We start from the raw sequence: 144,179 nt of genomic DNA, 5'->3' as shown, positions 1-144,179 counted from the left end.
CATTAGCCCTACCTCAGATACAGCATTCATTAGTTAATATGTTATCTCGCATTTGTACAGCGCCCTGCGCCATAGTTTATGGCAGTGAAGCGCTTTTGCCTGTCAGAGAGGCAAAGGAGGAGTATGTTAGAACATTCAGTAGTGGTAGTGAGGAAAGTCGGGTAGGTATTTGGGGTGAGGGATCGATAAGTGGCTCAGGGCACGAGATGGAAGAGTTGAGGAGCTATGTGTACAAGTGGACCCAATTTATGGTGGGACTAAACTGTATTCTATGGGGTGCAGCGCCAAGAAGAGAGCTGGCTGGAGAAGAGGTGTTTGCTGCACCAGGGGGTATGTCTGGAATATACTCACTGCATGGGGAGCTGGGCATGTTGAAGCCATGCCCAAGACAACACAGGTGGCAAAGTACTTGTACTTAGTTCCTTACTTCTCTTTGCCCGAGCAACATTTGGGAGGGGATTTTTGTCAGAAATACAAATTTGCCAAGTTTGCAAAAGGTCCCTGAAAAGCAAGCAAAACAAATGCAGATGTATTTATGGCATGGTTACCAAAACCTTAGGCTTGTGTGCAAAATGTTCAAGGACGCAAAGCCTGTCTTTGGCGTAGCCGCGATCACACTTCTGAGACTTCCACAGTGTCATGGTAAGCCAAGGCATGTAGAAACCATGCCCAGAAAAGCACTGCGTGCAAAGCCCCTCTACTTACTCCTCTAAGCTCCCATCTGCCAGACTCCTTCTTCTTCTTCTTAATTACTGAATGCGTGGGCGGACCCAGGCAGGCGCGTCCCCATCCAATAGGATGATGTGCACCAGACTCTTCTTCTTCTTCTTGCACCAGACTCTATAGAAAGGAAAGCTGGATGGAAGTGTGGGCACATTTAACTGAGGGTGGCATTCCAACTACAGCTTCCGGTGGAGCAGAAGCTCACTCCGGATTTCCTGGAGGTTCCTGGGTCCTGCTAGGGTCTCAAAGGTAATGGCTATATTGGTGCGTGACACAGGAATCCTTTAAGGTTGAGCTGGGTGCTTATGGGAGTTAATTTACATAATTTAGCTTTGGACTAGCCTTCTCACCCTGGTCTGCAGTTCCTGTTAAACGAGGGCATCATGCGAATGTTGGGCCAAAATAGGGGCTGTTATATAGATAACAGCTTAGACTTGCTAGTCTACCCTCCTGGTTTGTATTTTATTTCATCGTGTTTAGGGGTTTGCTACCCGCCACTAGCCTCAAAGGCACTTGAAACAAAGTATTTTAATGAAAACCAACATAATATAACATGACCTACCCAGCTGGCATACACGGAAACTGACATCACATTCCCCTCCCCCGCTCCTGAAGGCGTGAATGAGTACCTGCAGTAGCACTCAGGTACGTTCTAGTTATCATGCATGTAGCTTTGGGAAAATTACACATTGATCCCAACAGAGCAAGACATTTCACAACATGTTTCTACAGCTTAAAACATGACATGGCGTAGCATAACATAACACAGTGTAGCATACCAAGCCTGAGTGTAGCACTTCAGAACACGACAGGCCATTGGCGATGGAGCTCAGTGCATGCACAGAGCAAACATTCCTTCGCTAGGCAGCCCAAACATATAATGATGCAGCCCAGCGCGCACACACACACGCGCACACACACATACACACACACAGACCTCACACTCACTGCTCCAGATTTGTAATTTATGGATACATTGGTTTAGGTCTGCTCGCTCAATGGGTCAAGCCACAGTAGGTGACGCGTTTGGAGCTGACTGGCCTATCTCAGGTAGGATCCGCTTGGCGAGTCAGCCCATACTGTGTGCTCAGTTGGTGCTCAGAGGTCTCATACATCAGCATTACTTGATCTGCCGATTACAGTAGCAGCCTACACTTCAGCCTGTTAGGTGGCTAAATAAGTGCTACCAACCCTGGAGAAGTTGGTGCCACCAGGTGCCTTCCCACAAGGCAGCTTATGACAACAGAACTCATTGCTGAGAAGGAGCTCCTCTTAAGGGTGGGTGGGAAAACAACAGCTCTCATCATCAGCAGAAGAATTGAGGCAGAGCTTCACCTCAATGATGAGGCCCGACTAGCCTGAAACTCGTGTCTGGGGTTGCTGCTGGTACTATTGTTCAGAGGTGAATTGCCTAGCATTTCAGTGCTGGACTGCCCAAGTGGGTGGGACAAAGACTGATATGCAAATGGATATTTCTCCTCTATGAAAGGTACAGTGAGCTAAAACGTAGTTGTAGACCCTCCCGAGTGGGCACCTTCCCATAGAATTGGTTATTTGTCCCTGTTCGTTCTCCGCAGAGGGGATCCCAGACCTCGTTTTGTACCTTTTATGCTTTGCCATCATATTTATTGGAACATTTCCTTACTCTGGTTATTTTTCTAGAATTCATTACTTTTTTAAAAAAAAGACCAATGCTATTTTGTCTTCCACACATTCTTGTAAGGATAAGGTCAATTGAACTACATTTGTGTATTTCACTTCAAAATATATGATATGATATGATATGGTATTTGTAACGCGCCTATACACAAGTGTTTCAAGGCGCGATGAGGCAGGGAGGGGGAACAAAGGGAAGACAGACAACGATCCTACTAGGCCAGGTGTCATTCAGATCGCGCAAGTGCATGGGTAGAGGGGAAGGGAAAAGTGCAAGGGGAAAGGGAGAGGGGAAAGTGCAGTACAGGGGTAGTAGAATAACAAGATAAATAATAAGGGCAAGCTGGTGGCAAGTGCAAGGTAAGTGCAGACAAGTGCTGGGAAGGGGGGCTGTAGGGATACAGAGACAGTCCTGCAGTGTAGGGGTTGCCAGGGAGGCAGTGCAAGGGGAGAGTGGCTGGGCCAAGGACCGAGATCGGTGAGAGTGGCCCAGTTGCAGATTCAGTGCAATTTCAGTCAGGAATTTAGCAGGGGAGAGGGAGAGAGAAAGCAGAAGAAAAGAGGAAGGTTTTCAGGTGCTTCCGGAACCGAAGATGGTTCTCCTCAAGTTTGAGGGAGGCAGGAAGGCTGTTCCAGAGGGAGGCCCCTGCCACAGAGAGAGATCTACCCCCAACTCGTTGCTTGGAGAAGCGGCTGACCCTGAGGGAGTTGGAGGCAGATGAGCGAAGAGCTTGAGAAGGAAGATATTTAGGAAGAGAGAGTTGAAGGTATTTTGGCTCCAGACCCCAGAAGACCTTGTGTACAATGCAGAGGGTTTTGAACTTAATCCTCACAGCCACTGGGAGCCAGTGTAGAGATTTCAGCCCTGGAGAGATACAGTCCCTGGGCTTAAGGCCAAGGACAAGTCTTGCAGTCCTGTTCTGGATGAGTTGCAGAGGGCGGAGAGTAGAGGCAGGCAGATTTAGTACAGTAGTCCAGCTTAGAGAGAACCAGTGCTCTGGAGACAGTGAGCTTCTGGAGGAAGGAGAGGAAAGGAAGAATACCTCTGAGGAGGTGCAGCTGGTAGTGTGACTTCTTAGAGACGTCCGATATGTGAGGAGAGAAGGAGAGTGTGGAGTCGAAGATGACCCTGAGGTTTTTTGCCTCGCAGGTGGGAGCAGGAAGAGGGCACAGAGAGGCTGGCCAGAGAGCTGCAGGGAAGGAGGGAGTGGGGGTGCCGATGAGTAGAATCTCAGTCTTACTGGCATTAAGGCAGAGGTCGTTGGCAGCACACCATTCCTGGATAGCAGAAAGACAGTCAGAGATGAGGGAAGGAGAGGAGGAGGCTGAGGGTAGCCTGAAAATGAGCTGGGTATCATCCGCATAGCACTGAAAGTTGGGGCAGAGAGCGGCGATGCGGTGGGCAAGGAGTGCCAGATACTGGTTGAACAGCCAGGGAGAGAGGTTAGATCCCTGGGGGACACCACAGGTGGAGAAAAAGATGTCAGAGAGGAAGGACCCCAGTTGGACCTGGGAGGGTAGATTGGAGAGGAAAGAGGTCAGCCACGCCAGGGCCTGACCAGTGATACCCAGGTAATCACGGAGACGGTTGAGCAGGATGGCATGGTTGACAGTATCAAAGGCAGAAGAGAAATCGAGCAAAATGAGAACACACAGAGTTCTAATTTTCTTCCATGTCTTACTTTCTTTTCATTCTCCATTTTCCGCTTTGGCTCCTTTTTTAAGGATGCGTTCAGGTCTCCTTTTTCCCCTTCTTGCTTCCCTTTACCCCTGGATTCCCTCTTCCCCTTTCCCATGGTTGGCTTATTAATCCTTGTTTCTCTCTCCCAAAAGGGCTTTCCTTAGCCCGTCCTGCCAAGGACCCCCCCCTTCCGCCGAGACCCGGGCCGCCCTAGCTCTCCCCGCCTTAGCTTAGTTGTCCCATCCCCTCCGGCCCCTCTTTCCCCATCGCACCCTCCTGTTCCCAAGAGCCCCATCCAGCGCTACCTTCACCCCAGAGCCCAGCAGCCTTCCTATCCCCATCCTCTTCCCCTGCCTTTCGCTAAAGAGGGGTCCTCCCCAACTATCCCCCCTGCTCCTCTTGGCCTCTACCCCCCGCATTCTAAGGAGCCCCCTCCCAAGTGTTTCTACACATCTCCTAGAGCTGACAATTGCAAATGCCCCACTTCTCTTAACACCCCCCCTCACCAACCCCTAATCCCACATGGACCCCCCCCAGTTTCCAAACTACTTGCCCGAGACGCGTTTCCTGTACAATCATTCATTACCCCCCTTTATGACTTCATTGTTGCTCTCCATTTTTGTTTCCAACGATGCACTTCCCATTTCCCCCACCCACTTTTGGAGTTGGAAGGTCTTCCAAGCCCCTAACCCTCCCCTTTAACATCGGCCTCCCCTGAGTCTAATACTCCTGGGCGCCGTTCATAATACACTGATGGCTGTGCAGTTCCCCTTGTGGTATCCGCCAGTACTTTCTAACGGGAACACCAGGTAACATCCGCTGGGCTTGTCTGCAAGAAAATGCATGACAATAAACACAATATAAGGGCGGGTGGGAGGGCATAAATAATGGGAGCAGGAAGCAAGAGACCCAAACCACGTGCGAGGGCCTCTTTTATAGAGCTGTCGGCTGCACCCCGCGATGGGGTCACTCACCCCCTCCTCTGGGCGGAGCCATGCTTGGCCGTGGCCCTGCTCCCCCCTTGCACCCGCCGTGCCCCAATGAGGGGTGTCGGCACTAAAGGGAGGCCCCGGCCGAAACCCATTCTCTGAATGGCGCGGGAACCTGCCGTAGCGCCGACAGTCTCAGTGGGGGCACGGCTACATACGTATGCTGCATACACCCCCCCCTTATCCTTATTCCTTACCCGCTACCCTCCTCCCTTGGAGCCGCCCCTCCCCCCCTGCAACAAATGAGAGGCATGACCAGTTGACTCAGTGGGAGAAAAATTGCCTCAGCAAACTTTATTCCATACATAAAGTCAGGAGTTAGCTTGCAGGTGTTCCGTTTTAAACTCAGGATTCTGCGCTGAGAGCAATGCAACTTCCCCCCCCCACCCCTTTGGGTCCTTTGGGGATCCGTCACAGGTGCCCCCCCGTCCCTCCCTAACAGTCCCTCTCTACCCTTTGGCCATTTCTTTCTTTTGCAATTTTCTTTTCATTTTCTTTCCCCATCTCTATTTAAGTGCATTTTCCGCTTTGGCTCCTTTTTTAAGGATGCGTTCAGGTCTCTTTTTCCCCCTTCTTGCTCCCCTTTACCCCTGGATTTCCTCTTCCCCTTTCCCATGGTTGGCTTATTAATCCTTGTTTCTCTCCCCCAAAAGGGCTTCCCTTAGCCCGTCCTGCCAAGGACCACCCCCTTCCGCCGAGACCCGGGCTGCCCTAGCTCTCCCCGCCTTAGCTTAGTTGTCCCATCCCCTCCGGCCTCTCTTTCCCCATCGCACCCTCCTGTTCCCAAGAGCCCCATCCAGCGCTACCTTCACCCCAGAGCCCAGCAGCCTTCTTATCCCCATCCTCTTCCCCTGCCTTTCGCTAAAGAGGGGTCCTCCCCAACTATCCCCTCTGCTCGTCTTGGCCCCTACCCCCCGTGCGTATATTGTGCGTATATTCATGGGTGCCAGCTTTTGATTTTCGCTATGGGGACAAAAGTACCTGGGCATATGTTATTCTTGCAGCTGGTTATTTTTTCCCTTTTACGTGCTTCTTAAATGCGGTTAGTTGGGGTTGTGTGATGTATCATAACAGTCACCAAGAGACCGGCCATAAAACAAGTGGTTTGCAGCCTGCTGTTAACCAAAGTGTGTGATCCTCAGCAAGTAAAAACATTGGGATTTCTCAAAGCCTGCAATCTTTTATACATAATAAAAAAATAGATGTTTTTATAGCTACATGGACATCAGGGGTGAAAAAACTGGTGGCCCGGGTCTCCCATCCATTCAGTAACCAGGACCAACTTTGGTTAGTTCCATGTAAGGAAAAGGCCAGTCCCCCCAGGTCATGGTGCCTAATAAGGAAACCAATGTTACAAGACCACTTGGAGCACCATGGCCTGAGGGGGCCGGCCCCTTCCTCACTTTGAAGCTAAGCAGTACTGTGCGTATATTCATGGGTGCCAGCTTTTGATTTTCACTGTGGGTGCAGAAAGTACCTGGGCATATGTCATTCTTGCAGCCGAGCCAAGTTAAATGTCTTGCAAACACTTAAATCAAATTAAAATTCACTGGCAGCCACTGATCAAAAGTGGAATGATCTTCCATTTGCCCTACAGGTTGTAGAACAGGACCCTCGGGGTCGATATGTAATAATCATGGGAACACTCTGGGGCGAGAAATTAGCTCTGGTGTCGGTGTACTCCCCGCCCGGTCTGGGGCAAGAACTGTTAGAAGAACTGACCACGCTCATGGGAACGCACCATCCTGACAGGTGGCTCCTGGGGGGAGACTTTAACGACGTCATGTGCAACACTATGGGCCGCACCCATCTGGACAACGCAACCCGGACACCTCCACGAAGTTGGCTGATTTCGTATCTGCCTTGGGTCTTTGTGATGTGTGGAGGGAATTGCATCCCGACACCAGGGGCTTCTCGTTTCACTCAGGAGCCCACGTCTCCCTGTCCAGATTGGACTACCTCTTTCTTCCAAATACAGACCTATACAGGGTGATATCAGCGGACCTGCTTCCCCGCGGGGTCTCGGACAACTCACCTCTGGCGGTGGAACTACGGATGCAGGGAGCAACCCCCCCCTTAGAACATGGAGACTGAATAACTACCATCTTGGGTTCCCCGAACTGGTGGACCGCCTAACCGATGTCTCCAACAAATACTTTCAGATTAAGGAAGCCGCAGTGGACAACCCAGTAATAATATGGGAGGCCTATAAAACAGTGATGCAAGGAGAGGTGATCTCCTGGACAGCGAACAAAAAGAAAGAAAGGCTCCAAAAGATGATTGAGGCCGTGAAAGAGATGATCCAATGGGAAAATAAACACGCCCTTGACCCGACCCCTGAGACCCAAGGCTCTCTTAAACGAGCCACAGAGCGTCTATGTAGCGTGGCGCTAGATAACGCTAAACAAGCCCATTGGGACTCCAGAGCGAGGGTATATGAATTTGGGGACAAGGCGGGCAAAATGCTAGCCTGGCGGGAGAGGAGGGATGAGGGACAACGCCACATCCGGGATATTGTCACTCCACAAAACGAGAGGTGCCAGTCGGATGCCGAAATAGCAGAAGCCTTTGCCCAATTCTATGCCAGATTATATCAGGCCCCAAACTCTTTACTAGACCCGACCCTACTAAACGACATAATGCTCCCATCTCTATCAACACAACAAAGAGAGCAGTAGGACTCTGACCTCTCAGAAATAGAAATAACCGAAGCCCTAACACAACTCCAGGGTGGGAAAACACCAGGCCCTAACCGGTTCCCGGCCGAAACATGGCAAAAACTAGGTGGGAACATAATTGCGCCCCCCCCCCATAAAATGCTGCTTCACGCCTGTGAACAGGGCACCCTCCCGCCAAACCTGTGCAAGGCCACCATCGTAGTCATTCCCAAAACGGGCAAACCCCCAGAGAGATGCGCCTCCTACAGGCCCATCTTGCTAATTAACAGTGAAGCCAAAATTCTTGCCAAACTCCTAGCGAACCGATTACAATCGGTTGTACATACCCTAATCCACCCAGACCAATGTGGCTTTATGCCACACAAATCCACCCGAATGAACCTGTGGCGGGTCCACCTGGCATTAGAACGCGCGCCCATCATAGATACGCCACTTGCCTTACTGGCAATTGACTTCAAAAAAGCCTTCGACTCGGTCCGATGGGACAGTCTCTGGGAAGTTATGATACGCATGGGGTTTGGGGACAACTTTCTGGGATGGGTACAGTTACTCTACACGAATACCCAGGCAGAAATAAGGGCAAATGGGTGGACCTCCCAGTCCTTTCCCCTGGGCAGGGGCTCGCGACAGGGATGCCCCCTGACCCCCCTCCTTTTCGTCCTCGCGATTAAGCCACTCGCCCTGCGGCTCCGCCAGAGCGCAGCCTGGACGGGATTTGGATGGCCTGAGGGGCATGAGGATAGGATCTCTCTATATGAGAGATGACCTCCTGATATACCTGGGTGATCCAGCCCAGAGCTGCCCTATTGTAACACAGATGCTCATCCGTTTTGGTGAGTTCAGCGGACTGAGAATTAATTGGGGGAAATCCCTGCTCTTCCCAGTGAAGGGTGGAGAGCTGGCTAACCCTCGGGATTGCCCATATCGAATGGAGCAGAGCGGATTCCGATACCTAGGAGTGTGGATATCTGGGGATCTCACTAAATACGTGGTACATAACTTCCAGCCGATCATCGACCACTTTATTAGCAACGTCCGTCATTGGAAACTTCTCCCCCTGACACTCCTGGGTAGAGCGGCACTTTTCAAAATGATGACCCTCCCAAGATTCTTATATGTCCTACAGAACGCCCCACTCAAGATCCCAGACTCCGAATTCGACCGGGTGGAGTCCCTCCTCAGGGAACTATTATGGGGAGGAGGACAGCCACGCATAGCATTGACCACGCTCCAAAGGTCGATCTGGGAGGGTTGGGTAGGGGTCCCTCATCTCCAAACCTACTATTGGGCTTCACAACTTGCAGTGGTCAACGACCTGCTTCACGGGGACCGGGAACTACCTCACATTAAGGCAGAAATTACAGCCGTACACAACTCAGACCCACTTCACCTCTTATACCGACCCCCCACAAGACCATCCCCGCTCACAACCGCGGCACACATTGTTAGTGTTTGGAGACAAGCACATGCATTCGTAGGATGGGAAAACAAAATAACAGCTGTGCAACCCCTATGGAAAAACAGCAACTTAACGGAAATCGGGAAACTCGAGCCATGGCCTCGATGGGTGGGGGCTGGGATCTCGAGAGTCCAAGACATCCTAGAAGAGGGGAAGCTAACCTTGTTTGAATTTTTACAACTAAAATTCCATCTCCCGGGTATGGAACAGTACCATTACATGCAATTGAACCATGCCCTGAAAACCCATATACCCGCAGAGGATAGTATCCCAGACTACGCACCGATAGAACGCAATATGCTACCAGCATACATCCCCACCAGAAGCACCTCCATCCTATATAATGCCATCTCATCCTTCGCCACTCCCGAATTGACGAACTTGAAGGCTAAGTGGGAGGAGGATGTGGGAGAAATAGATCCAGAAGACTGGATTCAGGCACTGATGCACCCACGAGAGGTCGCCATCTCCTCTAGACTCCGGCTGGTACAGCTTAAAATCTTTCATAGAGTGTACTACCCTAGAACAACCCTGTATGGTTGGGGGCGGGCCTCGAATCCGAACTGCCTCCGGTGTGGGGGGGAGGAAGGGACTTTCTTTCACATTTTATGGACTTGCCTCTGGATTCATCCATCTGGAACACATGCTGCAACAAACTCAGTAGGATCCTCGACCGCACCATACCACTGGACCCAAAGATCCTACTCCTGGGCATACCGGAGGAGAGTGAACTTAATAAATGGGAAAAGCTGCTCCTGACCACTGGAGCAGGGCTCATGAAATGCAACATTGCGCAAAAATGGGGAGCCTCTGAATCTACGACGCCGGAACAATGGGTAATGGACATGGACATATGTGCTATGATAGAGCGTAGAATATATAACGCACGAGGCTGCCCTACCAAGGCCTCCAAAATATGGTGGGGGTGGGAGGAGGAGGAGCCCTAGAAACCACAGCCATGGGTGATAAGACCTTTGAATAAACACATGCACTGTTAAGGGAAATGCTCTTGACGATTCGTTATAGGAGTACTAATATCAGCTTCTGATTGGACATGCTGGTCCCCTTCTTCTTTTGTTGGTTTTTAATGTTGTGATTGTTGTAAAAAACAATAAAACATGTTTTATCCAACAAAAAAAAGTGGAATGATCTGCTCCTTTTAAAGACTCAGATAATGTTTTGCCCATTGTTATGCCGTCTTCTTTCAATTCTTTTGTAACCAATACTTTCTTTTTTATTTGTGTTTGTTTTTATGTCTTTGTACATCTATTTAAAGTTCACTGTGTACACCATGAAATAAATGATTGCTGGGCGCTGAGAAGAGGAAGAGGGAACACTGATGGGGCGGGGGTGGAAAGGTGGGGCAGCCCAGTCTGGAATAGCCAGAGTCTCCTGAACTGTAGCAAGAATGTTGCTTGCCAGATGTGGGGGGTAGCAACACTCACCATATAGTTAAGAGATCATTATATTCTGAAATAGTATTTTCTCCCACGCATCCACTTTTCTGAGATGGTTTCCTTACACTAAATGTAAAGGAATCTCGCCAACAGAGTCTACACGTTTTCATTGGATCATTGGCACGATGCATTGAACCTCGGTGTGTAGCCCACATGGGGTACCTTTAGTTGTGTCCCACTTCCCCCTTAATCAGTTAGGCTGCCATGTGGCTTGCAGTAATCCTGTGTTCTAGCCAATCAGAAATTATGATTTGTAGAATGAACTTCAATGTATTGTTGTTTTTTAGCAAGTACGGCCATGTGGGTCTCCAAGTTACATTTCCGTCCGCTGTTCTTCCAATCTCATAGGGCCTCATTACAAGTATGGCCGTCTGGAAATAACGGTGCTGGTTGCAACGTACGGGCATCCTTTCTGGACTGCAATACTACAACAGTGCCTGTAGGGGCATGGAAACGTCTGGCAGGCCTGAACTGCCGGGAATGGAGGCCCCTACCGGCATTGTTTTCACTAAAGCAGCACTAGCACCGCTAGCAACAGTGCTGGTGCTTCAGTGACCCCATTGGACTCCATGGAAATGGGGAGTAACCATTACCACCGCCACTTGTGGTATCCCTGTGGCACCAGAATATCAGGAGGCGGTACGGCTGTTAGGGGTGCCTGGAAACCCGCTACCTACCAGTAGGTTTTCTGGCAACCTTGTATTGAGGCTCACCCTTTTTTATCCAGTCGCCCCCCTTTCCTGTGATCACAGCCACACAGTGCATTTCTATTTCATTAAAGCCCTCATTAAAAGATACTTGGTGGCTTCTGATGAGAATTCTTCTGGTGAGCTCTTGTTCACTTCTTCAAATCTGCTTGGGCTCTGGCCCTTGACTCTGGGATCATCTCACACATTTGAGTGTGAGATAGTGCAAAGCCACCCACAGGAGCACTGACACTGGCGGTGTCAATTAAGGACAATACACCGTCTGGTTGTTCTTACGTGTGCCCACTGCCCTTGATTTCTCGAAATAGCCCCCAACTACTTAAGCCATGCAAATAAGTAATGTTTTCCTTTAAAATAACAAAATAAAGTAGACAGCGTTGACCTAAAATGAATTTTAAATACAGAAATATTAATGTTTGAAATAAACTCGAGACCTAAAGACGAGTGATACTGTGAGAAGGCTGTGGTATTCTGCATGATAGTGAGATACGGTTGTGGTATTCTTCATGATAGTGTGAGAAGGCTACAGTATTCTTCATGATACCGTGAGAAGGGCCCTCATTACGACCCTGGCGGAAATCGAAAAACGATGGCGGAAATGCAATACCGCCATCGAATAGCGCTCGGTGCGACTATGACCCGTCACCGCAAAGTACGATGCCATTAGCGACACCGTAGTGAACGCCAACGCTAACTGCACCAAGCACGCGCGCGCGCGCCATGCCAAACCGCAAACACCACCATGGTGCAACGGTACGCCAATTCCGACCCTAGCGGACATGTACCTAACGCCATCAGGCATGGCGGAATGGACCATACCGCCATGGCGAGAAGTACGGCATCGCGAATCAACCGTAAACGGCCCCACTGAGTGCCTGTACACCGCAATGAAGCCACAATGCAACCATTGAAATGTACAAGTCACCCATGCATGCCAACGAACAAAAGAAACACAACAGGGGCCAATGGGAGCTGCAGGGCACAGATGGCACGAATACACAAGCCATCCCAATGGACATGACCACAGTCCCCCACCAAGAAACGCACGCAAACACAGGCACCTGTGACCAGCAATATACCGAAAACCACATCATTCAACCAGTCCACCTGGCTGACCGGCATCTGTTACACAAAACCCAATCCCCCGCCCCTGAGCATGACAACATTCAAACTGGCATATTGGCAGCCCCCATCCCTGACCTCACTGGGCTTCGTAGGCAAACGCGCACAGCACAGTACCACGCAACTAAACCCCGAAGCTGGAACCCAATGCAGATCTCCTCACAATACATCGCCCCCCAAATAGGCATATGCCACATCACTTGCAAAGAAAAACGCTACACGGGCCAAATCAGAATAGACATTTATGCACATCAAAATCACCAAGCACATACAGCCATCAGGCCATGAAATCCAAAACACCAACCACCATTGTGGGCTGCTTCCGCAAGAAACGACCAGCCACTACCTGTGTGTCGCCCTGTTCCCCCATGGTACACAGAGCCACATTCACGTACGAAAAGGCAACATGGAAGCGCACACAACCGCAGGGCCGTCCCAATGGGGAGGCACTAGTCCAGCTGAAAGGCCGAAATGTTGCTCCGAGCCACCAGTACTGCGTAAGGGCATGTGGGCCATTGGCGATCGTCCCATAAGATCGTAATGCTGCTCCACTGATTAACACGAAGCAGCAGGTGTCGGGAGTAAAATCCATCTGCAGGAGTGGCATACAGATGGCAGTGGCAAAAGGGGAGGAGATACCTGTCAACAAAAAGAAAAGAAAAAGAACAGAATGGCCATCAGAACTACATACCAACAACTCACTTCAATGATCACACGAAATCCACAGCCATATGCATGCTAGCCCACTCCAAAGGAACATCACCACCCCAAAACCACTTGCGACTCACAACCATCTATATCGAGGTGCAAACACCATCACAAACGAGTGTCTGAGGGCGCCTCGAGACAGGGAGGGCTCAACAAGGCCAGATGGACGATGGTCCCACTATGGCAGCCCTGCATCACATAGCGTAGCAGAGGCGGATAGATCCCAAGAAGCCCTGTACATGGCAAACTCTGTACCAAATCACCTGCCCATGCATCCATCCATCATTCCCTCATCCCGGGATCAAAATGCCTGAATAATTACTCACATGACATTAGAAACATCCATTGAGTCTGTGCGTTATGCAGCCTGCTAAATCCACAGTGCCCCAGCCCGTAATTCCAGTGTTGTGAAGTAACATGTATTTGGGAACGGACGGCCTCATCGCCCACGTAGCTATTGCGCATCCCAAACTATTCATATCAATCATTGCTCCCTCGCCATGGGCCCTGTCTCAAGGACATAGAACAATAGAACGTTACATTTGCAGTCAGACCTGTGGGCATCTCCTCGCCGCTAGCTGGAAACCGAAAGCGCCGCCCTTCGAATTCCTCATTTGCAACATCACGTCGAAAAGGCATCTGTGGCCGTTTGAAATCACTAATTATCCCATCGAGTGCGGCTGTGTGTGAAAATGGCAACTGCCTTCACCCACGAATGGGACGCCCCGCCCGTCGTTGCAACTCGGTACAGTGATGCATGAGGGCCCACCGTTAACCGAGTACTACGTCCCACTGACCCCTCACAAGTCTGTTCGCGACTGCACAGATAGTACGTGAAACAATGGGACCACAGCAGAATGAACATATCAACCAATCTTACACGGCCATCGGGTACAAAAACATGATTGCAATAGCAAGATGCCATTCCCCGAATTGCAGCGTTGTGCGCGGGACGTGCTCGGCCAAAGGGGAGAGCAGTTTGCACAGGTGGAATTAATCACCACAGGTGGAGGCCATACAGCCTGAAAACACATAAATTGCACAGCCAGTCCCCTCCCACAACCACACCGAAATGCTACCGGCAGGACTCGCGATGTTGGCCCTGGGGGACCTGATAGCACTGCAAGTGCTCCGACTCCAAGAAGTAGACGAACACCAACTACAACCAGCCGCACGGAGGAGGAGGAGGCCAAGGCAGGGCCAGCAAGGCCCACCAGCACAGCCACTACCACCACGCAGGCAGCCCGCAATTCAACGCCTCCGAGCACATCCGTTCAACCTCACTGATGAGCAGATCCACACCCTCTACCGTCTGGACCGGGACACCATAGCCGCCATTGTGGACATGACACAGGCTGACCTTGTCAGCATGATAGACAGCCCAACCGCCATCCCACCCCTACTGAAGGTGGTGTCTGTACTCCACTTCCTGGCCACAGGCACCTACCAGCACACAGTCGGACAGTTGCATGGCATTTCTCAGCCACTGTTCTCACGGACACTATTGCTAGTGCTCGATGCCCTCCTGAAGCACGCAGACGACTACATCTCTCTACCACGCTCGGAGCTGGAAATAACCAACACAAAAGTGGGATTCCATGCACTTGCCGGCATACCGGGTTGCATTGGTGCCATCGACTGCACCCATGTTGAATTGGTCGTCCCACATGCCATGGAGGCCCAGTACCGCAACCGAAAACAATTTCATTCCCTGAATGTACAGATGGTGTGTGACTCCAACAGGATCATTACACATTGTTGTGCCCGATTCCCTGGATCAACCCATGATTCTATGGTCTTGAGGAACTCGACAATACCACGCTACATGGAACGACACGCAGGGAACAGATCCTGGCTACTCGGTGAGTCTCATTACATGCATGATGATGTGGGGTATGTGAATTGTCAATGACCTGCCAGGAAGGGGGGGGGGGTGTGCGTACGTATCAATGGCATTCCACATCATACGTTTCTCGTCCACATACAGGTGATGCTGGATATCCACTGAAGAGATGGCTCCTCACACCAGTCCGGAACCCACGGGACCAGCATGAGGAGGACTACAACCATGCCCACTCACGTACCCGTGTAGTCATTGAACAGGCATTCGGCCTACTGAAGGGTCGTTTCCGCTGCCTCAGCAGGTCTGGCGGGGCACTCCTGTACCGCCATGAGAAGGTTGCAAAGATGGTCATGGCATGTGTCATGCTCCACAACATGTGCGTACGTAGAAATGTGCCCATGCCCCCTGACGCAGAACTGCAAGCACCTGAAGATGGTCATGATGAGGGTGGGGATGTGGCAGCACCTCATGGAGTCTGCGAGGCACCGGAGGGCCGTGACATTCGTCAGCATCTCATTGATGTATGCTTCTAGCACTCACGCCTGGTGGCTGATGCATGGACACGGGACTCGTGGCACTGCGTGTGTCTGGGACATGCACAATATGGACTGTACGCCTATGATGGCCTAGTACACAAAGATCAATGTCCACACTTCTCATTGGTTGATCGTGCACTTTTTATGGCATATGTGATATCATGTTGAACACCCTATCGACCCGCCACCCAAGTGAGCCCAACACACCCCCTCCACCCTCCTACCTCCCCCCCGAACACCAGTGTCCAAAGATGCTCATTGTCAGTGGGCTGTCGCTATTGCATGCCCCCTCTGCGGGTATCAGGGGCACCCCTGCCTGTGGAGCGCAGGTTCCTTCCAGATCTACGTTGGGGGCTGCCCTGGACGGAACTTGCAACGGATGATGTGTCTGCCTGCTCACGTCCATGCATGTCCCTAAGGGTTTGCGAGAGCTCAGTGAGCACACGGCGCACTGCGGCAAGTTCGGCACATACGTCTTTGGACGTCGCATGCAGTTCCCCCCTCAGGCTCTCGGTGCTACTCTCCATTTGGACTCTCAGGCTATCGGTGCTACTCTCCATTTGGACTCTCAGGCTCTCGGTGCTACTCTCAATTTGTGCCCTTAGCGTCTCTGTACCTCTCTCCATTTCTGCCCTAAGTGTCTCTGTTGATGTTTCTATGTCTGCCTTGGTGCCCCCACATTCATCGGCATGGCCCTTGAGGAGTGTGGCCATTTGCTGCTGTTGGACGATTAACTTGTCGAGGGACTGTTGCCTCTGCTGGGCCATGGCCATTTGCGGTGGTGTCACAGAGGGGCTGTTGTCCTCATGTTGCCTTGCCACAGGGCTTGTGGGGGATGGCCAGTCGTCGTCTTGTGGGTGCCCCTGCGTGGTATCCTCATGTTGTACGGGAGGGGACAGACAGGGGGATTGGGACAGGTCATGGATGGATCTGACCTCGACATCCCCGTCTTCTGTGTCGGAGCATGCTGCCATCAATGGGGTGTCACCTATGGTGCTGCTGCCACCAGAGGCAGTGCCTTCTGTGGCATCCGTTGGGGGGACCTGTGGTGGTGGTGTTGTGGGCATGCTGGCTGCTGGGGTGCCTGTTGATGTTCCCTCCTCTGTGCTGCCACCTGATTTGTGCTGCTGCCGTGTCTTGATGCGTGCAGCTGAGGTGGAGGGTCTCTGGCCGTTGGTCTTGGCCCTCTTTGCAGGTGTGCTGGTAGGGGTGTCCTGTAGCTCGTCGTTTGGATCGGACCCTGTGGTGGAGTAAAGGAGGGCGAGGGTTATTGATGGGTCAGTGGGAATTGGAATGGCATTGTATCACATGCATTGGGGTGGTGCCTGAGGGTGATTTGGGTCGGGGTCTTGGGGGTGGTTTCATTTGTGTGTGGAGTGAGGGTGCTGTTGTTTGGCAGCCTGCAGTTAGGGTGTGCCTGCTGCACGTGTAGTGCGTGTTTTAGGGGTTTTTAATTAATTATGTATTTATTGTGGGTTTTAACGTGCGCTATCAGGCCGATGTGTGTGGACGTTCTCCTGGACATGTGTTTCTGTTGCACTATGGGGACACATGGTACTTCACATGAATGGACTTTGTGGATTTGGCATTGTTTTATCTGGGCCACCTACCTGAATCTTCGGATGTCTGCACTCCTTTCTCCATCCCTCCGACTCCCTCTATGCTCTCCATTCCGATGGTGGAGGCACAGATTTCTTCCCAGGGGGTCAACTTGATGGGTGATTCAGGACCTCCCCCGGTGGCTGTGGCAATGTTGCGGTTGGCAGAGAGTATGCTGCGGACGCGTATCCGCAGGTCGTCCCATCGCTTGCGGCATTGCTGTGGGGTGCGGGGTGCGGTCCCCACCGCACTTACCCGCTGTGCCACCAGAGCCCATATGGCCTTCTTGTTTGCAAGTGCCGTCCTGGTCATTTGCGTGGAGAAGACGACGGCAGCATTCTCCTGGAGGGTCTCTGTTAGCACGGTGAGTTCCTCACGGGAGAAGTGGACCTGCCGCTTGCGGTCGCACGCTTTCTTCGCTGCTTTTCCCATTATTCTTGGTTTCGCTAGGGTGGTTGGCGGGTTGGGGTGTGTTTCGGGGTAGTGATTTTAGTGGTTGTGTGGTTTTAGTGTATTTATAGGTGTACGCCGGGATGTTTCCCGTTCCGGGCCCATGTTTTAGCTTCCGTTTCCGTATATTTCCGGCCACCGTACTTTCCGGTAGGCGCACACTGCGGTGACCGCTAAGAGGGGTGGCGGTATTGCACCTAGGGCGCCGTACGGCGGCGGTGTGGGCCGTTTTGGGGTCATTTCCGCCATCGCGGACTTTGCACTTCCGCCATGCCGTGGTGCTCGTGCCCGATGGGTCGGAATGGGCCGCACTTTGCTCCTTCGTGCAATGGCGGAAACGCTATTTACGCTGTGGCGCTCCGGTCAGTCGCTTTCCGCCAGGGTCGTAATGAGGGCCAAGGATGTGGTATTCTGCATGGTAGTGTGAGAAGGCAATGGTATTCTGCATGACAGTCTGAGAAGGCTGCGGTATTCTACATGGTAGTGTGAGAAAGCCAGGGTATTCTGCATGATAATTTGAGAAGGCCATGGTATTCTACATGGTTTTTTGTGAGAAGGAGAGGGTATTCTACATGGTAGTCTGAGAAGGCAGCGGTATTCTTCATGACAGTGTGAGAAGGCCATTGTATTCTACATGGTAGTGTGAGAAGGCAGCAGTATTCTTCATGATACTGTGAGAAGGCTGCAGTATTCTGCATGATAGTGTGAGAAGGCAACGATATCCTTCATGATGCTGTGAGAAGGCTGTGGTATTCTGCATGATAGTGTGAGAATGCCAGGGTATTCTTCATGGTAGTGTGAAAAGGCAGCGGTATTCTTCATCATACCATGAGAAGGGTATGGTATTCTACATGGTAGTTTGAGAAGGCCATGGTATTCTTCACGATACTGTGAGAAGGCTGCGGTATTCTACATGGTAGTGTGAGAAGGCAGTGGTATTCTTCAGGTCACTGTGTGAAGGCTGTGGTATTCTACATGAGACTGTGATAAGGCTGTGGTATTCTGCATGATAGTGTGATAAGGCCGTGGTATTCTGCATGATAGTGTGAGAAGGCTACAGTATTCTTCATGATACCGTGAGAAGGATGTGGTATTCTGCATGGTAGTGTGAGAAGGCAATGGTATTCTGCATGACAGTCTGAGAAGGCTGCGGTATTCTACATGGTAGTGTGAGAAAGCCAGGGTATTCTGCATGATAATTTGAGAAGGCCATGGTATTCTACATGGTTTTTTGTGAGAAGGAGAGGGTATTCTACATGGTAGTCTGAGAAGGCAGCGGTATTCTTCATGATAGTGTGAGAAGGCCATGGTATTCTACATGGTAGTGTGAGAAGGCAGCAGTATTCTTCATGATACTGTGAGAAGGCTGCAGTATTCTGCATGATAGTGTGAGAAGGCAACGATATCCTTCATGATGCTGTGAGAAGGCTGTGGTATTCTGCATGATAGTGTGAGAATGCCAGGGTATTCTTCATGGTAGTGTGAAAAGGCAGCGGTATTCTTCATCATACCATGAGAAGGGTATGGTATTCTACATGGTAGTTTGAGAAGGCCATGGTATTCTTCACTATACTGTGAGAAGGCTGCGGTATTCTACATGGTAGTGTGAGAAGGCAGTGGTATTCTTCAGGTCACTGTGTGAAGGCTGTGGTATTCTACATGAGACTGTGATAAGGCTGTGGTATTCTGCATGATAGTGTGATAAGGCCGTGGTATTCTGCATGATAGTGTGAGAAGGCCACAGTATTATTCAAGATACTGTGAGATGGGCGTGGTATTCACAATACTTCAAGATGGCTGTGGTATTCTTCACAGTACTGTGAGAAGGCCATGGTATTCTACATCATACTGTAAGATGTCAGCAGTATTCTTCATGATACCATGAAAAGGATGTGGTATTCAACATGGTAGTGTGAGAAGGCAATGGTATTCTTCATGATAGTGTGAGAAGGCCAGAGTATTCTTCATGATAGTGTGAGAAGGCGGCAGTGTTCTGCGTGATAGTATGAGAAGGACATGGTATTCTTCACTATACTGTGAGAAGGCTGTGGCATTCTGCATGATAGTGTGAGAAGCCTGTGGTATTCTACATGGTAGTGTGAGAAGGCAATGGTATTCTTCATGATAGTGGGAGAAGGCTGCGGTAGTCTACATGATAGTGTGAGAAGGCAATGGTATTCTACATGATAGTGTGAGAAGGCTGCGGTATTCTACATGATAGTGTGAGAAGGCCAGGGTATTCTTCACTATACTGTGAGAAGGCTGTGGTATTCTACATGGTAGTGTGAGAAGGCAATGGTATTCTGCATGACAGTGTGAGAAGGCAATGGTATTCTTCATGATAGTGGGAGAAGGCTGTGGTAGTCTACATGATAGTGTGAGAAGGCAATGGTATTCTACATGGTAGTGTGAGAAGGCAATGGTATTCTGCATGACAGTGTGAGAAGGCAATGGTATTCTTCATGATAGTGTGAGAAGGCCGTGGTATTCAACATGATAGTGTGAAAAGGCAGCGGTATTCTTCATCATACCATGAGAAGGGTATGGTATTCTACATGGTAGTTTGAGAAGGCCATGGTATTCTTCACTATACTGTGAGAAGGCTGCGGTATTCTACATGGTAGTGTGAGAAGGCAGTGGTATTCTTCAGGTCACTGTGTGAAGGCTGTGGTATTCTACATGAGACTGTGATAAGGCCGTGGTATTCTGCATGATAGTGTGATAAGGCCGTGGTATTCTGCATGATAGTGTGAGAAGGCCACAGTATTATTCAAGATACTGTGAGATGGGCGTGGTATTCACAATACTTCAAGATGGCTGTGGTATTCTTCACAGTACTGTGAGAAGGCCATGGTATTCTACATCATACTGTAGGATGTCAGCAGTATTCCTCATGATACCATGAAAAGGATGTGGTATTCAACATGGTAGTGTGAGAAGGCAATGGTATTCTTCATGAGAGTGTGAGAAGGCGGCAGTGTTCTGCATGATAGTATGAGAAGGACATGGTATTCTTCACTATACTGTGAGAAGGCTGTGGCATTCTGCATGATAGTGTGAGAAGCCCGTGGTATTCTACATGGTAGTGTGAGAAGGCAATGGTATTCTTCATGATAGTGGGAGAAGGCTGCGGTAGTCTACATGATAGTGTGAGAAGGCAATGGTATTCTACATGATAGTGTGAGAAGGCTGCGGTATTCTACATGATAGTGTGAGAAGGCCAGGGTATTCTTCACTATACTGTGAGAAGGCTGTGGTATTCTACATGGTAGTGTGAGAAGGCAATGGTATTCTGCATGACAGTGTGAGAAGGCTGTGGTATTCTTCATGATAGTGGGAGAAGGCAATGGTATTCTACATGGTAGTGTGAGAAGGCAATGGTATTCTGCATGACAGTGTGAGAAGGCTGTGGTATTCTTCATGATAGTGGGAGAAGGCAATGGTATTCTACATGATAGTGGGAGAAGGCTGTGGTAGTCTACATGATAGTGTGAGAAGGCAATGGTATTCTACATGGTAGTGTGAGAAGGCAATGGTATTCTGCATGACAGTGTGAGAAGGCAATGGTATTCTTCATGATAGTGGGAGACGGGTGCGGTATTCAACATGATAGCGTGAGAAGGCAATGGTATTCTACATGATAGTGTGAGAAGGCTGTGGTATTCTACATGGTAGTGTGAGAAAGCCAGGGTATTCTGCATGATAATGTGAGAAGGCCATGGTATTCTACATGGTTTTTGTGAGAAGGCCAGGGTATTCTACATGGTAGTCTGAGAATTCAGCGGTATTCTTCATGATAGTGTGAGAAGGCCATGGTATTCTACATGGTAGCGTGAGAAGGCAGCAGTATTCTTCATGATACTGTGAGAAGGCTGCAGTATTCTTTATGATAGTGTGAGAAGGCAATGATATCCTTCATGATGCTGTGAGAAGGCTGTGGTATTCTGCATGATAGTGTGAGAAGGCCAGGGTATTTTTCACTATACTGTGAGAAGGCTGTGGTATTCTACATGGTAGTGTGAGAAGACAATGGTATTCTTCACTATACTGTGAGAAGGCTGTGGTATTCTACATGATAGTGTGAGAAGGCCATGGTATTCTTCATGATACCGTGGGAAGGCTATGGTATTCTACATGGTAGTTTGAGAAGGCCAGGGTATTCTTCACTATACTGTGAGAAGGCCATGGTATTCTACATGATAGTGTGAGAAGGCCGTGGTATTCTACATGATAGTGTGAGAAGGCAGCGGTATTCTTCATCATACCATGAGAAGGGTATGGTATTCTACATGGTAGTTTGAGAAGGTCATGGTATTCTTCACTATACTGTGAGAAGGCTGCGGTATTCTACATGGTAGTGTGAGAAGGCAATTGTATTCTTCATGATAGTGTGAGAAGGCTGCGGTATTCTGCATGATAGTGTGAGAAGGCCAGGGTATTTTTCACTATACTGTGAGAAGGCTGTGGTATTCTACATGGTAGTGTGAGAAGGCAATGGTATTCTTCACTATACTGTGAGAAGGCTGTGGTATTCTACATGATAGCGTGAGAAGGCCGTGGTATTCTTCATGATACCGTGAGAAGGCTATGGTATTCTACATGGTAGTTTGAGAAGGCCAGGGTATTCTTCATTATACTGTGAGAAGGCCATGGTATTCTACATGATAGTGTGAGAAGGCCGTGGTATTCTACATGATAGTGTGAGAAGGCTGCGGTATTCTGCATGATAGTGTGAGAAGGCAGCGGTATTCTTCATGATACAGTGAGAAGGATGTGGTATTCTACATGGTAGTGTGAGAAGGCCGTGGTATTCTACATGATAGTATGGGAAGGCCAGGGTATTCTTCATGATAGTGTGAGAAGGACATGGTATTCTTCATGATAGTGCGAGAAGGCTGCGGTATTCTGCATGATAGTGTGAGAAGGACATGGTATTCTTCACTATACTGTGAGAATGCTGTGGTATTCTGCATGATAGTGTGAGAAGCCCGTGGTATTCTACATGGTAGTGTGAGAAGGCAATGGTATTCTTCATGATAGTGTGAGAAGGCTGTGGTATTCTACATGATAGTGTGAGAAGGCAATGGTGTTCTACATGATAGTGTGAGAAGGCTGCGGTATTCTACATGGTAGTGTGAGAAGGCCAGGGTATTCTGCATGATAATGTGAGAAGGACATGGTATTCTACATGATAGTGTGAGAAGGACATGGTATTCTACATGGTAGTGTGAGGCGGCCAGGGCTTTCTTCATGATAGTGTGAGAAGGCCAGGGTATTCTACATGGTAGTCTGAGAAGGCAGCAGTATTCTTCATGATACTGTGAGAAGGCTGCGGTATTCTGCATGATAGCGTGAGAAAGACATGGTATTCTTCACTATACTGTGAGAAGGCTGTGGTATTCTTCATGATAGTGTGAGAAGGCTGCGGTATTCTGCATGATAGTGTGAGAAGGACATGGTATTCTACATGGTAGTGTGGGAAGGCAATGGTATTTTTCATGATACTGTGAGAAGGCTGTGGTATTCTGCATGATAGTGTGAGAATGCCAGGGTAGTCTTCATGATAGTGTGAGAAGGCCGTGGTATTCTACATGATAGTGTGAAAAGGCAGCGGCATTCTTCATGATACCGTGAGAAGGCTATGGTATTCTACATGGTAGTTTGAGAAGGCCATGGTATTCTTCAATATACTGTGAGAAGGCTGTGGTATTCTACATGGTAGTGTGAGAAGGCAATGGTATTCTTCATGATAGTGTAAGAAGGCTGCAGTATTCTGCATGATAGTGTGAGAAGGCCAGGGTATTCTTCACTATACTGTGAGAAGGCCATGGCATTCTACATGATAGTGTGAGAAGGCAATTGTATTCTCCATGATAGTGTGAGAAGGCTGCGGTATACTGTATGATAGTGTGAGAAGGCCAGGGTTTTCTTCACTATACTGTGAGAAGGCTGTGGTATTCTACATGATACTGTGAAAAGGCAGTGGTATTCTTCCTGATACCGTTAGAAGGCTATGGTATTCTACATGGTATTTTGAGAAGGCCAGGGTATTCTTCACTATACTGTGAGAAGGCCATGGTATTCTACATGATAGTGTGAGAAGGCAATGGTAATATTCATGATAGTGTGAGAAGGCTGTGGTATTCTACATGGTAGTGTGAAAAGGCAATGGTATTCTTCATGATAGTGTGAGAAGGCCATGGTATTCTACATGATAGTGTGAGAAGGCAGCGGTATTCTTCATGATACCGTGAGAAGGATGTGGTATTCTACATGGTAGTGTGAGAAGGCCGTTGTATTCCACATGATAGTATGAGAAGGCCAGGGTATTCTTCATGATAGTGTGAGAAGAAAATGGTATTCTTCATGATAGTGTGAGAAGGCTGTGGGATTCTACATGATAGTGTGAGAAGGACGTGGTATTCTTCACTATACTGCGAGAAGGATGTCGTATTCTGCATGATAGTGTGAGAAGGCCGTGGTATTCTACATGGTAGTGTGAGAAGGCAATGGTATTCTTCATGATAGTGTGAGAAGCCTGTGGTATTCTACATGATAGTGTGAGAAGGCCGTGGTATTCTACATGATAGTGTGAGAAGGCAATGGTATTCTACATGATAGTGTGAGAAGGCAATGGTATTCTTCATGATAGTGTGAGAAGGCCATGGTATACTTCATGATAGTGTGAGAAGGCCGTGGTATTCTACATGATAGGGTGAGAAGGCTGCAGTATTCTACATGATAGTGTGAGAAGGCCAGGGTATTCTTCACTATACTGTGAGAAGGCCGTGCTATTCTACATGGTAGTGTGAGAAGTCAATGGTATTCTTCATGATAGTGTGAGAAGGCTGTGGTATTCTACATGATAGCGTGAGAAGGACATGGTATTCTTCATAATACTGTGAGATGGCAATCGTATTCTTCAAAACACTGTGAGAACACTACAGTATTGTTCACGATTCTGTGAGAAGGTTGTGGTGTTCTGTATGATACTGTGAGAAGGTAGTGCTATGCTTCACGGTACAGTGAGAGGGCCTCTTTATTATTCAAGATACTTTGAGATGGCCATGGTATTCTTCATCATACTGTAAGATGGTATCTGTATTCTGCATGATACTGTGAGAAGGCAGTGCAATGCTTCACGTTACAGTGAGAGGGCCAAAGTATTATTCATGATACTCTGAGATGGCTGTGGTGTTCTTCATGATACAATCAGAAGGGCAGAAGACAGGGCTGCCTAAAGAGCAGGCTTTGCTGGGGACACTGCAAGGACTTCTGTCAGAGGTCTTGCTGCTAAAAAGCCAGACCCGATTTAAGGGACTGCCAGGAAATGCATAGGGTCACTATGCTGTGATTTACTATTTTAATCATAATACAACAAATGTGAGGCTCCTGGTTTGGGGAAGGGGATACCTTGGGAAAAGATGTGTAAAAAACACAGCAAAAAAACCTTCCGCTTGCAAACCACCGATACATTCTAGAAGGAGAAATAATTCTCTAGATTTACATTCATTGACCTCATTCCATGGCCCTCGTACATTTAATGTGAAATCTATTCCTCCTAAGTATATCCTAGCCATGGTAATCAGACTACCAAACTATCCAACAAGAATTGCACACGATAAATCTGTCAAGTACAATAATGGGGGAGGATGTATTTTGCTTGATGGAACTGGGGTTTACCCCAAAAGTGTGGCAACTCCCCGGGCATCACTTCAGGTGGCCATCTTCTTGGCAGCAGATGCTCTCTTCTAGTAGTAAGGGGCTTTTCCCTCTATCAATCTGACCCGCTTTTCTAACATGACAGAGCTCCTCTCTTTATGTGATGTTGTGCCCACATCGCCTGCCCTTGTTTCACTTCTACAGGAGTCTTCAAGGTACCTGATTGGATGTCAAAAAGATCATCTCGCTTGTGCCGTGTACCTGATTCGCTACAGCTGTCCACGATGATCTCTCAACAGCAGTTCCTTCAGGTGTACTGTGTAATGCAGAGAACTGCCCACTCAATGATCTGGGACAAAAGAACCTCCCTATGGAGAGGGAGCAGCCTCCATACACCACGATGTGCAGCACCCCTCTATTTGTATGGTGCAAGGACAATGCAAACACTGAATGATGATTCTGTTCCAGAGGTTGGTAATGCTGGTGCTGGATATTAATGCTGAAGATAATGCAAAAATATACTGCATGGTCTGGAAGAGCAGGTATTGCAGACTAAAGGCTGGTCCAAGATGGGAAGGACAAACAACAGACAAGGAGGACGACCAGAAGGTTATACAAGGGGGTGGACCCCATGTAGGAACAACAAGACAAAGTAAGCAGAGCCCCACCAAGAAGTAGAGAGGTCAGGAAATAAGCAGGGACAAGTATGGGTAAAGGACAAGGGAAAAAGACAATTGGAGATGGGAGCAGAGGTGAACTGGGGGTTCTGCTTCCCTTCTTTCATCAAGCACCAGGAATCTATGGACACTTCTTAGAGAGATAAATAGCAGTATTCAGACCCCTGGGAGGATTTTCATCACAGTCTTTTATTGCTGGAATAACAGGACACACTCAAAGATATTTTTGCCTTTAACCCGCTTTATTGCCTTTTAAGATTATGCAACATGTTTATGCAAAAGACCACATTATACATGGTATGCTTAAGATAGGTCCCTCTAGTCAGAGAAAAAGCATTCCTTCAGTATCATTGGATAGCTTAACTTATATGTACAGCAAGCCCACATTAGCATAGCTGGCATCCACAATTTCCTCTGATGCATGACACTGATATGCTTATTTTAGACTTGGCTGGACACAACCATGACAGTGCTCAACTCCTGCCAAGAACATCTTCCACGTATCAATGTCTAATCAATATCTGATTGCTGAGGTCCTGCCAAGTTAGTTTAGTGCTTAACTCCCTTAGAGCAGATATATGTTGTTGGGGATATATATATATATATATATATATATATATATATATATATATATATATATATATATATATATATATATATACTCTATTTTATGGTTGACAAAATAATACAGCTGGTCTCTCAAAATAGTTTGCATGACACACGTACCTCCTTCAATAAGAACATGGATACGTGTATCTAAGCTTCCCTTACTTATCTGGCCTTGTCACAGTCGTGTCTGCTTTTTCTGCCAATTTCCATCTTTAACCTAACAAACCTAATTATTTCACTGCGAGATGCTGCCAAAGACTGTCTCCAACTGCATCAACCTCTGTTGCTTGTGTGAAAACTCTTGGCATGGTTCATAGTCCTCCACACCTGGCTTAGGACTGGAACCCATTTTGTACTTGAGTGTCAATTTTTAAATACATTTTTGTCTAACACTGTATTTTTCTCAGGGAACTATTATTTATTTAATTAAGCATCTCACACTTGTATACTTTATTCATAATATATCCTTATACACTTATGGTATTTGTGTGATATTGAAAGCACTCTTCATTTCCAGTTCCTCCTTAATCCAAATATGCCCAGTGCCATGTGCACGGTTTATTTTTTATAAAGGCAATCTAATCCTGATTTCTACAATGATGGAACTATTTGATATGCCTATAATGTTATCTAAATTCAGTTGAGGGGAGGGGTTGGCACACCCTATACATTTACCCCCCTTTGGTTGATATTCAACCAGTGTTCAATATTCGACCACTACACCCAGTGTCCACCCTCCACCATAAGCAGTGTAACTATGTATCCCAATCTCAGTCACCGCCCTCAATGCAATGCTCTATCTCAACATGTGAGGTATCATAAAAGACACTTCTAAAGAATAAATAGTGTCTTCAACCATATTGTATTCTCCTAATCTAAGATATATGTATTTCTTTTCTGTCAAAAGATTATGGCTTTCATGCTCATATCCCCAAACAGTAACTTTCTTTGCTCCCATCTGGTTCCCACCCCTGTCGCCCAATTAAACATTAAAATAGCATGCACAGCAAGTGATTGCGGCCACCATGAGAATTGGGAGTGATCATTAGAACATTTGCTCATTTTTTGAGGTAACCCACCAGCCCATGTTCTACTGTTCCTTCCACTTGCAACACTTTTATTCATATATAGATATTTTCTTCTTCCCCCAACCTCACAACACTTCCTTAGTCCCTGCCCTTTCCCCATGCACATTCCATTTTGTCTTTGTCTTATTCATCTTCCATCTGCACATCTTCCACTCAATTCTGTATCTACCTTATTCCAAGTCCAAGGAGTTTCTCAATTTAGTCCATTTCTGTTTGTTTTATTTGTCCTTTGGGCTGCTTTGCAGCAAGTTCAAGGGCCCCTTTATTCATAGGCCCGTCTTTTAGAATCAACTGTTTTGTGAACACAGAGGACCTGAACCCTCAATCTTCTAATTCAAATAAAATAGTCTGTTGAGGGGCATTTGATTGTTTCGGGGGGACACTAGGTTGGGAGAGTTTCATAAAGAGAGTCGTCAGCTTTAGTTGCAACTGGGCATCTGGCTGGGTCCCTCAAAAACCCTTTTCATGACAACAAGGGCTTTCCTTCCTGCTTGCAGGGTCAGTTGCCTTTAATCACATGGATTGCAGGTTCTGTCCGTCCATCCGTAATATAAAAACTGAGTGAGTTTATTGAAGAATAAGTGCATATTTATCATCAGATCTTCCTGCTCAAACCTAAGGCTTATGGGGACCACATCCCTTTCTTTAAAGCACTCCTACCACCTTAGTGTCACCTATGCTACATATATATATATATATATATATATATATATATATATGTAAGGAAAACACACAGGCCCCTGAACGGTTGTAGCACTTCAAAAAACCGCTCTGGTAGGCATATGTAAAAAATAATATTCCAGCACACAAGACTTTAGCTATTCTAAAATGACAATTTATTTAGGCATAAAACAGCACAAATACAAAAACAGGGAGTAAGTAGTACATCCCTGTGACAGACACAAGGTGCTGCAAAGCACTCACCCCATGGGTGGATGTAAAGTCACGCGTTCCGCCTGAATGCTCAGGCTTCCTCAGACCTTCTAAAATCCAAATTCGGCTAACACATCTTAAAATAAAAAACCACTAGGCCATTCCAGAGCAACTCCGTGCGTCAAGCATCACGTGCCATTTGAGTCATATGACTACTAATCGAATAGAAGGGGTAGTCTCTTTGACACAATGACCTCCATGTTGGAATGGTCAAGCGTCTATACGGTCAATGTATAAAGGCATAATTACCATAGCATATCTAAATAGACATACTAGGACCAATGATAGGCTACTGCAGTGCAAGTCGCATAGAGGAGGTGCCCGGAACCGCTACTGGTCAAAACATTGTCAATGTAATCAGATGTGTAAAATCTACGCACAAGTGTGCTATGTATCATTCAGATGACTAACAGTGGCTCAAAAATGGCCACTCCCAGACATCCGCCCCCCCAATGGGGTGAGTGTTCCTCAGCCTAGAGACTGCGAACCAAGCATCAAAAATATCCTAAATATTAGAGTAAATACCCTATTGCGTTATGTATATACATCAAATTGTAGTTATCATCGTGTATCAGGCAAGTGCCTGTAGTCTAAATAAAGACCAGCTACAACTAAATAAGACATATATTCATATCTAACAAAGTGCAAGTGAACAATCAACCTTTCCTATGTCAGTGCCTCAATATAAACAGCAACAATTCTATTTGGACTGCTATGAAGCCGATATTTTGGATGTTCCTGTTTCGAAAAAACTTCTAGCAAAGAATAAAGCATGTAAACATTTGTTATAAAGCGCAAATTAGCAAACAACATTAATTGTTTCGGAACCCCTATATAAAACTCTAACTGCGCAATTTAGACACTTCTTACATAGTGCAAAAAAGCCAACAGTATTTCCTATATCAGTACCTCAGTGCAAATCGATAGCAGCTCAAAATAGATGAGAAACTATAAAGTGGCGAATATAAATGTACCCATTCATATCCCTATCAACAAGTGAATAACAATTATTCCATATAATCACAGTAGAATAAAGTGCAGTGCAATGAGTGAAACCACTACTGTTCCTGATATAGACACAAAAAGTCTTCTGTAGAAATTTCATAACTCATACAAGGAGTATAATGATGTTGTAAAACAGATGAGAGTATGAGACAATATAAAGTATCTACTTCTTGTTAACCCATTCAAGATTGCAAAAACACATAAAGTTCAGCATCCACATTCAATCCTTTAGGTTTCAAGGTGTCAAATTTGCATATGAGTGTGGCTTCCAACCGTCTCAATTTCAATTCACGGTTACCAAATCTTTTATTTGGAGGTACATGTGCCAACCCCGTGAAAGATAAAAATTGAACATCTCCATTGTGCTTTTCTTGAAAATGGCTTGTCAAGGGGTATGTTAGATCACCATTTTTTATGGCTCTGTAATGTTGTAAGATCCTCATCTTCAGGGGACCAATTGTAGAGCCTATATAGTGAAGACCACAGGCACAAGTGATGGCATATACAACATATTTGGTGATACAGGAAATTCTATGTTTGTATTTCCAACATTCACCGTTGGCACTCCTAAAAGGGACCATCGATACATGTTTACACAATTTACAATGGGCACATTTGAAAAAGCCAAAACTATTTCCATGACTTGTATGTATGATAGGTGCTGGCTTGGTTTTAACCATACTAGGAGATAACATAGTTTTGAGAGTAGGAGCCTTTCGATAAGTAACCTGCGGGAAATCGTCCAACACCAACCTAAGGTGAGGATCCATGAGCAGCACCTTCCAGTGTTTCTTCATAATCATTTTTATTTCTTTAGCATGATTATTAAACCCTGTAATAAGTCTAATCTTACTATCTTTAGCTGCGGCCAGCATCATGTTTAACCAAGAAACAATAACAACAGAAGCAGAGGTGGACAGCAGCCTTCCAGCCAGTCTTACAGTACAGCAGAAATTAGACAAGCTTGAAAGAATAAAGAAAAAAGAAATATCGAAATGGTGGGAGGCAATGACTTTACAAACATATCTCGATGTGCAAAGAATTCCAAGAGGACTGAGAATCCTTACGATCCCCACGTTCGAAGACATGAATCCTGAATTGATTAAGGAATGGACTGACCATACTAACACTTGCTCTTTTAAAATGATAGAGAGCTTGGTGAAATATGCAAAAATAGACAGAATCTCTCTTCTTAAAGATATCGAAATAATGGAACAACAACTATTTTCTTCAGAAGATGGTGACGAATGTAAGCGGCGAATGTCGCGCTTGGAAGAAAATCTGGAAAGATATGAGGGAGAGATCAGAACAAGGAAACAACACAAATTCAAACGAGACCGTATTGATTATGAACAAGGGAGGATCTATACTTTTGCCAAGAAATTTGATAACCCCATCAAAATCAGGCTGCAACAAATGGAAACCAACAATGTGCCAGTATTAGCTGCATTAAGTGAAGAACCTAGCAGTTCTGAATTGAGTTCATCGGAAACAGAAGGGATATATTCAAAAAAATTAAACTTTTTAGAGGAGTTCAAACTAATGCATTTGGACAGCAAGTCGGAGAAAAGAGGACGTGGCCAATACAAAGGACCAGGAAGAGGGGCAGCAATAAGAGGCGGCAGAGGAAGACGAGGCGGGGGATTCAACACAGACAATCAATCGCCGATGGCAACGAGATCTGGAGTGAAACAGAAGGGGAAAAGCAGAGGCAACAAGACCTCCAACTAAAAATCTTCAATATCTCTAAAAGAAGCCTAACATATCATGAAACCTCAGTTCTCTCCCTTGGTCTCTCTTTCAGTCCCTCGCATGCATTTGACTATACCACCACTAGGGTAGACTTATATAAATTTACCCGCAAGTTGAAGTTAACTAAATTTCATGCAACCAAAATTGAGGCCAATCCAGGTTCTAAAAAGAAAGAGGCAACCAAAGAGGTTTCTATACTATCGGAAAGAGACTTGGCTAGCCTCTTATGTTTAACTGACATGGAAGAATTGGGCGAAACAAATATGGAGGACGATATTAGGTTAGAGAATTCAGTGTTTGAAACCACATTTGGGATCCCTACTGATCTAAACTGTCCGACTAAATTTCGACCTCAGTCCATTTTCTGCCCTAACATCACTTGTGGACCCATAGATATCTTTGAAGAGTTGGTGATTAAAGATCTAAAGAAGTTATCTAGCAATCTCTCCCCTAAAAATAGGAACTTGAACTATATGCAATTTCAGGCTCTTCAGACACTAAAAGAAGATTCTTCCATAGTCATACGACCCTCAGATAAAGGAGGAGGGATAGTCGTGATGGACAGTGCCAACTATGAGCTAGAAGCGAAGAGACAATTGAGTAATAACATGAACTACACACCTATAAGTATGGATACACTATTGGATACCAAATTAGAATATCTTGGCAAACTAAAGGAATGGAGTGATTTAGAGCTCATCAATCGAGATGAATACTTTTTTCTAAAAAATGCTAATCCGGTGACCCCCTTGATATATTTCAATCCTAAGATCCATAAAACATTAATAAACCCTCCAAGTCGTCCCATTGTTTCTTCCATTGGTAGTTTGTTAGAGAATACATCCAAATATTTGGACTTTTTTCTTCAGCCATTTGTTTTGAGCTTGAGCTCCTATATACGAGATACAGCAGATCTGCTTGGCAAGGTAGAAAATATCTATTGGGAGCCCAACTATTTTTTAGTATCCATTGATGTAGTTTCTTTATATACATCGATTCAACATGCAGCAGGCATGAAGGCTTGCCAATCATTTTTGGAAAGGAGATCTATCAGCTATCGACAACATAATCAGATGTTATTAGATATGCTACTTTTTTGTCTGGAACATAACTATTTCCTCTATGAAGACCAGTTGTATCAACAAATAAGGGGAACGGCAATGGGGTCTTGTATGGCTCCAACGTACGCCAACCTTTATATGGGTTGGTGGGAGATGCGCAAGGCGTGGGCAGAGGAATTGGAACATTGGACTAAACATGTCATTGTCTGGTACCGTTTTATAGATGATTTGTTTATCATATGGGATGGGACAGAATCGGAACTTTCTGAATATGTCGAGATACTCAATACTAATATGTTAAACTTAGAATTAACGGTAGTTAGCAGCCAACAGAAATTGGTATTTCTGGACGTAGAATTCCAGGTAGTTAACGACAAGTTGACATCTAAATTATACAGAAAACCCACTAGTTCTAATTCCACTCTCCACGCCAAGAGTCATCACCCGAAAGCTCTAATTGACTCCATCCCTTATGGAGAATTTTTGCGAGCTAAAAGAGCCTGTAGTAATCACCATGATTATATGAGTGAGGCTAGAAATATTGGTCACAGATTTGTTAAACGAGGCTATGACAAGAATGCCGTCTCTAGAAGTTTTACTCAAGCAGCCTCAGTTACGAGAGAATCCCTGTTAAATAGAAAAATCAAAGCTAAAGATAGTAAGATTAGACTTATTACAGGGTTTAATAATCATGCTAAAGAAATAAAAATGATTATGAAGAAACACTGGAAGGTGCTGCTCATGGATCCTCACCTTAGGTTGGTGTTGGACGATTTCCCGCAGGTTACTTATCGAAAGGCTCCTACTCTCAAAACTATGTTATCTCCTAGTATGGTTAAAACCAAGCCAGCACCTATCATACATACAAGTCATGGAAATAGTTTTGGCTTTTTCAAATGTGCCCATTGTAAATTGTGTAAACATGTATCGATGGTCCCTTTTAGGAGTGCCAACGGTGAATGTTGGAAATACAAACATAGAATTTCCTGTATCACCAAATATGTTGTATATGCCATCACTTGTGCCTGTGGTCTTCACTATATAGGCTCTACAATTGGTCCCCTGAAGATGAGGATCTTACAACATTACAGAGCCATAAAAAATGGTGATCTAACATACCCCTTGACAAGCCATTTTCAAGAAAAGCACAATGGAGATGTTCAATTTTTATCTTTCACGGGGTTGGCACATGTACCTCCAAATAAAAGATTTGGTAACCGTGAATTGAAATTGAGACGGTTGGAAGCCACACTCATATGCAAATTTGACACCTTGAAACCTAAAGGATTGAATGTGGATGCTGAACTTTATGTGTTTTTGCAATCTTGAATGGGTTAACAAGAAGTAGATACTTTATATTGTCTCATACTCTCATCTGTTTTACAACATCATTATACTCCTTGTATGAGTTATGAAATTTCTACAGAAGACTTTTTGTGTCTATATCAGGAACAGTAGTGGTTTCACTCATTGCACTGCACTTTATTCTACTGTGATTATATGGAATAATTGTTATTCACTTGTTGATAGGGATATGAATGGGTACATTTATATTCGCCACTTTATAGTTTCTCATCTATTTTGAGCTGCTATCGATTTGCACTGAGGTACTGATATAGGAAATACTGTTGGCTTTTTTGCACTATGTAAGAAGTGTCTAAATTGCGCAGTTAGAGTTTTATATAGGGGTTCCGAAACAATTAATGTTGTTTGCTAATTTGCGCTTTATAACAAATGTTTACATGCTTTATTCTTTGCTAGAAGTTTTTTCGAAACAGGAACATCCAAAATATCGGCTTCATAGCAGTCCAAATAGAATTGTTGCTGTTTATATTGAGGCACTGACATAGGAAAGGTTGATTGTTCACTTGCACTTTGTTAGATATGAATATATGTCTTATTTAGTTGTAGCTGGTCTTTATTTAGACTACAGGCACTTGCCTGATACACGATGATAACTACAATTTGATGTATATACATAACGCAATAGGGTATTTACTCTAATATTTAGGATATTTTTGATGCTTGGTTCGCAGTCTCTAGGCTGAGGAACACTCACCCCATTGGGGGGGCGGATGTCTGGGAGTGGCCATTTTTGAGCCACTGTTAGTCATCTGAATGATACATAGCACACTTGTGCGTAGATTTTACACATCTGATTACATTGACAATGTTTTGACCAGTAGCGGTTCCGGGCACCTCCTCTATGCGACTTGCACTGCAGTAGCCTATCATTGGTCCTAGTATGTCTATTTAGATATGCTATGGTAATTATGCCTTTATACATTGACCGTATAGACGCTTGACCATTCCAACATGGAGGTCATTGTGTCAAAGAGACTACCCCTTCTATTCGATTAGTAGTCATATGACTCAAATGGCACGTGATGCTTGACGCACGGAGTTGCTCTGGAATGGCCTAGTGGTTTTTTATTTTAAGATGTGTTAGCCGAATTTGGATTTTAGAAGGTCTGAGGAAGCCTGAGCATTCAGGCGGAACGCGTGACTTTACATCCACCCATGGGGTGAGTGCTTTGCAGCACCTTGTGTCTGTCACAGGGATGTACTACTTACTCCCTGTTTTTGTATTTGTGCTGTTTTATGCCTAAATAAATTGTCATTTTAGAATAGCTAAAGTCTTGTGTGCTGGAATATTATTTTTTACATATGCCTACCAGAGCGGTTTTTTGAAGTGCTACAACCGTTCAGGGGCCTGTGTGTTTTCCTTACATATACGGATTTGGCTAAATTCGTTTTTCTAGCACCAGCCACCGAATGAGGGAGAGCGCCATCTTTTAGCCAAATTGGTTTCTCAATATATATATATATATATATATATATATATACTGTCTGATACCTGGTGTGTCTATGACATGAGACCATAAAGCACATACATAATTCTTTTTCTTTCACTTGCCCCATCTATTCATGGGCTCACACTCCAAATTGTTTTCTTATAGTGTGTTTATTTTCTAAGTGACAAAGGAAATATTTTCTCTGTGCTTGTGTCATTCTTCATAACACCAGAGTTACACTGTGTCCTTCTTTATGATAAAAATAATAAAAGACAAAACAGACAACATAACAAATTCAAAACATTTTTTTTTAAAAGGCATGTCGTCTTCTTCAGCTGTTCCCCTTCTTTCTTCTTGGTGTATCCATAGCTAATATTGTTTCTTGCTCGCTGTAGAAACCAAAATAGAGGCAGAGTCATGATAAGCTAGCAGAGCAATCAGTTATTTCCTTAAAATAGGCCTTGGTTATTAATTTTTCCTTCAATATGATGTTGTTGGGGTCCTCAGCCCAATAAAATGCAAAACTTGTTTTCTTGAAAAATGGAAATGACGTTGCACTTTAACTAGTATTTTCTTTTTAATTATCATAAATATAGCGGCAGGCCTGTTTTTGATTGTTTCTGCTATGCTGAACATTTTCTCTGTACGTTTGTAGTTCTCCTGAAGGTGTGGGACCACGGTCTCTTCTTTCGTTACTGTATTTATTCTGTTAAGACATAATTAACATTTTTGTAGCCCTCCCTTCACTAATCTTACCTACCCATGGTATTGGAAATAAGCACTGATTCTATTAAGTGCATGCAAATGTGGCATATAGGTAAACAATGTTTTACCTATCCCTAAAGTTTCATGCATTTGCCAAATGTATATATTTGACATTCATTTTCGTCAGGAATACAAAAAGTTTACTCTAACTTTTATACAAAATTCTTCTTCATTCTCTTCATAAGATACAGCCGCACTCACATATATGCACTATTCTGTGCTCACACCTTTTTACACATTTATTGGGAAAAATGCTATCCATTAAAACAACTGTATCCCTTACTACCTTTTTCTGTACTCACCTGGGTCCTCTTTCTCCTGGTAATGATCAATGAGGTTATTGACACACTTACTGTGTCCACTGGCACTTACCTTTTCTTTTTCTACTTGTCCACTACTACTTACCTTTGTCATAATATTTCTTCCCATTATATCGCTATACTTGCTAAGCCCATATAGACATTCCTCCCACGCTCCAAAAATGACAATTCTTTCAACTGTATTACATAAGTCAACATTTTCATATAAACACAAACTATGTTCTCGTTACTTACTCTCATATGTTCTTTTGTGCAATTCTGCTAGAGGTTCTCTCATACCGGTAGATCAATATTGGCCATCCATACCTTCTTGGCTTTTCATTAATCGCATTTATTTTATCGAATATACTACACTGAACAATTTAAACAGGCACCATCCATTGCTGCTCACTGTTTGAAAATCAGAATATTTTATCCACACCTTCCTCCATCAACCTTGTGTCACAATGTTATTATTGTTTCTTTATTTAGACTTTCTATCAAATAGTATGTTGCTTTAATATGCATTCATTCATTACGTTTTTTCTTTCTTTCTTCCTTTCTTACCTTCTTTCTTTCATTCTTCCTTTCTTTCTTTCCTTCTTTCACTCCCTGGATTGACATCAATCTTTTGGTTAGGAACTTCTTATTTCAGTGCTTTAGTTTTAACTGTTTATTAATATCTTATATTAATCAGTCTAAACACAACACAAACTCTTATACTTGGCATATTATAATCCCGTACATGTGTGTACTTGTATATTGTCCCCCTATGTGCTGGATGTATTGTCTTCTCTTTTTGTTACACCTGGGAATTTGATGCTCACACTTCTACCTGGCCCTGCCAGTAGGAATCCTAACCACTCTTATATTAAGTTTTATAGTGTGTACCCTTCCTGTCTCTTCTTGAGCCTGCAAATTCAAGGTATCCTTATCTCTCTTCCATTTATAATACCCAACAATCCAGCTACTCTTATATTGTGCTTCAGCAGGACATAATGTTTCTAACTGGTGTTCCTAATGTAAAGCAAAAGATGCCTATGTGTGTGTGTGTGTTCTTATTGCAGTATTGAATTCCTTCTCTGACTACCTAAATGTGATTTATGTGAATAGAGCCTGTGTTCCACTGATTGCCTGTGCTCCCATGACATTGTGTGTGTGTGTGTGTGTGTCTATGTGTGTGTCTGTATATATGTGTGTGTGTGTGTGTGCATATGTGTGCGTGCATTTGTGGGTGTGTGCATGTGTCGGCATGTGCATGTGTGAGCATGTGTGTGCATGTGTGTGTGTGTGTGTGTGTGTGTGTGTGTATGTGTGTGTGTATGTGTGTGTGTGTATATCACCCCCTCTCCTTATAAGCATATCATGACAGGGACTCTAACCTAATTATCTCTATTTTTCCCAATCTCATAAAAAAAAGTCTTCTCTTTCCATGTCTCAAAATTCCTCTTCTCTCTACTCCTCTTCTTATAAATCAATTCATCATGCATAATAGTAATCCCTATTGTGCTAAATAATTGTGCCAAAGCCTTCCTTGTTTTTCCTTGTCAGCTCCCAGCCTGCTTGCACTTATTCATGAATATGTTTCATCTAAATAAACCCTGCAACAAATTTAAATAATATTCTCTTTATTCTTGAAAATCATTCTAATCAGGTTGTGTGCTCTATAAAAATACTCCTTTGACCTAATGGCACACTCATTTACATGTTTACGCCTTAGAAATACTAGTGTGATTTCTTGTGTGTCTGCATAATGAATTCCTAAAACTAGCCCATGTTATCTCCTGGTTACTTACTGAGATCTTTCCTCAATACAATTGTTTATTTGTTATAAAATATATTATGCATATTATCTATAGTGTGTGTAACCATAACCCTGGTGCATTTGAGAGTTCTTCCTCTCATTACTTGTTGCTTCCCCATTCTAGATACAAATGTTTGCATCAATGCATGTACTATAAAATTGTTGCTGAAAAAAGGTGTTTTATATTATTAATTCTTGCTGTTCCCCATAAATATTTACTGTGCTTAATCTAGTATAATTTGCTATTGTATTAACCTACTTTTTAATGTAATTTGCGTTCATAATTACATTTTTATTCTCTGCGCACGTCTCACAAATTTTATGATCTTGGGCACATGTTTTTTTTAATGCCACTATGCGGTGCAATGGGGGAGATGCTGTCACCCCTCTTGAAGCTTGCCTAATTTGCTGTGGCTTTGGTGCATAAGTTTGAGTCTGCATGTGTAATATCCTTATGACTCTGTATTGTATTGTGGTGCATATCCCATTCCTCTTCTCTCTGTTCTTAATTACTAATATTCTCATTGTTCTGGTTACTTATAGCACTCTCCTGTGCTTTCATTTGCTATCTCTGTCTTACTTTTGCTCTCCCAACACTGTGCCCCTTCTCACCCCCTCCTCTCCTTTCGCAATCATGTTTCCATTTCCTTCTGCTGATATACTTCCTTGCCTTTTGTTTCAAATTCTATGAAAATAAACTGTGTGCATCTGCTCTTCCTTTTGGTAGTACACTGAAACTTTTTAGGGAAACACCTTTCCTTTTTCACAATTACTTTTCATCAATGTGGCTAGACCTTTTCAAATGGGTTCTTTAAGTTGCTTTTTTCCCTTCTATGTAATTGCCCTATGCATGCTTCAGATATATGCTCTTTCTAAATGCCCCATTTATTACTAATAAAAAATGCTTATATTGCTTAAACTGAGATTATCAAATCTGGGGTGATCTAGTGTGTGCCTAACAGAGAATGTTTCTGGCATTCATTCCAAAATAACTAACAAACATTTAAAATGGGAAGTTGCGTGTGTAATTTTAAAATGCGACCTAATGGGACCAATCTAGTTCACATATGTCTAATGACTGGGGACAATTTCTAGTGTAAAACAGTAAGCTCACAATATGGTTTAGTCAAACATAGCTATATTGGCAAAACAACAATGTTTCAAAATATATACCTTTACTTCAACATAACATGCACAAATATAACACAAAAAAATGCTCTCCTCAAAACCTATTCAATTTTCAATTTCTTCAACTGCTGTTTGTTATATGGACCTAAAGCAGAGCTTCCCTATTCAAGAAACACAAGCATTGCATGTGTGTGTCACAAAACCCCCCTAAAAATGAAAGTCACTTCAATGAGTTCTGGTTCAAGGCTACATTTTCATAAGGGTGTGAGTCAGCCCTGGCTCACTTACAACCTGTACACAAAATATGAATATTTTCAATGAAGATAGTTTGAACATGGCATGCCCTAGGAGTGAAAATAAAATAGAAATGTATTTATTTTAAAGCACAATGGGCCTAATTACGACCCAGGAGCTAAGTGGTTAACGGCGCCGTAAAAGGCTGCGGCGCCGTTAACCACTTAGTGCCTAATTACGAGGTCCCTTTGCGGGACCCGACCTTAACGGCTGGTCTAGACCAGTCGTTAAAGTAGGGACCCGCAAAGGGACCTTCGCGGTAAGTATGGTACCGCAATTTGCGGTACCGTACTTAGCGCCTTCGCCATTCGCATTATGCCCTATGGGGCAAAAATGGTAATGGGGAAGGGCCATGGGAAAATGGGGAAATACCACCCCGCCAACCTTGGAATGGGGCGGAATTTCCCCATTTCACCATGGCGGACACGTTACGATACCGGCACCAACCATGGTGGCAATAGCGCCATGGTTTAGCGGCGGTATTGTAATGAGGGCCTTTATCTTTAATCACTGTTACTCTTTATAGTTCTATCAATCATCGATATTTTATTCAATAAACAACATTTAGACTAGTCACATATTACACATTATAAAAAACAGTGATCACCCTCCCTCTACTTATTTCTCATTTATAATGAGGGGTGTTCTTCTCTCGCCTTTATTTTACCCTATACAGGGGTTTAGACATCACCTTACATGTTCCTGACCTGTGCGTTTTCTTCATTATCCCTTAGTCCAGTTGGAGTTCGAAATGTCTGCTTCTAATTCCCCTGAATTAGGACTCCTAGACAGTGTTGCGTATCTTCACAATATTTCTCGTTACTCAAAATATCACAATCCACTTCATTTGCACATAAACATGTTATTCATTTCTCATGCCTCTGTTTTTCATGATACATGCCATAATTCATAGATGCCAGGTGTGCCATGCTGGCGGTCATGAGGACATGCTCATGACAGAAATGAGATCATACTGCAGTTTGTCACTCACCTATCATCTTTTCCGGCATGTCCCGCTGCCCACCAGCACATCACCATCACGAAAAAGGGTCTTGGGTCGTTGTCCCTGTAATTTTATAGGCCCCCGTGTTTGGGCACCATATGAACTGGGGGTTCTGCTTCCCATCTTCCATCAAGCACCACACATCTATGGACAGTCCTTAGAGAGACAGCAGAAATCAGACAGCTGGGAGGATTTTCATCACAGTATTTTATTGCTGGAATAACAGGACACACTAAAAGACATGTTTGCCTTTAACCTGATGTATAGCCTTTTAAGATTATGCAACATTTTTATGCAAATGCCCACCCTGTACATGGTATGCTTCTGATAGGTCCCTCTAGTCAGAGAAAAAACATTCCTTCAGTATTATTGGGTAGCTTAACTTATGTGTACAGCAAGCCCACATTAGCATAGCTGGCATCCACAATTTTCTCTGATGCACAAAACTGATATGCCTATTTTAGACTCTGCTGCCAAGAACATTTTCATGTACTGATATCTAATCCTTATCTGATTGCTGAGGTCCTGCCAAGTAAGTTTAGTGCTTAACTCCTTTAGAGCAGATATATGTTGTTGGGGAAATATATATATGCTCTATTTTATGGCTGCCAAAATAATACATCTGGTCTCTCAGAATAGTTTTCCCGACACACGCTGTACCCTCTTAAATAAGAACATGGATAAATGTATCTAAGCTTCCCTTACTTATTTGGCATTGTCACAGTCTTGTCTGCTTTTTCTGCTAATTTCTATTTTTAACCTAACAAGCCTAATCATCTCACTGCGAGATGCTGCCAAAGACTGCCTCCAACTGCATCCGCCTCTGTTGCTTGTCTGAAAACTCTTGGCATGGTTCATAGTCCTCCACACCTGGCTTAGGACTGGAAACCATTTTGCACTTGAGTATCCATTTAGAAATATATTTTTGTCTAACACTGTATTTTTCTTCAGGGAGCTATTTTTTATTTAATTAAGCATCTCACACTTTGTATACTTTATTCATAATATATCCTTATACACTTATGGTATTTGTGTGATATTTAAAGCACCCTTCATTTCCTGTTCCACCCTAATCCAAATATGCGCAGTGCCATGTGCATGTTTTATTTTTAATAAAGGCAGTCTAATTCTGATTTCTACAATGATGGAACACCACGGGAGTACATGGTGCTGGCTTCAGGCATCCCCATTTTCATGAGTGACCCACTGCACATGCACGGAAACCTGGAGTGGGCCCATCCATAGCAATAAGGTTAGAATAGCATTTCCCTGCTGTTGCGGTTGCCTGGCAGGGCAGCCCCCCCATGCAAGACACTCTGGTTCCAATAAGGAGGTCGGGCCATTGCCTCCAGTGTGAATATATCTGTCAGATATACAGATGCTGGCGAGTATGCCATATGGGTGTTGGAACACAACTTGGACCCCCTCCAGGAGAGACTGCGCTTCACGGCTTCCAGGGAAAGCAACAGTAGAACTGGCACATTAATTCAGAGGCGTGAACTTGTGAGATGGGTTCCCAGGAATGATCACACTGTGCATACCCCTTCCATTCCACAGATTGAAAAGGAGTTCCACTCTTATACTGGGCATCGCATATTTCCTGCACCTCGTACTCAGGTTGTCCGTCCACTATCACAAGTCCAGGCAGCCTGGAACACCTGAATGAGGATCCAGGATAACTGGTTTCAGCAAAGAGACATGAAAAACTGGATTAATTTTCCAGGCAGGAGGCAACTGTAACCGAAAAGCCACTGAAGACAACTTCCTTAGAATGCGAAACAGACCCATGTATCGAGATGGCAACTTGTTGGGTAGATTTCAGATAGGAAGATGAGAAGTACGCAGCCACATTCTGTCTCCTATATCCAGGGCTGGTTCCATGTGCCTCTTCTTGTCGGCTTGTTTCTTTTGCCTGCTTCAGTTATCCTGTAAGAGGCCATACGCTGGACAATGGACGTCTTGGTACTACCAACTCATCTGTGTTGGGGGTGCAGCAAGTCATCAAAAGTCCTCCAGGGAACATTTTGGAGTGGTGACCATAGGTACAGAAAAAAGGGCTACATCCCAATTGACGTATGAAGAGAGTTGTTATAAGCCACATCTGCTAAGGTGACTTTCTCAGTCCAGTTGGTTTGTAGGGCATTGGAGTAGCAACACAGGTACTGTTCCAGGGTCTGGTTGATATACTTAGGCTGGCCATTCATTTGAGGATGATAGCCTGAACTGAGTGCTCTATGAATACCAAGATGGGAACAAAGCTGTTTCCAGAAGCGTGACATTAACTGTGTCTCTCTTTCCGATATGATCTTCTTTGGTAAGCCATGGAGTCTTTATATATGTAGAAAAAACTGTGTGACCATTTGAGTTGCTATAAGCAGCTTGGGATAGGGGGATAAAATGACACATCTTGCTGAAGCAAACAATCATGTCTTGGATGCATCTGAATCCTTTTAAGGGAGGCAATTAAACAATTAAATCTGTGGCATTGGTATGCCATGGATATGGCGGTGGTTCCGTGGAACACAAAAGACCTGATAGTTGTTGATGGCTGCTTTTGGCTTGAGCACAAACATGACATGACATGATGTAGACCTGAATTTGTCTTGACAGTCCAGGCCACCAAAATGGTTGTGTTAGCAGTCTGTCACAAATAAGCTTGGGTGATGCACTGACCTGATGCTTGATGGACTGCCGATGATAATAGGGATATCCCTGACTCCTTTTCCCACGCTGTGCAGTGTGCTCCTTCAGTCACTCGAAGATGCCCCGCTCTCTGCACACAGCCTTTTGACAGCCTATCTGGCCCACCACCAAAGCTGTACCTTTGATGGCTGACCGCCTTACAACACATTGGACCTTTTCACCTGTAGTTATTCGGTGAAAGGAGTACCTAGAGACCATCCCAGTGTGGCGTATGGATCTCTAATACAGTGCCTATCAATTGCTACATAGCTTAGACGTCCCGTGTACAGAACCTTGTCCTGATGATGGCCGTCCCAAAGATGAGGCTCATTTAGCCCAATTCTAAACGGCCGAAACACCTGGTGTAGACATACTACTCCCCGAATTCACAGCACAGTGATTGCTGTTCACACATGAAAAATCTTATCTGTTGCTTCTTAGTTGTTTTACGTTGTCTTTAGAATTCCGCTTTTAATTGTTTCACAATTGAACTGTGTCTGTTTTGACAAACCTCCACACCACTTTCAACTTTGTCCCGAGCATTGGTGGTAAATGGTGTTTTAAAGCATTTACGTTTATGTTCTGTTATGGTCCAACAAACCATTGATGATGTCTATTCTCTCTCTGTAAATTGTGTTGTTGTGTTTTTGACTCATGCAATTACCACATAAAAAGTCCTCTAGAGATCTTTCTCTATGATAACAATTTCGAAGAGTCATTTTTTCAAACCAATTGTGGGAGCCCTTCGTGTATAAGTACCCTTGAACCTATTCATTGGTGTATTTTGTTTCTGATTGAACCCTCCTGGGTAGAATAGGTTCCATACCAGGAGCCCGAATTCTTTGACCCCTGAATGGTGACAGGAGGTAATGCAGAAACATGGAACAGTACTTAAGAAGGGGAAATAAACCTGAAGATCCTCTGACCTTCTGTCCACAAGATATTAGTGGAGTCCTTGTAGTCCAAGCAGAATGGATCCTTCTGGGAATAACAGGAGTGGAATATCTGTTTTGGAGAAGTTAGAGGTGAGAAAATCTGTGTGTAGCCCAGCACAAGTTGGAGGACAAAGGCGAGGAGTGAGGCGCAAACAGGACAGGAGGAAATTGGATCCAGAGGGGAGAGGATTAAGGTAACGAGGAGCGCAAGGCAAAGTAAAAGGCAGATTTAAGTGGAAGTAAAAAGTAAAGAGGAAATGTGATGTCACTGAGAGTTTCACTCTAGGAGGCAGAAGGTAATGCAAAGAGCGTGAGGAGAAGCAATAGAGTCCAAGGTACAGGCTTGATAGTTGGCAAGTAGCGAGTAGAATGTAGGTGCAAGAGTAAGCAGTGAACGTGAGGGGCGCGTGATGAAGCAATGCAATGCCAAAGGTAATGGTTGTGAGGAAGCTGTGAGGAGGCGAGGAGCGCGATAGAAGGCAGGAGAAGGATCTGGCAATGAACGCGAGGAATGTGTGGAAAAACCAGGAAAGTCAAGGAGGCCAGAAGGGATAGCAAGTGAACAAGAGCAAGGCAATGACAATGGAAGGGGGTAGTAGAGCAGAAAGTGAAAAGCGTGTGGACTCAAGAGAGCCACTCAGAGAGCCAGCAGCCAGGGAGATAGTGCAGGGGGGCAGAGAGGTTACCAGGACCGGAACGATGAATGCCATGGCAATCCGGGAATGCCATGGCAATCCAGGAATATGATATGCACCGAACTAGGATGCGCCAATGCTGTCTAGTGACGCAGCGCCCTGCTTGATTCTGACACCTAGGTAGACGGCAACGACACCATACGCAGCACTGAAGCGCAACTTGCTCTTATAAATTTGTCCATTCATGGTGGCCATTTTGGGGGAACTCATGGCAGGCGTGGAGGGCTTTGTTCTTCCATTTAACCCACAATTTCCAGGGCATGATACAATTCTTGACAAGTTCTGGGGTAGCCTTAGCTCCCCTCTGACCAGCTGTAAGGGAGTCATGGAAAGCGCGCATCAGTTGCTACCGTGTGGCTGTAGAAGGTAAGTACAAATGCCCTGAATGTTTTGTCCTGCCGAAGGGAATCATAAGTAGGATCTGTTAGAGTCTCAGCTTGAAGACGTAGCAAGTATGGAATAATGGAACACAAAAAGTGCTTGGAACGAAGCACTGGAGACGGGTCAGGCTGATTAACTGGGGGAGGATCCAAAGACTGAAAGAGGGTGTCCGCCTGCACATTTCCAGTTCCAGGTATGTATGTGACGGAAAACACTTACTGGGTGAAAAAAAGCACCCATCTAGCTTGTCTACTGTTTTCGCAAGTCATGGAGAGTAAATGTTGTGGGTTTCTATGATCCATACGTATTTGCACAAGGAAAGAGTGTAAGTGGTGTCTCCATTCTTCAAGGGCTTCTTTGATGGACAAGAGCTCCTTCTCAATCACAGCATCAATGTGCTCACACATGGTAAGTTTCCATGAGTAGTAGGCGATGGGCTGCTCAATGTTGTTTCTCTCCCCTTTGGGGAAGGCCGAAGCATCAGCTTTCAGGATGAATGGCAATAGATCATTAGGATGTTGTAAAATCCCTGCTTGGGGGATGCCAAAGCGGTTTCCGCCCATTAGTCCCATTTGAACTCCTGCTTGGTGCTCAGTAAATGGGTTATATTGGCCGACAAGTCATTGAAGCCAGGAATGAAGCATTATTAGTAAAAAAAAAAAAAACTGGCACTGCTGTACCCCTTTGATATCACTAGGGCTTTTCCATTGGTGTATCGCCTAGACCTTTCAGGGTTCCATCTGGAGGCCGGTCTTACTAATGACATAGCTGAGGAATTCAATTTGCTTCTGATGAAACTGACAGTTCTCTTCTTTAGCAGAAAAATGGTTGCCCATCAGGAATCAGTGGACCTCTGATACATCTCTCACATGATCCTGTTTATTTTGTGAGAACACTAGGATGTCATCCAGGTACATCCATACACTGTGCCCACAAGAGATCTGAAAATACAGAATCCACAAATCGCTGAAAAACAGCGGGTGTGTTGCTCAGTCCAAAAGGCATGACACAGGACTCAACATTTTCCAACAGTGTCTTAAAGGCTGTTTTACACTCGTCGCCAGCCTTGATCCGCACAAGATGGTAAGTTCTCTGAAAGTTCAACATGGTATAGGCAAAGGCAGCATGCAACGACTCTATAATGTCCTTGATGAGAAGAAGAGGGTGCCTGTCTTTCTCTGTGATTCTCGTTAAGGGCGCGGTAATCGGTACACAGTCTCAAGGCACCCTCCTTCTTGGGAATTTACCCAGTTTGATCATAAAAAATTGATCGAATGATACATTTGACCGATTTCAGCCAGTACCATTCGATCGATTTTTTTAAAATACTGAATATGTGGAGCAGGGATTGCGGGGGTGTCCCCCGCTCCCCATGTTCGGTAGTTTTGGGCTTCGGGGGTTGCAGGGCTGTCCCTCGCTTCCTCAACATTGGAGGCAGGGGACCAGAAAAAAAAGAAAAAGGCACCCTGCGTTGTCGGATCCAGCCCGGGTTAGAGGGATGGATCTGATGCCACAGGAGTGCAGGGGAAGCGGCGGCAAACAAGCAGGTAAGTAGGGGAGAGGTTGTAGGGGTGGGGTAAGGCACATTTTGGTTTGTTTGGCAGAGGTGAAAAGCAATTTGCAGTAAAATTGACCACAGTCAAACAACCCAAATCCCTTCCTGGCACAAAGAGCATAAGGGCCACGCAGGAGACATACAAGGAACAATATATCATTTTCCATACACTCACAGGTGTTTCTGTAGCTCTTGTTGATGAGTAAACTCGACCACGGGGTATGGGTTTATCAGGCAGTAAGGAGATTTCACAGTTGTATGGATGATGGGTTGGAAGAGGTATATCCTTGGGATTGCCAAACACATGCTGGTACTGTGGATACTCCACAGGAAGGGAAGAGCAGTTATTGATCTGCTAAATGGAAGATCACTGATCAACGGCGCTCAAGTCGGCATAAACGTCAGATTCTTGACAACAGTGCGAAGTGCACAGATCGGAACTGAAAACCATGATGCGGGTGGCCCAATTGATGTGTGGATTATGTTGAGTCAACCACGGGAGACCCAAAACCACAGGAAAGGTAGGGGTTTGTATCACATCAAAAGCCATGGTCTCTCGGTGTTGATTGATGGAGACATCCAGAAACATAGTGCATTGGGTGATGGGTGCTGATGCAAGCGGGGCACCATCGATTGCGACTGCTTGAATCTGCTTCTCTTGTGGATGCAACGGGAGCCCATGTTTTTAAGCAAACTTCACATCAACATAATTTTCTGAGGCCCTGCAGTCGACCATGGCCACAGTGGAGAGAGGTTTCTCCCTCTGTTGCCACCGGAGGGAGACGCGTAGCACAAACAACACTGCAGAAGGCATGGGTTTCATTAATGTGTCCCTTCCAGTTTGAAGGGGTAAACAAGTATCAGCTTGCAGCTTGCTTCTGCTGCAGCAAGTCTATCAGTTTCTAGTAGTTTCGGTGGGTGTTGGGGGCAGAAAGCCAAATAGTGTCCAGCCATGCCACAATACAGGCAATGGACCAAGTATGGCCCCCAATTGCATGGGTTCATGCAGGCTCTCCCCAGTACACGCAGGCACTATTGCAAGTGCTGCTTGAGGAAAGGACCCGTGGGTCCCTGGACGACGCCATTCTCCATGGTCGATTCTGATCACCTGATCAATAAGATTCTGCACATTGTGGGGCTCGGGAATAGGAAAAAGCTCATCCTTGAGCTCCTCTCAAAGTCCCCTGCGCAACAGGGCATGTTGGGTTACTTCCGGCCACAATGAGTCTGCAGCAAATCGCCGGAATTTGCTGATATATGTAATCAGGTCCATGTTTCCTTTTTTGAGGTCTAAGAGTTGGCTTTGTGCAAAGCGATCTGATTGGGGGATTGGAATACCTCCAGAAACGTCTTCTCAAAGGTTGCAACTTCCTTGAGTAATGGGCTTTGTATTGCATTGTATTGTATTATAGTAATCAGTTATATAGCACCTTTCCCCATTTTTATGGCCTCAAAGAGCTTTGTGATAGGAATGCCCTCTGGGACCGAAGTCCAGATATGAGAAAGTTCTCAGAGGAGGCTTAAGATAATTGTGTGCATATGGCCTGGATTAGGACCTTGGAAGGCTGGCTAGGCTCCAGTAAGCTACCCAAGAGGACAGGCGTGTGGACGGGTGCTGAGGGATGGCATGACAGATCGCTAGTGCAGGAGGGTTGATGTGTACCCAGCTCGACCAGAAATGTGTCGCAGGTTGTCACTGTATTCTAAACACAGATGTGTTTAGGCAAGTGTGGTGTTTCAGTGCAAAGCGGTTATGTGACCATTGTGAAAAACCTGAAGGTGTCTCACCTGCTACTCCCGAGGATCTGTCATCCAGTTGGCCAGGACACAGCCATCGCTTTTGGATCCAGTTCCTGGGGGTGGACCAGTGCGGGAGGACCACCTGGATGAGGGGTCTTCGAGAAGTGGAAGTGAGACACCAGAGGCTGAGATGCGGTATCACCTTCCTTGTAACATCTTTTCCCCATCCGACCAGGTAGGATACCTAGGAACTCAATCCCTGCCCCTTTCCTGACACAAACACTTTCTCACGGACAGTTCACTGTGATTGACAACGGACTAACACCAGAGCTATATACCTGACATGTCCCAACACCATGGTTAGGCAAGGTCAGGCAATTATGGATCATTACACACACCTGACTTCCATCACACTTCCCTACACGGATAAAAGATAGAGCACGAAAGCACACTCTGAGCAAGACAAAACACACGAGGAAACAGCAGTTCCAAGATGGCAGTTTAATACAAGGAGAAAGACGGCAAGACCGGAGAAGGTTGCAAGGAGGGAAGCACCCTTGACCTATAAAGACCGGTACTTAAGTGAAGCTTGGAAAGTAAGAAATCGAAGACCAGGAACTAAGGCTGATCAAACCTGCACAGTGTGCTGGAGGTACCCGGTGCTCTCCCGCATCGATAACCAAGGCGGAGAGGAGTGATTGCTGCCATAGTACTGTCCATGGCTTCTACAACAAAGCGGCTTCCGAAATAAAAAAGCACACCCGGTGAGTCGGCGAGACTGATAACAAACCAGCTTGTGTCTGGAACGAAGGTTGCAAGTGGCAACATTGTATAAAGAGAACAGTGTGTGAAAGCGTTTGGGATGAGCGATGCGAAAACAATTGGAAGCCAAAAGAAATAGCCGAACTTTGTAACTGAACTTTGAGAAACCAAGAAAAGATACCATACACAGAGTGGTCCGGTACACGTGGGTGCTCACCAAAAGTCTCTGTCAGGTATCCAACTGATGCTGAGTGTGAGAGAAATATTGAGATTGAAGTGGTCATGCAACGGGTCACATTAAACCCTGTACACTTTCGGCTGATCAAGACAGCGCAGGAGGGTACGCTTTATGTGGATATTAGAATCCACATGGAAAATAACAGATCAAAAATGCTGACAAATTTAGGGCCCTTGTTTGAGGAGGTATTAACCAAAGCAGACACAGATATTCAGACCCTAATTGAGAACCCATTAAAGGCAAGAAAATCATTAGAAAAAATGGATTGGATCCTCACAATTCGGAAGCACGTCAAAACCCTCCTCTTTACTTCTGCCTTCTCTCCCCCTCTCCCCTGTTAACTTCCTGGCTGAAACTGCACTGGCTACCTGGCCACCCTTTCTGATCTCGGGGCCAGGCCCCACCAATTGTACACCTGCACTGCCTCCCTGGCAACCCCCGCACCTGGGGGCTGTTATTCTGTATCCCTACAGTCCCCTTACCAGCACTTATTTGTTTGTTTGTTTGTTTATTTATTTATTTGATAATGTGCACCAAGCCCATGGGCAGCCGGGCGCAGTGGTACAAGAATACTCAAAGCTTAGTTGCAGAGTTACATAGTTGGTACGTGCATAAATTACATTACAGTATGAGAAAACAAATACAGTGCAAGGTTCAGTATAGGCAATTATTGTAAAGAGAGTATAATACAGTAAATGCGGTGAGACATCAGATGGGTGGCCTGTGGTTGCACTTGTGAGAGCGAAGAGGGTGAGTCATAGGCATTTGGATAGTGCAGGTCAGGAAAAGAAAGGCAGGCAGAGGCAGACGTTATAGGTCATTCGAGCGAAGCCATTTGAGGGCGTAGATTCTGAATCTAGAGTATGGGAGAGGGCATCTAAGGTCAGTAGGGAGTGTGTTCCATACTTGTGCAGCTTTGACTGGGAAGCTAGTTCCTTCAGCCGTGGCAAGTTTGAATCTGGGAATGTCAAGCAGGAAGGTGTTGGCAGATCTCAGTGGTCTGGCGGCAGTTTTCCCAGTGATTTTTTCCGAAAGGTAGGGTGGTGCTAGGGAGTTGAGACATTTGGAGGTGAGGGATATTGTTTAAAGGAGGATTCTGTCTTTTATTTTTTGCCAGTGGGCCTCTTTCCTAAATTTAGATATATGCTCTCTGTGATGTATGTTCAACGCTGCTCTAAGAGCGTTGTTTTGTAGTCTTTGAAGTTTGTCAGTGACATACTTGTTGCTCCTGAGTACAGGGCGTTGCAGTAATCAAGTCGGGACATGATGAGCGCATTGGCCAAGGTAATGCAGCTGGCGCTAGACAGGAATGGTCTGGCAGCTCGGATTAATTTGCAAGTGTAGGCAGTGGTAGAGGAGAAAGAGTTAACTTGCTTTTTTTAAGTTGAGAGAGGAGTCCAGGTAAAATCCTAACGTTTTTACCTCCGGCAGGACCTTGATGATGTTATTGTCAATGTTAAAGGATGTGTAGTTTGGAGTTCGTTTTTTTAAATTCGAATTGGATCCGAGTAGTAGAATCTCAGTCTTTTCGTCATTCAGGAAAAGGCCATGGGTTGCCATCCATGCCTGAATGAGGGTGTATATTTTGTTCACCAAAGCCAGGTCCTCTTCATAGTTGCCCGAAAGGGGTATGAGGATCTGAGTGTCATCTGCATTCATCTGCATAATTAGTGTAGGTGACACCCAGTCTGTCCAACTTGTCGAATAGTGGTTTAGTGAAGATGTTATACATCGTTGGTGAGACGCAGGATCCCTGTGGGACTCCGCAGGAGATTTGGATGGGATCGGCACAGGAGGAGGTAGAGACAACTCTCATCGTGCGATTGGCTAAAAAGGATTGCACCCAGGCAATGGCTTCTCCTGTGAAGTTGGCAGCGAGTCTTAAGTGGCTGCATAAGACTGCATGGTCCACTAAGCCGAAGGCTGCTGACAAGTCCAACAGTAGTAGCAGGGTGGTTTTGCCATTGTCCTTTAGTTCCTCGATTTTAGTCTTGAGGTCAAGCAAGGCTGTTTCAGTGCCGTGGAGGGGGCGGAATCCTGATTGTCGTGATCCTAGCAGGTGATTAGTTTCAAGGTAGTCTTGAATTTGTAGATAAGCTACTCAATAATTTTAAGTAAGAACGGTACAGTTGTAATGGGTCTGTAATTGGTAGGTATTGAAGGGTCAAGGGTTTGTTTTTTCAGTAGGGGGAGGACCCAGGATTCTTTCAAGTTAGTCAGCACCATATTTGATTTGAAGGAGGAATTAATGAGCTTTGAGACAAATGGGGCTAGGTCTCTAGCTGCATCCTTGATTATTTGTGCTGGGCAACTGTCACCCTTGCAATTGGAAGGTTTCAGGGAGAGAATGACCTTTTCAGTGTCAATGATTGAGATAGTCTTGAAGCTAAATGGTGGGATAGTGTTGTGCTCCGTAGGCAGTGGTGGTGGTTGGTTATCAGTAGGCAGGGAGTCTTTTTATTTTATTATTTTGAGTTGGAGGGAGGAGATTTTGTTAGTTAGGGCACTCTGTATATTGGTACACCAAGTCTTGTCCTTAGGGACAGTGTCAATTGGTTGTATTGGGTTTTCCATTTCACGGAGGATGGAGAAGAGTTCTTTTGTACTAGATTGGGCCTTCGTGATTCTGTCATAGGTTTTTCTTTGTGGTTGTGATTTCTTTCTTATAGTGTTTAGATAGTTGGGCTAGTTTAGATTTATTGCTGTCAGTGGGCGATTTACGCTAGGTGGCTTGCAGTTTCCTTTTCTGTTTTCTAAGTTCATTTAGTTGGGGGGTGAACCAGGCGTTCAGGTGCCCTTCTTGCTTACTTTTTCGGAATTTTAAGGGGGCAATGGTGTCTAGTGCCTTAGTCATGGCTTGGTTGAAGGTATCCACTAATGTGGCTGGATCGGTGTTATTCTCCAGGCCATTAATGGCGGGAGGAGAAGTGGGATGAGTTTTTCGGAAGAGATGTCTTTTTTACTTCTAGTGGGTAGGGAGGGTATCATGTTGATAATTTTGGGAGTAAGTAGATCGAGTGAGGCAGTGAAGTTGATTAAGTAGTGTTCTGTCCAGGGTTGAGGGACAACGTCGGTGATGGTGATGTTGCAATTAAGTTCAGATACCCAATCGAGGGTTCTACCCTTGATATGGGTAGGTGAGAGGATTTTTTGGGTGAGCCTATGGTCGTTGAGTAAAGCAGCTATAGAGTGGGCATGCTTGTTGTCTGGGTCGTTGAAACCAATGTTAAAGTCGCCCATCAGTAGGGTTTGGGAGTGATTTTGTGTTTTATTCGCTATAAGGCTAGTGAGGTCCTCCTCAAATGTTCCTAATAGTCCTGGAGGCCTATAAATCAGATGGATGGTCAGTGTACGTTGTTAGAGAGTTGCAGTTTGGCTGTGAGTATTTCACACGATGAGCAAGGTGGTGAGTCAGTCAGTCTGATAGGTAGGGTATTTTTGGAGATGATGGCTAGGCCACCACCTTTAGTTTTAGGTATGTCAGCTCTAAGTATCTGGTATTTGTTAGGTACAGCTAACATCAGAGTAGGACCTGCCACTTCATGGAGCCATGTCTCAGTGATGGCGAGCAGGTCCAGATTGCCGTTGCTTTGAATGTCCGAGATTTCAGAGGCGTGGGCAACCATGGATCTCGCGTTAATGAGAGACCCTGTTAGTGTCAAGGAGCTTTTTAGGTTACAGTTCTGTGTGGGTTTAATTGAGCGTTGGCTTTGGCTAAGGTGCTTCTTAGTTTGGACTTGGGTTGGCATCGGGTTTGGAGTTTCTTTTTTGGTTGCTTGAGCGCACTTGGCTAAATGGTGTGAGGTGGAGTGGGGTCCAATAGTAATGTTATTTCTTTTAGGTTCGTAAATACGGGGTAATCTTGCCCAGAGTATGTTGTTTCTGTCCACAGGAGGGTTAGCGTTAGAGGAGGCGGCTGTCAAAATGGTGAGGAGCGCCATCGTGAGTATGATGGACTGAATGTTAGGGTTTTTTCTCATGATGTGAGGTGCGCCTAAATTCAGGATCATCTATAGTGGCAGGAGTGAGCAAATATATGCGGAGTGACTAAGGTTATCCAAGTTAGATTCCCTAATTACGCTGGGAGGCTACTAAGGCATGTGCAGATTGATGCAGTTAGGCAGTAAAGGTTTACCTAGAGTCACTAGGTCACGTTGGCCTAGCAACTAGCATGTGGGCAGTATGGTTCACCTAAGTGCGATTTTGCTATGAAGTCTAGGCGGATCTGGCATGTAACAGTAGCGCAGTAGGGTTCACCTAAGTACGATTTTTGCTATGAGGCTGAGATGGCATGTGCAAAAACAGGAGCAGTAAACAGTAACAATAGCGCAGTAGGGTTCACCTAAATACAATTTTTGCTATGAGGCTGAGATGGCATGTGCAAAAACAGGAGCAGTAAACAGTAACAATAGCGCAGTAGGGTTCACCTAAGTACGATTTATACGATTTACTAAGCAGGCTAGGCAGAACTGGCATGTAGCAATAGTCAGGTAAGGTTCACCTAAGTTCGATTTTAGCTAGGAGAGGAAGTGCAGACAGGTACAATTAGACAGTGCAAGTTTGCCTAGAATACAGGTGCTATCATCATTTCTACGTGCAACCAGAGCAATTGTGCAGTGTAGAATCATCTCGCTTCGCAGCGTTAGTGAGGGCTGGGTTGCAATGTACGGGCAGTAGCTGCCCTTTAGCACAGGTTTGGAGCACTTTATGCCCTAGTTTCATTAGTTCCCTTAAGTTCATGGTCGAGGTAGGTGTAGTTTTGGCTGGGCAGTATGAATAGTAATGGGCAATGGCAGAGTAAACCACATTATCAACATAGGCAAATAGGTAAACAGTTATGCAGCATGTAGTAATGACAGTGGCAACAGGTAGATTGTGGTGGTAAATAAGGTAGGCAGTGTTAAGGAGTCAATATGATCAGGGGAGACGAGGAGGGCGCAACATAAGAAAACCAAGGGGTGGATAGTTATGCTTGCTCTTACCTGCACTTGCCACCATCTGGCCGTTTATCTTATTATTCTACTATCCCATGTACTGCACTTTCTCCCTTCCCTTCCCAATCGCACTTTTCCCTTTCCCCCTGCCCATGCACTTGCGCGATCCGAATGACACCTAGCCTAGTAAGATCATTGTCTGTCTTCCCACTGTTTCCCCCTTCCTTGCCTCATCGCGCCTCGAAACAGTTGTGTATAGGCGCGTTATAAATGTCATATCATATCATATATCATATCATATTATATGCGTTTAGAAACGGATGTAAATTACTTTTTGAAAGCAGACAAAAAATGGAATCAAGTTACCAAATATTAAGTGAGATTCCCCGATTGTAATATAAGAAAAACATTCCTCAGACTAAGGCTGAATATAGCACAAACTGGGGAAGTGCTTCAAAGAAGAGGAAGGAGGGATGTTTCCAAATTATGTTGTTCAAGATGTAAAAACCCAGAGACCCAAACCTTGAAACATCTCCTTATGGACTGCGAAGGAACCTGGGATCTGAGATCTCGTTTGTTCGACAGATTTGGTGTGAACTCAGGTAGATTAGTACCACACATGCTCTGGGATTGGATAACAGCTGGCCACAACCAGGCTCTCCCAATTGCAGTGGTACAGGTGCTGGAAGGTTTAATCTGATGTTTTAGAGAGACTTTACCATCAGTAAATACCAGATGCTTAATCAGAGGTTCATTCTTCTAGATAGGAACGATGACAATAAAGAATGTACCATCATTTGTTTTAAATTCTTTTATCTTTAACTCCAATCTTCTAAAAATGTATGATGGATGATAGGACTGTTATTTGCAATGAACTGTGCATGGTTCTGTTGATGTTTTTTTGTTTGTTGATGGTTATGTTAGTTTATTGGTCTTCTTCTTTATTTTCTTTAATCTTGCTCGATGTAGGAAGACTTTGTTTGTAAATGAACTGCTCTTATTTTTATATACATGCATATGTAAAAGGTTAAACTAACCAAATACAATAACATTTTAAAAAAGAAAAAAGAAAAACAATTCCTTTGCCTATTCGAAAGTCTTCGATAGTTTAAAGTAAATCCAAATTGGTCTGAGCCCGGCTGAGGGAGACTAATTGAACCTTGTTTGAAAGGGATCTGAGCCCGGCAGAGGGGAATCTAGGGTGAACCGAGAGTCACCCAAAAAATGATTCTCTGAACCTTGTTTTGAAAGGGATCTGACCCAGAAGAGGGGGATCCAACGTTTAACTTTTTTGTTTATGAAAAGGATCTGAGCCCGGCTGAGGGGGATCCAGGGTGAACACCCAAGTTGAATATTGAAGAAGACGTCACGTGTTGTTTCTGGTACAGCAGGCCCTCTCCATCAAGAGACTTGCAAGAAGTAAAGAGACTTGGACACAGAAGGTCCTGGACCTGGAAAATGGAACTGTATCCTTGTGCAGCAGAAGCCAGAGTGTGTTTATGCTCGAGTGACCCGCCTTGCCCCGTGCTGAAAACGTGGGGAAGGGAGGCCAATGGCCCGAGCCCCCTGATATATTATTTTGTGAACGCTTCTTTCTTTTTCATGAACATTACCCCACATTATTTGTAAATGAGTGGTAAGGATTGGCAATAGTTTATTTTTTGTAAATATAGGCCCTTTTTAATTTGACAAGTCTCCACTAGGACTGCATTATTATTATTTGATGGTCATAGCTTGCTCCCCTCTGTAGATTTAGGTTTAGATAGGCTTTTATCACACCCTTGCAAACGTTCAATAAACACCCTTGAACTGTGGTCAGTTGTGTCTGTCTTACTATTGCCACCATGCGTTCCTTACACCAGCTAGACCGAATTTGTCATAGTCATGGCTGCATTCTAAAACACATGGGAGGATAGCCATGCCTGCGGCATGTTCCACCAAAGTGGTGCATTTATACATACCTTATGCACAGATGGAGCTTATCTTTGATGTCGCTGTGTCATCCGGCCTTCTGTGGGGAAGACAAGCCATCTACCTTCGTAGACTTTTCAAGGCACAATGGACAAGCTACCCTCAAGTCTACCAAGAACAATAAAGTGGCTGTTCTAGAATATATTCTAGACGGGACCGACAGGCTAAGACAGAAACCATGATAATGGGATTCTCTAAGAGCAATATACAGGTTGCCTGTATAGTCTCACTACATATCTTCCAATATCTACAAATCTACGAGTCTACTAAGGGCAATATCACGGATACCTGCATATAACCACTGTGCGTTACAGTGGCTTAGCTAGGCAGTTATAGGTGCAATGGAGGGTTACAAACATATATATTTGAGTATCATGGATGGGCCAAACATTATACAGTGTAAATGCTCTACGTGTAACACACGTGTTAACCGGTGTGTGCTTTCTTCTAGTTACAATGTCAGGCTACCTGCATATCTGGGTACAACCCCATGGCTGTCCTTACATGTTTTGTAAGCGTATAAGCGGGGTAATATCAAGAAACTGTTGGGTCCGGTGCCAAGGCCCCAGAGCAGTGGCAGGTATCCTGACAGATTTTTAAGCACAGAAGGAGCAGTCCTAATAGATGTTCTTGGTGCAATTAACAGACCGTTGTGATGAATCCTATGGATCACTCACTAAACCCCTGTCTAAAGTCTCCTCCCAGGTGGCCAGGGCAAGGCAGACACTTCCTGATCCGGACCTTGGGGGTGGTGTACTGCAGGAGCATCACCTGGGAGGAGACAGGCCCAGCGAGGTGTTGGGATCCTGTGGGGTGAGACGCAGTACTTACCTTTTAAAAGGGAGAACCTGAAAGTTGCCAAAACAGTTCATTGTCATTATGATGTATCTGAGCTACATATAGGATCTGTGGCTATGGGCACAAATGACATAGAACCTGAACAAACCTTAAGAATAGCAAGACCATTCAAGGCACGAGAGGATAAAAATCCTCCTTACTCCCAAAGGTACGATGGAAGAGAATATAAAAATGTTGCCCTAAATAAACTGTCTAACAACAAATTCTAATAGTTCATCCCTAAATAACTTAAAGGGAAATAAATCTACCTGCAAAAACGAGAAGTTACCACAAATAACTGATTTTGTTGTTGGGGACTGCAAGTCCCATAATCCAATAAGTACTGGGACGAGGAAGAGGGCTGAAGAGTCATGTAGCAGTATCTGTCAGGCCATTAAGCTTGATAGCCCACACCTGAGGGAAACTGTGATGCTTAAAAAGCCCCCTCAGGTGCAGACAATTAGAGGGAGCTGGGACTGTGGCTGGAGTTCGTGCAGTTAATGTTAATGTTAATGTTAAAGGATATTTTTACTGCACTCTAACACCACAGGAGTGGTCCCCTGGCGCACTGGCGGATCTGAAACAGAGGGGGGTAGCTTAGGCGTGTTAGTAGGACAAAGTTTGGAGAAGAGCAAGGGAGCTGTGAAGTACTGTTGAAGCTTCAGTTTGGCTAGCACCATTCGCCGAGCATATTGGTGTGTTATTCGGTTCTGAGTCCATTGTGTGCTGTTGTTTGGGGGTCTGTGTGGTGTGGTTGTTGTTACGTGTGGTGAAGTGCATCCGGGTTGCTGCGGCAAGAAGTGTGGTTGTGTTTGGTTAGAGTGTGAGAGGTGTGTGGAGTGGAGAGGTTTGTAGTAGTTTTTGGGGTTGGTTAGTATCCTTGTTAGGAGAGATGCATATTCCTATTGCGTCTCCTTCGTGATTTCGAGAAGTATGTTTCCTTTCGGTGGTTAAATTTCAGTGTGATGAGGCTGTCTCATCTCTTTGTCATTATGCTAGGTTGGCTACTTTCGTGTTTCCATCTTTTTATTCGGCTAGCCCTTTTATCCCAGTTTGTATTGCTGTAACCTAGGTATGGATTGATTTACTTGAGAGCTACGCGTGTGGTCTATGTCCTTTAGAATTGGGGCAGGTTGTTTGTGGTGTTGGGTATGTATGTTACATTTCTGCCTTCATGGGATTGTCGTTTGTGTTCTATTCCACCTAGCGTCGTCTCTCTTGTTCTTGTAGGAGTTTCTCATAATTGGTCCTGGGTGTTGTCTGGGCCATCATATATTCTGTCAATCTGTTCTTTGTGTTTCCTGTTTGATTGTTTTAGCAGTTTCAATTTGGTTCTGTGGTGTTGAAGAGCCAGGTTTTTAGAACTTTCCTAAATATTAGGTGGTCTTTGGTGTTTCTTATTTCTTTCGGGAGGTTGTTCGAGGTTTTTGCAGCTAAGTGGGACAAAGAGGAGCCCCTTCGTTTTTTCTTGATGTATGGTTTTGGTTCCAGGCGAATTTCATTGCTTGATCTGAGGAGTCTCATTGGCTTGTAGATTGTTATTTTCTTTTGTAGTAATTCTGCTCCCTGTCCACTGATTGCCCTGTGCGTTATGCACATTGTTTAGAACGTGATACGATGTTTGATTGGGAGCCAATGTAGTGTTTTTAGTGCCAGCGTGATGTGGTCTCTTCTGGATAGTTTGAGGAGTCTGGCTGCTGCATTTTGGAGGCGTTGTCATTTCTTCAGGAGGTATTTCGGCATCCCGAGGTAGAAGCTTTTTGGATAGTTGATTCTTGACATGATGAGGGCGACGATTGTCAGTGATTTGTGGGTGAAGGAGAGGAAAGGTAGGATTCTTGTGTAAAGGAAGAAGAAGCATTTCTTAATTATTGAGTTTACTTGTGGTTCTAAGGTTAGGGCGTTGTCATTAGGACTCCCAGGTTTTTTTACTACCTTAGATGGTGTGGGCGTGGTTCCCATTTCCGTTGGCCAAGGGATGTAGGTGTTGTGTTCTTGGTTTTTGGATATAATCATGATTTCTGTCTTTCCTGTGTTGATTTTCCAGTTGTTGGGCATTCATCCAGTCAATGATTTATTTTAGACATTCTACTAGGGTTGGGTGATCGGCTTCAGTATCTTCAATTTGTAGATTATTTCAGTGTCGTCTGCTTAGTTGTAGCAGGTAATGTTGTATTTTGTGAAGATCCTGATTACTTGAGTTTGGTAGATGTTGAAGTATAGTGGTAATAGTGACGATCCTTGTAGTACTCCACAGTCGTTAACTTGTGGAGTAGATTTGAAGGGTTTTATCCATATGGTTTCTGTTGTGTCTGCTAGGAATGAATTGATCCAGAGTGGTGCCGTGTCTGTTATACATATCTTCCAATCTTTCGATTAGGATGTCATGGCTTACTGTGTCGAAGGCTGCACAGAGGTCGAGCAGAATCAGAGCGGAAGTTATGTTGGAGTCTGCGTTTGTTTTTAGGCGTCCCAGATGGATAGTAGTGCTGATTCTTTTCCTCTTGCGGTGTCTGAAGCTGACTTGTGCTTGGTCTAGCAAGTGGTGTTTTTCTACATGTTCGTGGGTTAGTTTGTGTACGTATGTTTCTAGGAGTTTTGCCGGATAGGGAATGTTTGAATTCGGTCTGTACTTGGAGAGGTCTTCCACGTCGCCACTTGTGTTTTTTAAAAGTGCCTTAATATATGCTGATTTGAAGGATTGTGGCAGTAGCAGCAGAAGCAGAAAGAAGAACGCACAGTATTAGCAGTTCAGGCAGAAGTGGGATAACTAAATGGATGCTTGGATTCTGATGCAGCAGATTTCACCTGCTTGTCCTGTTTCCCCAAACTCTGATGTGTAGACGGCGCGCAGCAGAAGGCGTTCAGGAAGGCTGCCTTTCCCCATGTGAGCCTAATTGCAGAGATTGAAAAGCAGGAAGAAAGACGGAGACCGGTGGTCGGTCAAAAGACCGAAAAAAAATCTCGAAATACAATAATCTCGAATCCAAAATCCCGAAAAAAAAAAGTCGAATTTTTTATTTATTTAATTATATGCTTTTTTGGGGTCAGGTAAGTAAAAAAAATGGGTTAAAATAAAAAAAAATAGAAAAAAGGGGGGTTGGGGGGGGAACCCCCCCATTTCGAACAAAAAACGTCATTAAAAAAAAATTCGACTTTTTTTTTTTCGAGATTTTGGATTCGAGATTATTGTATTCGGGATTTTTGTTTTCGGTTTTATGACTATAAACCACGGAGACCATGGCGAGAAGTTGCTGTGAAGCCGTGGGTCTCATGAGTGAGAGGGGCTCCTTAATTGAGTGGCCAGACCGGCGACGCCTTCAACGAGGAAGGGTGTGGGTCCCAAGTGAAGCCAGACGTTGTAGAAGTGGTGCAGCACGCAGAGAAATGAACTCTGATTCCTTGCGCAAAGACTGCTGGCAACAGTATCCAACTAAACAATCACTTGCATATGAGTAGAAGTAATGCGAAGTTGATTGTTGAGACTTTAACAAAGGAACACTTGAAGTGTAGTACTCACATGTAGTCGGGTGTTCTCTCTTTCACTCACCGGAAAGGCAAACGCTATGAGAATCAATTGTTGAACTTAAAACCTTGTAAAGTACATGAAGAAGTTGTTATTTTAAGTTGGAGAGAGAAGGCATTGCCCAATCCAAGAGTGAACAAGTTGTTTCCCCAATTGAGACTGAAACCAGCCATTCCCAAAGTCAAGGAACAGTGTAAACAGCACTGTGAGCCAAATAGAATCTCAGTGCTGCCTAAGATACAAGTGTGCAAGCATCACCTGAAGCCAAGAGAGTGGCGACAAACGGTCTGTTTAATTATTCTGGCTAACAGTTGGCAAAGGGATAAAGGAAAGGTTGGGGAAGGGAAACTTGCTACTTATAAACTTTCTTTGACGCTGATACAGCCTACATTGCCAAAGATAATAGGAAGAAGAGAGAAGTGTATCCTAGAGGCAATTCCAGGTTGTTGTTGGTTACAGCCAGACAAGAAAGGTAAAGAGGCTGCCCCTCTGAAAAGGATATTCAGAGGAAGAGTGTTTATAGTAGTGCCACGTAACCATAATGTAAAGCAACTTCTGACTTATTTAAACACCTTGCGGAGAATACCACTTGACAATATGCTGGTGTACAGCACGGTAACGTATCCCAGAATCGGTAAACACTTAACAGTAAGATGTTTGTCTCTTGGACAATGTGGAAACAGATTTTATATTGATGTAGGAACGTTCACCTGCAACATGTGCTTTGCACAGCGGCAACACATATTGGTAGTCAGCCATTAACAATGTAGCACACATTACATACTTTTAACAAAAGTTTTAGTTATTTGAAAATGACATCAGCTAAGGCATCCCTCCTTCCCAAGAAACAGCAGCACTACTGTACTGAAGGAGCATGACAAACACTGCCCCAACCTTAGAAATAACAAACGCACAATATTTTTGCACCGGCCACCCACTCCCCCATATCACTGTTTGATGTGTCTTTCCTCATTTCCGTTCGCAAAAGGCCTTATTAGCTGTCCTACCAAAAAGGAAAGCCATCCGTTAACAAACTAAGTGTTGCGTTAAGAACCACCTTTCACAGTGTAAATATATTAAAATTAAAAAATATTTAAAAAACGTATCCTATCTTGACCTTGTCTTGCAAAAAATATGTGAACTGAATCTGACAATGGTTGTAGAGGTCTATTAGTCTTCTGCAGTCCCCATCAAACTTTGTGGGGTCTGTTGGGCTGTGTGCCCCCTCTGTCAGCGTGGCTACAGAACTGTGCTGAATGGCTTCTTGAAGGATAGCATGTTTCTTTTGGAAGGAATTTACTTCCAACCGTAGGGCATGTAATTCCTCCTGCAACTCCTGCATGTCGCCCTGGGTTAGTAGGCATCTTAATCTGTAAAGAAGCACATCTCGCTTGCGCCGTGTACCTGATTCACTATGGCAGTCCATGATGATCTCACAACAGCAGTTCCTTCAGATGTACTGTGTAATGCAGGGAACCACCTGTGATGAATCGGATGATGTCATCACTGCTTTCCCAGGGGTGGCCTCTCCTCATTTGGCCAGGGGACAGCAGCCACTACCTGGTCCTGACCCTTGGGGTGGCTATTTGAGGGAGGATCACATGCTTGGAGATGACCCTCGGGGAATGGCATGACATCATCAGGTGAGGCACAATATACCCTTTCTCCTTTTAGGGATATTCCCTCCAACGCTCATGACCAAATGACTTACTAATATCATCCCCTCCAAAAACTTGACAATCTTACTGACAGTAGTCCTCAACATCAGAAAACCAATAAAGGAACAAGAACTGAGACGAGGAAGAAGCAAGGAGCAATGATGATTCTTCCTAATGTGAACCAACAGAGCAGTCTAGTGGCTGGAAGAAGGCGATTGACACAACATGGAAAAGGAGCATGGAGTTCATCTTCTTACTGATCTGTGGTAGGAATAGCTGAGGAGAGAGACCGGGAGTATGCTGGCTGGCGACGCAGGAGGTTCTCTACTTTCGACGTGGGTCGGAGCAACCTGAAGACGCAGGTGGTCTTGCCAAGTCATGGGAGGCCAGACAACACTGCAAGGAGAAGCTCATGGGTCGAAGCACTGCCACCGAAACTTCGAGAAGAGGAGAAGCTGCCAAGGAGAGCCGGAGGTGTGGTGGAAGCCGGCGAGCGAATGAAGTGCTCTGCAGACCAGACGAGTAGCTGCAGACTGACACAAGAGAAGCAAAGGGCCCTAAAGCCGCTGCTGAGAATTGGTGAGCCTGCTGAGACAGACAGGACTACTGGGGCACCTTGGAAGGGGTACAGCATCCAGAAATAAACAAAGTACAAGAGCCGGGGGAGGCCTCAGCAGGATAACAGGTCCCTGGGACATTTGACTTTAACCTAAAAAGATAAATGAAAAAGGGTTTGGAACCCATAGTCACTTTATAAAATACACATGAGGAAAACAGTGTGGAAGTTCATGGAAAAGGGTCTGGGACCCGTAGCCACATTATGAAATAAAACTAGTGTGACAGAAAGGATGGTAATTAAATAAATAATGAAGGAAAGTCCTGGCATACCGGGCAAAGCCAAGTGGGTGAAGGGAACTACAGTGAATGTCAATAGGAACCTGGCAGGAGAGTATACCAGGTGTTTTGTGAGTCTGGGGCCTGCACCCAAATTGTGTCAAGGAACTATATGAAAGAACCTGGCAGGATAGCATACCAGGTGTTGCTGTTGTGTGAGGCAGAAAATCCCAAAGACGATACATGCCCTTAGGATTTTGGGATTACGCTGAATGTGAGAAGTACTTGGGGCAGGGAGACATTTCCCTTGCAATAAGTTGCAACATCAAGCGGAGGGGAGTTCTCTTGAGCTACCGAGAACTTGGTTATTCTTTTGAACCTTTTTATTTTGATGAAAAGAAACCCGGGAAGAGTGTGATTCCCCGTAACTGACAAAGAACTTGCTTATTCTTTCGAACCTTTTTGTGTTGCGTAAAAGAAACCCAGGGAAGGAAGTGATTCCATGGAACTGTGAACATTATTCATTTGGAACTTTTGTTGGATTTGTGCCTTTTTGTTGAACTTGAACATTTTTGCACTCTGCAAGTCGGAGACATTAGCCCCTTAGAGTTACTTTTAGAGTGTGAGGGCTAGGCTAGGATTTCGGACGCAGGAGCTTTTGCTTTGGACATCTAGACACACGAGAGGCCCTTAGTTTTTGGCTGGGGTAGGGAAATACCTCCTAGTTTAGGGACAGTGAGGCATTTTAGAACCCCTTTTCATTTAATAAAGGTTCATGGCATACATCATGAATCCTCTGTGTCTGTGTCTCATTCCTGGTTCATCGTATATGGTGTGTGAGAAACCAGAAGGTGTCTCACCCACTAGTCCCCGGGAATCTGTCATCCAGGTAGCCAGGACATGGCCATCGCTTTTAGATCCAGTTCCTGGGGCTGGACCAGTGCGGCAAGTTCACCTGGGTGAGGGGCCTTCGGGGAGTGGGAGTGGAATTCTGGATGGGTAGACGCAGTATCCCCTTCCCTATAACACCTTTACCCCATCCTACCAGGTAGGATATTTAGGAACTCTACCCCCCCCCCTTTTTACAACACAAACACTTTCTCACGGACAGCCCGCTATGAGAGAAAACAGACTAACACCCGAGCAGTATACCTGCTGTGTCCCAATTCAATGGTCAGGAGAGGTCAGGCTATTACTGACCATCACACACACCTGACTTCCAATAAGCTTCCCCACACGGATAAAAGGCGCTGCACGAGATCACACCCTGAGCGAGGCAAAGCTCACAAGGAAACAGCTGTTTCAAGACGGCAGCTGAACGAGAGAGGAAAGACAGCAAAACAGAAGGGGATTGCGTGGAGGGAAGTTCCCTTGACCTTTTCGACAAGGAACCATTACTTTCCAGAAACCTCAAATATAGAAAGCGTAAGACCAGGACAATGGGCTGAACAATCCTGAATTGTGTGCCCTCCTGTGTCAATAATCAAGGAGGGGAGAATCGCCATCTCCGTGGTACCGTCCTTGGCTTCAAGAAGAAAGCAGCATCAGTGAAATCAACACAGCTGGTGAGTTGGGGAGACCAATACAAAACTGATCTGTGTTGAAGGCAAGGTTGCAAGCAGCACCATTATATGGCGAGCGCTGGAACAAACATTGTTAAATCGTGGGTGATAAAAGACGCAAGTAAAGTTGAACTGCTGATAAGTGATTGAACTTTAAAAGCAAGATACAATACCTTTGACAGAGTGGTCCGGCTTCGTGTGGGTGCTCAATCGAAGGTCTCTGTAAGGTATCCAGCTGAGAAGTGGTGAAAGTCAGAAAAAGGTAATATCAAGAAGAGAATGAGTAATTGTGAATCAAAGTGGTCCTCCGACGGGACAAGCAAAATCCTGCACACAGTCGAAAGTCTGCAATTTTGATGAAGTAGAAAAATTTGGTCCGAGCCTGGCAGAGGGGGACCAAATGAAGGTTTAGTTTCAAAGTGGGTCTGAGCACAGCAAAAGGGGGCCTGGGGTGAACAGTAAATTACCCAAGAAGTTGTATATGTGAAATATTTGGTCCGAGCCTGGCGGAGGGAGACCAATTGAAGATTTTGTGTCAAAGTGGGTCTGGGTCTGGCGAAGGGGGATGGGGGGGAACAGTAAATCACCTGAGAAGTTGAATATGTGAAATCCTAAGAAGAAACAAACTTTAATGTTTGTCATGTTGCACCAGGCCCTCTGAAATAAGAGACTTCGAATGGCAAAGAGACTTTGGCACAGAAGGCCCTGCTGTCGAGGTTTTGAACTGCATGCTTGTGCTAGAGAAGCCAAAGAGTGTTCTAAACTTGTGTTTGCCACCTTGTCCCATGCTGAAAACATGGGGAAGGGAAGCCAACGACTTTAATATCCTGACATATCATTTCTTGAACACTTTTCTTTTGCATAATCTTGTTTCTCACACTATTTGTATTTAGAAGTAAGGATTGGCAATAGGTTTATTAGTATAGGCCCTTTTATTTTGACAGACTCGACTAGGACTGCGTTATTATTATTTGATGGTCGTAGCTTCCTCCCATCTTTAGATTTAGGTTTAGATAGGCATTTTTCAAGCCCAATTGAAGTTAAATAAACACCCTTCAACTGAGATCACTTGTGTCTGTCTTACTGTTTGATACCATGCCTTCCTTTCGGGTGTCAGGGGTGGGATTCTGACTCAGTTGTCAGAATCTTATATTAATTTCCCCGAGTGGTACCTTACATGATTCTGAGTGATTCTGATAATAAACAAATTGCAGGCAGAGAAGTTCATAGTCGAAGTAGCAGCAGATGAGACAATGTTCAACATCAAGCAGTTGATAGTAAATACATTTCGTTTCCACATTGACTGTCAGCGGCTACTGTTTCAGGGGCATCCTTTATCCAATGATTTGAGGTTAACAGACTATGCAATAAAACCCAACAGTAAAATAAATATTTCTGTTTGAACCAGTGGGGACCTCCAACCTGTAGTCTTTTTGGAAATTAAACCAAGCCTCATGAAACTGACTAAAGGCCCTATTGAAAAGGAAAATCTTGATGAACCTTGGCAACCAAGTACTTCACCTAAACAGGTGACCCAGGAAGGAAGAAATACCCCTCAGGAACCAGAAGAAAAGGTTTCTATTTTCCTTTTCACTGTTTTCACTGAGTGAGGCAGAAGACCCTTTTGAAAAAGCTTTCCTTTGTGCCTTTGAGGTATAAATTGATTTCTCCAATGGAGAATAAGCCAAAATTCTAACTAAATCTGAGGATTATATGACCAAACCTCCCATGAGCTTCACAATGGCCACCCTAGAAACTGTGCTAGCACAATTAACAGCCCATCAAATACAGGTAGAGATGGGACTTCAGGCTGGATTGGACCACAGCCCCACAGAGGCTTCTCCATTGAGTCCACCAGCTCTAAGAGAATACTAGCTCACATACATGTGATCTACAGACTCACCAGCCATCCTATCAGGCTTCTGCACTGGGAGTACCAGCTCTAAGAGAATGTTAGCTCCAATACAGGTGATCTGCAGACTCACCAGCCACCATATCAGGCTTCTGCACTGAGAACACCACATCTCAGAGAATGCTAGCTCACATACAGGTGATCTACAGACTCACCAGCCATCCTATCAGGCTTCTGCACTGGGAGTACCAGCTCTCAGAGAATGCTAGCTCCCATACAGGTGATCTACAGACTCACCAGCCATCCTATCAGGCTTCTGCACTGGGAGTACCAGCTCTCAGAGAATGCTAGCTCCCATACAGTCGATCTACAGACTCACCAGCCATCATATCAGGCTTCTGTACTAAGAACACCAGCTCTCAGAGAATGCCAGCTCCCATACAGGTGATCTACAGACTTACCGGCCATCATATCAGGCTTCTGCACTGAGAATACCAGCTCTCAGAGAATGATAGCTCCCATACAGGTGATCTACAGATTCACCAGCCCTCATATCAGGCTTCTGCACTGAGAGTAACAGCTCTCAGAGAATGATAGCTCCGATACAGGTGATCTACAGACTCGCTGGCCATCATATCAGGCTTCTGCACTGGGAGTACCAGCTCTCTGAGAATACTAGCTCCCATACAGGTGATCTACAGACTCACCAGCCCCCATATCAGACTCCTGCAGTGGAGTACCAGCTCTGAAAGAATTCTAGCTGCATACAGGTATTCTACAAACTCACCAGCCATCATATCAGGCTTCTGCACTGAGAGTACCAGCTCTCAGAGAATGATAGCTCCCATACAGGTGATCTACAGACTCACCAGCCATCCTATCAGGCTTCTGCACTGAGAGTACCTACTATCAGAGAATGCTAGCTCCCATACAGTCGATCTACAGACTCACCAGCCATCATATCAGGCTTCTGTACTAAGAACACCAGCTCTCAGAGAATGCCAGCTCCCATACAGGTGATCTACAGACTCACCAGCCCCCATATCAGACTCCTGCAGTGGAGTACCAGCTCTGAAAGAATTCTAGCTCCATACAGGTATTCTACAAACTCACCAGCCATCATATCAGGCTTCTGCACTGAGAGTACCAGCTCTCAGAGAATGATAGCTCCCATACAGGTGATCTACAGACTCGCTGGCCATCATATCAGGCTTCTGCACTGGGAGTACCAGCTCTCTGAGAATACTAGCTCCCATACAGGTGATCTACAGACTCACCAGCCCCATATCAGACTCCTGCAGTGGAGTACCAGCTCTGAAAGAATTCTAGCACCATACAGGTATTCTACAAACTCACCAGCCATCATATCAGGCTTCTGCACTGAGAGTACCAGCTCTCAGAGAGTTCCAGCTCCCATACAGGCATTCTACAGGCTCACCAGCCATCATATCAGGCTTCTGCACTGGGATTACCAGCTCTCAGAGAATACTAGCTCCCATACTGGTGATCTACAGACTCACCGGCCATCATATCAGGCTTCTGCACTGAGAGTACCAGCTCTCAGAGAATTTTAGCTCCCATACATGTGATCTACAGACTTACCGGCCATCATATCAGGCTTTGGCACTGAGAGTACCAGCTCTCAGAGAATGCTAGCTCCCCTACAGGTCATCTACAGACTCACCAGCCATCATATCAGGCTTCTGCACTGAGAGGACCAGCTCTCAGACAATGCTAGCTCCCCTACAGGTGATCTACAGACTTACCGGCCATCATATCAGGCTTTGGCACTGAGAGTACCAGCTCTCAGAGAATGCTAGCTCCCATATAGGTATTCAACAGACTCACCAGCCATCATATCAGGCTTCTGCACTGAGAGTACCAGCTCTCAGAGAATGTCAGATGGACTCTTACCTTCTTCTGACTTCACTCCTGTCCCCCGTGATTCTTTACCTCCTTCCTGCTCACTTTGAGATGTCCCTTCCGATTCTGCTCCAAATCTCCTTTTCCAGACAGCTTGCTCTCTGGACTGATGACAAGGTCTACCCCGAGAGGAAGCCACCCTGCCCCTCGAACTCGGGGCAAAGGGGGCCCCCGAACCGGGGTAAACCGGTGTAGGGGAAAAAGCCCGGAAGGCACAAAAAAACCCTCTTTTGCAGGTCTCTGTAGAAGGATGTGGCAGGACTGCCGGGCAGGACAGAGGTAAACCGCTAGCGAAGCTTGGAAGGTCCGCTAAACAGAACAAGGCAGGAGAGCCTGCATCGGAAGGTCGGAGCGACCAAGCACATACGGAAGCCAGCAGGCACAATGGAAGAAGACACAAGTAGCTATACGCGAGGAAGAGGAAAACAAAACAAAGAGAAGGACTAGGAGGATAGAAAACAGGAGCGGAAGGAAAGTACCAGGGAAGCGAAGCGATGCACAAGGGGGAAATGTGGCGGCAGAAGCCACGGAAAGGAAACACTTCAGCGTATCAACCCGGAGCCTGACGCGAGGGTTGCAACGCGCGGGCTTCCGGGTTGGATGACGCTAAATAGGCTCCACAGAGGCGGGGCGAAAGAAACTAGACCGCTGAAAGCGGACGTCGGCAGCGTGACGGCCAAATCAATGGCCGCCACATCGCCAGCGTCTCCACAGCCGCCATCGGCGGCCGAGCGTGACAGTATGCCCCCCTCCAAGGCCGAACCCCCCGGGCTTACCCGGATGAGCCCGGTGAAAACTCCTGACCAGCCTGGGAGCACGAATATAGGAGTTAGGCTCCCAAGAGTCCTCCGAACTGGAGTAGTTCTTCCAGGAAACCAGGTATTCCAACCTGCCCTTGCGATATCTGGAATCCCGGATAGCGGATACCTCATATTCTTCGGGCAGGGCCTTGGCTTTACTTGACAATCCAGAAGCCTTCTTAACTGAAACATGGGGATCAACAGGTCGAAGGAGGGAGGAGTGGAAGACCGGGTGTACCCGGTGCAGGGACTTAGGAAGCTGTAATTTATAAGCAACCGGATTGATCTTCTTGATGATCTTATAGGGCCCTACAAATCGGGGGGTCAATTTAGTCGAATGCACCCATCTGGGCAAGAATCGGGTTGATAACCAAACTCGATCACCCTCCTTCCAATCAGGGCAGGGCAAGCGAGACCGATCAGAAGAAACCTTATACTTATGCCTAGCGGAAGCCAAACTCCGTTGAGCAGTAGAATGTGCGGCAGTTATGTGATCCAAGGTAGATTCGATAGTAGGTATGTTTGAGGGTGAGGAAACTACAGGAAGTATACCACGAGGGTGAAACCCATAGGAACAGAAAAAAGGGCTAAGACTCATCGCCGAATGCACTGCGTTGTTGTATGCGAATTCTGCAGTGGGCAGAAGGCCAACCCAATTGTCCTGATTCTTGTTGATATAACACCTAAGGTATTGTTCGAGGGAGGCGTTAAGTCGCTCCGCCTGACCATTGGTCTGGGGGTGAAAGCCAGACGATAAGGCCCTTTCTATCCCTAGTCGATGGCACAGGGCTCCCCAAAATCGAGATGTATATTGAGTACCTCTGTCAGAGATGATTTTATCGGGAAGACCATGGAGTCTGAATATGTCTTTAAGAAAAACTTCCGACATCTGGGTGGCCGACGGTATTCCCGGCAATGCAGAAAAATGCGCCAATTTAGTAAATGTGTCTATGGTAACCATGAGACAAGTCGACCCCTGGGATACGGGCAAGTCTACGATGAAGTCTGTAGAGATTTGCGACCACGGTCTGTCGGGTAATTCCGGTTGTGTCAGTAACCCATATGGTTTGCAGGTTGTAGACTTATTTTGTGCGCACACCATACATGTCCTGCAGTGATGCCTCACATCCTGAGAGAGCGATGGCCAAAAGAATGAGCGAGAGATCAATTCCGTGGTTCCTTTAACTCCTCTGTGTCCAGCGGTCACGTGGTTATGGCCCCAGACCAGGACCTTCCGCTGTAGGGTCTTGGAGGGAACATATAAACGTTGTCCCACTAGCAAAAGTCCTTTCGACCAACTGATCTGTGGACGCAGACTCCCGGGTACTGAGGTGACTAAGTCCGGTCTGGTTACCATCTTGATTTCTTGCAGAAAGGAAGAAACTATTCCCACAATCCTGTTTCGGGGAAACAGAGGGTTACCGACAGGATGTATGAGGTACTCGGAAGACTGACTTCTGGATAAGGCATCGGCCAGGCGATTCTGAGTGCCTGGTATATATGTTATTCTGAAATCATACTGGCTAAAGAAATGTGCCCACCGGGCCTGCCTGGAGTTGACACAATCCATACTTCCGAGTACCTTCAGGTTTTTATGGTCAGTGCGTAACACAAAAGGATGGGTACCGCCTTGAAGTAGGTGTCTCCATTCTTCACAAGCGACCTTGAGAGCTAAAAGTTCCTTTTCTATTACCGAGTAATTTCTTTGACTAGTTGAAAGGGTTTTAGAGAGATAGGCGATAGGATGTTCCTTGCCATTCTTAAGTTGAAGGAGAACCGCTCCCAAAGCGTTGGCCGAAGCGTCGGCCTCAACAATGAAAGGCTGATCCTGATCCGGTTGAGACAGGATCGGCGCTGAACAAAATCTTCCTTTCAGATCCATAAAGGCGTGATTGGCCGATTCCGACCAAAAGAAAGGCTTGGCATCCTTCTTCAGGAGGGCGGTGATGGGAAGCACAATCTGAGAGAAGTGATTGATAAATTTTCTATAGAAATTGGCCCCAGAAACCGTTGGACGTCCTTGAGGGATGCTGGAACTGGCCAATCCAAGATGGCAGATACCTTCCTTGGATCCATAGTGACCCCTTCCTGAGAGAGAATGTATCCTAAGTATGGAATAGAAGGCTGGTAGAAGAGGCATTTCTCAAGCTTGACTAATAACTGTTGCGACCGTAACCGCTGGAATACTGTCCGAAGATGCCACACATGCTCAGTGTGGGTCTTTGAAAACACCAAGATGTCATCCAAATATATTATGACACTACAATACAACAGATCGGAAAACATGCGATCCATAAAGCGTTGGAAAACAGCGGGTGCGTTTACCAGGCCGAATGGCATCACCCGATACTCAAAAAGGCCAAACGGGGTCCGAAAGGCAGTCTTCCATTCATCCCCATTCCTAATTCGTAGGAGATGATAGGCACTACGGAGGTCCAGCTTGGAAAATATTGTGGAACCCTGGACTGCTTCCAATATGTCTGCTATCAAGGGCATCGGGGATCGGTCTCGAACCGTGACCTTGTTCAGGCCACGGTAATCTATACAGGGTCTTAGCTCCGATGAGTCCTTCTTAGGTATGAAGAAGAGAGAGGCACCGGCCGGGGATTTGGAATGTCGAATAAGGCCATTAACTAAGTGGGAATCCAAATATTTGTGAAGGGTCCTCTTTTCCATAAGAGACAAGGAGAACATGCGACTGAATGGCACCAGTGCATCAGGCAGCAACTCGATGGCACAGTCTTCCGGCCGATGTGGGGGTAGTTCCAAAACTGAGTTGTCCTTGAAGAGGTTAGAGAATTCGGCCAAATCCTGAGGAACCTTGCAAATCTCGTTTACCCCTTCCTGTAGAGGAGTAAGGACCTGTACCGGCTCTTTTGCGGAATGGTTACCACAATTTTGTTTACAATACGAGGAAGTGAAGGCCAAAGTGTTCTGTGTCCAATCTATAAGCGGATTATGCATCCTCAGCCAGGAAATTCCAAGAATTATTGGAAAATGCGCTGCTCGGATTAAGTCGAACTGTAGCTGTTCCGAATGGTGAAAGATGCGAACCGTCATGATTTCTGTGGAGTGGGTGATAGGACCTGATGAAAGCGGGGATCCATCGACTCCTTCCACCTTCTGGACTTCTTCCCTTTGTATAAGCGTGAGCCCTTGTTTGTGTGCCCACATAGTATCCATAAACACTCCTGCAGCGCCACAATCCAACAGGGCCATGGTGGTAAGGACCTCCTTCGAGGTAGTCAATTGGATGGGAACTGCCATCAGACGTGAGTCCAGCGTGGTTGGGTGAGAAGCCACCGTCACTGTAAGATAGGGACTAATAGTACGACCTCGTTCACTCGTCCCCTTTAGTTCCGAGGTCGTTCGTTTCCCGACCGTCTCGGCGGTACTTCTGGACAATTTCGAAGCAGGTGGGAATCCGAGCCACAATACATACAAAGCCCCAATTCCCTACGGCGTCTTCTCTCTTTGGATGACAAAGGGGTTCTGGTAGACCCTACTTGCATAGGTTCTTCTTTGTTGCTGGAGTGAGCTAGAGAAGGTAAAGAATGGGTGCCTTGAGGCAGGGAGACAGGGAACTTAGACTTCTTTCTTTCTGCCTTGCGTTCGCTCAAGCGGTAGTCAATCTGGGTGACAATGGAGAATAAATCCGACAGTGTTGTGGGACGAGCTATTCTTGCCAGTTCGTCCTTTATCTCCTCCTTGAGTCCACGACGGAATACAGTATACTGTGCCTGTTCGGGCCATCCTGCGGTGGAAGCCAAACGCTTAAAGGTGGATATGTATGTCAAAAGGTCGCTGGAACCCTGGTGAACGTCCAATAGCTCTTCTGCTGCCACATGAGTAATCTCAGCTTGTTCAAAGGTCTGGCGCAATAAGGTCACAAATCCACCGTAATTATTTATCACAGGATCATTGTTTGACACCAAGGGAGTGACCCATGCTAAGGCGTTCCCTGTCATGTTGGAAACCATAAACCCCACCTTGGTGTGATCAGTTGAAAACAAACTAGGTCTGAACGTGAAATACATCGAACATGCTTCCAGAAATTCTTTGAGGCGCTTTGGGGTCCCATCGAACTTGCCAGTAGACAATGCCATGTGAGGCAAATCATGATCCCTGGGTTCACGAGAAGTGATCAATTGTCTCAATGTTAGATTATCAGCCTTAACGTTCTGTAGTTCGACGTTCAAGGTCTGGACTGCGGCCACTAACTCTTGTACTTGTTCAGGGGTGGCCATAGTTACTTTCAGGCGTTGCAATCTGTCAGATGGACTCTTACCTTCTTCTGACTTCACTCCTGTCCCCCGTGATTCTTTACCTCCTTCCTGCTCACTTTGAGATGTCCCTTCCGATTCTGCTCCGAATCTCCTTTTCCAGACAGCTTGCTCTCTGGACTGATGACAAGGTCTACCCCGAGAGGAAGCCACCCTGCCCCTCGAACTCGGGGCAAAGGGGGCCCCCGAACCGGGGTAAACCGGTGTAGGGGAAAAAGCCCGGAAGGCACAAAAAACCCCTCTTTTGCAGGTCTCTGTAGAAGGATGTGGCAGGACTGCCGGGCAGGACAGAGGTAAGCCGGTAGCGAAGCTTGGAAGGTCCGCTAAACAGAACAAGGCAGGAGAGCCTGCATCGGAAGGTCGGAGCGACCAAGCACATACGGAAGCCAGCAGGCACAATGGAAGAAGACACAAGTAGCTATACGCGAGGAAGAGGAAAACAAAACAAAGAGAAGGACTAGGAGGATAGAAAACAGGAGCGGAAGGAAAGTACCAGGGAAGCGAAGCGATGCACAAGGGGGAAATGTGGCGGCAGAAGCCACGGAAAGGAAACACTTCAGCGTATCAACCCGGAGCCTGACGCGAGGGTTGCAACGCGCGGGCTTCCGGGTTGGATGACGCTAAATAGGCTCCACAGAGGCGGGGCGAAAGAAACTAGACCGCTGAAAGCGGACGTCGGCAGGGTGACGGCCAAATCAATGGCCGCCCCATCGCCAGCGTCTCCACAGCCGCCATCGGCGGCCGAGCGTGACAGAGAATGCTAGCTCCCCTACAGATGATCTACAGACTCACCAGCCATCATATCAGGCTTCTGCACTGAGAGTACCAGCTCTCAGAGAGTTCCAGCTCCCATACAGGCATTCTACAGGCTCACCAGCCATCATATCAGGCTTCTGCACTGGGAGTACCAGCTCTCAGAGAATGCTAGCTCCCATACAGGCAATCTACAGACTCACCAGCCATCATATCAGGCTTCTGCACTGGGAGTACCAGCTCTCAGAGAATGCCAGCTCCCATACAGGTATTCTACAGGCTCACCGGCCATCATATCAGGCTTCTGCACTGGGAGTACAAGCTCTCAGAGAATACTAGCTCCCATACAGGTGATATACAGACTCGCTGGCCATCATATCAGGCGTCTGCACTGAGAGTACCAGCTCTCAGAGAATGCTAGCTCCCCTACAGTTATTCTACAGACTCACCGGCCATCATATCAGGGTTCTTCTGATCTGAGAGTACCAGCTCTCAGAGAATGCTAGCTCCCATACAGGTATTCTACAGACTCACCAGCCATTACATCAGGCTTCTGCAGTGAGAGTACCAGCTCTCAGAGAATACTAGCTCCCATACAGGCGATCTACAGACTCACCGGCCATCATATCAGGCTTCTGCACTGAGAGTACCAGCTCTCAGAGAATGCTAGCTCCCATAAAGGTATTCTACAAACTCACCAGCCATGATATCAGGCTTCTGCAGTGAGAGTACCAGCTCTGAGAGAATTCTAGCTCCCCTACAGGTATTCTACAGACTCACCGGCCATCATATCAGGGTTCTGAACTGAGAGTACCAGCTCTCAGAGAATGCTAGCTCCCATACAGGCATTCTACAGACTCACCACCCATTATATCAGGCTTCTGCACTGAGAGCACCAGCTCTCAGGGAATACTAGCTCCCATACAGGTATTCTAAAGGCTCACCAGCCATCATATCAGGCTTCTGCACTGAGAACACCGGCTCTCCGAGAATGTAGCTCCCATACATGTGATCTACAGACTCGCCGGCCATCATATCAGGCTTCTTCACTGAGAACACCAGCTCCCTGAGAATGCTAGCTCCCATACAGGCATTCTACAGGCTCACCAGCCATCATATCAGGCTTCTGCACTGAGAACACCGGCTCTCAGAGAGTTCTAGCTCCCATACAGGCATTCTACAGGCTCACCAGCCATCATATCAGGCTTCTGCACTGAGAGCACCAGCTCTCAGGGAATACTAGCTCCCATACAGGTATTCTACAGGCTCACCAGCCATCATATCAGGCTTCTGCGCTGAGAACACCGGCTCTCTGAGAATGCAAGCTCCCATACAGGCATTCTACAGGCTCACCAGCCATCATATCAGGCTTCTGCACTGGGAGTACAAGCTCTCAGAGAATGCAAGCTCCCATACAGGCATTCTACAGGCTCACCAGCCATCATATCAGGCTTCTGCACTGGGAGTACAAGCTCTCAGGGAATACTAGCTCCCATACAGGTGATCTACAGACTCACCGGCTTCTGCGCTGGGAGTACTGATCCCAGAGTACATTAGCTCCCAGAGAATACTAGCTCCCAAGCAGAAGATCTGAACCTAAACCACAGGTAACTACTTTGGCCTTCTCTGAAGTCTTGTTAAGCTGGTGGGGCTTGTTTGTTCAATTTTCGGTGACGCTTGGTCCCTCACACTGCGTAGAAATGTCTAAAAAGTGTGGGAGGGAGCGGAGCCGGTCGCAAATACTTCATCACCTGCGTCAAGTAATCACTCACAGGATGCATCAGAGATGCCTCATCAGGTGACAGAGGAGCTTTGCTTCGCTGGCATGGCGGCTCCCTGGAGCGTTCTTCTCTCGATCCCACACAACAGATGCCTCCTTTATTCACTTCTCCCATGTATATCAGTAGAAAATAATCTATTCTGGGGAACTCCACTGGCCTAGAAAGTAACTTCTGCTTCTGGACGGGCGCTGTGCTGCCGGTGGGTCAAGTGAATGCTTCCAGAGTGTTCGTGGTCATTTAGACGTGGAGTGTCCAAGTCTTGACATGAGGCAAACCCTGGAATGCAGCCTTCTCTCTGAGTGTTGCGCCTCAGTCACACCCCTGGTGGGCACCAAGCCTCCTTCTCTCTGAGTGTTGCGCCTCAGTCACACTCCTGGTGAGCACCAAGCCTCCTTCTCTCTGAGTGTTGCGCCTCAGTCACACCCCTGGTGAGCACCAAGCCTCCTTCTCTGAGTGTTGCGCCTCAGTCACACCCCTGGTGAGTACCAACCTCCTTCTCTCTGAGTGCTGCACCGCAGTCACACCTCTGGTGAGTATTAACCTCCTTCTCTCCGAGTGTTGCGCCTCAGTCACACCTCTGGTGAGCACCATCCTCCTTCTCTCTGAGTGTTGTGCCTCAGACACACCCCTGGTGAGCGCCAAGCCTCCTTCTCTCTGAGTGTTGCGCCTCAGTCACACCCCTGGTGGGCACCAAGCCTCCTTCTCTCTGAGTGTTGCGCCTCAGTCACACCCCTGGTGAGCACCAAGCCTCCTTCTCTCAGAGTGTTGCGCCTCAGTCACACCCCTGGTGAGCACCAAGCATCCTTCTCTCTGAGTGTTGCGCCTCAGTCACATTCTGGTGAGCACCAAGCCTCCTTCTCTCTGAGTGTTGCGCCTCAGTCACACCTCTGGTGAGCACCAAGCCTCCTCCTCTCTGAGTGTTGCTCCTCAGTCACACCTCTATTGAGCACCAATCCTCCTTCTCTCTGAGTGTTGCTCCTCAGTCACACCTCTATTGAGCACCAAGCCTCCTTCTCTCTGTGTTGCGCCTCAGTCATACCCCTGGTGAACACCAAGCCTCCTTCTCTCTGAGTGTTGCGCCTCAGTCACACCCCTGGTGAGCACCAAGCCTCCTTCTCTCTGAGTGTTGCGCCTCAGTCACATTCTGGTGAGCACCAAGCCTCCTTCTCTCTGAGTGTTGCGCCTCAATCACACCCCTGGTGAGCACCAAGCCTCCTTCTCTCTGAGTGTTGCTCCTCAGTCACACCCCTGGTGAGCACCAAGCCTCCTTCTCTCTATGTTGCGCCTCAGTCACACGTCTGGTGAGCACCAAGCCTCCTTCTCGGAGTGTTGTGCCTCAGTCACACCCCTGGTGTGTACCAAGCCTCTTTCTCTCTGCGGGTTGCGCCTCAGTCACATTCTGGTGAGCACCAAGCCTCCTTCTCTCTGAGTGTTGCGCCTCAGTCACACCCCTGGTGAGCACCAAGCCTCCTTCTCTCAGAGTGTTGCGCCTCAGTCACACCCCTGGTGAGCACCAAGCATCCTTCTCTCTGAGTGTTGCGCCTCAGTCACATTCTGGTGAGCACCAAGCCTCCTTCTCTCTGAGTGTTGCGCCTCAGTCACACCTCTGGTGAGCACCAAGCCTCCTCCTCTCTGAGTGTTGCTCCACAGTCACACCTCTATTGAGCACCAAGCCTCCTTCTCTCTGTGTTGCGCCTCAGTCATACCCCTGGTGAACACCAAGCCTCCTTCTCTCTGAGTGTTGCGCCTCAGTCACACCCCTGGTGAGCACCAAGCCTCCTTCTCTCTGAGTGTTGCGCCTCAGTCACATTCTGGTGAGCACCAAGCCTCCTTCTCTCTGAGTGTTGCGCCTCAGTCACACCCCTGGTGAGCACCAAGCCTCCTTCTCTCTGAGTGTTGCTCCTCAGTCACACCCCTGGTAAGCACCAAGCCTCCTTCTCTCTATGTTGCGCCTCAGTCACACGTCTGGTGAGCACCAAGCCTCCTTCTCTGAGTGTTGCGCCTCAGTCATACCCCTGGTGAACACCAAGCCTCCTTCTCTCTGAGTGTTGCGCCTCAGTCACACCCCTGGTGAGCACCAAGCCTCCTTCTCTCTGAGTGTTGCGCCTCAGTCACATTCTGGTGAGCACCAAGCCTCCTTCTCTCTGAGTGTTGCGCCTCAGTCACACCCCTGGTGAGCACCAAGCCTCCTTCTCTCTGAGTGTTGCTCCTCAGTCACACCCCTGGTGAGCACCAAGCCTCCTTCTCTCTATGTTGCGCCTCAGTCACACGTCTGGTGAGCACCAAGCCTCCATCTCGGAGTGTTGTGCCTCAGTCACAACCCTGGTGTGTACCAAGCCTCTTTCTCTCTGCGGGTTGCGCCTCAGTCACACCTCTGGTGAGCACTGTTGGGTATTTTGTGGATATTTGGGGCTTTGCAGTATTTTCTTGCCGCCAAAATACCTTTAGCAATAATCACTCTCTGTATTCATATTGGATCACACATAACAATAATACATTGCATTATTTCAGAATTCAGACCTATTTAGATAATGTGCGCGATAATTTGCGTGGTTGGTTTATCTGTGGCCCCAATATCCAACATCCCTTGTTTTTTATCTAGATTGTTCTTGATCACTAGAGAGACCTCAGGCCTACATTTTAGGGATACCACATTTTCAGTGTTAGTGTTGTGTGCCACCATGGGCTATTGTGGTATTTGTGTGGTAATTTCCACTACCTTATATACGGTATGGAACTATGTCCAGAGAGTCTCTCTTCCCGTTGGCTCATGTATCTCCAACAAGCTATGCTACAAACAGTCACTCACAACTGTCCATATTGAATATAATCATGCACACATCTGTTTTAAAATGACAATTGCACTGTTTAAAAATCTACCCACGTTTAAACCTTTTCCCATGCAAAATGAAAGAGAAATAATACACACTAGCTATCTGTTTTCAGATATTTTTGTATTATAGAAATTTCCTTTAAACACAGTTTAACCCTTTTTTACAGAAATAAATGAAATGGTACAACATTATTTGTGATAAAATGAACAGAGAACTGCGAGAATATATTCAATTGGTAACATTACATATGCTGATAAGGGACTGGGACTCCCTCGAATACACTGACTGAACAGTTTCGCACACTTTCGCACAGCTCCCACACTTCTGTAATTACCTTATCTGTTCAGCATGAGTTTTCTCTGGCTATTCTCTCCCTTGAAGATTAACCCCAGTGAAAACAAGCGTCTGTCGTTCTCAAACCGGGGTTATTGCCTGGAATTCTCAGCTTTTGCAGCAGGAATGCTTCAGCCAGGAAACAGGTCCTTCTCCCAGCTCTGCAAGATCTCGATTGTTCTCCCCCTCTCCTCAAGCTTCCCCAGCAAAACTCTAATCACAGCCTCTAGCATGATACTTGCTATGACGCTGCTCCAATCAGAATCAATCATGTCATCTCCTCCCTCACTACACAATGGCTCATTTCTACAGTAAAAATGTGTAACCAACTGATTTCCTGTTCCTTCAAGCTCTTTGCTTCCTGTAGTTATGTGGACAGAGCAGCAGAGAAAAAAAAAATGAATGTGCGTTTAAAAGTTCACTTTCAGAGTAGGCCTAATTCTGCAGTGGAGACACATTTTTATTAGTGGGTTATGTTAAATGCAGTTTTATTAGTCAGGTTAGTTATTAATAAGGTTAGTTATTAATTTTCAAATGTGTCCCTTGCACCATAGGCATTTCAGGTGAAAAATAGTGTGCATTTTTTAATGTGCACATGTGCGCTTTTAACTGTAAAAATAGATTTGCATCTTATATGTAAAAATCGTTTTTGACTGAATAGCCTGTCTTTACTTATATGTCCATGTTACTCTGGCAACACATATAGCAATGCACCACACCCATGTGGTGGTGCTGCATCAAAAAAAATTGCTACCTGTGCAGTAGTGCTGTACTCTGTGCTGTAACACGCCAAATATCCTTACATATGGTGAGCACCAAGCCTCCTTCTCTCTGAGTGTTGCTCCTCAGTCACACCTCTATTGAGCACCAAGCCTCCTTCACTCTGAGTGTTGCGCCTCAGTCACACCCCTGGTGAGTACCAACCTCCTTCTCTCTGAGTGTTGCGCCTCAGTCACACCTCTGGTGAGCACTAAGCCTCCTTCTCTCTGAGTGTTGCTCCTCAGTCACACCTCTATTGAGCACCAAGCCTCCTTCTCTCTGAGTGTTTCTCCTCAGTCACACCCCTGGTGAGCACCAAGCCTCCTTCTCTCTGTGTTGCGCCTCAGTCACACCCCTGGTGAGCACCAAGCCTCCTTCTCTCTGTGTTGCGCCTCAGTCACACCCCTGGTGAGCACCAAGCCTCCTTCTCTCTGAGTGTTGCTCCTCAGTCACACCCCTGGTGAGCACCAAGCCTCCTTCTCTCTGTGTTGCACCTCAGTCCCACCAAGCCTCCTTCTCTCTGTGTTGGGCCTCAGTCACACGTCTGGTGAGCACCAAGCCTCTTTCTCTCTGCGGGTTGCGCCTCAGTCACACCTCTGGTGAGCACGAAGCCTCCTTCTTTCAGAGTGTTGCTCCTCAGTCACACCTCTATTGAGCACAAAGCCTCCTTCACTCTGAGTGTTGCGCCTCAGTCACACCTCTGGTGAGCACCAAGCCTCCTTCTTTCTGAGTGTTGCTCCTCAGTCACACCTCTATTGAGCACCAAGCCTCCTTCTCTCTGAGTGTTCTGCCTCAGTCACACCCCTGGTGAGCACCAAGCCTCCTTCTCTCTGAATGTTGCACCTCAGTCACCTCCTTGGTGAGTACCAAGCCTCCTTCTCTCTGTGTTGTGCCTCAGTCACACCCCTGGTGAGTACCAACCTCCTTCTCTCTGAGTGCTGCACCTCAGTCACATTCTGGTGAGCACCAAGCCTCCTTCTCTCTGAGTGTTGCGCCTCAGTCGCACCTCTGGTGAGCACCAAGCCTCCTTCTCTCTGAGTGTGGCGCCTCAGTCACACGTCTGGTGGTGAGCACCAAGCCTCCTTCTCTCTGAGTGTTGCGCCTCAGTCACATCCTTGGTGAGCACCAAGCCTCCTTCTCTCTGAGTGTTGTGCCTCAGTCACACCCCAGGCGAGCACCAAGCCTCCTTCTCTCTGAGTGCTGCACCTCAGTCACATTCTGGTGAGCACCAAGCCTCCTTCTCTCTGAGTGTTGCGCCTCAGTCACACCTCTGGTGAGCCCCAAGCCTCCTTCTCACTGAGTGTTGCTCCTCAGTCACACCTCTGGTGAGCACCAAGCCTCCTTCTCTGTGAGTGTTGCTCCTCAGTCCCACCCCTGGTGAGCACCAAGCCTCCTTCTCTCTGAGTGTTGCGCCTCAGTCCCACCCCTTGTGAGCACCAAGCCCCCTTCTGAGTGTTGCGCCTCAGTCACATCCTTGGTGAGCACCAAGCCTCCTTCTCTCCGCGTGTTGCGCTTCAGTCACACCTCTGGTGAGTACCAAGCCTGCTTCTCTCTGAGTGTTTCGCCTCAGTCACATCTCTGGTGAGTAGTAAGCCTCCTTCTCTCTGAGTGCTGCGCCTCAGTCACACCTCTGGTGAGTACCAAGCCTCCTTCTTCCTGAGTGTTCTTCCTCAGTCACACCCCTGGTGAGCACCAAGCCTCCTTCTCTCTGAGTGTTGCGCCTCAGTCCCACCCCTGGTGAGCACCAAGCCTCCTTCTCTCTGAGTGTTGCGCCTCAGTCACACCTCTGGTGAGTACCAAGCCTGCTTCTCTCTGAGTGTTTCGCCTCAGTCACATCTCTGGTGAGTAGTAAGCCTCCTTCTCTCTGAGTGCTGCGCCTCAGTCACACCTCTGGTGAGTACCAAGCCTCCTTCTTCCTGAGTGTTCTGCCTCAGTCACACCCCTGGTGAGCACCAAGCCTCCTTCACTGTGAGTGTTGCGCCTCAGTCACGCCTCTGGCGAGTACCTAGAGAGCCGATAAGCCCTCACCTCAGAGTCAGACTGACCTCCTGGGATTGTGGGTTCGAGGCCTAGCACCGGTAAACACAGGAGCTCCATCTAAAGTGGGACAAGCCCCCGCTCAATGGACTGCAGGCACCCCTGAGAGGCAGCCTTTTGTAGAGAGCAGCGGGAGAGAGGGTGCTGATCTCTGCATTTATTTGCTGAAAGCTTGACTGGCCGGGGACAGCGCCTTGCCTTCTCCGCCTTAATGGTGCTGCTGCCTCTTGCCAGGCATTTGATGAAGGACAGCGTCACCATTAAGGCGGAATAGGTGAGTTAACTGGAAGCCAAGGCCTTTTTTCCTAAAGCCTGAAACTCCCACGCATGAGCGGGAGCTTCAGGCTTTAGAATAAAATGCCTCTGCTTCCAGCAGCATCAGATTTCTTCCATAATGGTGTCGCTGGGAGATACCTCGCACTTGCGGTGCCACCATTATGGATCAAAGGCATTTTTTGTGAAGGCTGAAGCTCTCACACAGGCTATAGTGCACGTGGCTACCAGGGGAGATTAGTGAATGCCATGGCTTTGCCCCAGAAGGCGATTCCTGATCCTGCCAGGGCTCGGCCCTGGCTAGCCCCATCCCACTTAAAGCCCTGGCATTTTATCTGTACTATAAGATGGTTGAGCACACTCTCAGTAGATATTACATTCTCCAGGGTGGGGGATCAAACCCCGCTCTGGCAGGCATGGGAGCTGATTTATGAACTTCATAGGGAGGTGGGCCAGGGTGCTTAGAACTTAGGAAAGTGACAACACATTTCCACGAAATCCCGTGCTTGGGTGCAAGCAACCCCTCACTAGACCCAGGATGGGTGAGAGACTGCTGCAGACACTGCAAGCATCCCCTCAGCAGAGACCCAAGATGGGTGAGAGACTGCTGCAGACATCGTAAGCATCCCCTCACTAGAGACCCAAGATGGGTGAGAGACTGCTGGAGACACTGCAAGCATCCCCTCAGCAGAGACCCAAGATAGGTGAGAGACTGCTGCAGACACTGCGAGAATCCCCTCAGTAGAGACCCAGGGTGGATGAGAGACTGCTCCAGACACTGCTAGAATCCCCTCAGTAGAGAACCAAGATGGGTGAGAGACTGCTGCAGACACTAGAAGCATCCCCTCAGCAGAGACCCAAGATGGATGAGAGACTGCTGCAGACACTGCAAGCATCCCCTCAGTAGAGACCCAAGATGGGTGAGAGACGGCTGCAGACACTGCCAGCCTCCCCTCAGCAAAGACCCAAGATGGACGAGAGACTGCTGCAGACACTGCTAGAATCACCTCAGTAGAGACCCAGGATGAATAAGAGACGGCTGCAGACACTGCAAGCATCCCCTCAGCAGAGACCCAGGATGAGTGAGAGACTGCTGCAGACACTGCATGCATTCCCTCAGTAGAGACCCAAGATGGATGAGAGACTGCTGCAGACACTGCAAGCATCCCCTCAGCAGAGACCCAAGATGGATGAGAGACTGCTGCAGACACCGCAAGCATTCCCTCATCAGAGACCCAGGATGGGTGAGAGACTGCTTCAGACACTGCACGAATCGCCTCATCAGAGACACAAGATGGATGAGAGACTGCTGCAGACACTGCATGCATTCCCTCAGTAGAGACCCAAGATTGATGAGAGACTGCTGCAGACACTGCAAGCCTTCCCTCACTGGAGACCCAGGATGGGTGAGAGACTGCTGCAGACACTGCAAGCATCCCCTCAGTAGAGACCCAGGATGAATGAGAGACTGCTGCAGACACTACAGACACCCCCTCATCAGAGACCCAAGATGGATGAGAGACTGCTACAGACACCGCAAGCATCCCCTCACTAGAGACCCAGGATGGATGGGAGACTGCTGCAGACACTTCAAGCCTCCCCGCACTAGAGACCCAAGATGGATGGGAGACTGCTGCAGACACTGCAAGCATCCCCTAACTAGAGACCCAGGATGGATGAGAGACTGCTGCAGACACTGCAAGCATCCCCTCACTAGAGACCCAAGATGGATGAGAGACAGCTGCAGACACTGCAAGCATCCCCTCACTAGAGACCCAAGATGGATGAGAGACAGCTGCAGACACTGCATGCATTCCCTCATCAGAGTCCCAAGATGGATGAGAGACTGCTGCAGACACTGCAAGCATCCCCTCACTAGAGACCCAGGATGGAGGAGTGACTGCTGCAGACACTGCAAGCATCCCCTCATCAGAGACCCAAGATGGATGAGAGACTGCTGCAGACACTGCAAGCATCCACTCACTAGAGACCCAGGATGGAGGAGAGAAGCTGGCTGCAGACACTGCTAGAATCCCCTCAGTACAGACCCAAGATGGACGAGAGACTGCTTCAGACACTGCAAGCATCCCCTCACCAGAGACCCAAGATGGATGAGAGACTGCTGCAGACACTGCAAGCATCCCCTCACTAGAGACCCAAGATGGGTGAGAGACTACTGCAGACACTGCATGCATTCCCTCTGTAGAGACCCAAGATGAATGGGAGACTGCTGCAGACACTGCAAGCATCCCCTCACTAGAGACCCAGGATGGATGAGAGACTGCTGCAGACACTGCTAGAATCCCCTCAGTAGAGACCCAAGTTGGATGAGAGACAGCTGCGGACACTGCATGCATTCCCTCAGTACTGCTCCTAGATGAATGAGAGACTGCTGCAGACACTGCAAGTATCCCCTCACTAGAGACCCAGGATGGGCGAGAGACTGCTGCAGACACTGCAAACATCCCCTCATCAGAGACCCAAGATGGATGAGAGACTGCTGCAGACACTGCAAGCATCCCCTCACTAGAGACCCAGGATGGAGAGACTGCTGCAGACACTGCTAGAATCCCCTCAGTACAGACCCAAGATGGACGAGAGACTGCTTCAGACACTGCAAGCATCCCCTCACCAGAGACCCAAGATGGATGAGAGACTGCTGCAGACACTGCATGCATTCCCACAGTAGAGACCCAAGATGGACGAGAGACTGCTGCAGACACTGCATGCATTCCCTCATCAGAGACCCAGGATGGGCGAGAGACTGCTGCAGACACCGCATGCATTCCCTCAGTAGAGACCCAAGATGGACGAGAGACTGCTGCAGACACTGCATGCATTCCCTCATCAGCGACCCAAGATGGACGAGAGACTGCTGCAGACACTGCATGCATTCCCTCATCAGCGACCCAAGATGGACGAGAGACTGCTGCAGACACTGCAAACATCCCCTCATCAGAGACCCAGGATGGATGAGAGACTGCTGCAGACACCGTAAGCATCCCCTCACTAGAGACCCAAGATGGGTGAGAGACAGCTGCAGACACTGCAAGCATCCCCTCAGTAGAGACCCAGGATGGATGAGAGACTGCTGCAGACACTACAAGCAACCCCGCATCAGAGACCAAGGATGGAAGAGAGACTGCTGCAGACACTGCAAGAATCCCCTCACCAGAGACCCAAGATGAGTGAGAGACTGCTGTAGACAACTCAATCACCCTCTCATTAGCGACCCAGGCTGGGTGAGAGACTGCTGCAGACACTGCAAACATCCCCTCACTAGAGACCCAAGATGGATGAAAGACTGCTGAAGACACCACAAGCATGCCCTCAACAGAGACCCAAGATGGGTGAGAGACTGCTGCAGACACCGCTAGAATCCCTTCAGTAGAGACCCAAGTTGGATAAGAGACAGCTGCAGACACTGCAAGCATCCCCTCAGTAGAGACCCAAGATGGACGAGAGACTGCTGCAGACACCTTAATCACCCCCTCATCAGAGACCCAAGTTGGATGATAGACAGCTGCAGACACCAGCATCCCCTCCTCAGAGACCCAAGATGGATGAGAGACAGCTGCAGACACGGCAAGCATCCCCTCAGTAGAGACGTAAGATGGATCAGAGAATGCTGCAGACACTGCTAGAATCCCCTCATCAGAGACCCAAGATGGGTGAGAGACTGCTGCGGACACTGCATGCATCCCCTCAGTAGAGACCCAAGATGGACCGGAGACTACTACAGACACTGGAAGCATCCCCTCAGTAGAGAGCCAATGTTTATGAGAGACTGTTGCAGACAGCACAAGGATCCCCTCAGTAGAGACGTAAGATGGATGAGAGACTGCTGCAGACACTGCAAGCATCCCCTCAGAGACCCAAGATGGAGGAGGGACTGCTGCAGACACTGCAAGCACTCCCTCATTAGAGTCCCAGGATGGGTGAGAGACTCCTGCAGACACTGCAAGCATCCCCTCAGTAGAAAGCCAGGATGGATGAGAGACTGCTGCAGACACTGCTAGAATCTCCTCATCAGAGACCCAAGATGGAGGAGGGACTGCTGCAGACACTGCAAGCATCCCCTCAGTAGAAATGCAAGATGGATGAGAGACTGCTGCAGACAGCACAAGCAGCCCTGCAGTAGAGACCCAAGATGGATGACAGACTGCTGCAGACACCACAAGCTCCATAAGCACCCCCTCAGTTGAGACCCAAGTGTCATTAGTCAAAATATTGACTAAAGACACTAAACAGATCATGGAAACAGATGCCCCATTTCACTCAAAAGCCCCAGTTGCATTCCTGTGCTTTTCTCGTATTTTAGTTTTGCTGAAGTCAATGGAGCTCATTACAAGTTTGGCAGTAATACAGTGGTAATTCTGCCTCTGCAGTTTTACTGTTACCGCCGTGGTGTAGGGAAGAATCACCGCCGTATTACAACTTGGTAGAAGCACGCACCCACCATTGGCGATAACGGTAATTCCGTCTGGCGTAATTACCCCTGAAAACCAAGTACATGGCAGTAAAACCACCCATATTCAGCGGAATTACCGTTACCGCTGGATCAATCAGCCCTAATTCCGCCAGAGAAATTACCACCGGCAGAAATAATGTCATCACAGGAAAAGGCCGTACTGGGGCGGCCTTCTTTAAAAACGCAATCCATTGAAAATTGATCTGTAGGCGTGCCATCCATCCCCAGAGGCAAGCCTAATAATGTCTGCAGGGAAAGGCAAGACAAAGGCACCTGATATGCGGGGGCAGAAACCCAAATGTAATGATCAGGAGCCAACAGTCCTAGCGGAACATGTGTTGGCCCATTCAAAGGAGCTCTATGGGTCACGATATCGCAAGACCACCCAGAAGTGCAAGAATGCCATCTGAGCAGACATAAGGGCCAAGGTGGTGGCTGTTAGCCATATCCCACGGGACATTGATGACATGAAGAAGAGGTGGAACGACCTCAAGGCACAGGTCTGCACCCTGATATCAATCCATCGCATGGAGACAGCTGCCACCGCTGGAGGAACAGTAGACCCTCTACAACTGACCACATGGGAGGCGATGGTCAGCAGCATCCTCTGTATGGTGGGTCTGGAGAGTGTGGGTTTTTCAGGTCGTCAGAGCCAGCAGCCAGGGAGCGCCTGGTGAGCACATGAGTGAATGATGGGCTCATTGCAGAACAACCATGATGGCATGTACACATACACAAACTGCCATGCATCCAGGCGACAGTAACCCCGACAAGGCATGACCCATCCATGTGACACTGCAGGCCATGACCATCATGAATCATAGAAGCTGTGATCCCCCTTACATTACAACCAAGTAGGATGACAAGGGCATGATTTAGGCTACGAGTACTATTGAACAGCACGTAACAAGGACTGTCACACATCTGCATTACACATCACAACCACCCCTTGCCCGCACACACGGGTCCCTCCTGCACAGACACCACAGCAAGCATAGTACCAAACATGTAGCGCATGTCAGGCAAAGAACACCACTGGACGTGTGTCTAAAACTAACAACCACCACAACTGACAATTAGCTGCAAGACCTCATGGAGACAATGTCCAGCCTTATGTTGTCATGACTCCACCACAACCAGCAGGGCACCCCTCAGCTGACAGTACTACAGGATACGCAAGCAACATCCGTCCTTCTCTACATGCACACATCTCACCCTGTATGTCAGTGATGCACATGACTGCTCGGTCCAAGCAAGGCACGGCCCCCACACTGACCATATGCAAAACCCCCACACTGACCATATGCACACACACATCAATCAATGCTGTAAACTGCCATACTGTCAGTCACATGAAGTATGCCCCCCTTAAACCATAGTACACACGATGCTACATGACAACACACCTAACACATTTCCATCAAGGTATTGACGCACACTTTCATGTCCCCCAACAGGCACACAAGACACCCAGAAACCTACTGAAGGTGCCAGTGCCTCGGGCACACCGGCACCAGCAAGCACTGCAAAGGCCACATGCCATGCCTCAGGCAGGAGGGGAGAGTGTCACAAAACAAACAAACCTCCATTGCCACTGGCACACCGGCCACAATTCAACTGCTTACTCAGGAGGTTATGGAGGCTGCAGCTCCACGCACAACAGGACCACCCCGCACCAATGCTGGGGATTCAGGAGTAGAACACACCTATAATGGTGAAGTAGAAAGTTACAGCCCTCAGCAGAACAGACACCATCAGGGAAATACCGCGCCCAAAAATGGAAGAGTAAGGTAATTGACAAAGGCCTGTTTTATTAATAATCCAGATGAAACAGGGACATCAGCAAACACAAATACGTCTCCACGCTCTCATCATGCTCGAGCTTGACAACAGTTTCAAAATACAAAATACGTCACAACTGACATCTCATGACAATCTTCATTACAAAAACCGGGACGGTGGGATTGGTTAGGGGAATCATCTATATATGAAATACACAGGTATTAGTCTTCTCATTGGTTATGCTTTATCTAATGGCTCCACCTGAGACCACCCCTGCGTTGATTACAGGTATAAAACATCATCACCACAATTAACTATTGGCTACTGCAGCAGTTTCAAGAAAGGGATCATTAAAGAACGGTGATTGGTTGGCACTCGTGGTACCAACCTTGGCTACTTGGCAGGCCATCCGCACATGAGCAACAACAGTGGCAGGGAGAGCGGTATCAACTCCGATTTCCTAGGCCACAAGCCAGGACTTTTAGCTTTGATCTTGGCTTTATTGTGTATCGTTGTTCTGAGAATTTGAGGGGAGTGAACGCACCAGTCTATCTGTGATGGGAGTTAATGAATAGTCAGTGTTCTCTACTATAGGTCACGTCTGAGGATACCATGTTTTGAATTATTCTCCTTAACTTTCAATGGGATTTTAGCCCATTTTAATGCAGATGTCTTTACCCTTCCTGTCCACTGGAGACATGTTGAAGCTACTTTTCTTCCAATATTAAACCTTAATGAACAAGCACTTGGCTTTCTAGGGCCGTTTGTTTCTTTGCTTAATCTAAGAGAAATGTGCCTTATGCTTGGGAATTATTATCTTCTGTTATCTTCAGTGCTAGTCCAACCCTACTTTTTCTACAGTCACCTTGGCAGAAGTTGTGTAGCTGTTGTCTGGTCTGCTCGGTTCTGTATTTTCAGTTGGTTCAACGAGAATGACCTTCCTGCAGCTTTGAGGCTTCTTCAATGGCTCCCATTCACTCGAACGTGGCTGCGCCATTACTGTTGCATTTCTGCGTTAAGCAAGCTTTACATGTATTCTTCTGTATCTTGCATTTCAATGTATACATGGATTATATGTTTTCTAGAGTCTATTGAATGCAGGTAACATTCTTCATGTCTAAATGCAGTTTGATCTAGTATCCACGTAACTTCATGGTGAGTGTATACCTGTTTCATGTCTAATGCTTCTTTGTGTGTCATTTTCAGCAATGATATCACTTGGTCTCATCGCCTTTGGTTACAGCATGTCCATGTACGTTTGAGCTCGCAAATTCATCTCTACTTTGATCGCTCTGGAGTAAGGTTGATAGGGATGTCTTAATGAATAGCGCCTTCATACTTGCGGTATGGTGGAGGAGAGGGGACAGATGCCATGAATGACCCACTCCTTTCGTTCCTATTATATAGAGGAGGGGGAGGGGCCGATGCTATGAATGATACATTCATCTGCCTCTCAACATTCCACCCTCTGGGAGAGTCCTTGACCACATCTCAGGGAGGTCCTTCTCCCAGTGGGGTACCTTGGGTGTCCATATCTTTATCACTTCCCTCACGTCACTCAAATGTTTTATGTGTTCATCCACACTCCGAGACATATATCAGCACTCCCCATCTGGTTTGCAGAATAGCCAACATCCCACGTAATTACAAGGGTCTCTGGGATAACAACTTTTTGAGCCTGAAGGGACGATAGGACGTTGTCTTAAGTGCAAATAATGTAGATCACCGGATTGTGTGCAGTCGTGCATCTTAGAGTCCACATTTATCACTATTTTCATCCCTACTGCTTTTTTAGCCGTCTTTTTGTATTGGCTTATAGCTATTGTCCAGATAAAGAATCCTAATAGTACTAACACTAGTATGGCTATTAGTACTTTAAATGTATTAGCCAGCCAGGAGGGGATCCAGGAGAATAGATAAGAGATCCAGTTGTCATGTTCTACTTCATTAACCTATGCTATTTTGGTGTGGAGATCTGTTAGCAGCGTTATGGCCTCTGTGAGGGTCCCATTTTCCTCATCATGAGCAGGTCCATATGTACAGCAAGATGGGCAAATATGTGTGCACACACCACTCTCCATGGCTGTTATCAAATCACGGACATACCTGTTTTGAAGAGTCATGAGCGTTATTGCTCTCAGCTCTTCCTTTATGGCGTGAAAGCCTTTCACTGTTGTGTAAAGTGTTTGTACAATAGAGAAAATGTTCCCAGCATTGGGAACTCCCATCCCCCATACACTATCTGGGCCTAATAAAGCCAACTAATACTCAAACGATTTAATGGAGGTATGAATAATTATGTTAGTAGTGATAGTATCTGATAAATAGTCATCCAATTAATATAATGAAAAACTTGTTTAAATCCAATTCATTGTCAAACAAAACATTTCATTTTCTAACAAAAACAGCTGAACCCAACGCTTTTCGAGAAACAATTCTCTACATCAGGGGTGTCAAATATTTACAGGTTCTGAAAATAATCATGGAGAAACAATTATAGACAGTATTTCTTTAAAGTAGTCTAATTATCAAAATAGTGACTGTAATAAACTTCAATATTATAAAGTAAGTTTGATTAATCACCTCTTATATTAAAAGTTTGATCCAAATTATTATTTATTTGTTTGTTTTTTGGGCTATAAACATAACCTTTACAAAAGTATAAAACATGAAAAGACCAAATTTAAAAGAACATTAAATATTTACACATATCACACACAACTAAATAGATATTACTTCATATAAGAATAGTTTTTCTAAACATCAAGAACACACATTTAAGAACACTGCAGTCGGCATGATTATGGAATTATATCGCATTCATTTGTCAATTTACATATATTTTCTAAGAACCTAACTACTGCGATCTGTAGGGGCTTGCCTTTACCGTGCAGCATTTTCCACCACAGTAAATCCAAGTTAACCAATCCTATAGAGTTAACACATTTCCTAAAGTGCTGAATACATGCATTCCTGAGTGTAACACAGTCCACCATCAGTTGTTCTAAATTTTCAATTACATCTACAGCATTTCAGTATTGACATGTTAGCGGGTACCTTGCCCCCATATTTCATACATGTAAAATTTCACGAGTTGGTAACACATTGAATTTGAAACGCATACATTTCTGACAAACGCCTTTATCAGGAAACAGAATTAAATATGATTCAAGATACCCAATTGTTTGGAATGGCACACAAGATGATTGTAAAGACGTGTTTCAGCTACTTTTTTTGAAGTGACACTCCGATCCCACCATTCAATTTTTTGTTTTACTTTTAGTGGGTTAAATATTAGGAGATCAAGAGAAATACCCAGGTGATTCAGGTATTCAAAACAATCAGATTTCAGTTTTAAGAGATAATCTGATGCAGTGGTGTCAAAGCGAAAACCAGAGCCCAAAAGATCACATAGAGTGTTCCTGGGGGAAGTCATTCATTTTCTGCACAATGACAACTTTCTCCATATAATCGTGTTGACTAAAGATGTGAGGCCAAGTTCATAACGAATAGCTTACACCAGTACACAATTCGGTAAACACTTAACTGATGCCCTTAAAAGACAAGCTTCAAATTTGTGAAATTCAGCTAGCATCCATGTTGGAAACAGCTCAAGACCATAGCACAATTGGGGTAAAATATTCAGTTTGTAATAGCGTAAAGTAGGCAAAAATGAAAACTTACCAATTTTACTATGGCTTTTTTTTAGTTGTACAATCAAGAGCAATAACTTTGCTCCAGATATTCCCTATAATAGGATTTCTGACAACCCCCATAAATGGTGTAGCCTAAATATCTTCAACATGGTTGTACCACTAACTTTATGTAGTTTAAGAACCAAGAAAACTGTTTGACATAGGGTCTAGAGTGCAGCCGTACAATCACTGTCTTTTTTTCATTTATGGTAAGAAAATTGGCAACAGTATAATCTCTAAATTTGCTCAATAAATGCTGTAAACCAATTGGAGTATGGTCGAAGAGCAAAAAGTCACCCTCATAAGCGGTCCAACATATTTTTACTCCTTCCACTGTCGGCGGGGCGAATATAGATTCTTCTAATTCAACTTTGCCATCTGAAACATAAAGATTAAAGATGGTAGATGCAAATATGCACCCTTGTCGAAGGCCATTAGGGGCATCAATCAAAGAAGATAAACTGCCCTGATTATTCAACCTAACCTGCAACTTTGACCCCTCATGTAAATGAACTAAAATAGAGAGTAAGTCCAAGGGCATCCCTAGTAGGTGTAATTTTCCCCAAAGGACAGATCTGTTCACCTATAAATCGATGGAGGCGATATAAATGGGTAACAAACCCTTCCTCCAAGCCTTCGCATGCATAACGTTCAGCAACAGACCACCAACATCTGTTCCCACACCTCTTCTGAAACCAAATTGAAACAAAATGTCATTAGACTTGATCCAATCTTGGATATACTTTAAAATAATTCCTCAGAATATCTTAGAGTCTGCATCTAGAAGGGCGATCGGCCTATAATTTTTGGGACAAGACCGATCACCCTTCTTACAGATGGGCACAACAAAGGAAATGTGCCATGAGGAGGGAATTGTGTGAGTCCTAACAATGTCATTAAAGAGAATATACAATTTTTTTCCAGAGATCCTGTTTTTGCTTAAAGATGACATTTGCAAGACCATTAGGTCCTGCCGCCCTAGATGCTGATGCCTTATGAATCAGCGACTCAATATCCTCCTGTTGGATCTTGAATAGCCACTCTGCATCACGTATACCATTGGCAATTGGCAGAATGCCCTGTGCAGGTTTGTACAGATCTCCAAAATCTCCAGAACATTGTCATTCTGACATGGAAACCGACAGGCCCTCACAATTCCTAACTGTTTAGTTGTTCATAAAAGCCCCAAAAGTTTTGGCCGTGTTGTCTTTCAAGGAACGGAGGATATTTTCACCGTCTGCCTGATAAAATGCGGCTCGATAAGCCTTGATCTTATGTTTCCATGTATTGTTTATCTTTTTCCTTAATTCCAATTTTTAGGCAATGGAAAGTTGGTTTCAGCTAAAGAGCGAAGCTCCCTGGCCCTGTTATTCTTAAAGGTTCTAATCACATGATCATACATATGCAAATGTTTTTCCCGAGCACCAGAATTTGTAAATCGACCAAAAGACTGCCTAAATACATTCCCCACATAGTGGCAAAAGGAGTCTTTAGTATACAGTAAATGTTTTTTCCCATAACTAGAGGTGTTAAAATCAGACAGGAAAACTGCTTTCGATTTCTCAACGTTTCCTTTATGCCAAGTAATTCTTGTTTTGGCAGTATTGACCTGTAAATTAGGTTGGCAAACAGTTTCACCCGCCTTTCCCCACTCCCCCACAAATTCTATCTGTAGGATCTTATGGTCACTGCATGTGGTCTACAGCATCTTATAATCCATTGCCAAATTCATCATTGGTGCCGAGAAGAAAATATGATCGATAGCACTAGTAGACACTTCACCCCAGCACAGCACCCCCCGTACACCTGTGAAGGGTTTCCACCATGCACAGTCACCCATCCACACCCTCACCTCAACACACCTACGTCCCAACCCTGTTCATCCTCCTCGCACTCTCACTCATACGCTTGACCCCCTTGCCTCTTCCCTGCATGCCTCCCCACATGCATACTTCCTCTCCAACTGTCCTGGCCCCTGCACTTTCCCCCACATCCCTCCCAGCCCACCACCCCAACTCCTCCTTCCCCACACTCACCTACTCACTTCCTGCACTTACTATCTCCAGACTAACTAGACTCCGATCATGCACGATATCCACACCCACTCTTAGCCTACCTACTGCCACTCCGATAAGAAACCGCAGACTCACACCTTCACTCCCAAACACACCCACCTCCCTCCCGAAACCCCACCCTCTCCCCCACGACATGGCACCACATCTCTCCACAAGCATCATACTCTCACCAGAATACCCTCACTCACCCGCCTTACAGCCACACCACCTTCCTCCGCCCCTCACTAACAGCTCCCTCTCGCCCACACTCAAATGCGCCCTTATAAATGCTCGATCCCTTTCAGCCCACGCACTAGAAATCTATATATCTATGCACAACTTAGATCTACAAGCCATCACTGAAACTTGGCTCCACAAAGCATCCAGCCCTGCTATCTCCTTAGCTCTCCCCCAAGGATTTTCCATCCTCTGCTCTGACAGACTCCTCTCCAAAGGAGGCGGTGTAGCCCTCATCACCGAAGACTCTCAAGCCTTCAGACAATGCCACCACTCCTGGATGGAAAACTCTGACCTTCTCTCAGCCAAACTTGCCCTATCCCCCAACTGCACCATCAACATACACCTCACATACAGGCCCCCAGGTTCAACTCCAGAATACCAAGGACACCTCCTCCACATACTCAGTAACAACCTTAAATGTTCCACTAAATCGATCCTGCTGAGCGACCTCAATTTAGGACTGGGTGACCCCAAAGACAAAGCAGCCATCACTCTAGCAAAGGAACTAAGAGACCTCGGCATCACACAAAGGATCACCGACCCTACACATTGCAAAGGCCGCACCCTAGACTGGGTGGCTGACCATAACAGCTGCACCACCATCACCTCCAACTCTGCCTACCCCTGAACAGACCACAACTGCATACAATTCATCCCAACCATGCACACCTCCAAACCCCTCACCTATGCCCCTCCGGCCCAAGTCAGAAGCTCTAAAAAACTAACCAACGAAACCCTCAAACCCTTCCTTGAAATCCCAGAACTCAGACCCCCTTTCTATAGTGACCCTAGCACTCTCGCCAACGTCTCCACCGCAACTCTCACCAAAGCCGTGAACGCCATAGCCCCTATTGAAAAGAAAAAAGAAAAAAGTCCATGCATACCAACTCCTGGTTCACGGAAGACCTTCAGGCCTTACGCTCTAGCAAACACATAGCCTTAAATAACTGGCAATCCACCACTAATGACTCCACCAAATCTGAATTCAAAAACGTCTCCAAACAATGTAAACAAGCCATATTTCTGGCGAAATCCAACTCATTCAACGTTCGGATCACTAAGGCCAACTTCCAGCCCAAAGAAATGTTCACCATCTTCCGGGACCTCATCACTCTCACCACCAGCCCAGATGAGATCATCAAAGACAAAGAATGGTGCTATAGCATCCAGGTTCCCTATTAAGTAAAATTGAACTCCTCCAAAAAACAAAAAAATACAAGCGCTGTTCCTGGCTCTGCCTATACCTAACCAACCCGCCAAGTCAAGCGCCCCCACCAGTCTGAACCCACCTTGTCCTTCCGAGACGTTACTGATCTTCTCCTACACCTCAAGCCGTCCACTTGCAAAGCAGACATCTGCCCTCCAGCCATTATTAAAGACTGTTTTGATTGCCTAGCCCCTCTCCTTACTGCATTCATTAATGCCTCATTCTCTACAGATATTGTTCCGTCCAGCCTTAAAGAAACCTGGGTGCGACCTTTTCCAAAAAAAAAAATCCTTGACCCATCATCTCCCACCAACTACCAACCCATCACTACTGTACCCTTTCTCCTCAAAATCCTCAACAAAACAGCCCACAAACGGATACAGCACTTCCTAGAAACCAACACCACCCTGGGTAAAAGGCAATCTGGCTTCTGCAAAGGTCACAGCACTGAAACAGCACTCCTCAACCTCAAAAACCAAATAACCTCAATCATGGATAAGGGCAAACCTGCCCTCCTCCTACTCCTAGACCTCTCGCCCACCTTCGATCTCGTGGATCAAAAAACCCTGACCACACATCACTCACAGGCAGCCCATTTCTCTAACAAGGCCACCTGGATCACATGTTTTCCTGGAGGGCAGAGCCATGAAGGTGTTCTCAGATCAAGCCAATGCAGACCCTTCCACCATCCACTGTGGAGTCCCCCAAGGCTACTGCACCGCCCCCACACTCTACAACCTATTCACCAAACCCCTTTTTGATAAACTTGTCTCCTTCGGCATAGCATACATGAACTATGCCGACGGCACTCAGGTACTTTTGCCCCTCTCAGGCTCTTATGACCAGGACGCCGCAGCCCTCTCTACGATCTATTCCATCATTCAAGCCTGGATGGCAGCCAACGGATTATGCCTGAAGGAGGACAAAACGGGAATCATTATCATGGGCCCCAAAGAAATACTAGCTAAACTTATCCAACAATACCGCAACTTCTCCATTGACAACTCCACCACCCCTGTCTCCCCATTAGTAAAAACACTAGGGGTCTATCTGGACTCCACACTATCTATGACCAGGCAAGTCAGCGCCATCGCTTCTGCATCAGCACTTACTACCAAACTCATAAACGCAGTCTACCATTTCCTATCCAACAAGAACTGCCTAGCCATAGCCAGAGCCACAATAGGGGCCAGACTAGACTACTGTAACGTCCTCCTGGCCGGAACCTCTGCCAAAAACCTCAACTGTCTCCAAGCAGTCCAAAACAATGCACTCAGAGCAGCCCTCAGAATTCCCAAAAGAAACAACATCTCGCAGGCTAGGCGAGATGCCCATTGGCTTCCTGTAAGAGAAAGGATCACTTTCAAGACCCTCTCCCTCAAACATAAATGCATTCACCTCGCAGCCCCACCGTATCTCTCAGACACCATTACCAGAGATACCACATCTCGCCCTAAGAGAAGCAACCAGGCCAATAAATTACGCATCCCACTCATCCACAGAGCAAAAGCCGGAGGTATTGGCTTTCCACACATTGCTCCCAAACTCTAGAACTCCCTCCCCAAAACTCTCAGAGATGAAACCTCCCTCTTAGCATTCCGCAAAACTCTCAAAACCACCCTATTCACTTACAACTTGGTTATAGGTTATCAGAGGGAAGGTCTAACATAAAAAGTCTGTTTTTATCACATGTAATTTGTCTGCATTATGCAACTGTAACAGCGCCCCGATGCCCCCGGGCTGTTGCGCACTTTATAAATACTAAACAATAAATAAATAAATGAATACACACCTCTGCACCAAGTAGATTGATCTAAATCGTTCTTCAAAAGATCTCTGGCATTGTATAAACCCCATGTATCCAGAAAGTGTCCCCATAAGCACCCCTGTTGGAATTTACCCACCCGCCGACACACACCCATTCCCTCTACATGAGGCGAAACTGTGCACGTTCTAGGAATTTCAACATTAAAATCCCCAACAATAAGCACCATCATATTAGGGGAAATTTCCTGACACTCCTGCATAATACGTCCCAACTGTTTTAAAGATGCATGAATTTCCAGATTCAGGTCCCATTTAACATTTATCAACAAAATATCACACTGACCGTAGAACTATCTACAGCTAGCCCTAATCAACAACACCAAGCACCAGTCATGGATCCTATATATCTTGATAAAGTTTGGGCCAATATTCACATCAACGGCCGTGAGCAAGTCCTCCGACGGGCGACCCAGCATGCGCCTGCTCGCCAAGGTTGAGTACACAATGAAACCATCCAACACATATTTCTCAATGAGCCAGGTCTCCTGTAAACAAATAAGTGGACACCCCTTGGTATGGAACAAATCTCTGGTGAATTTTTAAGAAACCAATTGCCCCTGGAGTTCCATCTAACCAGGGTCAGTAGTTACGAATTGTTTACTATTAGGCTTCAAGCCTTGCAATTGTGAGATGGAGACCCGCAGTGTCAGTGCCAACCATTTCAAACTAGATTCACCATCAGCCCCTCCACACTAGGCTTACTCTTCATACTTACAGAGTTGTTAGTCTGTGGACCCCAAGTGACTCCCGACTTTGCCCCCCTATCAATTACCACTTTCTCCAAATCATAACCAAATTTGTGGAAGGCATCCAGTTCTTTTAATACCATATCCACAATTGATCCTGAGTAAAAAAACACCCGAACATAGTCATATCTTAGAGGATGAACAAAATCGATGAGTTTAATGTTCCCAGTAGTGATTAGCGAGAGATTGGCGATTTCTCCAAACATAGCCAACATTTTTGGACAATAAAATGAAGCCGGTCCACCATGAGTAAATAAATACTGCATTATAATGCTAGGATTTTCAAGATAAAGTGGGGGTCTCAAGTCAATAACAGCACCCTCATTTTTGTGTAGACCATTTGAGTTTCTCCCTCACAGCTGTTCTTCCAATCAGGATTCCAAATGCGAAGAGTTCCCCCAACTTGCACATCAGAGAAATCCCTAGCGGTGGGGCCCAGATACACATCCTTTCCATTAACATCACCAAACTGAACACCCGAGGGCACCTTCAGGTCCTTTTGTGATTCATTTGTAACAACAGGAATGATGGAGTTGTCATTAGGGCATACTGGGATCCGTTGCACAGTATCATGTTCATCTAACATCAACTTGATGACTTTTCTTATGACACATTCCATTACCATTCCTCCCCCATGTATTTTCGTCTCAACCTCTAAAGACGGCACCCCTACTTGGTCGGGATTCCCCTGAACCTCAGACCCCCCGCCCCAGAAACTGGGATATTGAAATGCCTTTTCCACCCTGGACCATTTAATTGTAAGTGCTCTCCTTTACCTAAAATGCAGGAGGTTACCTCCCCCAGGGAATTGAGTAGCAGAGGGGGATTGATGCAGTATTCAAGTCCCCCACTCCCTATTGCTGTCCCTAAGGGCTGTTCCAACACAACCTCCCCCAGCTCCTGATGCAAAATTCGTGGTAAACAGGGAGTATCCTGAAGGTTTGATGTAGTTGAGTCTTTGTAAATCTGTCTCTCACAGGAAAACAGCTTTTACCAATGGTAGATTCCCAGTAATAGACACTTTTCTATTGAGTTTTTTTGGAAAAAAGTCAAGTAGGCTCCCCTTCACTAGCTGGTCTTGTATCAAAGAACCTGCTGTTCTACTGCCCTTGTCGTCCTCAAGGCCCTTGTTTTTCAGGTTGGCGTGAATAGTGTCAGAAGCGGACAGCCCCTACTCTGAATTGGCGCCTTTTCTAGCCAATCCCAATTAACAGTAATTGTAGACTGTGGTTAAAATAAAGTTACACACAATAAGTAGATCAGTGCTTTCAAAAAGCACTGATCTATAAACATGGAATTGCACAATTTTGTGATGTCACATATCAATACCTAATTTGCCACCATGCCGCTCCACACGACCACGCGAACAGCCCAATAGCCTCTCCACTTACGTTCCACTTCCGTTGTGCGCACGGTGCACGCGCCGGAGTAGATAAAGCAGCCAATGTCCACTGGCTTAATTGGGGATGCGTGGCCAGGGAGTATGACGTGGCGCTGGGGGCGGTACTGTAGAGAAAGAGAAAAGGAAAGCGTTACTTTCCCAAAAAAGTAACAAGCGTGTGCGTGTATCCACGCTACAAAGAGCAGAAGGCAGAAAAGAGTCCAGCTAAAGTCTTATGAGATTGCAAAAGTCACAAGTGTTTCGATGTCACACGCAGCTTCTATCTTCGTCTTGCCGACTGCAAGGCAGTTGCTGCAGAGTATGAAGTAGTCCACACAGGAGAAAAAAGGGCAACAGCCCAACAGCCTCTCCACTTACGTTCCACTTCCGGTTAAAAGTTCGATCCAAATGTCGAAGCTGGGGCAGTCTTCACCAAGACAATGCACTGCCACTTGATTAGAGCACGATACGGTCTGTGGGTAAATGAGTGTATGATGTAAAATCTATACCCAAATATCAAGGCATACTATGCCCCTGCGGGTCAAAATAGTCTTACCAATATCCATTCCTTAAGAACAGCCAGGTCTGATTATTTTCATTCTCCCAATAATGTTCAAATCTGTAATTAAGTGTCCCTAAAATGTAAAAATGACAAAGCCTCAATAGCTCAATGCCATGTTAATAATAAGGCACCATCGCAGTGTAGAAGAAGAGTTACAACCTATTGACTATTAATAGTCTTCCCCTAAAGTATCAAGAAATGATACAAATATTTTGGATAAAATGATGATCCTTCAAATGTTGTGCGAACCACATTTTAATAAAAGGCTAACAGTCTCATTGGGATAGTGGTAACGAGAAAGCCTAGAAGGATCTTACCTCATGGGAATGGTCACCCCCAAGGTATTGTGCCTCATTATTAACATGAATTGTTTGAGCACTGTTTGACCACATCACAATACTGCTGGGTATTGAAGGGATAGTTCACTCAAAAGTGTTATTGTCTCAAAAGATGGGCCATAATAAAAAAAAATATATAAAACATATATCCTATGTAAAATTTTGAGGAAATGAGACTCAAAGTCCAAAAATTCAAGCACTAGGAGGCATCCATTTTGTCAAATGAATGAGCCTCCTGTGCTTATGTTAAGCTGTGCTCTCGCAGCACTAAAAAATCAAAAGCCCCTTACTGGGAGCTTTTGCTTATTACAGCTGGAAAGCAGAGAATGCCGTCAGGCTCCTTCCTTCCCTGGGCTGCTGGTGAATGCTTTTTAAAAATCTTCCTACTTTCTCTGGCTCCCCAACCCGGGGTGGCCAGGGAGACTTAAAACAAAAGTCCTGGCATTTGCAGCGCCTTTCGTTTTAAGTCTCTCGAGAGTCAAAGTGAAAGTACTGGCATTTATTATGGTTATGCCTTTTGTTTTAAATCTCCTGGGCTCCCCCGGGCATGGGTGAGCCTGGGAGATTTGAAACTAAAGTCGCAGCAATTATAAATACATAAGTTTCACAAAGTGGATGCCCCCATTTCAAAACGTTGAGCCTCATTTCCCCATAATTTTACATAGGAACTTCCTTTACAAATATTTTTATATATATTTTTTATTATGGGACATCTTTTGAGACAATCAAATTTTTGGGGGAACTACCCCATGAAGCATATATTTTCCTGGCCTTCTCAAAGAAAGAATGGCCAAATTAAAACTGATCCTGAAAAACGGATGACTTCATTGCCTACCTTTAGCCCTATTTGTATTACGCAATCAACCCGGCTCAGACATCACCTGACTCCCCATGAGATGGTGACAGGACGCTGTATGCATATACCTCTTGCTCCTCCCACTGGAGCATGAAACGATGCCCATAGTGCCGCTGCTGTTCTCAGTTCTGAAATGCATTCATACTTGGCTGCTATGATGGCAAGTGTCTCTTTTATGTCTGAACAGCTTCGAGATTGGCATAGAAACAAGAGGAAGATAGCCAACAGTACGATTTACAAACTTTCCTCTAGTCCTGTGCCGTATATCCTGGTAATAAACTTTACATAAAGAATTTCATCAGGAGTTAGCACAAACCTAGGTTTGAGGGCCCCTACGTTGTGGAGGAAGTCATTCCCATTGCTGTCAAAGTCCAAGGTAGACAGGTATGGCTCCATCTATGTGACATCAAACCCTACAAAGGCGAGACCCCCTGCCACCAGTCCCTGAAGATAAAGGCAAGGAAGAGGTGACGCAGAGACAGGCTCATATGTCACAAGAAGCAGACAGCAACCAGCAGAGAAAAATAAACGGTTTTCTGTAGCCCTTTTGCCCACACTGATGAAATTGGGAAGATTGGTGAGTGCCACACTCGGACAGATTTCTGAACTTCTGCTAACCTCCATACAACCGACTAACAAAAAACTCAGCATTTCTGCAGACTTATCTCACTCAAAAATCTCACACAACCATCTCTCGCACAACAACCCGCACGCACTTTCCAACACCGCAACAACACATAAGCATCACCAACAGCACACAAGGACTGACCTTGATCCAATACTGGCACCGAAGCTCAGCACCCGGTGTATACCGAGTTGAAGCTGCCAAGAGAACACCACTCCTCTCACTATCCTACTCCCGCTTCACCTACTAACCCATCCCACCTTCTCATTTGCAGATCCGTCAGAGCGCCTGGGGACCAACTCCGTTGGTGACGGTGCACGGTACAAATACCTTTAACATTTAACATTTACATCAACTTTTTTTTAAACTCAGTTAGAGCAAACTTTCTCCCCCAAGAACGTTTACCTGCATAACAAAAGCGACTCACCCTTTTAAGAGGAGAATTATATGAATGCCCAATGTTGCTATTAAGAATATTACTGCATGCAATTCTCTCTTTTATAGTGGATAGATACATTAGGGGTTTGGAGAATGATGAGGTGTAAAGCCGAAGCACTCCTGTCAGTACCAGTAAAAGTAGTACAGAATGCAAATGATAAATGTCTCAATGAATGGACCAAATATTCCAAACTTCTTACATGGGTAGAAGATGAAGCAGGCCCCCTACCAATAATTCCCATGAAAAATGCTACGCTGTGCTCAGAAATATTGGCCTTGTGAAAATAGGGGAAAACCAAGGGTGCAAATGTGTTTTTGATGTGCATGGCATGAAAATAGGCACACCCTATTGATGGACCACTATTGGGCTTGTGGGCCAGAACATGTATGAAGTTGCCCCTGATTTGGGGAGGGCTGTGTTCTATAGTGCTGATAAGCATACCCAAGTTGGTAGTGCCTGAAAGCGATGTACACATTGCAGATTCCCTCAAATAAATACGCACATGAGAAAGAAAAGATCCCTCAGTCTCGAACGAGCAAAAAGAAGTAGAAATTATATCTCAGACAAAATGGAAGAGGCACTTGTTGACATAACATATGAGCATAGATTGTTTAGCAGGACAGAAATGTTTTATCCTCTGTTTTTCCCAGGATACAAGCACATACAAACGTCAAGTTATTGCAGATTACCTGCTGGTAGATGCTACAAACAATTAACACACAATCGACTTAACCACAGGGCACACCTCTCTCTAAAGAATGCTTGTAAATAGGCCTGTGGGGTTTTAAGTGGTAATTCTCATCAAAGATTTAAGTAAAGAAACTAAGTCAAGGTGCACAGAAGAAAACAAAGTCCTGGCACATGGACCCTATAACAACATGCAAAAGAGAAATATTTCCCAACCTTGTGAACTCCCGCCCCCAAACAATATTGCCTCAAACAATTCATGTACAGAATGCTGTTCATTGTCAGATTGAAGGACTTCACACACTACCAATCTCAGGAGGACCTCACACACAAGGAATTTTGCAGCACATGTGGCATCAGGATGTGTGCATGGACCACTTTGATCCATCGGGAGAAAGGGCATAAGACTACCAGCATGTATCTGTAGCCTTTACAACTTTGGAGCATATCTACATAATCGATATGCAAATGTTGGAAAGGTCCAGTAGGACGGGGTGTTAATCCTCTCACTGTTCGCAGCATGTGCCCTGCCATGAACTTTTTGCATATTATACAATTTACAATAAATGCAGCAAGATGTTCAGCAAGGTTGGGTACAAATCAGTCTTCAGAGATCAGGGCAGAAAGACTCTCTTGTGTGTGCAGGATAATGAAGCTGGTCTAATGCTACTTTAAGTAATATGATGGGCATGACTGGTTTTCTGGTGCTGCTCTGTTACTACATTACATAGCTCCTGCTCTTCTGGTGGGGCGCATCCCTGTAGTCCAGTTATCTGTGCCATGGGCAAGGGTTTAAAGTCTTCTTTCAGTACCATACAGCACGCTCGCGTGTGCTTATTAGGTGGTGTATCATATTCAGATATTGTTGGGAAAATATGCTTCTTTTTGGCCTTTGTGTCAGCGGCTTTGTTGCAGCTGGAAATTAAATCTCCTCCTCTGGTGTGGACTACACACTTACCCACGGCGATGGCTGATGGGAGCTGTAGAACGTCTATCAGCTTGTCCAATAAGTGTGGAGCCCCGCCTTTTCAAACATGACAACCCTGCATGCACTGTTGATGTCACATAGGCAGAATCTGAATGCACTGTTGTTTCCTCATCCTCATGCATTTCAAGGGCTACAACAAGTGCCACTAACCCTGCTGCTTGCACTGAAAAATGTAAAGGAAATCTTGCACTTGCCACTACTTCAATGTTGCCGTTCAGTTTCAATTTTAACAATGTGGTCCCAGTGTGTCTCTCCCCAGAATTCTGTTCAATTAATGAGGAAACATCAATGAAGAGTACTTCCCCCCTCCAAGGGCATTTTCTTCTGACACAGTGTATGTTGTCATAGAATTCTGTGGACTTGGTGCAGTCATGCTGTGGTCCCTGTCTTTCACTGGCTGTGCTATGAATGTTGCTGGATTCACTAGTCTGCATCTCACTATCTTGATTGCTGGGTTCAAGATAACCACTTCATACCCAGATGCTCTCTGTGTGGCCAATGTGCTCTTGAGTTTCTCAAGAATGGTGGACAGAGCATGTTTCACATATAACGTTACTTCACAGCCCATTGTGATCCTGGCCTCAATTGCAAAGGCTGCTGCAGCCAATGATTGTTCACAGGAATGAGGTACTCTCATAACTGGATCTAGGATCCCACTATAATATGCTAGTGGTTTTTGTCCCAAGGTAGTCTTCTGTGTGAGCACTGCTGTCAATACTACTCCATTTGAATGGGAGAATAGGAACAATTCTGCACTGTGCCATTTTGGCAAACTACCGCCCTGTCTCCATCACTACTATTCTGGGAAAACTCCTTGAGAAATTGGCTATCTCACAGCTGACCCTCCACACTGAATCCATTGGATGCTTCCATGACCATCAGTCTGGCTTTAGAGCGTCCAGAGGCAAAGAAACTTCTCTTCTGAACACCCGTGAAGACCTGCTCTCAAACCTTGACATTAACACTCCCTCTGTCCTCATTCTCCTTAACCTCTCCTCTGCCTTTGACACAGTCGACCACAACATCCTGATTGCATGTCTCTATGACACCCTGGGAATCACTGTGCAGTCTCTGATGTAGTTAACCTCCTTTCTCTCCGACCGCTCACCTTGAAGACTTCCTCTCCACTATAGCTCCCTCTACCTCTGGCATTCCCCAGGGATCTAACCTATCCGCCTGGTTCTTCAATGTCTACATGGCTGCCCTGGCACGTGTGATTGCCACATTTACCCCTTACTTCCAGAGTTACGTGCATGACACACAACTTTCTTTCAGACGACCCTCAGCTGCCTCCTCCTCCTCCTCGCTCATATCTGACTGTCTGTCCGCTATTCAGTCATGGTGTGCTGCAAATGACCTCTGCCTCAACGTCAGTAAGACTGAGATTGTTTGCATTGGGACCCCTGCCCCTCTTTCCCACTTTCACTCTGGCTGGCCTCCCTTGGCCTTGCGCCTGCACCCACCTGCGAGGCAAGAAACCTTGGAGTCCTTTTTGACTCCACTCTCTCCTTCTCCTCGCACATGTCAGACATCTCTAAAAAAAGTCTAACTATCAGCAACCCCCTCAGATGTACTCTACCTTTTCACACATTCCGCCAATGGCTCACTGTCTCCAGAGCCCTGGTTCTCTCTAGGCTGGACTATTGCAACAGCCTCTTCCTCAACCTCCCTTCTTCTGCCCTGCGCCCTCAACAATTCATCCAGAACAGAACCGCAAGACTTATCCTTGGCCTGAGAAATAACCCTCAAGAGTGGCTTTCTCTGCACTTACCCCAGTCTCCACCGATCGGGTGCACTTAGACCTACCCCTCCCTGGAATCATCTGTGCACTTGTATGATCTGTAGGCTTCATGCCAAAGATTGTCTGTCTGTCCTCTCTTGTCTCCACCCCTTAATTGCACTGGTATAATCTGCAGAATCGCCGTCAGGCCTATTTGCAGTATCTCAACTGTTAAATGTATTCTATGCACTTACTCTGCCTGTGCAGACTATTATCGACTCAGAATTTCAAGGGCTCTGAGCAGCTGTATGTTTTCTCCCCATGTGCCCACCCTCCTTGAGCGCTTTGAAACACTTGCCTGTGTCTAAGCGCTTTATAAATAAACAATACCATACCATGTAATCAGGGGTCCCTATAATGGGTGATGTGCATATTGTTTCTTTTCATTAATTGAATGTTTCTGTCATTTTGCCTGTCCAGGCTACATTACTGTCATCTTTCTGAGCTTCCTTGAGTCCTTTTAACAGGGGCCTGATGTATGCACTGTAATCAAAGACCCACGCCCTGTAGTAAAAGGCTCAGAAATGGTTGCATTTCCCTCATTGTCTTTGGCTGAGGTGTTTCATGATTGGTTCTGCTCTTTCAGGGGCAACGTTTCTGCCCTATTGAGATATCAACTGCCCAATGTACAAGACCTCCTCCTGGCAATATTGTAGTTCTCTTTATCTACCTTGTATCCCTTGTCTTCCAAAACTGTCATTAACTGTATTTAATATTTTCTGCACTGCTCTTCTGTTTCGCTGCACACCAGAATGTCATCTACATAATGAATCACTGTCCTGTCAAAGTGTATGTTTCCCAGGTCCACCTGGAGGACCCTGTTGAAAATCGAGGGGATTCGCAGTACCCATGGGGCAAATGAGTGTGTTTCCACTTTTTATTTCTATGAGAAACCAAGGTCAGGTCCTGTAACTCTTCATGAAGGGGGATTGAAAGGAACGCATTCTTTAAACCGATCACTGTAAAATATTTGGCTTTAGATGTTATGTTATGTTAAGTTATGTTGATTTATTCTGCGCACCAATACCACTCACGGGCAGTCTCCAGGCACTGAAGTGGTTCTGCAAGAAAGAGGACGGGGGTTGCTTAGTGAGGGAAGAATGATAGGATAGGTCCAGAACCAGAATAAACTGGCGTCTCTCTGTGTTGGCTTGCTGATGGTAGGTTGTGGGCACCGGCATCATATCCGTACGTATAAGGTCCAATGCCTGGGATGTTTTCTGTGTGGCTGTTTGTTGTGTTGGGGTGTGTCTGTGTGTTTTATGTGTAGATTGGCAGGTGTTAAAGTTGTGTGCACTGGCTTGTTGTGTATGTACGGGTAAGGTCCAGTGTCCGGGTTTGTTTGTAGTAAGTGTGTGTTGCTTGTGTTGGGTGTGTGTTCGGGAACAGGTTGGCCAGCCCAGTGGGCATGTATAGTGTTTGGGTGGTGTGTTTGAGGAAGTAGAAGCAGGGTGGCCAGTGCTTTGGCTACTCGCTAAATTCATCTCTGTGGCTAACTGCCCTATCTGTTGTGACAAATGGCTAATCGTCACAATTCTATCTAATTGTGACGCATGGCTAATCTTCACAATTCTATCTAAGTCTGGTGCATTGCTACATTTCATAATTCTCTCTTAGTGTGATGCATGGAGCATCCTCACAGCTCTATCTAGAGGTGACACATGGTTGAACTTCCCAATTCTATCTATGTGTGATACACGGTTAATCTTCTCAATTCTATCTAAGGGTGATGCATGGCTAAACTTCACATTTCAATCTAAGTGTGACGCATGGCTAAACTTCACAATTCTCTCTAATTGTGATGCATGGTAAATCTTCACAGCTCTATCTAGAGGCGACACATTGTTGAACTTCACAATTGTATCTAAGTGTGATACACAGTTAATCTTCTCAATTCTTTCTAAGTGTGCACATGGCTAAACTTCACCATTCTATTTAAGTGTGACGCATGGCTAAACTTCACATTTCATTTCAATCTAAGTGTGACGCATTGCTAAATTTCACAATTCAATCTAAGTGTGACGCATGGCTAAATTTCACAATTCAATCTAAGTGTGACGCATGGCTAAACTTCACATTTCAATCTAAGTGTGACGCACGGCTAAACTTCTCAATTCTCTCTAATTGTGATGCATGGTAACTCTTCACAGCTCTATCTAGAGGTGACACATTGTTGAACTTCACAATTCTATCTAAGTGTGATACACGGTTAATCTTCTCAATTCTATCTAAGTGTGATTCATGGCTAAACTTCACTCTATCAAAGTGTGATGCATGGCTAAACTTCACAATTCTATCTAAGTGTGACGCATGGCTAAACTTCACATTTCATTTCTCTCTAAGTGTGACGCATTGCTAAATTTCACAATTCAATCTAAGTGTGACGCATGGCTAAACTTCACATTTCATTTCAATCTATGTGTGATGCATGGCTAAACTTCACAATTCTCTCTAAGTGTGATGCATGGCTAAACTTCACAATTCTCTCTAAGTGTGACGCATTGCTAAATTTCACAATTCAATCTAAATGTGACGCATGGCTAAACTTCACATTTCATTTCAATCTATGTGTGATGCAAGGCTAAACATCACAATTCTCTCTAAGTGTGATGCATGGTATATCTTCACAATTCTCTCTAAGTGTGACGCATGGCTAAACTTCACAATTCTCTCTAAGTGTGACGCATTGCTAAATTTCACAATTCAATCTAAATGTGACGCATGGCTAAACTTCACATTTCATTTCAATCTATGTGTGATGCAAGGCTAAACATCACAATTCTCTCTAAGTGTGATGCATGGTATATCTTCACAATTCTCTCTAAGTGTGTTGTCTGGCTAAACTTCACAATTCTCTCTACGTGTGATGCATGGCTAAACCCTGTAAGTGTGATGCATGGTAAATCTTCACAGCGCTATCTACAGGTGACGCATGGCTAAACTTCACATTTCATTTCAATCTAAGTGTGACGCAAGGCTAAACTTCACATTTCAATGGGAAGTTGCACAATATTGTGGATGGATTCTCAACCAATGGAAATTCTGCTACAACAATAATGTTTAGGGGGGGTAAATCCTGAAAAATATATCTCCAGACCCCCACCCCATCGTTTTTTTTCACTAGTTACACTGCTGTGTTACATGGGGACTCTGATGGCACTCGTATTGCCCTCATCTGATTCCTCCGACGTGGGATATTGCTTCACTCTTGGAAAGATTGCTCCTGGCTTCACTTTGATTTGAACTGCACCTACTCCTTTCAGCAGGCTAACATCATAGGGACTGCTGGTCCACAATGTGCTCGTTACCTGTGCCAATTCTTCTCAGGAAAATGACGGTGTCTTTTTTATCAATGCCATACTCTGTGGCCTGTTCTCAAACTTCACCCAATGCGTGAGGCTTACGAAGAATACTACTTCATCATCTGAATTTTCATCTCTAAATAGTTCCTCATCTGACAAATCAGTCAGTCTGTGTACTCCATCCGAGGCGATCACTGCTCGCAGTGCTTTTCCTTCGTCATCAATCCCGTGAATAATCCCCCTCTCTTCTCTCACTATGAGGACTTCTAATTCTAGTTGGAACACATGTCCTTCCTCCTCATCCCTAGTAACTTCTGGCCTGAAAAAGATTCTGCAGGTAGCCACAGTAGGTTACCTCGTATGCCAGGAAGCCATGCTAGTAGGAGGTTTACTCCATACTGAATTACTTCAGGGTCCATGGGCACGCCCGCTGTGCATTCTGCCTTAAGAATGCTGATGTGAATTCTTGGACGTTCATATAATGAGTCCCTGGAGTGGAGCCCACTATCCCCTGTTCAGTAAACGATATGGTCAATCAAGCATGCTCATCATGTCCCTCCCCATTATGTTGACCGGTGTCTAGTGGGAGTACAATGGTTGCATGGAAAGGTCATGTTCTCCTATAGTAATAGGCAAATCATCTGTTAATGGAAACAAATGTGTAGCTCCAGAGAAGCCTTGTGCATTCATGGCAATGCCTGTGACATTGGGTATCTCCTTACCCTAACGCAGTACCTGGTCGGCCACTTAACTACAAGGAAAGAAACTGGTTTGTCACCTACGGTGACTCTGACCCGTAGTTCTGCTTTTGGATCAGGTGTAACACATAGGATTGAACACTTCAAGTCAGTCTGTGGGATGTCCTATTGTGGGTATAAGTTCATCCCTGTTCCAGTGAAAGGATTCCTCCCACTACGGTCACACTCCCTATTCTGGGTGTCAGTGCCTGTGCTCCTGCACTTGCGTTCCAAGTTGCCATGGTATTCTGTTGTACTGGGGCTTGTGGTGGCATCTGCGTTTGCTGTGTCTGTATATGTGCTTGCATCGGTACCTGTTGTATTATTGGTGCATGTGTCTGATATGGTGTGTAATCTTGGCAATAATATTCAGGTGGCTCTACACTGTATGGTGGAGGATATGCCGCCCCACCCCCCCCCCCCTCCTGGATCCTGCCAATTCTGTTGCATCCCTCCCTTTCTTATGCATTCTCAAGTGATGAGTCCCATTTTCCCACATGTCCAACATTGCTGAGGTGGTCCTCCATATCTGGGCTGTTCCCATCAAACCCCCCTCCTTGTGTAGCTTGAAATTCAACCCCTCTTTATGTCGGTGCAACTCCTCTTCCTTGAGGTGTAGCAAATCCAATCGTTAGGTCCCTTTTCCCATTGCAGCAAACACCACTTCAGTGCTTAAAGCACTATGTAGCCAGAAGATGTTGACTACTACCAAGACTTTAAGCTTCGTTATGGCATACTCTAAAATAATAACACTAGCTGCAGGGGCTATTGGTACTGGGACAGGGACACTACGTGAGTAGATACAGAACTGCCATCCACGTTCTAGTGGTTTTCCTATATTCAAAAGTATTCATAGGATAAAAAGGAAGAAAGGCCAAAAGGGAGAGCGTAGGACTAGTTGCAGCAGAAGTGGGAGCAGACGATGTTGTAGAAGCAGAGAAAGTGAGTTGCAAGGTAGCTGGAGATGTGGAAGACACAAAGAAGGAAACTGGAGCCGCAGAGAGACCAAAGTGTCCCACTTAAGAAGAATTGCGGAAGACCACTGCAAGAGCCCAAGAGCCGGCAGAAACCAGGGCTTTGCACAGTGTTGCTACTGCTGTCTTCCCAAGACACCAGAGTGTAGGTTCTGGCAGTCCGGGAAACAGCTGTGTGCAACACCTGAGGCAGTTTCTCCTTGGGGCTTGGGAAACGCTTACAGAGCGGCGTCGGACCCCGTACTTACATGTGGGGGTACCCGGGTATGGAAAGCTGCAGAGTCTGTCCCGCCGAGGCAGGGCATAACCTGTGAAACCCCTTTGTTGTATCACAAGCAGAATGTGGAAGCCTGCCAAGGGACACTGTACTGGCAACAGGAACCCAGTAAAGAAACAGCTGGCAGAGAAATGTTGCTGCTGGGGCAGATGGCATGACGAGACCACGTAAGGGAGAGAGCCTGTGAGGACCGACCGGACTCCAAGAGGGAGTTCACTAACGGTAATAGCTTACCGGGGCTGTTTCTGAGGAGGTACAACATCCCTACACTGAGGGCTGTTGTACATAAAGGAGGGGAATCAAACCCTTGTGGCTAGTGAAGTAAAGAGACCAGGGATGTCTTCGCAGAAGTACCCCATTCTTCCTCAGCCTAGTATGGTGGGAAACAACAAGCATACAAGTACCTGTTATAAACGGCCTGCATAATGCTCTTCCTCGTCCCAGTATATTGAAACAATTATAGGTTGCACAATAATATACCTGACAGGCTAGTAAACCAGGAATACTCCACCCCACAAGAGGGGTTTAAAGTTGATGTGGGTTGTGCCGTGTGAAGTGTTGTTGCACCACTGTTCCTCGTCTCAGTGGTTCTGGGAATAACAATTGGCAATAGTTGACAGGAGAGTATACCAAGTCTGCCAGACATTAGGGAAACCACAATGAATCATTTGCTCACAAATAACTGTCAACAAAGGAAAGACCAGGGGATGTGGACTATCCCCCCCTGGCAGCGTAACATTCACTTCACAGGGAGGATAAACACTTCACAAATAGTGAATAACCCAACAAGTAAGAGAATCTTGCTTGCTTGTGATTTTGTTTAACTTTGTTTTGGAACACTTTTAGGTGCTTTACTTTGCATAACAGGAAATTGTGTGCAGAGAACTGAGGAAGGCAGCAGGAAAACAACAGCCGAAAGGCATTTTACTTCCTCCTTATAGAAGATTTTGAAGCATTTAGAGTTGAGGGTCAGAATAGGCTTTTGACACAGGACAGTGGACATTATTTTGGACATTCATACAAGGACTGTCTCCTTGGTTCGTTGTGTTGAGGTGGGGAAACCCCTCATAGAGTTCCGGCTAGTGAGGCACTTTTCCAACTGCTTTTATTATTCAAATAAAAGCAATTATGAAGCAACCAACACTGTGTTTCCTTACTCCAACCCCTCACATATGGTGTCAGGATGGCATGAGGCCTGGCTGACACAAACCAGAGACAGCACATAATCTGTAGCTGCAAGACTGTTGCACTAGGAAGAGAGAGGACTAGTGTCTTCTTTTCCTGCAGTATGTCCTATGACAGGGGCACAGAAGCTGACCAGTTCCTCCTTACTGGCATAGGGTCACATGGACTGGAGGAAAACTACGAACAGCAAACAATTCGTTTTTTAAGGGTGTTACCGTCTATCTGTTACCACCCCAGGCCATTTCACCAGTAAGAAAAGCGGTAGGGGGTAACATTTATATTGGGGTTCCTGGGGTGCCCCAGGGGGCCCCAAGCTGAAGCTACCACAAACATAAATAAGTTTTAAAAGCTGCGGTTTTCTTTCTAAGTTTTCCAGGCTCCTCTAGCCCGGAAAACTTAGAAAAAAAACGCAGCTAGTGCTTATTTAAAAAAAAGAAATGAGCACTTACCGAGATGCAGCTTTCCTGCCTGCAGTCTCTGGTCTCCGTCCTCTGGCACCAATGAAGCAAAAGCCACCTAGTGGTAGCTTTTGTTTACTACAGCTGGCAGGCTTTTGCTTCATTAGTGCCGCAAGGGCAGGCACAGGCGGCATCCAGTTCACAAAATGGATGCCTCGTAGTGCTTCCCGTTTAAAGTTTGAGCTTCATTTGCTCAATACTTTACATAAGGACTTTTTAAAAAAATATTTTTTAGATCTTTTTTTGGATTATTGTCCATCTTTTTTGCCAATAATATTTCTGAGCGCACTATTCCTTTGACTTCCCTTTCTTTGTCTTTAGAATTGTCAATATCCTCCCCATCCAATTTGAGTAATATTAGTCTTCCCACCCACTCATTTGGAGTGATCGCTGTCTCTTCCTTATAACTCTGTCTACGTTTCTATTTTTGTATCTCCTATTCTATCTCTGTTAGCTTTTCCTGCAGCTCGCAGCGTTGGTTTTTGATTTTTTAACTTGGCTCCATTCATATTATTTTCATCAATATACGCGGGTGGCGCATATATGGGGTTAGTATACCTTGCCGCTGTTTTGAATTCTTTCAATGAATAGAATCCCTGTTCTTCGTCTGGCGGATTGATGCTCTGCGCAGGAGGAGGAGGAGCAAAGAGCGCTGTTCCCCCACCCCCTTCATGCTGATTAAGCATCCACTCTCTTGGGGGTGGATCTTCCACCTTGCCCCCAAACATTTTCCATAACTCTAGAATGGGTAATCTCTTTTGCAACTTCTTTTCCTTATATGCAACGGGTGAAAATGTCATGTGTTGCAGCACTGATTTCGAAAGAGTACCCTCCTGGGGCCAGGTCATGAACATTTTATCCGCTGTGCCCCGCACCCACTCTGCATTACCTTTTCAATATGTACTTTTAGACCTCGAGAGAGACTTAGACAAGTTAATGTTAATGTTAAAGGACATTTGTACCGCGCACTATCAACACCAGAGTGGTCCCCTGGCGCTCTGGCGGCTCTGAAAGAGGGGAGGTTGAGTTAGTGGGAGGAAGCAGGAAAAGTGCAAGAGAGCAGTGATGTGCTGTTGAAGGCCTCAGCCCGGTGGGTCCGTTGTCGGGCCTGGGGTGTTTGAGGCCGGTAGTCGTTGTGTACTGTTGTGCAAGGCTATGTGTGTTTTTGTTTTGTTGTTGCAATGTAGTGAAGTTTGTGCGGTTTGTTGTGCTGTAGGTTTTGCTTGTGTTTGGTTTGGAGTTTGAGAGGTGCATGCAGAAAGGGAAATTGTTAGTAGGGTTGGTTAATTTGCGTCTCTATCCTGAATTGAAGCGCTCGGCTTGCGTAGTCTCCGCGTTACGGCTCTGTCATGATCTGTGTCTGACTGGCATACAGGTTCCTTACTCCTCTAGCCCCGCCTCTAACATGCTCTCTCATAGCTCTCCTTAAGCTCCATTCATACTCCTGTGGCCAGTGCACCTGCCAATGACAACCTCTCAGGTAGTGGGGCGTTTGCCAATATCTCGATGATTCCACACCAATGTGGTACCTGGAGGTACTTAGATTGAGGGGCGGGCGAAGTGTTGGTGGGATTGTCTGGGTTAGTTGACTCAGTCTCCGTGCATGCCGCCTGTGTTCCCGTCTATCCGGTGTCACCCGTCCAGCTGCCGTGGGCTCTACTCTCCTGGGTCAGGGATGTCCGTGTCTTTTCGGTTTAGTTATCCTTTTTTCCAGTTTCGGTTTCCAGGTTTAGTCTGTGGTGTTGTAGAGCCAGGTTTTTAGTGATTTCCTGAATTTTAGGTGATCTTCAGTGTTTCTTATTTCCTTTGGGATGTTGTTCCAGGTTTTTGCGGCTAAGTGGTAGAAGGAGGTGCCTCCAAGTTTTTTCTTATGGTATGGTTTGAGTTCCAGGCAGATTTTGTTGCTCGATCGGAGGGGTCTTGTTGGTTTGTAGACTGTTATTTTCTTTTGTAGGAATTCTGCTCCTTGTCTGCTGATTGCCCTGTGCGTTATGCACATTGTTTTGAAGGTGATGCAATGGTTTACTGGGAGCTAGTGTAGTGTTTTTAGGGCTGGAGTGATGTGGTCTCTTCTGGATAGTTTGAGGAGTAGTCTTGCTGCTGCATTTTGGATCCGTTGCAGTTTCTTCAGGAGGTATTCTGGTATTCCGAGGTAGAGGCTGTTTGCATAGTCCATTTTAGACATGATTAGGGCGACGATAGTGAGTGTTTTGTGCGCGAAGGAGAGGAAAGGTAGAATTCTTCTTGCCGCCCGGAGGAGGAAAAAGCATTTCTTCACTGTTGCATTTATTTGTGGCTCCAGGGTTAGGTTGTTGTCCATTAGGACTCCCAGATTGTTTACTACCTTCGATGGTGTTGGTGTGTTTCCCATTTCTGTTGGCCATGTGATGGTGGTTTCTTTCTCTTGGTCTTTGGATACAATCATGATTTCTGTCTTTCCTGGGTTGATTTTCAGGTTGTTGGCATCCATCCAGTCAAAGACTTCTTTTAGACAGTCGGTAAGGGTTGAATGGTCGGCATCGGTGTCTTTGATTTTGTAGATGATCTGAGTGTCATCTGCGGAATTGTAACATGTAATGTTGTATTTTTTGAAGATTCTGATGACCGGAATCTGGTAGATGTTGAAATATAGTGGAGATAGTGAGGATCCTTGTGGTACTCCACAATCGTTGACTCGTGGGGTGGATTTGAAAGTTTTTATCCATACGATTTCTGTTCGGTCTGGTAGGAATTATTTGGTCCAGCGTAGTGCTGTGTCTGTTATGCCTATGTTTTCTAGTCTTTTGGTCAGGGTGTCGTGGCTAACTGTGGCAAAGGCTGCAGAGAGGTCGAGCAGAATAAGGGCTGAGGTAGTGTTTGAGTCTGCGTTAGTTTTGAGGTCGTCCCAGATGGATAGTAGCGGTGTTTCCGTTCCTCTCGCTTGTCTGAAACCAATTTGAGCTTGGTCCAGCAGGTGGTGTTTTTCTATGTGTTCTTGGGTTAGTTTATATACGTAGGTTTCTAGAAGTTTTGCTGGGTAGGGGATGTTAGACATCGGCCTGTAGTTGGAGGTCATCTACGTCACCACTTGTGTTTTTTAAGAGTGGCTTGATGTAAGCTGATTTGAAGATCTTCGGTACAGTCCCTGTTGATAGTGATAGATTTAGAAGGTTTCTTTAGTGTTCTGCTGGCGGTCCTTGCGCGAGGATTGATTTGTAGATGTCTGGGGGACATGGGTTCATGGGTGATCCCGCTTTCTTGCTTTGTTTAACCAGCATTGCGAATGCCTCTGCTGATATTTCAGGGAAGCTTCGGAGTTTGTGTTGTGGTTCCGGGTTGGATTCGTTGGGTTGCATGTTGTGGTTGGTCGCTTTTGTATGGTTTGACGGATGTCGTTGATTTCTTTTTTTAAGTGATCTGCCAGGTCGTTGCATAGTTTTTCTGAGGGGGTTGGGGTGTTATCACAGCCTGGTGGGTTTCTCATTTCTTCAATGATGCTAAACATTTCTTTTTGTGTGTTAGTGGCATTGTTGATTCTGTCATAGTAATGTCTTTTCTTTGCCTTTTGAATTTCATTCTTGTATGCACGGATTTGTTTCTGGTACAGTGTTTTTTTTCCCTTGGTTGTATTCTTTCCTCCATTCCAATTCCATCTTTCCGTTTTCCTTTTTCATGTCGTTTAATAGTGGGGTGAACCATTTTGCCATTGCTCTTTTTTTTTGATGGGGTGAACGGTTTTTCTGGGGCGATCTTGTCTATCGTATCTGCGATCCATTTGTGCAGGTTCTCTGCTTTTCCGTCTAGGTCAGCTAGCTCCAGTTCTGTAGTTGAGGGTTTCGTTAATTCCAGTTGTTTGAATAGGTTGCTTTTTTTGACGTGTTTCCAATTTCTTTTGGTGGTGGTTGTGAGTTTCAGGTGTTGGATGTAGGCTTGGGTAGGCAGAGTGATCACGAATGGGATGATGAGATGGTCGCTCCATAGTATTTGTATCGGAGGTGCCGTGGTGATGAGTTTTTCTTTGGCGGAAATTGCGTCTAGGGTGTGTCCTGCCGAGTGCGTTGCTCCTTTGACTGGTTGTCGTAGTTTCATGGTGCTGAGTTGTTCACTTAATGAGTTTTGGGAGTTGGCGTGGCTGTCTTCAAACAAGATGTTGAAGTCCCCCAGGACGATTAGGTGTTCGTGGTTGATGGCTGAATTGGTGATGGCTTCTATGAAGTTGTCGACGAATGTTGCATCATATGTTGGTGGTCTCTATACCAGGATGAATGTGATGTTGGTTTTTGGGCTCGGTGTTAGGTGTATAACCATGGTTTCGCAGTTGAGGATGTTGAGTGGTTCGGCAGTTTTTATTTTCAGGTGTTCTTTGAATGCTATAGCGATGCCTCCTTTTTTGTTTTTTTCTGTTTATTTGTAGGCATTTGAAGTCTGTCGGAAGGCAGCTTTGGAGTGAGATTTTGTAGTTGTCGTCCAGCCATGTTTTTGTGATGAACAGGATGTCAATGCCGTTGTCGTCGAGTAGGTCGAAGATCTCTGTTGAGTGTTTTGAAATGGATCTTGCGTTTATTAGATTGCAGTGAAGTTTGGAGGTGTTGTTTGGTTTGGGTTTTGTCGAGGTCGTCTTTGTTACGCTCACCTGGCTCCCACAGAGGCGTCGATCTGAACTGGACAGCTGCGGTCTCCACCAATGTGACGCGTAGGGCCGAGATGACGGACTGGACTGGCTCACCTAGCTTCGTTTGCTAAGGGAAGTGCCTCCCTTGATGGCACATCACGTTCTTGACTGCTGATACTTACTGGACCTTAAACCATTCTCTAACTTTTACATTCTCTTCACTTCTCCTTCACAATCTCCAGTCAACAATACTTTCCTCTATTTTCAACACTTTGTACACCTCTTTCTCAGTCTATCAGCAACAACACCAACTGTTTGGGCACGTACCATGAACGTCGTCCATGCTCAGGGGTCTGCCCCCTTTTGGGTCCAAACCAAAGCTCCATGTGCTCTTACAATGTCAAACAATATCCACAGTCTAGTTTTATCTTTTAAACCATTTCTCACCTGCCCGATGGCACCAGCAATCTTTACACATACAGGTACACACTCAATATAATACAATACATCAAAATCCCTATGGCCATCTTCCTGTCTTTCTCTAACAAGGTATCTATCCTCTTATCTCTTAAAATTACCCCAACGGGCCGTGGCGACCTCTTCCTTGACCTTACTGCTGGTAACCTCTTCTACTTCTTAATAACTTAATACGTTGTCTCGAGGTTTAGTGTGCCACCCTCCATAGCCCAGGTTACAGGTATCCTCGCATAAATACATTTTTTATTACTCTGCTCCAATATTATACAATATCATACAATGACTTTGTTGGTCAATTCGATGCTATATACTTACACGAGTGGATAGGTCGAGGCCTTCTGTATCAATCCTCCCTCAATCGGCCACTCTGCCTTTTCCCTGAGGGCACCCCGCGGATATCGGGGGAGATTTTCTCCAAAGGGGGCTCCAGATGACCGCCTCAGTTAACGCATGATTTTCCGGTCTCCAAAGGTCTCTCTGCAGTTCTCAGGCTCGCAACGGGAAGAGTCCACAACCCGAGGGCGCTGGTCAGAACCATCTGATCTCCTACCATATGTAATGGTGGGATGGAAAGTTCCAGCCATGAGCGGATAAGACACCGGCAGGGAAATCCTGCACCCAGAAATTGAAGAGTCAATGTAATTGACAAAGGCCTGTGTTATTAACAATCCAGATGAAACAGGGACAGCAGCAAACAAAAAAACGACCTTGACCACAGTTTCAAAATACAAAATACATCACAACTGACATCTCATGACAATCTTCATTACAAAAACCTACGGGACGGTGGGATTGGTTAGGGGAATCATCTATATATGAAATACACAGGTATTAGTCTTCTCATTGGTTATGCTTTATCTGATGGCTCCACCTGAGACCACCCCTGCGTTGATTACAGGTATAAAACATCATCACCACAATTAACTATTGGCTACTGCAGTAGTTTCAAGAAGGCATCATTTAAGAACAGTGATTGGCTGGCACTCGCTTTACCAACCTTGGCTGCTTGGTAGGTCATCAGCACATGAGCAACAATAGTGGTGGGGGGGGCCGGCATCAAGGTGCTGCTTCTTCCAAGGACACCATCTGTGATTTCCTAGGCCACAAGCCAGGACTTCTAGCTGTGAACTTGGCTTTGTCTTGTATTGTTGTTCTGAGACTTAATTTGAAGGGAGTGAAGGTCTCAGTATATCTGTGTCGGGGGTGTGATAAATAGCCAGTGTTCTCCAACTATAAGTCACGTGTGAGGAGACCACATTTTGAATTACTCTGCTTGACTTTTAACAGGATTTTAGCCCATTTTAATGCGGGTGTCTTTACCCTTCCTATCCACTAAAGACATGTTCAAGCTACTTTTCTTCCAATATTAAACCTTAATGAACGAGCACTTGGCTTTCAAGGGCTGTTTGTTTCTTTGCTTAATCTAAGAGAAACGTGTCTTGTACTTGGGAATTATTACCCTCTGTTCTCCTCGGTGCTAGTCCAAACCTCCCTTTTGTAGCGTAACCTTTGGCAGGAGCGGTGCAGCTTTTGTCTGGTCTGCACGGGTCTGTATTTTCAGCTGATTCAGCGAGTCTGACCTTCCTGCAGCTTTGAGGCTTCTTCTAGGCTTCCCATTCACTCTAACGTGGCTGCGCCGTCCATTTTATCCAAAATGTCTGCTTGTTACTGTTGCATTTCTGCATTAAGCAAGCTTTATATGTATTCTTATGGCCTTGTGTTTAAGCATGTATATTGGAGTATATGTTTTCTGGTGTCTATTCAATGCAGGTAACATTCTTCATGTCTAAATGCTGTTTGACCTAGTGTCCCTGTAACTTCATGGTGAGTGCATATCTGTTTCATGTCTAATGCTTCTTCGTGTGTCACCTTCGGCAATGATGTCACTTGCTCTCATCATCTTCGGTTACGGCATGTCCATGTCTGCTAGAGCTTGCAAATTCATCTCTTCTTCGATCGCTCCAGGGTCAGCTTAGTAGGGTTGTTTTAGTGAATAGAACCTCTCATACTTGCGGCATGGCGGTGGAGAAGGGACAGACGCCATAAATGAGGCACTCCTTTTCATTCCTATGATATAGAGGTGGGGGAGGGGCCGACGCTATGAATGACGCATTCATCTGCCTCTCGACACACCAGCCTGAGTGCTGACAACATCCAGGCATGTGCCCAGCCCACTGCACCGCTGCCACCGTTCAATCTGAGTCAGCCTCCTCCAACTCCAGTCCTGCATGTTCACCTGTGAGACACTACAAATCGGACTCCTCCCCCAAGCGCAGCCTCTCACTCATGCGGTCCTCGCCCTTGTCATCTCGCTGTGACCTCCACTTTGAGAATTCACAGGACACGGCTGGCCAGGCAGGCCGGGCATCCGGCAATGAGTCTATGGGCCCCCAACCATCTCCTGAGCCAGTGCAGGGCCCCACATTGCAAGCCATTTGGGAGCCGCTGGACAGAATCGAGGAACGGCAAGTGCAAATGTGTGCTATCACACAGGAGCAATTGTGCTATTCGCAGGCCATGCGCAATGTGATTCTGGGGGCCTCTAGCTAGGTGGCCGCATCCATTGACTGCCTGAGCCGGTATACAGTGCACTCAAATGCAACCATCAGCCAGAGGGTGACATAATTTGCTGAACACATCTCGGCCTCACATGAGACCATGGCCAAGGGAATCAATGTAACCATGAAACACCTGCGAGCAGTGAGCCAGTAAGTGCCGTGTCAGCCACACTTACTGTGGGCACAGTGGCTAGCATGCCACCCGTGTGCACCCAGCACCATACGTCTCATGCTTCCCTGCCCGCGCAAACAGGGGACAAGAGGAAGCGCTAGTGGTGATGCACATGGGACAGACTGAGGGTATGGGGTGGCTGGTGGAGTTGGGGATCAGGGTTGGGGTGGGTGATGGATTTGGGGATCAGGGTGTGGGGTGGGTGATGGAGTTGGGGATCAGGGTTGGGGTGGGTGATGGATTTGGGGGATCAGGTTGTGGGGTGGGTGATGGAGTTGGGGATCAGGGTTGGGGTGGGTGATGGATTTGGGGATCAGGGTGTGGGGTGGGTGATGGAGTTGGGGATCAGGGTTGGGGTGGGTGATGGATTTGGGGATCAGGTTGTGGGGTGGGTGATGGATTTGGGGATCAGGGTGTGGGGTGGGTGATGGAGTTGGGGATCAGGGTTGGGGTGGGTGGTGGAGTTGGGGATCAGGGTGTGGGGTGGGTGATGGAGTTGGGGATCAGGGTTTATTGATTTGAAAATAAATCACTGTTGCGTCTAGACAATTTGTACTGTGTTTATTCAATGGTGGTGATACATGTGCATCCAGTGAATCATCAGCGTTGTGAAAGGTGCATATGTGCGAAGTCAGAGAAGTTGTCCATGATGTCCTGACGAGGATTCGCCCTTCCCTTACCTCCCCACGCATGTCCTGAGGTGCCCTGTATTCAACTGCAAGGTCTTCCTCATCAGAGGCAGGGGGGGGCAATGGTCCTCATCTGGAGGCATTTGTGTGGTTCTTTGCATGCACATGGTGTGCAGCATTGCACATTTGACTATGATTTTACCCACTTTCTCAGGGCCATACAGTGTGGTGGAGGCACCTGAATCTAGCCTTCAGTAGTACAGCAGTGCGCTCAATGCATGTTCTGGTTCTCCTGTGGGCCTCATTATAGGCAATCTCCTGTGGTGTACCAGGGTTCCTCATGGGTGTCACCAGCCAGGGCAACTGCGGATAGCCCAAGTCACCCACAGGAATAAGCATCTACAGTGCTATACATGGCCGTTTCTCAAGGTACTTGTATATGGGCCTTTTGTGCCATTGGCCTATGTGTGCTCATCTGTGCATGCGGATGACGCACCTTGCATCAACTGTGGTGGGTAGACATGGGCCTACAGAGTGCACTTTCATTCATCCACACTGCGTGCAACATCATTCATCATGTGTTTGTCTATGCGCTGCCGTCACCCATAGTTGACACTATGGAGGTGACGGTAGACCATGTACAGCCCCAGGACCATGACTTGGCAGGGAATGGCTTTGACAGGTGCCTTGCCTGGTGTCACTGATTGTGTTCTGCTACCTTGTGTTGAGGGTCAGATGTATATGTCAACCAATGCTATTGCCCCTCCCCGGTCCAATACCATACAGGTGAGAAACGCTCCACCTTAAGACAACCCTACCGCACCTATCCCAGGCAGGTGCAACAAGGGATGAACACGATGTGAGCTGAAGATGGTGAGAATAACTCAAACTGATAATACAGTGATACATAGCCCACCAGCGGACCGGAGACCGCACCGCGATGCAGGAGCAGCATCGCCCTCACTTGCCTGCACTGCAGGTAAGCCTAAGGGCCGCCACCACCACCTGCATGTCCATTTTCGGGCAAGAAAACTACTTACTATTGCCTACATGAGTAGCTCTTTAGCTACGTTGCCCTCAGAACCTCAACACGAAACAGCCACCTGGGGAAATGCCTTCGTCCCTGATCGCCACCATAGAGAACCACGAGGGTTCCTTCAATTCCAAGATGGCCACCGCCATCACGTTTATTCACTGATATGCTACACTGCCTACCAGCAGCCCACCCCACCAGCTGATTGGGCGTTTCAGTCCTAAAGAAACCGATCCTGATTCGCCAGAAGGCAAAGCCGGCCCTCAACGAAGGCACGGAACTAAGGCACACAGCCCTGTCGTGAGCCTGTCAGGAGCCGTTGAGCCTAGGGCCACCACCCCTGGTCCTCCGTGATAGCCATCTCCTGATGACATTACTTAACCGATCCACCACGGCTCAAATAATCAACAAGTTAACCCCCAAGTACTCATCGTTACAGCACATCACGCCGGATCTGCTGTCTGCCAGTCCCCCTGGACCGGCCCTGTTAGGTGTATCGACCCACGTCCAAGTTATTATGCTGCAACATTTGGTGCTGTGGGCTTAGAAAATCCAAGATGGCCAAAAAGCCCACAATTGCACCAGAATCCAGGAAACCCGCACAGTTTTTGCGCACACCAAAATGGTTGCCTGACCCGCCACCCACCAGTGCGAGCGTGATGGGCCAGAAGCGCCATGAATGAAACGTAGTGCCAAAGGAGAAACAGCAGTGCCTGTTAGCTCAAAAAGCGCTTTGAAATCACCTTTGTTTCTCTGAAATGCAAGCTCAAAATGCCTATTTCAAACATTGCAAGATATTCAAAAATCTTACTGAACACCAGCAGACGTCTGGTAGAATGAAGTCTTGTGTGCATACCAAATCTGGAAAGATGAAGAGCCTAAAATAATGCTCATAACAAAACTGGCTGAGCTGTGGATGTCAGCAGCTTAAGTGAAATGGGATTTAAAGCCACTAAAATCGAAATGTTTAAAATAAATGAGTGGCCTACTTTTGAGTGTCGCATAGGTTGCAACTGTTTAAATGTCATAGTTTTGAACTTAGAATCAGCGTTCTAGCTGCATGTGTCAAAATTGTACTTTTGATTTGAATGAAGAAAAATGGGAACAAAAGTGACCTTTGGCTGAAGCCTGGCTTAAAGGGACTGAATTCTGCCCGGCAACTACCCCCGACAGGAGTTGAAACTTGCCCAGCAACTGCATTCACAGGCCTGGCCTGCCTTCTGCTTCCCCACCAAAAGGAGATCACACCTCTCTGATTGAATCAGAGGAGGGGTACCTGGGAGCAGGAAAACATAACAATGAACTTCCCTTTGCTCCAAGCAATTACTAAATCAGTGGGTCGTAAATGGCTTCCTCTTGGAAGGAAACGGGAGGGGCACTGCCTCTGTGAGCCAGCTGAGCTTGGAGGAAGTGGACAAACCAGAAATTCCCCCATGTGCTTTGGGAAACCACACCCCTCTGGGCCAGAGCATCATTTTAGAAAGATGGATAACTCATAGTACATAATTGTCAAAATGATATCAATAATATCATGATTCCTGTGATTTTTCTGTGCACATTTTAAGAGGTGTTAGGACTCTGTGGTATGTTCTGGGGGGTAGTAGCGGAAAATAGGGTATTACTCCAAATGTCTGTATGTTAAAAAATCTGACACATCATCATCTGATGCCCATATTCCTTGCGCACATTTGTGTAAATTCTGGAAAAGTTTAGAGGTTGTGTTCTGGATGAAAAGGGCAGAATTCTGTCAGAATGTAACTATTAGGTACTCGCGAATGTCCGGAAACAGCAGAGGTGTAGAATTGGCTCTGAAGTAAATAGGTAATTCCCCCAAAGTGTTCAGAGGCCAGAAAACTGTACTCAGTGCACCCCGGGGCAGCACCCTTGGGAAACCCTCGTGGGGAAGAAAACCCAATTCTGTCTCTTAGAGGATGGTGTCTCCAACGTAGTTGTGGAAGAATGGTAAGTACTGCAGGCTGAGGAAGGAACGGTTCCAGGAATCCGCTTGGAGAGGAGGAGTCGAGCAGCGACGTGGAAGGAAGCCCAGTCGTGCTCAATGCTGTAGAATAAGAGTAAGGGTATAGGAAAGAAACGAGGTAAGAAGTAGGCGTAGAAAAGAAACCACACACGAGTGCACGGGGTAGGAAAGCAAGATGAGTAATGGGGAAATAAGGAACGTAAGGAAAAGGTAGAATAGGTCGAGGTGGAACTCCGATAGAGTGCGCAGGGCGCAGAATTGAGGAGAAGAGGCTTAGAGAAGTCTCAACGGTTGTACAGCAGAATTCTAGAAAAGGCACCAGCGCTAACAGCGAGGTGAAGCGAACAGAAGCGACGCGTCTTGCCCAACCATAGAGAGGAAGATATAGAATGGGCAGACGCGGTCGCCATGTTGGAAAAAACTAGAACGGTAATCGTCTTGTGGCAATAGCGCTGATAAGCCGCCATCTTGAGTTCCATTGCTGGTATCTTGAATGACTCATTCTCCATTTCCGCCAAGCGTGTCGAGCTGAATTCCTGACAGTATGCCCTCCCCGTGGGGTGATTGGTCCAGGTTTCCAGGGGTGAGAGCGATGGAATTTGTTTACCAGTCTTGAGGCATGAACTGATGAAGCATTTTCCCAAGTCCTGTCTGATGGATTGTAGCCTTTCCAATCGATTAGGTATTGCAATTTACCGTGATAGTATCTGGAGTCGCATATTGCTGCTACTTCGTACTCAGGACCATCTCGAGTATCCACTGGAGGGGGAGTATGATTGAAGCCCCTATTGAACCTATCCGGTATCTGTGTCTTGAGTTGAGAGACATGAAAAACATTATGAATCCGGTGCCAGGATGAAGGGAGACGGATTTTATATGCTACCTTCCCGACGGCCTCAATAATGGGAAATGGTCCAAAATACTTGGGGGATAGTTTTGATGGTACCAAATGTTTAGGAAGGTATTTAGAGGAGAGCCATACTAAATCCTTAGTTTTGTAGGTTGGTTCCTGTGAGCGTTTCTTGTCAGCTTGTTGTTTTACCCGGTCTCTGGTTTCAGAAAGGGTAGCAAGGGCTGTAGCATGCCCTTTCTGGATGTCGGAGACTAATTCATCTACCGCTGGGATTTTGGTGGATCGAGGAGTTACGGTAGGGAAACTGGATGGATGGAATTCATACGTGAATAAAAAAGGTGTCATTTGATGGCTGTGTGAAAGGAATTATTATATGCGAATTCAGCATATGGTAGAAGAAGGCTCCAGTTGTCTTGAGCAGCTGAAACAAAACAACACAGATACTGTTTTAAGGATTGATTTAATCTCTCCGTTTGCCCATTGGATTGTGGGTGATACCTAGAGGTGAGGTTTCTTTGTATACCTAAGGTTTTGCATAGTATTTTCCAGAAGGAGGAAACATATTGTGAACCTCTGTCAGATATGATGTATTTTGGAAGTCCATGGAGACGGAAGATAGTTTGTGAAAAACAGGATGCCATCTGAGCTGCTGAAGGTAATCGGCTCATGGGAATGAAATGTGCTAGTTTGGTCAAAGTATCTATAGTCACCATGATGGTTGTATTGTTTGAAGAAGGTGGTAAATCTACAATAATATCTGTAGATATGCACTCCCATGGTTGAGTGGGAAGCTTAGGTTGTACCAACCACCCTGTAGGCAGATGTCTAGGAACCTTAGATTGTTGGCAGAGGGAGCAAGAGGAAACATAATCCTTGACATCTTGTGTTACTCCAGGCCACCAAAAGTGTCTATTGATGAGTTCCAGGGTGGTTTTGATTCCTCTATGTCCTGCGACTTTATGGTCATGACACATATGTAATACTTTCTTTCTTGGTATACCTTCAGGTATGTATAGTTGGTTAGCTCGAAAGTAAAGTCCGTCTTCCATTCTTAGTTCATGATCACTGATTTCTTTCTGATTCAGCTCTTGGCATGGTTTTCGTATAGTTTGAAAATAAGAGGATACATAGTATAGAAAAGTGGCCTGTGACCACATCTTTTCCGGGAGGAATGATAAAGTATTGTGTGAACTTCTGGAAAGAGCATCAGCGATTTGACTATTGGTTCCCGGTATGTAAGTAAGGACGAATTCATAGGATGAAAAGAAATATGCCCACCGAGCTTGTCGAATGTTTTGGCACTCCATGTTTTGTAACACTTGCAAGTTCCTGTGATCTGTACGAATTTGAACAGGATGTTGAGCCCCTAAAAGGAGGTGTCTCCATTCCTGGCAACTCCTTTTCAATAGCTAAGAGTTCTTTTTCAAGTACGGTATAATTGCGTTCTGATTCTGTCAGGGATTTTGACATGTAGGCAACCGGATGTTCGATCCCTCCTTTTTCCAATATAAAGGGTTTTGTCTGATCTGGTAACCGTAGAATCGGTGCTGTAGAGAAGGCTATTTTGAGACCTTCAAAGGCTTTCTGAGCGGTTGAATTCCACTCAAAAGATTTTCCTTTTTGAAGAAGAGTGAAGGGTTTGATGAGGCTAGAAAAATTTGGAATAAACTTTCGGTAGAAGTTAGTGAATCCTAAGAACCGCTGTACCTCCTTTACGTTCTGAGGAGGTTTCCATTTGTAGATAGCTTCTACCTTCCTTGGATCCATGGCAGCTCCTTCTGCAGATAGAATGAAACCCAAATAGGGGATACTGGCTAGATGGAAAGAACATTTTTCAATTTTGGTAAACAATCGATTTTGATGAAGCCGTTCTAGAACTTCAGAGACATGGATGATATGTTCTTATAGATTGTTAGAAAAAATGAGGATGTCATCCAAGTATACGATTAGGGTATGAAGGAGTAAGTCCGCAAATATGTGATCTACAAAACGTTGAAAGACTGAAGGGGCATTTGCTAGCCCAAAAGGCATCACACGATACTCGTAATGTCCGAAAGGCGTGCAGAAAGCTGTTTTCCATTCATCTCCTCTTTTAATTCTGATCAGATGATATGCCCCTCTAAGGTCAAGTTTTGTAAAGATAGTTGCACCTCGTACAGCTTCCAGAATATCCTGGATAAGGGGCAGTGGGTATCGATCCTTGTATGTAACTTTGTTTAGGCCTCTATAATCGATGCAAGGATGGAGCTCTTTACAATCTTTTTTGGGGATAAAGAAAAGTGAAGCACCTGCAGAACTTTTAGACTCTGTGATGAGACCATGACGCAAGTTGGTTTGTAGGTATTCCTTTAAGGCAACCTTCTCGGGAATAGAAAGAGTGTAAATGCGACCAAAGGGTACTAGCGCATCTGGTAGTAATTCGATAGAACAATCGTCCTTTCTGTGGGGTGGTAATTCCTTGTATTCATCATTTGAGAAAACAGAGCTGTACTTGTGGTAACATTCCGGCAGTAGATTCAGGTTGGATATGGTAGACAATGCCGGGTTTTTGTCCGGGGATGTAGTAGTAGTATACAAGCCCACCACTCCTTTGGGTAGGCAGGAATGCAAGCAGTGTTCGGAACCCAAAAACAATGTTCCTGCAGTCCAATTGATGAATGGGTTATGTTTAACAAGCCATGGGAGACCTAGTATAAGTGGATAACGGGCGGCCTTTATCAAATCGAATGATAACTCTTCTTCATGTGTAGAAATCTTCATGGTGAGAAAAGTTGTGTTTTCTTTAATTGGTCCTGATGGTAAAGGGTTTCCATCTACTCCTTCCACTGGCAGACTCAGGATTTTAGCCACCCGGGGTATGTTGTTTCTAAATGCCCATTCGGAATCCATAAACAATCCCGCTGCACCACAATCTACTAAGGCGGGTATTTGTTGGATGTGCTTGTCTAGGAATTGTAGAGACACATTGATTACCACCATTTTATGGTGAGTTGAGGTTGTTTCCTGGGAACTTTGTACCAAAGACCCACTCATGGTTCCCTTCATGGGTGGGAGTTGTCGTTTCCCGGACGTCTAGGAGTAGTCAGGTGGCAGTCTTTTAGAACATGTTTATCGGAACCACAATACATGCATAATCCTAATGTTCTTCCTCTTTGTCTTTCTTCCTGTGTTAACTGTCCACGAGCTATACCCAATTGCATAGGTTCCCCGGATTCTTGGTTCTTACTGGTCCTAGGAATATCCGACTTGTAAGGTACTAGCGGCGGACGTGATTTCCCTTTCTTTCTTTATAGATGTCTTTCTTGTATGCGGTAATCCAACTGGAGTACTAATGTAACCATTTCCGCAAAATTGTGAGGTCTAGGAACTCTAGAGACTTCATCTTTAAGTTCTTCACATAGATTCCGGCGGAATATGGCCAGGAGGGCATCATCAGCCCATGCCGTCTCATTGGCTAATTGTTTAAACTGTGTGATGAAAGTTAGGATATCAGTGTTCGCTTGCTTCAGATCCAATAGATTTTCTTGTGCTGACACCACTAATTCTTTTCTTCCAAACATGGCTTGCAGACTGTTGGTAAATCCTGCGTAGGAATCCATTCGCTGATTGTTGGTGGTGACTAGTGGTGTAGCCCAGGCCAGGGCGCTGCCGGCGAGATTAGATATTAAAAAACTTACTTTAGCGCTATCGTTTGGAAAAAACGAGGCTTTCAAAGTAATTTGCACCAAACAAGAGTCCAAGAATTCTTTTAGTTTTTTAGGGTTGCCATCATATTTTTCCATGGGTAAGGATCCTGGAGGGATCTCTGACCTGTTTGCAACCATTTGTCTCAACGTAGCATTTTCGTTTCTTAACGTCTGTACTTCAGTATTGAGACGCTGCATGGCTGCCATTACTTGTTGCATCTGCTGTTCCATATGTTGTTTCCTTTTTGGGCGTCGCTTTCTGTAACAATTAGGTACTCACAAATGTTTGGAAACAGCAGTGGTGTAGAATTGGTTCTGAAGTAAATGGGTAATTCCTCCAAAGTGTTCAGAGGCCAGAAAACTGGACTCGGTGCACCCCGCGAGCAGCACCTTTGGGAAACCCTTGTGGGGAAGAAAACCCAATTCTGTCTCTCAGAGGATGGTGTCTCCAACGTAGTTGTGGAAGAATGGTAAGTACTGCAGGCTGAGGAAGGAACGGTTCCAGGAATCCGCTCGGTGAGGAGGAGTCGAGCAGCGACGTGGATGGAAGCCCGAGTACAGCAGGCTGAGGAAGGAACGGTTCCAGGAATCCGCTCAGAGAGGAGGAGTCGAGCAGCGACGTGGAAGGAAGCCCGGTCGTGCTCAATGCTGTAGAATAAGAGTAAGGGTGTAGGAAAGAAACGAGGTAAGAAGTAGGCGTAGAAAAGAAACCACACACGAGTGGACGGGGTAGGAAAGCAAGATGAGTAATAGGGAAATAAGGAAGGTAAGGAAAAGGTAGAATAAGTTGAGGCAGAACTCAGATAGTGTGCGCAGGGCGCAGAATTGAGGAGAAGAGGCTTAGAGAAGGCTCAACGGTTGTACAGCAGAATGTTAGAAAAGGCACCAGCGCTAACAGCGAGGTGAAGCGAACAGAAGCGACGCGTCTTACCCAACCATAGAGAGGAAGATATAGAATGGGCAGACGCGGTCGCCATGTTGGAAAAAACTAGAACGGTAATCGTCTTGTGGCAATAGCGCTGATAAGCCGCCATCTTGAGTTCCATTGCTGGTATCTTGAATGACTCATTCTCCATTTCCGCCAAGCGTGTGGAGCTGAATTCCTGACACAACATCTTACAAAGACAGGGATCAGACGGTTTGGCGCTACAGAAAATATGTTAACTGGACATGTAATATTAGAAAAAATGTACATAGATAAATATGCATTTAAGTCAGAAATAGATTTGTGTGCAAAGTGACAAGGGGAGTGTTCTTTCTGTATGCCATAAAAATGATGTCTCATGACACGGGATGACTCACAACTCAGTTCCCCAGTCAGGCGACAGAGAATCCTATAGCCTATCAGAATCCTCAGAGGGTTGGGCATAGAAAGTCAGACTTCCCACCCAATTTCAAAAGACATAAAAAGAGCCACTGAGACCCAGGTAGAGACATTCACTTTCCACTTCAAACTGATTTCTTGCGAAGCGCTTTGCCAGAAGACTCCAGAACCAGAACTTAGAATCCAGACTTCAGAACTTGTAGCAGAGAGGCCTAGTCCACAAGCTGAATCCTTCAGAGGCCTCAGAATCCAGCCACCTAAGCAAACTATTCAACAGCCGGGCTGTGCTGTTCGCTTCTGGCTAGAACTTTTGCCGGAACCAGAGACCCAGACCAGACCGCACTGCCAGTACCCGACCCAGAAAGCAGAGCTGTATCCAAACCGCAGACCAGACCCAGACCAGACCGCTGTGCAGTGCCAGAACTTTTGCTAGAACCAGAGATCCAGGCCAGCAGAGCAGAAAGAACCACAGCTAAACCTGTTGACCAGATCTGTGATGAGGCCCATTCCTTCCAAAATTAGGAGTGAGTATGCAGCCAGAGCTGTGCAAACCAATCTCTTAGTTTAAAATAATCTAATTCAAACCATTTCCACCTATTTAGAACTGCATAGAAATTGTGTGTCCATTCTGTGATTTCAAACCTGTGAAAGTGTCATTTGTCCTTCTGAGCTTTACTTTAATTTGAGAAACTACCTCCACTAAATCGTCCGTATCTTTTGAACTAAACATGCTAGGAACGAGATTTAACTTGCATTTTAAAGCTAAGATCCTAGGCTTTCCAACGAACCTAGAAAGACATCCCAACTCCTTATAGTTTTTCCGTAATCGTGATCGACGCACTCGGAAAAAGTGCTGCGAATTGCAATTTGACTCAAATTTCTCCACCTGTCAAAAATCGTTGTCCTTTTGCTTGCAACTGCTGAATTTCATTTTCAACCTGATAATCACTCGTGTATCCTTGCTAGCGTTGACCTGAACTAATTCAAAGTAGCTGTCGCCTACCCTGAATCTCCTATAGGGAATTAAAATCATTTTTAGCCTTTTTTCACTTCATTGCAAATCACATTAAAGGTATTTCTGCATGTTTTAAAAGAATACTGGTTGCTCCAAGCTTGCTAGGGGGGGGGAACTAGAATTTGTATTGCGTTTTATTTTATTCCTGAAAACTGTGTGCTCCCCTTCCATCTCCTTATATTGCATAGGGGGGGGAGTGAATTGCCACCAGGGGAAAAGTGATCATATTATCTCTTGTTGAAACCATATCAGTTTATTTCTGTGCTGCATTCTTTTCCATCATTGCATTTCCTTGAAACCATAAAAGCATTCTCAGCTACCTTATCCTCTCTATACCAACTCCTAAGAAATTAAAAAAGTGTGCTAGCATAATATTATCCATTGTTGATCACTGTCATATTCATAAGTGCGCTATCAAATATTAATTTATTCATAAAAGTGTGATATATATATTGTTTCATTTTTCAAATAAATCTTTTAATTTGCAAAACAAACCTACTTCTTGGCTCAGTGAGGTCAGGGGGATTCAAAGAGAGGGGCATTATACAAGGGTTTATCATCCAGATCTATGAACTTGTCATAGAAATATATAAATAAGGGCTTCCCTTGGGCATCCCAGACTAGGCATTGACTTAGTTGGAGTGCTGAATTGAAGTCACTTAACAGCCCCACGCCAAGGTAACACTACCTCCCTCTATCACAGCATCACTACCAGCCATCTACATTGTATATGATTTAATGACTTTGACTTTGCTAAATTTGATACTACTATTTGCTTCTCCTTAGTGCCCCTGCTTCTTGCTGGTACTATCATATGCCCATTTCCACTAACAGCACTGCACAGAAATTGCAAATTTCCTACCCTGCCCCTGTCCACTCGCCTGTGCGCTTAATTGTAAAACCCTATTGCATCCGATGACAGTCTCTTTAACCAAGATCCGCCTAACAGATTACTTGTGCCTATCTACCTGCACACACAGCACTCAGCCTTCAGCCTGCATGTGTATCTCCACTGCTCACCTACTCTTGTCTTAGTAAATCTGCATTTAGGTTGCTTGTCCCAATATTTAAAAAAAAATATGGAGATCAGACCCCTAAGACACCAATAAAAATAACTTGAAGAAATTATCTACCCTCTACAAAAAAAGAAATTATCCTTGCTAAACAAACTTCCTACAATGCCCGCATCATTCAAGCCAAATCCAACACCAAAGAATTGTTCGCCATCCTAAAGGAAGTAGAATCCCCTATCCAAGCTCCTGACTCATGCCTTAAGGATAAGAACTGGTGCACAGGCATACAAAATGCCCATGCCAACCAGATAATGCTCCAGGCGAAGATTAACAACAAAAAAGCTTCCATAACTGTCACAAATACTGTTAACATTGGTACCTCCTCCAAGACTACCACGGACCCATTACCAATTCCGCAATCCACTTCTACTCCACCTACCCCGGACACCCCTCCCTTCTACTTTCGCAAAGTCACCACTAAAGAAGTCGAGAAAGTCATCCTCACTCTCAAACCCTCCAACTGCCAGGGCGACCCATGTCCAGCCCAAATTATAAAAGACGCTGCCCGTGAACTTTCACCCTTCATCACTAAACTTATAAACGCCTCTTTCACAACAGGCACCATACCTAGCAACCTGAAACACTCCTGGGTCCTCCCTCTCCTCAAAAAGCAAACCTTGGACCCCTCCATCCCTACTAATTACTGTCCCATAACCACTGTACCATTCCTACTTAAAATCCTAGACAAAGTAGCTTACTTACAAATTCAGCACCATTTGGAAATAAACCACCTCCTAGGAGTTTGACAGTCCAGCTTCAGACCACAGCATGGTACTGAGACTGCACTCCTAGACCTCAAGGCACAAATAGACACACTAAGAGATAAAGGTACGACTTCACTCTTACTACTCCTCGACCTTTCTGCCACATTCGATCTGGTCAACCACGCAATACTCTGCAATCACTTGGTCATGGCAGCCTGCTTCTCCCATGAAGCAGTCGCATGGATCCAGTCTTTCCTAGATAATAGGACAATGCGAGTCTTCTCTCCTCTAGCAGCCGCAGACCCCGCACCTATATCATGCGGCCTACCCCAAGGATCATGCGTATCTCCTACCCTATACAATATTTATACAAAGCCCCTTTTCGATGATCTAGACGGTCTAGGTATCACCTACACTAATTATGCAGATGATACAGAGATTATGACAAGGATTTGGCCTTTGTGAACAGAGTATATCTCATCATCCAGGCATGGATGGCCTCCCACGGTCTATGCCTGAATGATGACAAAACTGAACTCCTCATTCTAGGCACATCCTCCAACATCAAAAAATTAGGTCCCAGTTATGACTCCTTCATAATTGACAATAACATCATTACTGTGGCCAAATTAGTCAAAACCCTCGGCTTCTACATAGACTCTACGCTTACCTTCGGTAAACAAGTGACTGCCATGGCCTCAGCCACTTCCTACACCTGCAAGTTAATTAGAGCAGCCAAGCCCTTCCTCTCACCCAACAACTGCGTCACTATAGCAAGGGCACTAATCCTGTCTAAACTAGATTACTGCAACGCCCTCTACATAGGCAGTAACAAATACTTCACCACCAAAATACAGACCCTTCAAAATAATGCCCTGAGAGCCGCCCTAAATATCCCTAAAAACGCCCATGTATCAGACCTCAGGAGATCCACCAATTGGCTCTCCACAACTGACAAAATCCTCCTCAAAACTGCTTCCCTCACACACAAATGCCTCCACCACGCAGCTCTGCAATACCTTATAGACAGATTCACCAGACAAAAAGCCTCTCGCCCCCTAAGAAAAGCCAACTCTAACCTTTTGCTAGTAACCAGATTCAAACTCACTAAATCTGGTGGGAGCAGCTTTGCTGTTAAAGCAGCGCAATATTGGAACTCCCTTCCCCCTGCTTTAAGGGAAGAACTCCCCTACCTCCAATTCAGATCCAATCTGATTTAATGGCTAAAGGAACATGATGCCTAACCCTCCCTACTGACACCTGGGATATCGTGTATACTTTGTATATTTTGCTCCGCTTTATTTTTGTGTCACACATACATCTTGTATATTTACTGTATCTACATCTGTGCTTCTTTACAATACATGTGTATACAGCATTGTAACCGCAGCTGCACCTCTACATGTTTACCCTGTAACCTGTAACCCAAGTTGAACAACCCTCATTCTGCCTTCGCGTCCGAATACCCCCGGGTCTGGTGCGCAATATAAATAATAAAACAAACAAACAAAACAAACATATGCATTCACTAAACATGAAGCACGCATGCACTCAACATGAAGAGAACACACTGGGTCAAATAAGCATTTATACATGGACAATATTAATATTGCAACCATAAAGACATGAGGAATACTGACATAGGCAATCTATAACCTGAATGCAACATGAATGACGCACAAATATGTTTCACTAACATAGAAACGCAGCAGTAATAGGCAGCCACCTTTTCTAAAATGGAAGCTGTGACATGCTTCTAAGTAAATTAAAGGCTACAAGACTTCAGATGAATTCAAAATGCTGAATTATAGAAATACAGATTGATGCAGAGCCCAGATAGTAGCGTGAATCCTTAAGCCAAGGTGACCGAGAACTTAGGGAGGCTCTGAACTTAACAGAGAAGGCACGAGATAAGGATTCCCAGGATGCAAGAAGTATACTCCCAAATTAATGAAAGTCTGAAAAAGTTTGAAAAAGCACAACCAACTACTGTGAACCAGGTGCAGGTTAATTATAATTCAGAAGACTCCATGAACAGTAAGCTCAAGAGTGACCCCAGTGGTAGAAGAGACCATAACACTTGTATCAATATTAGCTCAAATACTCATAAATGCAGGGTAAAATAATTCTAAATGCAGTCCCCTCACACGTGACCCATAATTCAAGAACACTGTCTATTCATTAGCAACGAACACAGATGGGACACCTGCTTTAACTCCTTATGCATATTCCCAGGCACGAGGCACAGCACAAGGCTAACTGCAAAGGCGATCAACCTGGTTCATGGTCTGGAGTGAGGGATGGTATTTTCTTGAATTGAAGGAAAGTGGCCTGTGGACCTCTCTCCCACTACTCCCATCTGGGTCATGTCTTGACGACCTGTCAGTTGTCCAAGGTTGGTGAGTAGAATGCCAACCAATCAAAACCCCTGATGCTACACCGCCCAGTATGCATTGTACCAACCAATAGTAAATTGTATAAGTGATGTTTTATTAATGTTATCCATTTAGAGGTGGTCACAGGAGGAGCCAACAGATAGGTAGTATCCAATCAGAAGTTTAACCTGTATAGAATGTGTATATAGTCAATTCCCTTAACTAATCCCCTCACCCCATAGGTTTTGCATCACGTTGCTGTCATTCTGAGGTGTTTTTGGTATAAAAAGTATCATTTTGTAGGAGAGATGCAGAGGGCTGCAACACTTTTACTTGTATGCGGTTGCCACTTTGTTGTTTGTGTTAATATTGCTGAGTTTTTCCTTTCACTTTGACTTTTTGCATTGTTGAGTCTGTTTTTCTGGCTCCTCATTCTATGCGTAATATTGGGGTTTTTCCAGGCCGTCTTATCACTTGCATGCCAGGTTGTCCTTTGGAGTCACCTACGGTCTGTATGTTTACTGGGGTAAGTCAGTCATTGCTCATCGCCTCTTCATTACTTTCCGGTTGATGCATTATGGGACTTGTAGTTTACTCACATTATTTCTCATTCCGTTCTCTATGTGTGTCACTGTGCTATGTCTTTGTCAGATTGGCCACCACTACTTACCCACTAGCCAGGTAAGATGTACTCTGTGTGTGTCCAAGTACGCTGGTAGGGTGCTACTCCTTTGTATCATGGCATCATGTGTGGCCCCCGAGCAGTGGCTGATTGTGAGGGCGGCATCACATGTCATTCATGTAATGGAACGGTCTCCTGTTCCGATGTGCCTTCTCCATTGCCTGGAGGGGGCACTCATGCCACATGTGTGCAATCGCATGCTACTATAGTGTTGGGGAAATGGGCAATGGCGTAGAAGCGTGCACCTGCGCCTGGTTGATGGGCACGGAGATGTGCTGACGGGCATGCCTCACGAGGGCATCCAGGATCCGCCTAGATGAGAGTGAACAGGTCTGTGATGGTGGGACGGTCCATGCAATAGAGACTCACTAATTGGCTGTCCGTCAGTGTCCAAGGGGAGGAGCGGACACGTGGTATGGGTGCCCTCCGCAGCACACGTCTCCTGCGCCTTTGGGGTGCCTGTAGTGCTGTTCCCACCACTTTCAGCGCTTACCACCAAACTTGCAGTGAGCCCCAATGTCCTTAAACTGAAGTGAACCGAGCCTGCTAGCCTCAGAATGCAAGACCCAGGAAGGCGCCCCGGTGACATGAAGACGTCTTCTAAGCTCATCAGTACAGGCCTTGCAAAGAGACACAGGCCAGTACACATGGTCCAAGAGGGGCACCCGTGGGCGCCGTGTGAGCCGCTCTGGCGATGATGCGCGTTGGCACAAATACATTTCCAAGAAACTGGAAGTTCAGCAGCAGCAGCAGCTTCTGTGAGCAGGAGAGAGTGCGGCATGGCACTATAAATAATACCGCGGGGTGTGGGTGGCAGGGCCAGGCAGCGCGTGGTGTTTCTAAGAAAGCCCTGTACATTCCAGCGCGTTCTCTCCCAGATCACAGGGTGTGTGGGGGGGTCGGGGGGGGGGCCTAGAACACTCAGAACTGTCTGCAGCCCAAAACACCTGCGGCGGCGAGAAAACCAAGGAAGGAACGAGGAAAGAAGCGGGAACAGAGAGGGGAGGAGGGGGGAGGTGGGGCGGGGACACGAGAGAAGCGAAAGGAAGGGGAAAATAGCGAATGGAGAAGCGACAAGAGAGAACTGGCGGCTTGGGAGAAACAGGGGGGGGGAAGGAAGGCCTGAAAGAGGGGCGATCCCGAAAGAGGACAAAGGGCAGCAGGATGAGCGAAAGCCATCTTGGGGGTAGAGATGGAAGAAGGATATCACGTTCCCACATAGCGCTTTATGCCGGATTCCTGACACTTCTAAGAGCTGCATCTATCATATTATTATCACTAATTTATCCGGTATTTAAACGGCGAAAAGGGAATAGGAGAGGGACATTTACGAGGAGGGTAAAGGGAAAACGGATGGGACAACGAGAGAGAAAAGAGGGCGAGGATAAGAATGGAATAAAGAAAAATGGGAGACAAGTGGATGATGGCGAAGGGAGAAAATAGTGTACAGTAAAAAATTAAAAAATAAGGAAGAGCAGAAGAGGATGAAAGAGGAAGGCAAGAGATGTAAGCAAAGGATGAGAACAGAGAGAAGAGGAAAGGGGGAGATGAGCAGTGCAGGTGGCACAGTGGGGTAAGAAAGGAGAGGGCAAAGGAGACAAGTACCTAAATCTGGGAATCAAATCCACGCGAGAAAGAGGAGCGATATCAACGTGCACAGAGCCTCCTGCGTGCTCGCTCTCGTGTGACACGTGCAATAATAATGCAACGCGATGTGGGGCGAAGAAGATTGGAAGAAGAGAAGGGTCTCTGCCTCCCTTCCCCCCCTTCCCTCTGGACCCTCGGCGCGCACCCCAGCAGCTTCACGGCCGCCTGCCATTGGGTGGCCCTGGGCTGCTCTGAGGTGCAAGCCCTCTTTCTTCTGATCTTCACATCAGTCCCACTCCCCCTTCTCCTTTCCTCCCGACCTCCTCACGCCATCACGCAAGGGCCGCGCCCGTGGGCTCCTCTAAAAGTGCACTTAAAGTGCATGACTTCATTGCGGAGAGGAGATGTGCAGCCGCACCTCGGACATCACTCTGACAGCCTTCGAGTCTCCTGCCTGGTCCTCACCAGGCTTGCTCACTGCTCCAGCATGGCCTCTTGCCCCTCAAGAAAGTGCGCAGCCTCTACAACCCACCTAGATCTAAGTCTATAATCCTGGTCTTCTGCTCGATCCACGGGGCCAAGTCCCCTCCCGACAGATTGCACCCACTCTGGTAATACCCCCTGTTGCATTCTGCTGACCCCCTCTTCCTGTTCCGCTCTTGTGCACCGTTGCACCCCATTTCGGCGCGGCCAGTTTTGCACAGGGATCTTTTGGCGACAATGTCACTATTTTAATAAAATATAGGGGGGTGTCGTCTCGATCCCAGGTCTGCAGAATTACAAGTTTCATACATTAACCTGGTTTAACATATGTAACTTGTGGTCACGGGCTGCATACGATCTCTGTGGCCTTGTGGTTGCCTCCCTGGTCTCATAATCTTGCGGACCTGGGTTCGAGACGACACGCCCCTGTATTTTATTAAAATAGTGACATTGTCGCGTCCCAGCGCCGAACAGGATCTTGAGAGTACTGACCTCACAGGCTGCGCTTCTAACAACTTAAATGCAGCATTTATAACGAGTTTAACATAAAAGAATATATTCAAATCGGTACCATCAATAAGTCAAACCTTTAGCATCAGGGTCCTTTGGAGCACAATGTTGTTTGGTCTTAAACACATTTAGTCACAACTATATTAACAACAATTGTTTTAATCACAATCTTATTAAGTTTAGACACATATTAGTCACCCAGGATAAGTCACATAGGATAGTTTTTGAACACAGTATTGTTGAGTTTGAACACATTTAATCACAATTGTGTTAAAGAGTAAAATAGTTTCTACTCTGCATGATGCAAAGTTGCAGTTAATAACGCCATTGCACTTTATAACGCCAACACGTGTTTCAACCTAACAAGGTCGTCCTCAGGGCGTAAACATCTGTATAGTTTCAGCAAAGAAACTTAAATATTTTTGTGTGTAGCTTATTGTCAGCTACTGTTAGTAACTGTGAGGGGCAGAGGGAGAGAGAGACAAAAAAACAGAGGAGGGAGAGAGAACAAAGACAAAAAACAGACACAGAAAAGAGAAAAGGCCAACAAATCGTCAGATGTATGTGGACATCTAGAACAGAGAACTTAAATCACTATAAACACATCATCTAACGCACCACCGGCTTGTCCAGGAAGAAATATACATATGTGTGTTATAAATACTGTTCGAATTGGTTTAAACTGCTGAGACAGAGCTAAGCTTTAAATCGTTTGACGGCTGTAATGGGTAAAATGTACACCCAAAGCACAGCAAGGTTCAGTAAAGTATAAACATACATGGTTTTTAACATACCTCGGAGTTCAATGGCTTGTCTAGTTTCTTATTGGTGGTTTTATAAAATAGAAGCGATACGTGGGCGGAGGTTATTTCATCCCATCGGAGTATGATGCCTTTTTACTAATGCAGTGTCTTTCGATTTGGTGAGCTGTAATTACTTAATACGGTCCTAATATTGGGTACATTTAGATGAAAGTAGTGTCTGGTTTCTTGGTAGGTGTCTACTGTGCGTTTTACCTGAGTCACGTTTAACCGTACGCTGTTGCAATGTGGCAGATATATTCAAGTAGCGCCTTTGAATAGCAGCCGAGAGAGATAATAGGGAGGGACGTGTCATTCCATTGCTCCTATTATCCACGTGCACAGCTAACTTATCTCGGTTTTGTGTGAAACGGTATTGGCAACATTGCTGTGTATCAAGCAGTCTTACCGCCAGGGTCCTGGAGAAGTGAACGCACAATGGCCGATGGCTTCAGAAAGCACGAATGCATCGGCAATAGAAATGTGTTCCTGTGGCAACCAGCCCGGGTTCCTGGTCAGGTGACATATTCACGTGACACCTGTTGCTGGGTTACCAGCCTGATTCCGGAAATGTAGATAGGCAAGTAATTGCAAAAATGGTATAATCCTTTTTAGGAGTCTCCAATCTAATTGATTTGTGTAGAAATGGGTTATGATCCCAGCTCCATGTAATAAATTGCACCAAAGCGGGTTGCCCTGAGAAACGAATATAAGAATGTGTATTTGTTTGATTGTAGTGCACAGAGGGCTGTGCTGAAACGGGGTATGGCAGCATCCTCTTGCAACCTACAGAGTTGTTATCTCTGGACGAGGTGCATAATTAGAGCATGTGGGTGTGCTAAAAAATGATATTATGACTCCTGCAAAAATGGCCTTGATTTGTGAGCTGTAATAATATTGTGGTGTATCTTGTAGCATTTGTGCTTGCGGTATATAGGCTTGTAGTAAGAGTAGTATCACTCCCAGGGTTGGCGGAAAGTTTACTCCAAGAACACAAACAGTCATTGCTATCTATTTAACAGTGCCTCGTTAAAGAATATTTGGGACGTACAAAGTTTGAGAGACATCATGTGGTGATTTATAGGAAGACATTCAGCTCATGTTCTTGATTTAAACCGAGTGAGAGGCAGCGTAGTTTACATATCATTCTTGCTTCCTGTTGTCGCAGCATCAACTCTCTGTCACCACCTCTCTGGTGTTGTTTGATCTTTTGGAGTCCAATGTATTTGATATCTTTGGCGTTATCCATTTGGTGATGTTTCTGCCAATGGGAGGCCAGTGGTAGTCCGATATCTTGACTGCTGAGGTTATTCAAATGTTCTCGAATACGAAAACGGACTTCACGGATGGTACATCCAATATATATTTTCTGACAGACACACTGAATACCTTATATATAACATATTTTGAGCGACAGTTCATAACATCTTTGATTTTGATTTTGAGTCCTCCATGGCAACTGAAAACCTGGGTTGGTGATAAGGCGTACAGACAGAAATTACATGAACCACATTTGTAAAAGCCTTCTGGCTTCGTGCTTGTAGTTAGCCAGTTGTCCTGTCTGATTGGTTCAGGTTTCAGAAAAGAGGGACTCAGAATATTCCTCAAAGTAGTAGCTTTCGTGAAGATGATGTTGGGTTGTTCCGAAAGGTATGTAGTCAAATCTGAATCTAAGAGCAGAATATGCCAATGTTTTTGTAGTATGTGATATAAAAATGTGTTGTCACTGGAATATTTAGTGATGAAATTAACATGTGCAGGATGTGTGGTTTAATTCAATGTAGTCTTGTCTTCCAGTAGCTTTGGCCTTTCAACCTTTTTCACGGATGCTGTTGTTTGCCTAATAACATTTTTGGGGTACCCTCTTTCCTGAAATCTGTTGCCAATTGGCTTACATTCTGCTTTGAAGGTATCTTCTTGGCTGCAATTACTTTTGGATCTGAGGAATTCACCTCTGGGTATATTATGAATGACACTACGTCTATGGCTGCTATTAGCATGAAGAATAGAGTTTACTCCAGTGGCCTTTCTGTAAGTGCAAGTTTGATTTGTTTCAGAAACAATATTGATTTTTAAATCCAAAAACATGATTTCATCTGCATCCCGCGCCGAACAGGTTGCATCATATCTGCCTACATTTGAAAATCAAAATTCCTGAGATATATGCCCCGCCCACAGTCGCACGAGACTCCGCCCACCTGTCAAATTTCAGCCAACAATTCTGTCAAATACTTTAGCTGGTGCATCTAGCCTGGCTAATAATATACAGTAAGCAGACATCTTGTGATCTCCCTGGTGTGCACTGCTAGTATGATACTTTTAGTCCACGTTAGAGGTATTTTGCGAGACGACTAATAATGCTGGGCAATATGTGCAATGTTATACACCAGGCATGAAGAGACTATGACGAGACAAGGGAGATTATTACGGCGGCGGCATTGAATTAATGATTTTCAATGCTGTAGTAAGCAAAATGAAGGCGGCGCCACTGCCAAAATAATACTGCTTTCAATCCAATGACATGGATTGAAAGCAGTATTATTACGGCAGTCGGTGATCTCATTGAGGCAAAGGAAAGAAAAAGTAAAATAAACAAAAATGAAATACGAGCGACTGGAACCACTTCGGTCGGGAGTCCTTGGCGCTGCAAGGTCCTGCTGCAAGGGAGAAAAAAAAAGTCATGAATGCTGGCCGCCAGCAGCAGTCTCACATAGTGGTCCAGGCAGTGGGCATGAACATTTCACGCCGTTTCTGGGTCCCGCCCACGTCTCCACCCGATTGGCTACCGGCGGCAGCCAATCAGGTGGAGAATATGACGACACCCGGAAAGAATGACAAAGTTCCTGAGATTGCAGGGTCTTTTCCGGAGACCCAGAGAAATGGCTAAAATTCCAGAGTCTCCAGAAAAATTCCGGTGGTTAGGCAGGTGTGGGTCACGCCGGACTGGGCATTGTGCGGCCAAAGGTTCACGCCGAACTGGCCGTGCGGAAATGTCCCACCCCGCTGTCGTACTCCCCACCCACTCTTGGCATTGGATACAAGTGCCACCTGCTTGCCAGTGAAGGGACATCCTCAAACAAGTCTATGTCCCCGCCCCCAATCACCCTGCCTGCCCTACCTAGGGTGGCCAACATTTTGATATCATTTTGCGGGACACTTGCCCACAAGGCGGTGATGATGTCACAGCGCCATTCACGTTCAGCTCACCACATTTGTAATTTAAACAATTTGTTAATGGCTCTTGACACCTGGCTTAATTGCAATGCAAATGGTTTGTCCTTGGGAGGTGATGGTCACGTTTTTTAACTGCAAACATGACCATCACGACCCCAGGAGCAAAGCTTGAGCATTGGAATGAAGACAAGTGTCAGAGTGTTAGCAGCACGATCAGCAGGCTCAAAAGGAGCTGGGGCCGCAGAGCCGGCCAGAGAAAGAAAGCAGCAGGCGGCAGCGCCGTGGTGTTTAGACGGCCACTGCAGTTTGCAGAGCGGCTTTGTGGGACGCAGGTTGTCCCGACTTGCTGTCTCCTGAGAGTCACACTCCAGGCAAAAAAGCAAGTCGTGACACCCTGCGTCCTGCACAGCCACTCTGCAAACTGCGGGACAGAGTTCCCAAATATGGGACGATCCCACAAAATACGGGACAGTTGGCCACCCTAGCCCTACCCCTACCCCGACGCTCAACAATATATATATGCAATTCCGCGGTGCTGGCCAATGGTTCGGCTCTTGCCGGATCCAAGATCCGGCCTCAGTTATCTAGCCAGATCTCGGGACCCGGCGTGCCTCAGCCCCGAGCTCTCCTGGTGGCTCAGTGAACGCGGCTGCTCTGTGCCAGCGCACGCAGAGCAGATTACATTACCAATCGCACAGCTTTCTAGAGGGAACACACGCGAAGCTGGTGGCTCAGTGAAATATGCCAGCAAGGATTCTGGTATTTGTAGTCTCTCATTCGAAATGGGGGAAATGTCACATTTATACACGTTTTGCCTACCATATTTCTCCTTATTTTCATAAAAGATGGCTTGAAAAGTACACAAACCATGGTAAGATACGCACACAAATGTATAAATCCTTAAATATATATGTGTGTGTACCTTACAGAGGCTTGTGTATTTCTTTTTGTTTAGTAATTTTTATTGATATTGCAACAATAATACAATGAATCATAATGCAGATAATTATGATGACATGAAGAGAAACAAGCAACTAAATGGTATAAGAGACTTATACAGAACTACCAGTGATAAGAAACATTAACATGCCTGTATTAGCAGTTATAAACAATAACTTAACAGACAAGAAGGTGCGTGGAAAACACAATCTGGCGAGATAATACTAAATAAGATATACCTATAGACGACCACGCGGTCCCAGACAGGAGACAAACAAGAGAACATGAGGTTTAAAAGGGAGGGGGATGGGAGTATGAAGAGCAGTTTATTTACAAGCAGTATTACCACAATAAAATAAGGCATGAAATGAAACATCAATAATCAACTTCGGGGGAAATATTTATGTGCCATGTGAGGAAGCCTTGAAACATTCCAGATAATGAATAAAAAAGGACCACTTTGCATTATATTTGGGCGTGGCATCCTGTTGGTTGGCCATACAT

The 144,179-nt window shown here is 45.9% G+C and overlaps 1 long non-coding RNA gene across 1 annotated transcript; it reads right to left on the bottom strand.

Moving 5' to 3' along the window:
- Nucleotides 1-35,249: 35,249 nt before the first annotated feature.
- On the bottom strand, nucleotides 35,250-140,057 carry LOC138489572 (uncharacterized). Its single transcript, XR_011274815.1, has 3 exons — nucleotides 139,972-140,057; nucleotides 40,472-40,639; nucleotides 35,250-35,579 (listed from the first exon to the last, which is right to left on the bottom strand). It is a non-coding gene; the product is annotated as an uncharacterized lncRNA (long non-coding RNA).
- Between the last annotated feature and the right edge of the window lie 4,122 nt (nucleotides 140,058-144,179).

Source organism: Ambystoma mexicanum, chromosome 9, assembly GCF_040938575.1.
Source record: "Ambystoma mexicanum isolate Mex_15411 chromosome 9, UKY_AmexF1_1, whole genome shotgun sequence".
Classification (NCBI taxonomy): Eukaryota; Metazoa; Chordata; class Amphibia; order Caudata; family Ambystomatidae; genus Ambystoma; species Ambystoma mexicanum.
This window is presented reverse-complemented; position numbering and strand designations above follow the sequence as displayed.